General features: G+C 42.5%; 4 protein-coding genes and 1 long non-coding RNA gene across 16 annotated transcripts in view; 2 read left to right on the top strand and 3 right to left on the bottom strand.

Moving 5' to 3' along the window:
- The first annotated feature begins 22,880 nt into the window (after window positions 1–22,880).
- LOC115178403 (high affinity nerve growth factor receptor-like) lies at window positions 22,881–47,150 on the top strand. Its single transcript, XM_029739582.1, has 17 exons — window positions 22,881–23,219; window positions 27,441–27,515; window positions 28,106–28,177; window positions 31,362–31,430; window positions 31,789–31,943; window positions 32,203–32,345; window positions 32,678–32,816; window positions 39,161–39,493; window positions 39,689–39,709; window positions 39,975–40,033; window positions 40,161–40,263; window positions 41,222–41,374; window positions 41,538–41,668; window positions 41,784–41,956; window positions 43,428–43,677; window positions 43,914–44,072; window positions 46,242–47,150. The coding sequence occupies exons 1-17, from the start codon at window positions 23,020–23,022 to the stop codon at window positions 46,425–46,427; spliced, it is 2,421 nt and encodes an 806-aa protein (XP_029595442.1). The 5' UTR covers window positions 22,881–23,019; the 3' UTR covers window positions 46,428–47,150.
- A 7,032-nt stretch (window positions 47,151–54,182) lies between these two features.
- LOC115178411 (membrane progestin receptor delta) lies at window positions 54,183–60,185 on the bottom strand. The gene is made up of 7 exons (XM_029739592.1): window positions 59,923–60,185; window positions 59,340–59,467; window positions 58,924–59,129; window positions 57,096–57,222; window positions 56,908–57,004; window positions 56,394–56,538; window positions 54,183–56,109 (listed from the first exon to the last, which is right to left on the bottom strand). Exons 1-7 carry the CDS (start codon window positions 60,115–60,117, stop codon window positions 55,844–55,846), a joined length of 1,164 nt encoding a protein of 387 aa, XP_029595452.1. The 5' UTR covers window positions 60,118–60,185; the 3' UTR covers window positions 54,183–55,843.
- An 8,083-nt stretch (window positions 60,186–68,268) lies between these two features.
- On the top strand, window positions 68,269–69,653 carry LOC115178419 (uncharacterized). Its single transcript, XR_003872620.1, has 2 exons — window positions 68,269–69,260; window positions 69,426–69,653. It is a non-coding gene; the product is annotated as an uncharacterized LOC115178419 (long non-coding RNA).
- A 2,805-nt stretch (window positions 69,654–72,458) lies between these two features.
- LOC115178394 (protein SMG5) lies at window positions 72,459–88,966 on the bottom strand. Its single transcript, XM_029739570.1, has 22 exons — window positions 88,525–88,966; window positions 86,155–86,253; window positions 85,940–86,063; window positions 83,908–84,064; window positions 83,734–83,823; window positions 83,498–83,587; window positions 82,980–83,058; window positions 82,263–82,388; window positions 82,073–82,141; window positions 81,644–81,864; window positions 81,320–81,457; window positions 80,333–81,214; window positions 79,161–79,330; window positions 78,883–78,958; window positions 78,240–78,415; window positions 77,982–78,140; window positions 77,795–77,854; window positions 76,521–76,680; window positions 74,804–74,894; window positions 74,323–74,397; window positions 74,027–74,165; window positions 72,459–73,691 (listed from the first exon to the last, which is right to left on the bottom strand). The coding sequence occupies exons 1-22, from the start codon at window positions 88,587–88,589 to the stop codon at window positions 73,608–73,610; spliced, it is 3,330 nt and encodes a 1,109-aa protein (XP_029595430.1). The 5' UTR covers window positions 88,590–88,966; the 3' UTR covers window positions 72,459–73,607.
- A 12,935-nt stretch (window positions 88,967–101,901) lies between these two features.
- Window positions 101,902–143,958, bottom strand: part of LOC115178333 (ras/Rap GTPase-activating protein SynGAP-like) — a 109,674-nt gene continuing 67,617 nt past the window's right edge. For 3 of the 12 annotated variants that reach the window (XM_029739512.1, XM_029739473.1, XM_029739543.1), the window contains 16 exons: window positions 143,643–143,796; window positions 142,961–143,059; window positions 140,939–141,178; window positions 140,362–140,691; window positions 137,554–137,698; window positions 137,288–137,432; window positions 136,849–137,085; window positions 136,417–136,618; window positions 135,891–136,120; window positions 135,376–135,589; window positions 134,440–135,036; window positions 133,801–134,241; window positions 128,158–128,340; window positions 127,163–127,374; window positions 119,669–119,750; window positions 105,729–107,619 (listed from right to left, as the gene is read on the bottom strand). In XM_029739512.1, the coding sequence (XP_029595372.1) occupies window positions 107,209–107,619; window positions 119,669–119,750; window positions 127,163–127,374; window positions 128,158–128,340; window positions 133,801–134,241; window positions 134,440–135,036; window positions 135,376–135,589; window positions 135,891–136,120; window positions 136,417–136,618; window positions 136,849–137,085; window positions 137,288–137,432; window positions 137,554–137,698; window positions 140,362–140,691; window positions 140,939–141,178; window positions 142,961–143,059; window positions 143,643–143,796 (3,922 nt within the window). In that variant the 3' untranslated portion in view covers window positions 105,729–107,208. Of the gene's footprint in view, window positions 104,477–105,728; window positions 107,620–115,882; window positions 115,945–119,668; window positions 119,751–122,614; window positions 124,842–127,162; window positions 127,375–128,157; window positions 128,341–133,800; window positions 134,242–134,439; window positions 135,037–135,375; window positions 135,590–135,890; window positions 136,121–136,401; window positions 136,619–136,848; window positions 137,086–137,287; window positions 137,433–137,553; window positions 137,699–140,361; window positions 140,692–140,938; window positions 141,179–142,960; window positions 143,060–143,642; window positions 143,797–143,958 lie in introns of those variants that run through there. The other 9 variants (XM_029739520.1, XM_029739535.1, XM_029739550.1 and 6 more) reach the window with 9 other exon arrangements.

Raw genomic sequence — 143,958 nt, 5'->3', positions numbered from 1 at the left:
TTTTTAGGAGCTAGTTTGTTGTCCCCTTATGTAAATATGAAGTGTTCTCTCATTTAAGGAAGGTGTATGCAACTGCAGAATAACCACATTATATGCCCATTGTCATGAATATATTGAATTGCCTCAATTGCAATCAAACATCAATTATTATCACACAACAAAGCCTACAGGGTTTTTTCTTAGATCAAAAAGGAGATTAGGTGGTGAGCTTGGCAGGAGGTGTGGTCGCAGTTTTAAAGCTAATTTCCTGCGATTTAACATATTCTGCCTTGGAGCTGAAAGTATTTTGCTGTTTTACATCAAATTTCCTGCATTTCTATGCATTTTGCCATGGCTAATGCTGCATTTTTATGCTCAAACATAATAACAAAATCTCTACTCCTGAATTCATAGTTTTGGGAATGTTCTATTCTCCCTGACTGTCCAGCTTTCATTTCGATGAGTTAGCTCTTAAAGACTATAGTATGCAAAAATATATACAGTGGCAAGAAAAAGTATGTGAACCCTTTGGAATTACCTGGATTTCTGCATAAATTGTTCTTCATCTAAGTCGCAACAATAGACAAACACAGTTTGCTTAAACTAACAAGTAACACACAAACAGTTTTACATTTTCATGTCTTTATTGAACACACCCGGTAAACATTCACAGTGTAGGGTGGAAAAAGTACGGGAACCCTTGGATTTAATAACTGATTGACCCTCTTTTGGCAGCAATAACCTCAACCAAACGTTTTCTGTAGTTGCACAACGGTCAGGAGGAATTCCGGACCATTCCTCTATACAAAACTGTTTCAGTTCAGCAATATTCTTGGGATGTCTGATGTGAACCGCTCTCTTGAGGTCTTGCCACAGCATCTCAATCGGGTTGAGGTCAGGACTTTGACTGGGCCACTCCAGATGGTGTATTTTCTTCTGTTGAAGCCATTCTGTTGTTGATTTACTTCTGTGTTTTGGGTCGTTGTCCTGTTGCATCACCCAACTTTTGTTGAGCTTCAATTGGTGGACAGATAGCCTAACATTCTACTGCAAAATGTCTTGATTAACTTGGGAATTGATGCAAGCTGTCCAGGCCCGTAGTCAGCAAAGCAGCTCCAAACCATGATGCTCCCTCCACCATACTTTACAGTTGGGATGGGGTTGATGTTGGTGTTCTGTGCCTTTTTTTCTCCACACATAGTGTTGTGTGTTCCTTCCAAACAACTCAACTTTAGTTTAATCTCTCCACAGAATATTTTGCCAGTAGCGCTGTGGAACATCCAGGTGCTCTTTCGCGAACTTCAGACGTGCAGCAATGTTTTTTTTGGACAGCTGGGGCTTCGTCCGTGGTGTCATCCCATGAACAACATTCTTGTTTAGTGTTTTACGTATCGTAGACTCATCAACAGAGATGTTAGCATGTTTTAGAGATTTATGTAAGTCTTTAGATGACGCCCTAGGATTCTTCTTAACCTCATTGAGCATTCTGCGCTGTCCTCTTGCAGTCCTCTTTGCAGGACGCCCACTCCTAGGGAGAGTAGAAACAGTGCGTCATTTTCTCCATTTAAAGACATTTTGTCTATATCGTGGACTGATGAACATCAAGGCTTTTAGAGATACTTTTGTAACCCTTTCCAGCTTTATGCAAGTCAAAAATTCTTAATATTAGGTCTTCTGAGATCTCTTCTGTTCGAGGCACGGTTCACATCAGGCAATGCCTCTTGTGAATAGCAAACTCAAATTTTGTGAGTGTTTTTTATAGGGCAGGGCAGCTCTAACCTACATCTCTACTCTCGTCTCATTGATTGGACTCCAGGTTAATTGACTGCTAACTCCAATTAACTTTTGGAGAAGTCATTAGCCTTGGGGTTCACTTACTTTTTCCAACCTACACTGTGAATGTTTAAATTATGTATTCAATATAGACAAGAAAAAAACAATAATTTGTGTGTAATTAGTTTAAGCACACTGTGCTTGTCTATTGTTGTGACTTTGATGAAGATCAGATCAAATTTGATGACCAATTTATGCAGAAATCCAGGTAATTCCAAAGGGTTCACATACTTTTTCTTGCCACTGTAGGTCCATTATCTTTTCTACATACTTTATATCTGGTTTTAGTCACTTAAGTTTACACTGAAAGCGTTTTTTCATCCAGATGTTTTTCTTCTGAAAGCAGTGTTTGGACTTCGACGGCCCGAAAAATCACTCAGGCGGCCCGCCCAAGCATTTTCTAGGCAGAAAAATCCCTGTTCGGGGTGAAAAAAGTAAAACAATTCATATTACATTTCAAGTTTCAATGACTAAATTGTTTTTCAATCCACAACCAGACTACATTAAATGCACTGCACGTTCGACACCTAACATGATCAGTTGTAGACGTCTGTAGGCATTAACAAGGTAAACACACTGAAATGAAGGAACACACTGACCTTCAAAGACCAAACCATAAACTCAACTCAAAGATTCAAAGAACCATGATGTCGTATTTCTCTGAAAATGCACCTCTCAAATTAAATTTCATTTCTCTCCCATCTCTGTGCAGTCTGTTGTGGAAAAACTGAAGCACCCACTCCAAAACAACACTGTTATTTGCTCCTCCTGGGGCCGACCACTGAAGTGTTCTACTCAGTTAGAGCTCCTAATGCAGATTCCATTTCAGTAGCTATTAGGCATCCTCCCTATCTACCAGACCTGTCTATTGGATATACATTCTACTGCCCCCCCCCCCCATCCCTCCATCCCACCCCTGGGAAGCCCTGCAAACTGCTTATTCAACAATTGCTAACCATAAATATATGTAATGACATTTTGGAGGCAAAGAGGCCTGTGTGGTTTTTAATTCATATTTAATGGCTGTCAGGCTAAATAGCTGGCCCACTATCCTAAATTGGAGCTGCTCTGCCACTCCCCTCCACTTAGGACAGATAGTTGTCTGCTCTGATGCTCCTCATGGCGCTCTCTCTTCCATCCTTGTTCTCTAGTCGAAAGAGTAGAACACTCTTAGAAAAAAGGATTCCAAAAGGGTTCTTCGGCTGTCCCCATAGGAGAACCCTTTTTGGTTCCAAGTAGAACCCTTTTCAGTTCCAGGTAGAACTCTTTTGGGTTCCATGTAGAACCCTCTGTGTATGGGTTCTACATGGAACTCAAGAGGGCTCTACCTGGAACCAAAATGGTTCTACCTGGAAACAAAAAGGGTTCTTCATAGGATTCTTCTGTGGGGACAGCCGAAGAACCCTTTTAGGTTCTTGATAGCACCTTTTTTTCTGTAGCATGATCCCTTACTTAGGTTGTGTTAAAAACAACCATCTGAGTAGATCAGATCAGCCTAAGAAGCGATGATGGCAAAAATGACCATTGTAACAGTTCAAATGAGTAGGACTGATTCTATACTACTGATTGAACAGTTGAATAAATGTGACCATCCTCAGACAATTGTAGCTCATAACATCATAGAAACGATACACAAATAATTCAATGTGCAGACAGTCTGTGGACAGAAAAACAGACAAAAATCTCTCTAGGCAAGTCAGTTAAGAACAAATTCTTATTTACAATGACGGCTACCCCGGGCTAATTCTGCGCCGCCCTATGGTACTCCCAATAACGGGCGGTTGTGATACAGCCTGGAATCGAACCAGGGTCTGTAGTGATGCCTCTATCACTGAGATGCACTGAGATGCCAAGTGCTGCACCACTTGGGAGCTGGCGACAAATACAAGGAGACAGCTGGAAATAATCAGAAGCACATTTTCAGATGTCCAGATATTTTATCGTATCTGACGACATTGACAAATAGAGGTAGGCCTACATTACTCCTCTGAGGACAGCCAATGACTGATCAGTGCAATAATACACAGTGTGATATAAAACGGTATCCTAACGCCAAGAGGAACATTAAGTCATCCCAAACAAAGAGTAGGGGTGGGTTAAAAGAAGATTATCATAATCACTACTACAAACATTGATGTCCGCCCAGCTTCTTCTTTGTTTTTTCAGAGTTGGGCCCAGGCGCTGAAATGTAAATAAATCTATCAGGGCAAGGAGCTGGAGGCTCGTGTTACCACTACTAACAGTCAAGAGCCTTTTCATGCTGCCCAGGAGGGCCATTCCTGTAACGCTAGCACACTAGAGAGGCCCACAAATCATCTCTCTCTCTCTCTCTCTCTCTCTCTCTCTCTCTCTCTCTCTCGCTCTCTCTCTCGCTCTTGTTGTCTCGCTCTCTCGCTCGCTCTCTCGCTCTACTCTCTGTCTCTTGCTTTCTCACTTTACATTTCTCTCGCTCTCCTCTTTCATCCCTTTTCTTTTTTTTCTTCTATTCAGTTCTTTTTTGTATTAATCTTCACCCCACCCCCTGCCCATGCCCCTTCTACTATCTTATTCTCCTCCTCTTCTTCACTCTCTCTTTATACTCTCCACTCTTTCACAGTTACTTACATGCCTGAGAATAACACATTAGACCAAAGACATCCGTAAGAAATGTTGTATTGTGTTAGTACACGTGCATGTAGAAAGAAGGGGTGGGGGTTGTGCTCTGTCCCTCATCATACACTATCCTCTTGTTATCTTATCTCCAGTAGTTAGACAAACAGGTTGAAGCTGATCATTGATGAGTGATGATACTATCTCTGTCCCTGATCAATGCTGGGCTCAGCCTCTATCGATCTGTCTGCAAGGCGGGATACAGCTTTTCTAGTTCTGACCCACACAGGCCAAGTGGGTCACTTGGGTCGCGACCACTGTTTGGACAGATCCAAGGAGAGGTTTATAACCACGGCAGAACAACAAACACACAATAGAGAAGGGTTATGTCAATGTTCATTCGATATGTTTCTTCATTATTTCTTCAGTGGATGGTGAAATATAATTTTATTTTACATTGACATACAAACTGAAGAGTTTTGAGAAAACATCAAGACTGTGTGATTATACTTCACATTTTATAAGAAATTGGGCAAAATATGAGTTTATTTGATTTCATTAATGTGGAGCAGTCAGTCCTCAGCTTCAGACAGTAGCAGTGTTCTAAGTACTCATAGATGAGGGGTAGCGCTTCCCTTTTTTGGCCCAATTCCAAACCACACCCTAGCCCCTATCCCAGACCCTTGGTAATTCCCTCCTGTCAGATCCATGACAGGGAATCAACATGGGGCCCTAAGGGTATGGAGCTGGAGATTGCTTTGGTATTGGGCCTTTATCTCTGACATCTCCTGTCTCAGGATCAGTTGGTAGCACACTCAACAGTCATACACTCGCTGTTCCCATTACCGAGTCCAAGTGCCATTTTTCTGTATCGTTTTTTCTTCTTCTATGATTGGCTTTATTTTTCACTGTGGCAGATCTCCATCTGATGTTTGGAGTTGACTTAGCTCCTGAATCAAAGCATCAATCAACGGTAATTACTGTCAGGCTTTTGGTGGGCCAACCCTCACACCCATATGGACCTGGCTCATCCATCCTGGCCAATTGGCAGCTTTATAGCCCCATATAGGACGCTCTATTTCAGCCGGTGGGCTGGGCTGGGGCCTGTGTGGAAGTAGGACTCTAACAATGAAACGCGTTTGACATGTGATTGAGGCATTGAGCCCCAGGGTTTGGCACTCTATTCAACGCCTCACTGCCAGAGCCAATTTACAGTATTCACAGCCTGCCACTCACTCTACTGTGGGTTATCTAGTGCCTGCTTCTTCTTCTATTGGAGTGTGATCCCATAAATAGAACCATTCATAATGAATCAATCATAATGCAAAAGCGAATTTGAACAGATGCTAGTTTTGATGCTTTACAATATACATCATGCTGAAATGATTCATCAACATTCTCCATTCTTCTGTTGATCAGAGGTCTCATTGTATCATGATAGGGTTAATGGAACTACACGAGTGCATGGGATGTGTTAGCAAGACTTCCTCTTGATGTTCTCTGACGCAATGATTGATCTAACACTATTGGATAGGTGAGAGCAAGGCTCCCATTGCAGTGCTTTCATCCAATCCAGACATGTCAGATCAGTGACGCAGCTCATTCCAAGTCACTCACCAAGCATACTTGTGGAACTGGCAGGAACAGACTTATGTCACCTGGGATGGACGCCCACTGAGGCTTCACATTGCTTTCTCCTGGTCTTGACGAACGTCTTGCTAAAGACATTGTTGCAAACTTACAGAGTATCCAACATACAGAATATCAAAAACTTGCAGTGAAAGACCGATTACAGTACGAAATCTGTTGTTCCAGTTACATGATTTATATCCAGGCTATGAAATTCTTACCTCAAAAATAAATCATGAAATGAATCAATATATGATTTAATCAATGTTATCCGCAGGTTAGTAATTACTTATCCCATTGATAAATTAAACTACTCTGACACTGAATAATCGGTATGGTACATGCTTGTAATTTTCCCTCAAGATGTTTCTCTGAAATATGGACCTTTCCTAGAACTATTTATGAGTGCTTTGCTGTACTGCCCTGCTTAAAACACTTGCGCTATGTTTGTGTGTGTGTGTGTGTGTGTGTGTGTGTGTGTGTGTGTGTGTGTGTGTGTGTGTGTGTGTGTGTGTGTGTGTGTTCATGTGCATTCATGAGTACTGTAGGTCTCTCCCTGTGTCTAATTCAGTTATAGAGTGTGTACCCCAGGGCACGACTCTCCAGCTAAAAAACATTAGTAATGATGCTCCCAAAGATAGAGCTGGAGATCTGGGCCGAGGAATCAATAGAATTAGGGGAAAATGTATAACAAACTGTAAGGAGAGCACTTATGTCTTATTGAATATATACAGTAACTATCAGAGGGGTCTGGTGGGTTGGGATTTTGATAGGTCCAAAAATATTAGGGAATAGGTTAAACGTGTATATAGCAGGACAAAAACACAATATTGGATTGAGATGCAAATGCTTTAGATGGTAAGATTAGAAGTGTTTGATTGCTTCTTTCTTGGGACATAACAGGTCGCTCTTGTAAAATAGATTTTCAATGCGAAACGGATCATCTGTATGAATAAATGAGTTGGTTTTTAGCTAAATGTATTTTCAGAATAGATTAGAATGGGTTGAAAAGAAATCTCTGTTGATTTGAAATCAGCACTGAGGTTCATCGGTGAGAGAACATATTGTCTGTCGATGGGAGGCAATTGGCCTTGGACCTCAAAATGGGAGTTTAAATAAAATACAATTTGTACTTGTCACAAGCTTCGTAAACAGCAGGTGTAGACTAACAGTGAAATGCTTACGGGTTATAAATAATAGAAATAATAGAAAAGTAAAACACTGTAATAATGAAAGTAATAGTAAATACGATAACTTGGCTATATACACGGGGTACCAGTACCGAGTCGATGTACATATAACTAGGATTATTACCTAATCATCTACTTACACTCAAAGCCCATCCAAATCTGTTATCTTCCATTTATTTAATTTGATGTCAGCTACAGTACAAACTTTGTGTGAATACACAATCAATTTCTTCACTGCAAATTCACTTTCCTATTGGTAGAGGTTATTTTCTATTCACATTGGCTTATTGGTTGCTATTGCCTATTCAAATATAACTGAATAGCATTTCCTTGTACGATCCCTTATTTCGCTGGGTCCTTGCCCTGATGTATTTGAAATGAATAAAAGGGGTCAAAGCAACAACTTGTACGGACAATGGCCATTTATTCAAATTTTTCAATCTGCTAATGGAGTTACAACCTTTTTTCTATCCCTGTAAACATTTGAATATTAGCTGTGAATAACATCATAGGGAAGAGAGAGAGAAAGAGGAGGTGGAGGAGGACTGGAGAGAGTGAAAGTGAGAAAGAAAACAGAAAGGGATTTTTTTCCAAGTTTTGATAAATTGGATATTACATCTATTGTACCTTAGTCCCAACATTAAACCCGGGCCTGTGGTATATGTCCAAGAGGTGCCAGAGACAAAGAATGAGTGATGCAGAGGAACACATGTGTGAAGCAGGGAGAGAAATGAGAGAAGGGAGAGAGAGAGAGAGATAAAGAGAAAGGGAAAGAGAGGAGGGAGCGACAAATAGAGGGAAGAAAGAGAGAATGAGAGAGAAAACTGGAACAGGAGAGAGAGAGAAAGAGTGAGAGAGGGAGAGAGAGAGAGAAAGAGAATGGGAAAGAGAGGAGGGAGCGACAAATAGAGGGAAGAAAGAGAGAATAGCGAGACGTGTGTTCATTAGTCCTGGAGCTAACTGCTCCTCTCTCATATAGCTCCTTGAGTTTCAGCTCATCTGCATGAGGCAGCCAGGGCCTCTGGTGTCCCTGGTCCTAATGAGAGAGGAGTGGGGGATTTGGGTTACACTCACCCTTACCCTGCCCTGCTCCAGCCTGGGTATCGATCCTGGGTTTACCCATGTGAGTTTCACTCATACACACAATGGCGAGGGCAGGGCACTACTGTCTGACTGGGTGGGTGTTGATGCTGGGCCACTACCACAGAGAGATACAAATGGAAAATAAGATAATACGGCTAGAATAGAGAGAGGGGGAAAAAAGAGGAGAAGAGTGATGAATTTGAGACGGCTACACCCATCGATCGGAGGAGAGACTTTGTACGACCAGAGCAGTGATGTCGATGGTGTTGTTCCCACTACCCTCAGATCTGGAGATAAAACCATGTTTTCCGAGTCCATGTCGCAGGCCGTGTATTCTGATCTAACAGTAAGATACTGGCAATGAGGCTTCACATAACAACCGGTTGAGCTGGGGAAAAACAATCAATAACAATAATTTCTTAAGATTTAGCAAGAGGAATGAAATGAAATTTGAAATTGGATTCTTAGAGTATCAAGGACAGGACATGCAGTATCTGGGTAGGATGTCCCTGAAGGAAGTCTAGAATAGAACAATCCCTCCCCCTGTTGATCAAACCAAGGACGCATTTCTCAAGCTTCACAGGGGAGACAGATTGTGGGCATTCTATAAAACCTAGTCAAAGGAGGAGAGAGGAGAATACAAGGGGAATTGAGAGTGGGTGGTCTAGTACTGAAGGTAATGAAGTACTGTCTTGGGCACTTTCACGACCACCTGAGCCTTTCTCTGAGTTTTCTCTGTTCCACTCAATCAGTAGCATTAAGCAATTTCAATTCCTACTCTATATGCTGCTTCAGTGTAATTACTCATTAGTGCCAATCAAAAATCCATATGCTCCATTTTCCTTTTCAGAAACCTGCATTTCAAGCTCCTCGTATCAAGGATAGGGTTGTAAAACTACCAGTAATTTACCAAAGTTACCAGAATTGTCAGTAATTTTAGTAATGGACATACTTTTTGGCAATCTATAGGAGTGTTGGTAATTTAAACTTGAATAACTTTTAAAAGATCATGTAAAAAAAAAAAAAAATCTTCATCTTTATGTGTCCATACTGTCCACGAGTTTCTAGTGGAAAGACCACATGGTTCTAGAGAAAATACCGTAATTAATTTAAAAAAGCATCTAATCAAAACATTTACAACGAAGACATATAGACATAAATAAATCAAAGTGTGTTAAAATATAAAGGATATCCCACGCTGAAACCCTCATATTGAACACAAACGGTCTTCACTAAGTTGAGGGGTTGGATTTTAGGATACTATTTTACAGCATTGCCATTCATTTTTTCATATTTAAAATATCTTATTTTATTATTTTATATATTTTACATGTTGTTTACATGTAATTACCTCAAATGTCGTTAGTTAACTGGTATATTTCTAAAGTTACCAGTAACATTCCCTCCCTTTGCAACCCTAATCGAGGAGGAAAAAAGGAACGTGTGGACAATTTACTGTCAATGTCTTGGCTGGAAGCCTTTTTCCTAAGCTACGCCTCTCAGGTTTCTTTGACTGACATCTGTGCGATGTCACACTATTATTGCCCATTTTGTTGGTGGACTGTATGTGAGTGGGTCAATGTACAGCAACCGTAGTGTAGCAACGCAGGCTGGACATGGGCACTGTGTGCATTAACCACTCTCCGTGTAAAAGCCTTTCCTTGTACCTGGTCCAAAATAGCTTTTACTCACTCTCTCTTTACTCTGTGCTCACACTCTAGCTCCCTCACTCTGGCTTTAGGACATTAATATGAAGTGGATTGGGTATTGTTTTAATGTTCGACAGGTTTAGCCTCTCTTAGCCTCCTCTACTCTCTCCCCTCTCTATCTCTCTCCCTCTCTTTCTCTCTTTCTTTCTTTCTTTCTTTCTTTCTTTCTTTCTCTCTTTCTTTCTCTCTCTTTCTCTGTTTCTCTCTTTCTCTGTTTCTCTCTTCCTATCTCTCTCTCTCTCTCCCTTTCTCTCCCTCCCTCTATCTCCCTGCCCTCCATTTCCACAGCCGTTAAATAATCTGTGCTTCGGTAAAGTTTCAGAGAATGTATGGGATTACTTTGATAACCCAGGAGACATCAAGATATAATAATGGATTACATCTGCACATGAATAATTAATATACTGTATATTGCCATACCTTTCATTGATTTTAATTATTGTTGCTTATGGTTATGTCTTGGATCTTGGCTATTCATTTGAGTTTCAAGACAATGAACAAAGACAATGAACATGTCTTTCCACTCAATTAGCTAATGCTTCCCGAAGAATATGCAAAAGCCCTTGTAAAACTCTCATTTACAAGAGAGCACTTAATTAGCAGGTGTGAGCCTTTGAGGCTTTCAAGAAGCAAGCATTTCATGAAGTAATTTAATCTAATGGAACAGTAATTCGTGGAATAATGGCAAAAAGCTACAGGGAGAAAGAGTGTGTGAGAGAGAGACAGAGTGGGGCTGTTCAGGGCTGGTCTAACTACTGTACACATGGTTTTGTGGACAAGGTGATGGTTGGTCTAGACCTGGGGCCAAACCTACAATATGCACCACAGTGACCAAGTCCATTTTGAATGAGTGATGTCCAAACCACTGTGGTTATGTTTGACATGACAGGAGGAAGATGGATTCATGGGAGTGAAGGCAGCCATTAATTCATCTTTGACCATCTTTGACCAAGAACATAGTAATTTAATCTAATAGTACATCATAAAAAAATATGTAGGTTATTATGAAAAATATATGTAGGTTATTAATAACCTTTTCTTACCTAAAATTGACCACATATTTCTAAATGATAAGAAAATGGGGAAGGAACCTCTTCCGCTTTTTATAAATGGAAATTAATATACACTACTGAGATTTAAAAAAAGAGTTCAACCAAACAGGTCATTCAATGACAGACACAGAAACAAAAATGTGTTGTTAGGACGTCCCCAAAACGTCCTGAAATAGTCGGCAAAAGTCGTCAGGATGTTGTGTCACGGTCCACCTTATTTCCCTCGTTCCCGGTGTGTCTTGGGGACATCCCCGAGGTGTTTCCTTTTCTACGGTATGAGAGCATGGTTATGACGATGTCATTATGAAGTGACCAAATGGGTACAATGTCAACCTTCTGTTGCGATCAAGGCCCAGCGCACTGGCCTTTAAAACATGTTGTTTTATATACACTCAGTGGCCAGTTTATTAGGTACACCTACCCGTTTGTTTGTGGCTTGCTATATAAAGCATGCAAACAGGCATCGAGGCATTCAGTTACTGTTCGATTGAACGTTAGAATGGGTAAAACGAGTGACCTAAGCGACTTTGAGTGTGGTATGATTGTCGGTGCCAGGCGTGCCATTTCTAGTATTTCAGAAACGGCCGGGCTCCTGGGCTTTTCAAGCTCGACAAAACAAAACACATCCAGTTAGCGGCAGTCCTGTGGGCGAAAACAGCTAGTTAATGAGAGATCAAAGGAGAATGGCAAGAACCTTGCAAGCTAAAAGGCGGGTCACAAACATGCAAATAACTGCGTACTACAACAGTGGTGTGCAGAACGGCATCTCGGAACACACAACTCGTCTGTCCTTGTCAATGATGGGCTATAGTCCGGCACAGTGGACTCATCATAACACCCACAAAACCTAACGGTAAAACCCGGTAATGGTTCCAATCGTTTTTTCCCCATTCATTTTTGCATCTGGAATTATAGAACCACTTCACATAAGGTCTGTGTTTCGTGTCGGCTTACCCCAGTGTGACATTTTGAATGCCATGTAATTCTCTCTCGGACAAGGTGAGTTTTCCCAATATATTTACTCAAAAAAATTCTAAATGCTAATTAGAAACAGAGAAGACCTCAGCAAGACTACAAATCCCTGCAGGAAGCTCCTGCACGTCATCTCTAGCCGGCACTGTCAGCTACCGTTCAACAGCGCAATCAGAGACCTTATGTGCCCAATCCATGTGTCACGACTCCCGCCGAAGTCGGTCCCTCTCCTTGTTCGGGCAGTGTTCGGCGGTTGACGTCACCGGTCTTCTAGCCATCGCCGCTCCACCTTTCATTTTCCATTTGTTTTGTCTTGTTTTCCCGCACACCTGGTTCACATTCCCTCATCAGACTGAATGTATATTACCCTCTGTTTCCCCCATGTCTGTGTGTGGAATTGTTTGTTGTTATGTGTATGTGCACGTCAGACATGTATGCGTCGGGTTATTTCAACCCGTATTTGTTTAGTGTTCTTAGTGCCGTGTGTTTGTTCGCCGTAAAAAAGGGCTCCGTTTGCTACCCAATTCTACTCTCCTGCGCCTGACATCCCTGCAGCCAGTTACGTATACCTTACACCATGAACTGAAGTCCTCTTTTCTCTGTCTTAGCTTGCCACTGACTACACTTTAGATAGCTAGTTAGCAGAGCAGTAGATTAAAACAATTGTTTTACTTAGCCTAGATACAGTGAGGGAAAAAAGTATTTGATCCCCTGCTGATTTTGTACGTTTGCCCACTGACAAAGAAATGATCAGTCTATAATTTTAATGGTAGGTATATTTGAACAGTGAGAGACAGAATAACAACAAAAAAACCAGAAAAACGCATGTCAAAAATGTTATAAGTTGATTTGCATTTTAATGAGGGAAATAAGTATTTGACCCCCTCTCAATCAGAAAGATTTCTGGCTCCCAGGTGTCTTTTATACAAGTAACGAGCTGAGATTAGGAGCACACTCTTAAAGGGAGTGCTCCTAATCTCAGCTTGTTACCTGTATAAAAGACACCTGTCCACAGAAGCAATCAATCAATCAGATTCCAAACTCTCCACCATGGCCAAGACCAAAGATCTCTCCAAGGATGTCAGGGACAAGATTGTAGACCTACACAAGGCTGGAATGGGCTACAAGACCATCACCAAGCAGCTTGGTGAGAAGGTGACAACATTTGGTGCGATTATTCGCAAATGGAAGAAACACAAAAGAACTGTCAATCTCCCTCGGCCTGGGGCTCCATGCAAGATCTCACCTCGTGGAGTTGCAATGATCATAAGAACGGTGAGGAATCAGCCCAGAACTACACGGGAGGATCTTGTCAATGATCTCAAGGCAGCTGGGACCATAGTCACCAAGAAAACAATTGGTAACACACTACGCCGTGAAGGACAGAAATCCTGCAGCGCCCGCAAGGTCCCCCTGCTCAAGAAAGCACATATACATGCCTGTCTATAGTTTGCCAATGAACATCTGAATGATTCAGAGGACAACTGGGTGAGTGTTGTGGTCAGATGAGACCAAAATGGAGCTCTTTGGCATCAACTCAACTCGCTGTGTTTGGAGGAGGAGGAATGCTGCCTATGACCCCAAGAACACCATCCCCACCGTCAAACATGGAGGTGGAAACATTATGCTTTGGGGGTGTTTTTCTGCTAAGGGGACAGGACAACTTCACCGCATTAAAGGGACGATGGACGGGGCCATGTACCATCAAATCTTGGGTGAGAACCTCCTTCCCTCAGCCAGGGCATTGAAAATGGGTCGTGGATGGGTATTTCAGCATGACAATGACCCAAAACACACGGCCAAGGCAACAAAGGAGTGGCTCAAGAACAAGCACATTAAGGTCCTGGAGTGGCCAAGCCAGTCTCCAGAACTTAATCCCATCGAAAAACTGTGGAGGGTGCTGACGGTTCGAGTTGCCAAACGACTTGGAGAAGATCTGCAAAGAGGAGTGGGACAAAATCCCTCTTGAGATGTGTGCAAACCTGGTGGCCAACTACAAGAAACGTCTGACCTCTGTGATTGCCAACAAGGGTTTTGCCACCAAGTACTAAGTCATGTTTTGCAGAGGGGTCAAATACTTATTTCCCTCATTAAAATGCAAATCATTTTATAACATTTTTGATATGCGTTTTTCTGGATTTTTTGTTGTTGTTATTCTGTCTCTCACTGTTCAAATAAACCTACCATTAAAATTATAGACTGATAATTTCTTTGTCAGTGGGCAAACGTACAAAATCAGCAAGGGATCAAATACTTTTTTCCCTCACTGTAATTGTTTGTACATTATGTTGACTTCTGTGTCTATTTCAGACCTTGTGGCATTTTTCAAGGACGAGCACAAGAGCATTAAAAGGGGAGAAGACCACTATAAGTCTGGCCATGTGGAGAAGTGCAGCTATAGTGAGGGGCAATTTACCGGTTTGGTCAGGGCCAGCATAAGGGATAAAATATATCCTGTGTCAGTGAGTGTAGCTATTAAGTTAAGTTTGAGCATCTTAGCAATACAATGTGTTCTGTACAGCTGTCAACATTCAACAAGGAACTTAATCAATGATAAAATCATTAACCAGATTACCCCGGATACTAGACTTCGATGAGTGATAACTCAGTTCTTGAATGTTGTCATTGATGAAAAAAAAATCTATTGACATTCAAAATGGACTTTGTTAAGACGTCCAGCCTGTATGGTAGTTTCATGACCAGAGACAAATCTTCAAAGGCACAGTATTTATTTATCCTGAGTGGTACATGCATTCATACAGTCTTGATTTATAGGATCCCACTATATGATTGATATGTCAAGTGATAAAATCCCAAGTTATCAATTACAAGTTTATGGAAAAACCGCACAAAATTACAGTTTATTAAATATTCTACAGCTGAAATGCCATCAATCAAATCAAACTTTATTTATATAGCACATCTCTTACAACGAATGCATTTCAAGGTGTTCACAGTCATTGGATGGGGTGTTGTCTGTAAAGTGGGGCAGAGAGAACGAAGAGGAGGGCATCAAGGCGTTTAGCTTAAAATCCATGTTAGTTAAAACCATCATACAACATACAAAACAAACAAAAAGGGACACAAGTAGCGACACAGGCCAGCAGGCTGGAGTCCATATTTTATCACTTAGTCATACAGCACAAAGTCCATTTGCCATGTGCTCCAATGAAACATTTCAGCCTTAAGCTCTGTTGCAACATGGATCCACCATGCTTCTGCACTGCATCCCTTTCTGTGGGCGTCTGCCTGGAACACAAAAGCAGGGGGGGTTTTAATACATAATTCAAAATGAAATTATACGTTAATCATCCAGTAGGAATGCTTGATTGTTACACATTGTTACACAAAATAGTGTAACAGTTACCCCTTTGTAAATAAATGAAATAATGACATGCATAATAACCCTGTCAAAAAGTGATTGACCGCCTCATAGCCTGTTGTGTTGACTAGGGTTTCCTAGTATTGTATCTTCCCCGATTTGTCCACAACCACCACTAAATCCCTTATTAGCTCTGATATCACAAAGCTACAAGGGAAGTCACCTCATTCATAAACCCATGCAGATAGATGGATTCACCATTTGCAACCATCTTCACTGCATGAAACTGGTTGGTACCCAAGAGCCCTGACTCCTTAGTTGTCTCACACCAGCTTTGACATCATCTCTCAAGGCACATTTCTCAATGCAAACTCATCGACTAGTAGCAAGTAACCTAGCAAGTAAATAAGAATTTGTTCTTAACTGGCTTGCCTAGTTAAATAAAGGTTAAATAAAAAATGTAAAATGTAAATAAAGTAGATACTATAGCCTTTTTACTTTTTCATGTAAATAATTGATTGTGTTTCTAATGTGTAACGCCCTGGCCATAGAGAGGGTTTTTTGTTCTCTATTTTTGGTTTGGCCAGGGTGTGACATGGGTGGGCGTTCTAGGTTTCTTTTTCTATGTTGGTGGTTATCTTTGTTTCGGCCGTGTATGGCTCTCAATCAGGAACAGGTGTAGATCGTTGTTGGTGATTGGGAGTCATACATAGGCAGCCTGTTTTTCCTTTGGGGTTTGTGGGTGAATGTTTTCTGTTTAGAGTTTGTTCCTGACAGAACTGTTGCTGGTCGTTCTTTTGGTTTCTTTTTTGTATAGCGTTCATTCGGTCATTAAAACCTTTCAAGATGAACACATCCTCCGCTGCACCTTGGTCTCATTTCAACGACATCCGTTACAGATTCACCCACCGACAACGGACCAAGCAGCGTGAGAGGAAGGAGCAGAAGGTTCAGGATTCTTGGCAGTGGGAGGAATTACTGGACGGAAAGGGACCATGGGCTCAAGCTGGGGAGTATCGCCGCCCGCAGTGGGAGATCGAGGCAGCGAAAGCTGAGAGGCGGTGGTATGAGGCAAGGGAACGCAACAGGCACGAGAGGCAGCACACGGGAAGTGTGGCAGAGCCAGGATCGAATTCTGGGCCAACTCCCCGTGCTTACCGGAAGCAGCGTGGTACTGGTCAGGCACCATGTTATGCTGTGAAGCGCACGGTGTCTCTAGTGCGCGCTCAGAGCCCGGTGCGCTATAGACCAGCCCCCCGCAAGTGCCATGCGAGTGTGGGCATCGAGCCAGGACGGATTGTGCCAGCTCAGCGCGTCTAGTCTCCAGTGCACTGTTTCGGTCCAGGCTATCCTGCGCCGGCGCTGCGCACTGTGTCTCCGGGGCGCTGGGAGGGTTCAGTTCGTCCTATGCCTGCGCTCCGCCTGTGCCGGGCAAGAGTGGGCATTCAGCCTGGAGTATGGGTGGCAAGCCTACGCACCAGAACTCCAGTGCTCCCCCACAGCCCGGTTTATCCTGTGCCTCCTCCTCGGACCAGGCCTCCAGTGGGTCTCTCCAGCCTGGTCTATCCTGTGCCTCCTCCCAGGACCAGGCCTCCAGGGGGTCTCTCCAGCCTGGTCTATCCTGTGCCTCCTCCCAAGACCAGGCCTCCAGTGGGTCTCCCCATCCTGGTATATCCTGTGCCTCCTCCTCGGACCAGGCCTCCTGTGGGTCTACCCAGCCTGGTGAGTCCTGTGCCTGCGCCCAGAACCAGGACTCCTGCATGTCTCCCCAGCCTGGTGAAGCCTGGGCCAGAGCCGTCAGAGCCGCCCGCCAGTCCGAAGCCGCCAGGGTCGCCCGCCTGTCCGGAGCCGCCAGGGTCGCCCGCCTGTCCGGAGCCGCCAGGGTCACCCGCCTGTCCGGAGCCGCCAGGGTCGCCCGCCTGTCCGGAGCCGCCAGGGTCGCCCGCCTGTCCGGAGCCGCCAGGGTCGCCCACCTGTCCAGAGCCGCTAGGGTCGCCTGCCTGTCCGGAGCCGCCAGGGTCACATGCCAGCCGGGCGCAGCCAGGGGCGCCACCGAAGTGGGCTAAGCCGAGGGTGGAGCGGGGTCCACGTCCCGCACCAGAGCCGCCGCCGTAGGAAGGCCCACCCGGACTCTCCCCTTTAGAGTCAGGTTTTGCGGCCGGAGTCCGCACCTTTGGGGGGGGGGGGGGGGTACTGTAACGCCCTGGCCATAGAGAGGGTTTTTTGTTCTCTATTTTTGGTTTGGCCAGGGTGTGACATGGGTGGGCGTTCTAGGTTTCTTTTTCTATGTTGGTGGTTTTCTTTGTTTCGCCCATGTATGGCTCTCAATCAGGAACAGGTGTAGATCGTTGTTGCTGATTGGGCAGCCTGTTTTTCTTTTGGGGTTTGTGGGTGAATGCTTTCTGTTTAGAGTTTGTTCCTAACAGAACTGTTGCTGGTCGTTCTTTTGGTTTCTTTTTTGTATAGGGTTTTTGTATAGGTCATTAAAACCTTTCAAGATGATCACATCCTCCGCTGCACCTTGGTCTCATTTCAACGACAGCCATTACATAATGTGCATTCTTGTTTAGCATTTTTCAAATTATCTCGCTAGCTACCTTAGCATTTTTTTATCACTTACATTTTTTGAATTACCCTCTGGCCTTTGTAGCAAACTAGCTAGTAGGTCTCTTCGTCGATCAAAAGCAAGGATGGTTCTGTGCTATGTACTGGATTGTAACCACTACTCCGATTTCAGCGTTTTCCAACCTCTGTAAGCAAGAGGAGTTGCTGGAGAAGTGTGATAAGATAAGCCCCGACTGTAGTTACATGTTCAACGGACATTACCTTCCTTCCAAGTAAAAAGCAAACCAGCATAGGCTAGCATAATGACTGTTTAAAAGTCACAGTTATAAATTCCCACTGTGCCCATGATAAAATGCAATGTGAATTGTGTTGTACTACTGAATAAAACTGTGAGGAAATGCACTCAGACCAGCCTTTGTGATTAAACTTACGTTAGCTACATTACTTTAGTTGGCTGCTTTGAGCAAAACTTGTATGTAATATAATCTATTCTGTGTGTGTGTGTGTGTGTGTGTGTGTGTGTGTGTGTGTGTGTGTGTGTGTGTGTGTGTGTGTGTGTGTGTGTGTGTGTGTGTGTGTGTATGAGCTATGTGGAATATATTTGGACCACTGGCTTGTCTGAAAACAGATACTGACAGGAGAAGCAATATGGGTCTGTAAGAGGTCGCCACGGTGGATGAGGATGGTGATGGAGGCTTTGGTGGTCCACGGAATGAAGAAACGTTCAGTGATGTGGAGTTGGTGCCAGTAAGGATGGTCTTCACGGAGGATGTAACCTCCCTACTTGATATTAAAATCCTTTGACTTCACTGCCTCTTCAGTGGTAAGGTCCCTTGCACCTGGCACCATACACTTGACCTCCACTACTGCTGTGGTGCCCACCAGACCATCCAGTGAGGCACCCAGGATCCCAGACCCCGTGACCCAAAGACCTGACTCCTGCACATATATCCCTGTAGCCATTTTGAATGCCTTGATGCCCTCCTTAGCTTGCGTCAAGATGTGTAGTTCTGTACGCGAGCCACATTAACGGCTAATTAGCATTTCAATTTGTAGGGGTAATTACAGGCGAATATATTGATCAAAGTTACCTTGTCCAAGAGAGATTTGCACGGTTATCCAAGTGTTACACCAGGGTAAACCTACACGAAGCACAGACCTTATATGAAGTAATTCTAAAATCCCCAACGTAAAAATGTATAATGAAAAAACGATTGGAACCATTTCTGTGTTTTACGGCTAGGTTTTATGGGTATTATGACTCATACTGTGGTACATAAATGCAGCAGACAACCACACCGGGTCCCACTTTTATCAGCTAAAAACAAGAAGAAGCGGCTTCAGTGGGCACATTGTCACCAGTACTGGACAATTGAGGAGTGGAAAAAACATTGCCTGGTCTGACAAATCCTGGTGTCTGTTGAGTCATGCTGATGGCAGAGTCAGGAATCACAGCCCTATCCTGCCTGGTGTCAATGGTACAGGCTGATGGTGGTGGTGTAGTGGTGTGGGGAATGTTTTCCTGGAACACGTTAGGTCCCTTGATACCAATTGAGCAATGTTTCCGTGTCCCAAAGAATTCAGGCTGTTCTGAAGGCCAAGGGTGATCTGACCCAGTACTAAATGGGTGTATTACAACCTCATTTCTACACTATGAGGTTGCAATAATACTGTGAAATTATGAAAATTATGATAATGCCCTTTAAGTGAATGAGCTGTTTAAAAAGACCGCCCTGACATTTCAGCCTGTTTTGGTGGGATGGAGTTTTGACCTTCTATGGTGACATCACCATGTGCTAAATTGGTTAATAGACCAATAAGAAAGAGAGTTCCAAACCTCTCTGCCAATAACAACTAGTTTGCAGTTTTCCCTCCCCACTCCCAGACTGTCCTAACAAAATTCTTGATTGAGAAATTGTCCTTTGCTAAGAAGCTATTTTTGCTTCTTATTGACCATTTTAATTGAAAAAAAATCACAAAAGGTACTTCATTAATTGTTACCCAGAAATGATTTGATATTGAGATAAAAACAGCTGCATTGAAGCTTTAATGTTCCTAGAACGTTTTCAGAACTTCCAGTTAGATAACATCTCACTGAAACCTAGAAGGGACACAAAGGGAATGTTACCTAACATCCTTAGGATGTCCCCTGTGATGCTTTGAGGTTCTTGATGAGGTGTGGGGGTGGTGAATATTGGCTATTTGTCCTTAATTTGATTACCCATTGTTCTGATTGGCTGCTTTATTCAGTATATCCTGCTCTGCCCTCGATTATTGGAGACTTCCTATCCCTAACTCCATCATAGATTTGGAGCATTAGCTCAAAAAGAAATACAGAATTCTACGTATTCTCTATATTTTCTTATGTTCAGAGAATATGGAATATGATGAGAATGTATAAAGTATATTCCAAAAACCCTTTGCATAAGCATTCCTCATTTAAATGCAAAGAGACATGTACACTGCCACACAGACTGCCACTTAAAAGAAAATAAACAAAAAAACTGTTGAAAAACATTATCTCATTTAATTCAATTTAATTTGAAGTTTTCTTCTCTTTGATATCAATCCATTGCATTAATAATGGGTGGTGTAAAGCATTCTGTATGCTCAATGTCACATTTCAAACACTATTCTACACATTTATCTACTCCAGGAAAAAGAGGACCGAGCACACCCCCATTCTCATTGACGGGGCTGCGGAGAGCAGGTTGAGAGCTTCAAGTTCCTTGGTGTCCACATCACCAACAAACTAACATGGTCCAAGCACACCAAGACGGTTGTGAAGTGGGCACACCAAAACCTATTCCCCCGCTGAAGACTGAAAAGATTTGGCATGGGTCCTCAGATCCTCAAAAGGTTCTACAGCTGCACCATCAAGAGCATCCTGACTGGTTGCATCACTGCTTGGTATGGCAACTGCTCGGCCTCCGACCGCAAGGCACTACAGAGGGTAGTGCGAACGGCCCAGTACATCACTGGGGCCAAGCTTCCTGCCATCCAGGACCTTTATACCAGGTGGTATCAGAGGAAGGACCTAAAAATTGTCAAAGACTCCAGCCACCCTAGTCATAGACTGTTCTCTCTGCTACTGCACGGCAATCGATACCGGAGCGCCAAGTCTAGGTCCAAGAGGCTTCTAAACAGCTCCTGAACATCTAGTCAAGGTGCTACCCAGACTATTTGCAGTGCCTTTGACTCTGTGTCGGTACCCCCCTGTATATAGTCTCGCTATTGTTATTTTACTGCTGCTCTTTAATTACTTGTTACTTTTACCTCTTATTCTTATCCATATTTTTTGGAAACTGCATTGTTGGTTAGGGGCTCGTAAGTAAGCATTTCACTGTAAGGTCTACACCCGTTGTATTCGGCGCATGTGACTAATACAATTTGATTTGATTTGAGTGGAACACTTGTGAAAATGTTTATTGCCTTCCCGCCTTGCCTTGCTGAGCTCAGTTAAAGTACGGAGAGTAGGGAGGAAGTCCTGAGCCATCACTATCTCCTGACTACTGCAGCAGAAATGGCAATTCAGCTGGTAATTGTGGTCAGGACACTATGACCTTATTCATGTGTATGATGACTAAGAGGGTTGGGGGTGGGGCATACTATTTATCCCTGGGGTAAAAATTGTCTCCATCTCATAGACGTCAAGAGATGGAGGGCCACAATTCTATATGATTGTCTGTGAGCTACTGCAGTGAGCTATTTTAGCCTTCCTCGAATAACATCCTGCCGAGAAAAATTGGAGCCAAATTATATTCCGAAATGAGGTTTTCAGATAATCATGCTAACCCTGTCTTATGACTATGTCACAAGGTAGAAAAGTGACAGGATCTGGGTCTGGGTTGAGCAGGCATTGTGAAAACAGAGGCAAACAACAAAAGGACAGTTCAACGCATTTATTTTAAGGCATGGTGTTTACCAAGGTTTCAGCACAAAGTTTCTCAATTGAATTCGATTTCATCGTCTCCATATTTCATTTACATAAACATCCTTTTCTCTTACGTTTAGCTTAAAATCCATGTTAGTTAAAACCATCATACAACATCCAAAAAGGGACACAAGTAGCGACACAGGCCAGCAGGCTGGAGTCCATATTTTATCACTTAGTCATACAGCACAAAGTCCATTTGCCATGTGCTCCAATGAAACATTTCAGCCTTAAGCTCTGTTGCAACATGGATGCACCATGCTTCTGCACTGCATCACTTTCTGTGGGCGTCTGCCTGGAACACAAAAACAGGGGGGTTTTAATACATAATTCAAAATGAAATTATACGTTAATCATCCAGTAGGAATGCTTGGTTGTTACACATTGTTACACAAAATAGTGTAACAGTTACCCCTTTGTAAATAAATGAAATAATGACATGCATAATAACCCTGTCAAAAAGTGATTGACCACCTCATAGCCTGTTGTGTTGACTAGGGTTTCCTAGTATTGTATCTTCCCCGATTTGTCCACAACCACCAGTAAATCCCTTATTAGCTCTGATATCACAAACCTACAAGGGAAGTCACCTCATTCATAAACCCATGCAGATAGATGGATTCACCATTTGCAACCATCTTCACTGCAAGAGACTGGTTGGTACCCAAGAGCCCTGACTCTTTAGTTGTCTCACACCTGCAACCACTGGCGGGACAGGAGACATCTCACTCAGAGGCAGAAGAGCATATCTCCATCATCCCATTCCATCTCTTTCTGCCCACAATTCCCTCTCTCTCTCTGAGGTGTCTGGTGACTGTGGCTCTCCCACACAGTCAACTAATGGCCTGCCTTGCCCCTCCCTCCCTCCCTCCGAGAGAGAGTGAGTGAGAGAGAGAGAGAGAGGGAGAAGGGAGGAGGGAGTGAGGGTGGGGAGGCTGCAGCCCACCAGCATCCCCAGGGCCCCTTGCCTGCCTCGCTCCTGCTGCTCGCTGCTGCTGTGGCTCAATACCAGAGACTCCTGGCTGGGATCACAACCCTGCGAGTCAGCCCAGAGAAGATCTGCTGTGTGTGGAGCCTCCCAGTCTGTTCTCCTGTTTAGTCCTACTCTGTCTCAGTCTGCATTGACAACTCTCTGAGCTGCCCCTCCGCAATCTCCATCATCATGGCTGTGGTTGTGGGTTCCGCTCCATGGGCAGCCCCACTGGCCCTGGTACTACTGGCAATCACCCTGGCAGTACCAGCCCTGGGAGGGTGCCCATCCGCTTGCCGGTGCTCCTTCGCCATGCTGCAGTGCCTTGAGCCCAATGGCATTGCCACTATACCCGCGTTGGCACTACAGGAGAGCGAGAACGTCACGGAAATGTGAGTGCAGTTGGTTGCTTGGATGGTTTGATTGGGTTGATTGGGTCTGCTGGGTTTGTTGTGTGTGTTTGTCAAGAGCTCATGTTCTGCTTATCTATCTGTTGGCTCAGTCTTGGATGGGGCAGTGTCGATAATGAGTTGGGTTGGCATAATGGTTAATCCGTTGCTTTGATTATCTGACGTTGGTTGCGTGACCAGCTTGAGCTGTTTGAAGCAGTAGTGGGTGTGGAACAACAAATACATGTCTTAATAGGAGATGGTGAATATAGTCCAGTAGGGAGTTTAATCAAGGCGATTGGAGAGGGGAGTTATGTAACCCTATGAATTGAGTACATTTTGTATGACCACCGGCCTTCAGTGTGTGTTAGTATGGTGATGAGCTGGTTAGATAACGGAGTTCATTTGATTGGTGTTCTTGCTTTGATGATTGCTTCTGCAAATTAGATTGGCAAAAGACACTCTGTGCAGGCACTTTTTGTGAAGTTTCACAGAACTGTTATTACACTTATTCAAGATGAAGAGTCCATGAGATTCAAAGAGTATGTATCAAAGTATGTATCCGGAGATGATCCGTATTAAATCTTATCAGAGACTTCTACTCTTAGTCCTCTTTCCATGATTTGTACAACTGGAGTTTCTCAATATCTGTTTCCAGTGAACAAATTCCACTCAAAGAACTCATCAATCTGAACTCCCCCGCTTTGAGTTGGGGTTACAGAGTCTGTTTGATCTTGTGTCTGGTGGTTTCGCACGGGCTGAACTGGGGTGCGATGCACTGTAAGGGAACACTATCGATAAGAGCAGAGTTGGTGGTAGTGGAGTGATCAGGTCTGTGGGACTGTGTTGATATTGATAGTGCTTCACTGATACTCTGCCTTGGTGACTGCAAACAGTCTCTTCCCCATCATGTATCATAGAGGCACTATAGCAGCAGGGTCTTCAGATACATACATCCTTGCCTGGTGAGGGTCATCCTCACAAACCTGTTGAGAACATGTTGTTGTACAGGAGGCTTGTGGTTCCCTGAAGAACTATTAGCCAACAGAGTATATATACTTAAATAAAACTGCCATAGAAGAGACACATATATAATATTATAAAGGGTACACAGTACACACCACCTAAATATGCGCTACAGGATCCAGATTCATACTGCATGAGTTGGATTTGTTACATATCACACCAATTGCAACATTCATATGATATCATCCCAATTGAAAAATGTGTAACATATCACACGAAATGGATGACATAGTACACAATTAGATGACGTAGTCCACAAAAAACAGGGACCACTTTCAAAACTGGCTGAAGCTATACAAAAGTTGGAGGATGCATCTTTAAGGAGTTATCTTTTACTTTACAGTACACACTTTTGTCCACTCTTTTCAGATAATTGTAAAATGGCTGTTATACTTAGGCAATACAGTACTGAAAATGGAACACAGAACTAAATGCCGTTTGCTGTAATCCCATGCTGTTCTGTCTTTGTTCCTCTCTACTGCTCTCAACAATTAACACTCAATCTGGCTTGTTAAGGGAGAGACTGCATCTACAGCATGTCCAGCTAGTGACTTTCTCCCTCTATACCTCCACTTCTTTCTCTCTCTCTCTCTCTCTCTCTCTCTCTCTCTCTCTCTCTTTCTCTTTCTCTTTCTCTCTCTCTCTCTCACTCTCTCTCTCTCTCTCTCTCTCTCTCTCTCTTTCTCTCTCTCTCTCTGTTACTCTGTCTCTCCGTCTCTCTCTCTCTGTTAATCAGTCTCTCTGTCTCTCCGTCTCTCTCTCTCTCTCTGTTACTCTGTCTCTCCGTCTCTCTCTCTCTCTCTGTCTCTCCGTCTCTCTCTCTCTCTCTTCTCAGTACCTGTGGCAAAACGTGTTACTTAGAACTCCATCAGAGCTGCTAAATTCATTCTGAATCAATTCAATCAATAAGCAAGAGCTGCTCTTTCGGCATGTGTTTCAGCGGAACAAACAAGAAACCATTAACTGTGGAACAGGGGCCCAAATTCATAATTTGTTAAGTTATAAATGAAATTTTGCGAATTTGCAGCGAATGCCCGCCTGAGAACACTAGATGAAATATGACCCACTTGGCTCAATCCAATAAGCATAGGGGCAATTGCTGATTCTCATTCCACCTGGCCTGCAATTACATTACTGCTCCGTGGGTCAAATAAATATCTGTGTTGCGCAGTGACAGACTGAAACAATAGTGCTGCACTGTTAAAGAAGGAAATATTTGGTGATGGAGATGTTTGGGGCACTGCCCAGCGGGCAAAACTGTCTGCAATGATGTCTGGCTGATGTCTTTTGTTACGTCATGGTCAGGTTGTATACTGACTGTAAAAGGACAATTTTAGTGATCAGAAAGAGAAGTGTTCACCTGGTTGTAATCTGGTTATCGGTGTCAACCAGATACCAATGAAAATATATGACAAATTTCCCAGGTATTGTCATGAAAAAAGGTTGAGTGCTGCTTTTTTAAGCTATCATATTTGGCTATACTGTATGTGAAAAAAGCTTGGAATGTTTATGTTATGCTGCTTTACTTATGGTTATTGATACAGTAATGGTGAAATATCATAGATGCTATATAACAGTCCACATAAAAATGTACTTTTCTGGCCACGTCGTGTACATATGTAGGATGTTAATTTGATCACCCCGTTGCAGGATAACTTTGATGCAATGCAGGAAATGTTCAACTTGTCCTGTATTTGAGGTTTAAAAAGGCTTCTGAAGTTACTTCTGTAATTACATTTAGACATTTCAGACTTGATTTTCCCTTATGGAAAATGTATCAACACTTAAAAAATGTCCAATAACTATAATCTGCATAATAATTCACATTTTCTGTTGCTGCAAGTGTCAGAAGGTGAATGTAGCTGGTGCATGAAGTCAGAGCAAAAATGAGTGAGCAACGTACTTTACTCATAAATCAAGGCACAAGGTAACAAATACACTTGACCAAATACAAACGCTAAATATTACGCACGGGTGAATACAGCACCCGTCAAAAAACCAGCCATCATGAACCGACATGAACATAAAAACAATCACGCACAAAAAACATGGGGGAAACAGAGGGTTAAATACATGAACATGTAATTGGGGAATGAAAACCAGGTGTGTAGAAAACAGAGACAAAACAAATGGAAAATGAAAGGTGGATCAGCGATGGCTAGAAGACCGGTGACGTCGATCGCCGAACGCCGCCCGAACAAGGTGAGGGACCGACTTCGGCGGAAGTCGTGACAGCAAGATTATTTTCCTGCTGTAGCAAACTGGCTCAAATTAAATCCTACATCTGTACACTCTTACAAAAAAGGATTTGAAAGGGATTCTTCAGCTGTCACATAGGAGAACCCTTTTCGTTTCCATGTAGAACCCTCTGTGTAGGGTACATGGAACCCAAAAAAGGGTTTTACGTGGAACCAAAACGGTTCTTCAAAGGGTTCTACTATGGGGACAGCCGAATAATCTTTTTAGGTTCTAGATAGCACATTTTTGTTCTAAGATTGAACATACAAAGAGGTTCAAGATACTGTAGTTCAAGAGTAGGGAAAAGTGACCTTGTGTTAAATGAGTGTTGAGTTGACATCCTGTCCTCTCGTGAAATAATAGGTTTGTCTGGAAAAGTGGAAAATGACTCATTGAAGAGAATTTACCATCAGCAATGTCAACTGAGTGTCTCGCAAGAAGACAAACGTTCTTTCCAAGTCTTCTCTACAGTATATTTAGTTTTGATATTAGCTTTGTGGTTTGTTTTCTTTGCATCTGTCTTGGTCTGGTTATGCTATCAGTTGTCAGGCTCTAGCCCACAAAGGCCCATGGTTTGGACAATGCACTCATGAATTTCACTATAGAATTTAACACTCAGTGCTGTACTGTGTCAATTCAGTATCTTTTTAGGGCTTTCATCAAGTTTAATACATGTAAACCCTTTTGTATTGGTCATTATATTAACTGTCCGGATTGTCTGGATTGCTGTGGGTAAAAATGATTGATAACAATAAAGATTATTTTCCGTTCAAGCATTTTGTTTTGTTGTTTATAATAGGCCTACACAGCTCATCGTTCCTAGACAGTATTTTTGTATTTTACTTTTCAGTTGCTTTTTTGTTGCTTTTTAAATTGTTTTACTCAAATCAACTCTGAATGCCATAATTAAATGTTTCCTTTCAATTTTACATTGTATTTCTTTTTTGTTTCATTACCCAGTTACATCGAAAATCAAGTCAACCTGGAGAACATTACAGAAGTAGACCTTGCCAATTATAGAGAGTTGAAGAATCTGTGAGTAACCTTGCATAATTTGTAATATGTACCTTATTTTTCTAATGCTGTATGATAATATGTTTGTAGATGTCTGTTTCTATTACTGCATGACATGCATACATATGCAAAATGTTCTACAATACACCTAGCAGTTGATTTGACTGACTTGGCTTTAAATGTTTGGTTGGTCCTGTCATTGAGTGAGTGGTCTTCACTACACTCCACCTTGTAGTACATAAGTCCTCCCTATTCATCCTCTCCAATATGCCCTCTACCTTGTTATAGCAATCTGCAGTACTAAACTTTACAACTCGACATTTCATTCCCTTTATGGCTCTTTCAATCAAGGGGGTAAACCTCCTGTGTTGCACATTAGCCATTATTCTGCACCACAACCTGCAGTCCTGTACAGTAATTTCATTTCAATCCTTCTTCTCCTTACCACTGCCGTATCCAAAGATAGGAAATGGTCTGGCGTTAGCTAATACAGCTAATACAGACTGGCTAATATACACACTATGGATTTACTGTGGCTAATTAGTAGCATAATCAGTGTTTCACACTTCCTGTTCTGTCTTATGTTTGCCTGCCGTGATTCTTCCCCCCAGCACGGTCACGTTCTGCAGGCTGGCGTACATCTCGGCTAATGCTTTCCAACACAACCTCAAGCTCCAATATGTGTAAGTGTCCTTGGTTTTACAAAGGGATTGTCTTTCCTTGTCATGTCTCGACCCATTCTTGGGTCAGGCTCTTTGTTGCTGTCAATTAAGGGGAAGCCTCCCGAGCCTTGAGATCTTGAGCTTATTATTCAGCAGAGTCACTGCAAAAATATAACGATTGCATAACAGTAGATTTCTGCTGAAATACAGATTCAAATGACTGAAATGTAATCATAATTCATTTGATACCATTTTATTCAACAGTGACCCTGTGTACGTTATTAAGGCCCAGAATGCATTGGTGTAGCATCAGAGGCTCAACAGTAGTGGGTCATGCGGGACACATTCTGACCTCTGATCTAACAGTGTGTTCAATTTGTTTTACAAGAAACATGCCATTTCAATTTAAAGTTAAAAGGATTGGGTTGACACAATGTAGACCAACCTGTTTTTACAAATGTAGTCACAATCCATGCACCACATATTGGACCACTTTTAGCATATTGAAATGATTTGGATTCCACTTGTTAGAAAGTTTGAATCAACTATATTAGAAAAACAAACACTGATGGATGAATTGTAGATTATTTTTCTGATGTTTGTGTTTCTAACACTGTCTACAAAATAGCATTAGTGTTGCCCATATGTAGTGTTGGGGAGTAGTGAACTATATGTTGTTCAACTAGTAATTTAACTACATTTAGCAGTAACTGGGTTGTAGTTGAACTAAATTCAGATCTTGGTAGTGTTTTCAGTAGTCAATGCCATTTGAATCATGTAGCGGTGCAGCTAACTACTGGAACTACACACAACTGATTTTGCGAAAATAAAACAAAATATGGGTGAAGTAGGCAAGAATTTCCTTTTTCGTCATCAGACCTGCCTAATTCTCACTTAAAACATAATTTTAGTTTTTAATAGGATAACAACTAAAACTGTGGTTGGTAATATAACCCCTTAATTCTGTTAACATCTGACCCCAGGATGAACTGTTCTTGCAATTTGTAGTCTATGACATTTCCGATTTAGATATGTTCATTTCCACACAAAGTAGTTTGGATATAGTGAACTACTTTTTCAAAGTAACTTTAGTTAAGCAAACTATGTTTTTCTTAACGGTAGCTTTAGAGTAGCTTAACTTCTTACAGTATGAGATAATTAGTAGCTTGGTAAACAATATTTTCAGAGTAGCTTCCCCAATACTGCCTGTATCCATGGCAATCATCCCTCCATCAGTAGCTGACCCTTATCTCTACCATCTTGTCCTCATCATCTTACTAAAGATGTGTGACATGTCCGATGTTGTTAATCTGAAAGACAGGCGGTTTGGGAGGAGGAGGGGGTGTAGTGGGAAGGGCTCTGAAAGGGGTTCAGGGTTGGTGGTGGGGTGGTGGTGGGGTGGGGGGCGTTCTGGCGAAATCGGAGAAGACTTCCACCAGTCACCATTTACTCGCGCATTTTGGTGGATTATCGACAACTGCTGCATAATAAATACACTCCACTAAGGGTCCATTATCGCTTAATCAATATTTTAAAGAGGGGGCTGTGGGGTGTAACAGATGTGTTTCTTAGACTGGGAGCCCCACCCAAAACGGGTGTGAACATGGGGGGGGGCTCTGATACTGTACCCCCTTCCTTGATCTTTAAGATATTTAAGCATTAAGGCCCGAGGAGGTGTGTTATATGGCCAATATTCTACAGCTAAGGGTTGTTCGTACGCACGACGCAACGCGTGGTATGTTGGCCATATATCACAAACCCCCGAGGTGCCTTATTGCTATTATAAACTGCTTACCAACGTAACTACAACAGTAAAAATATATGTTTTGTCATACCCATGGTATTCGGTCTGATATACCATGGCTGTCAGCCAATCAGCATTCAGAGCTCGAACCACCCAGTTTATAAATGAAGATGCTAGGAGCAGCTGCCATTCCCGGCCATCTTCCCTCCCTCTGTGGGCTGGGAGGAATCGAACTGGTAATAGATAAGCCCCAATGGCTAACCCATCTGACATGAACTTTTGGGAGCAAGGAAAACAAATAATTGAACCCCTGCTGGCCCCCATTGGCCCTGCCAGAGTGAATATGTATCGGTTGCATGAGCGGACTCCCCAGTGTGGTCTGCTGTCATCTTCTGAGAGGTTTTATTTACACCCTCTGTCAGCACAGAAGCATTTCAGAGCAGTCATGGTGATCTGCAGCACGTTTAAAAAGATACAATAGGGATACATAGGGGATAGCATATCTTAGCAGTGATATCCCTCAGAAATCCACTGCCAATCGCCGGCAATATTTCATATTTTTATCAAATGAATTAACCTCATACTCCTAATACACAATATTTGATATAGTAAAACCTGTTCTCCTTTCTCCTCTTGCAAGTACAAGCAGCATCATCAGGCTAATATAACTCGAGCACTCTAGTAGTGATTGATGGCCAAGTATAGCGACCACTGTCTCAGAGAAGTGTTTGAGCTAATCACCTAATGTACAGAACGGTGAGACAAGGTGTGCCAATGATGTTTGTGAATGTAGCACTTGATGTAAAATACTTGCTTGGGTAATTGAGCAGAGTATATTCGGAGGCACTAATGTGTCCACCCAGAGAGTAATTCTAAGTAGGTCCGCATTGTTCTGCAATGAGTGAACATATCTTGGGATTAGTTCAGTATGATTTATTTCAACAACATAAAAACATAAATTTGACAAAACCATCTCTCCAGATGAATGTTTATTTACTTCATCCCCTCCCAAATAATTATAGATAACACAAAAAAGTCTATTACAGACTTGGATTTTTGTCCTCATTATGGCAGCGTTTGAGAAAACAACAGCTGTCAGACACACGGTAGAACAGAAAAACTCATTTGAATAGATATAACAAATACATGTGTAAACATAACAAACAGCCAGGCTGTAATGACTGCTGATTGTTTGTGTGTGAAGGTGAGGACTCGTGAAACGTTGGACGTCCAAAGACGAGCATATGGAAACAGTGCAAAAACAAAATGGTCCCTTTTGTTTTAAATATTGAGCTGTTTGCCATGCACAGACCATTCTTATGCAAAACTCAACATGGGTGAAAGGAGGGGGGGAATCATAGGCTCAACAACAAATTGTATAATACTGTATTTTGATTTTTTGGCCATTTATATGCTGAATGTCCTGTTGGATGGATGTTGTCGCCTTATTGTATCACACAGAAACCTGGCATCTAACTCCCTGGAGCATATCAGTTGGAAGGTGTTCCATTTTCTTCCCCTGCTCAACCTGTGAGTAAAACACCACTTAGAACATCACTTCTGTACTCTCTTCAACTAGTCAACCTGTGACTGAACTATCAACTCAAAGATGGTCACTTTGTATGAGCAAAATAGACCAATTCCACTCTGTTTTGGAACTGATTGCAGAGGATTTTCAACACATATTTCACTGATGAATTATTTTCTGTATTGACTTTTCTCTCTCTATTCACTCTATTAATTCTAGAATGTTCTATTTGCTGTGTGCGTCTTTGATAATAATGACCTCGAATACTTTGTATAGTCCTTTAGAAAGAACAAGAAGGTTACACAATTGAGGGAAAACTTTCAGACAAAAGAGACCGATTTTCTCTGTGTTCTCTTTCAGGGTTTTGAGGGACAACCCCCTTGAGTGCTCCTGTGATATCCATTGGCTGCAGCAATGGCAGCTTAACGACCACAGTGACCTCGACAACCAACCGCTACAATGCTTCTCCAATGGCCATGCCCTACGGTTGGACTCCTTAGAGATGGAGAATTGCAGTGAGTTGAATTGATCAAATTTTTACTCAGTTTAGAGATAAAAATGTGTTTTTACTTTATTATTACTAAGTAATATATGCATGAATATCATATACACGTATAGTTCAATCATTGTAGAAATTGTCTGACAAGGCTTTATTAGATTTAATTGCATTAGTGGCATTGCTGATTGGATTGCTATTAAACGTCATTATCAACATTTAGTACCCCAGGCCAAACCATAGATTTTCCAACCCATTCTCGGTCCATTGTTTTGCAGCTGTACCGGATGTCGCCATTGTCCATGCCAACACCAAGGTCCAGGAGGGGGGCAACCTGACATTTGTGTGTCAGGTGAAAGGAGTGCCCATGCCTGTAGTGAGGTGGCTCACGAATAAACTGCTGTCTCGCTATACTGTACAGGTACTGAGTGATGATGTCACATGAACATACTGATTGGGGAAAACCAGCTAGATCAGTGTTTCTTCTGAGATATTGCACAGTGCACTTTTTGTTCCCCTTAACATGCCTAACATATGTTCAAATACAAACTCTAGTAACCGGATCGGGGTCATATATGAAGGAATATTCAGAACTAAAAATAAAATAGTATTATGATGTGTTTAGGTTTCCTTATTGTGTAGATTGTCATAGTCATTCAGACTCTCCTTGCATCTCAGATGTCTCCATGATTGCTGTAAACTGTAATGTGTAGCTAAACCCCTGTTGTCCTCTGCGTCTTGTTCCATCTGCAGGAGAGGTTCTGGGGCTCCACTTTGGAGCTGGAGCTGCAGCTGTGGAATATGTCCTCAGAAGACAACCTGCACAACTTGACCTGTGAGGCAGAGAACCGGGCCGGGCCTGGGAAAGAGAAAGTGACGTTGGACATTGAATGTAAGTGCCAGTGAACTATTAAAGCTGTCAGGGTGTTGAAAGCTAAAAGACTCAGTGAGAGCTGTCATACTGCAATGAAAACAGGAGAGGTAGAGGGAGAGAAAAAGGGTGTCAATTTTCCTCTCGCAGCAATGTGTATAGCCAGACATTCATTCCCCAGAATGAAATACTTTGTATTAATAATTGTGGCAAAAAATAAGCCCACCTTGTCACTTTGCTTTAACATGCCACGGGTCTTTCGTTTCGATTATTATTGTTATCAGTTGTCACTCAATAATACATTACTACAGTAGCGATTTAAATCTTGGTGGAGCAAACATTTATCTTTTTTTTATGCATACCAGCAAAGCCACTACATAACACACCACTAAACAATACATTAATTTCACTATAACGGTGACAAACGGTGCTCACAAACTGTTAGAGTCTTCTGTCCCCACAGCGGAGCTTTCCTTTCAGCACCGTGAAATTAATCCTTACTACCGCTACACCTGGCTATCAGCAGAGCCTCGTCTGGCAGCGAAACAATTCATTCAGCCTCATAAGCGGATAAGAGGCAATCCATAATTTCGATTAAGACATTAACGAGCCAGCTAAGACAGACGTGGTCAATATAACTATTTGTTCAACACTTTTGAAATGTACAGCAACAGAATTCAGAACATGGGTAGTTCTTAGAGTATTCTATCTGTACACCAATTCAGAACAGTAGGATAAATAAACGGGACATATATATCTACAGTGCATTCGGAAAGTATTCAGACACCTTGACTTTTTCCACATTTTGTTATGTTACAGCCTTACTGGGGTGGCAGGTAGCCTAGTGGTTAGAGCTTTTGGCCAGTAACTGAAAGGATGCTGGATCGAATCTCTGAGCTGACAAGGTAAAAATCTGTCGTTCTGCCCCTGAACAAGGCAGTTAACCCACTGTTCCTAGGCCGTCATTGTAAATAAGAATTTGTTACTAACTGACTTGTCAAGTTAAATAAAGGTTAAATAAAAAAATGACATTATTCTAAAATTGATTTTACTCATCAATCTACACACAATACCCCATAATGACAAAGTAAAAACTGTTTTTAAAAAAAATATTTTTACACATTTATAAAAATAAAATAACTGAAATATCATATTTACATAAGTATTCAGACCCTTTACTCAGTACATTACAGCCTCAGGTTTTCTTGGGTATGACGCTACAAGCATGACACACCTGTATTTGGGGAGTTTCTCCCATTCTTCTCTGCAGATCTTCTGAAGCTCTGTCAGGTTAGATGGTTGCTGCACAGCTATTTTCAGGTCTCTCCAGAGATGTTCGATCGGGTTCAAGTCTGGGCTCTGGCTTGGTCACTCAAGGACATTCAGAGACTTGTCCCGAAGCCACTCATGCATTGTCTTGGCTGTGTGCTTAGGGGTCGTTGTCCTGTTGGAAGGTGAACCTACGCCCCAATCTGAAGTCCTGATCGCTCTGGAACAGGTTTTCATCAAGAATCTCTCTGTATTTTGTCAAGGGGTCTGAATACTTTCTGAATGCACTGTGTGTATATATATATACAGTTGAAGTCAGAAGTTTACATACACTTAGGTTGGAGTCATTAAAACTCATTTCTCAACCACTCCACAAATTTCTTGTTAACAAACTATAGTTTTGGCAAGTTGGTTAGGATATTTACTTTGTGCATGACACACGTCATTTTTCCAACAATTGTTTACAGACAGATTATTTCACTTATAATTTATTGTATCACAATTCCAGTGGGTCAGAAGTTTACATACACTAAGTTGACTGTGCCTTTAAACAGCTTGGAAAATTCCAGGAAATCATGTCAAGGCTTTAGAAGCTTCTGATAGGCTAATTGACATCATTTGAGTCAATTGGAGGTGTACCTGTGGATGTATTTCAAGGCCTACCTTCAAACTCAGTGCCTCTTTGCTTGACATCATGGGAAAATCAAAAGAAATCAGCCAAGTCCTCAGAAAAAAATTGTAGACCTCCACAAGTCCGGTTCATCCTTGGGAGCAATTTACAAATGCCTGAAGGTACCACGTTCATCTGTACAAACAATAGTACGCAAGTATAAACACCATGGGACCACGCTGCCATCATACCGCTCAGGAAGGAGACCTGTTCTGTCTCCTAGAGATGAACGTACTTTGATGCGAAAAGTGCAATCAATCCTAAAACAATAGCAAAGGACCTTGTGAAGATGCTGGAGGAAACAGGTACAAAAGTATCTATATGCACAGTAAAACGAGTCCTATATCGACATAACCTGAAAGGCCGCTCAGCAAGGAAGAAGCCACTGCTCCAAAACCGCCATAAAAAAGCCAGACTATGGGGACAAAGATCGTACTTTTTGGAGAAATATCCTCTGGTCTGATGAAACAAAAATAGAACTGTTTGGCCATAATGACCATCGTTATGTTTGGAGGAAAAAGGGGGAGTCTTGCAAGCCGAAGAACACTATCCCAATCGGGAAGCACGGGGGTGGCAGCATCATGTTGTGGGCGTGCTTTGCTGCAGGTGGGACAATTATGTGGATATATTGAAGCAACATCTCAAGACATCAGTCAGGAAGTTAAAGCTTGGTTGCAAATGGGTCTTCCAAATGGACAATGACCCCAAGCATGCTTCCAACGTTGTGGCAAAATGGCTTAAGGACAACAAAGTCAAGGTATTGGAGTGGCCATCATAAAGCCCTGACCTCAATCCTATAGAAGATTTGTGGGCAGAACTGAAAAAGCGTGTGCGAGCAAGGAGGCCTAAAAACCTGTAGGCTCTGTCAGGAGGAATGGGACAAAATTCACCCAATTTATTGTGGGAAGCTTGTGGAAGGCTACCCAAAACGTTTGACCCAAGTTAAACAAGTTAAAGGCAATGCTACCAAATACTAATTGAGTGTATGTAAACTTCTGACCCACTAGCAATGTGGTGAAAGAAATATAAGCTGAAATCAATCATTCTCTCTACTATTATTCTGACAATTCACATTCTTAGAATAAATGTGTGATCCTAACTGACCTAAGACAGATAATATTTACTCGGATTAAACGTCAGGAATTGTGAAAAACTGAGTTTAAATGTATTTGGCTAAGGTGTATGTAAACTTCTGAGTTCAACTGTATATATATACAGTATCAATCAAAAGTTTGGACACACCTACTCATTCAAGGGTTTTCTTTCCTTTTTACTATTTTCTACATTGTAGAATAATCGTGAAGACATCAAAACTATGAAATAACACATATGGAATCATGTAGTAACCAAAAAGGTGTTAAACAAATATACACAATATTTAGGATTTTAGATTCTTCAAAGTAGCCACCCTTTGCCTTGATGACAGCTTTGGACACTCTTGGCATTTTCTCAACAAGCTTCACGAGGAATGGATTTCAATGAACAGGTGTGCCTTGTTAAAAGTTAATTTGGGGAATTTCTTTCCTTCTAAATGCGTTTGTACCAATCAGTTGTGTTGTAACAAGGTAGGGGTGGTATACAGAAGATAGCCCTATTTGCTATAGGACCAAGTCCATATTATGGCACGAACAACTCAAATAAGCAAAGAGAAATGACAGTCCATTGTTACTTTCAGACATGAAGGTCAGTCAATACGGAACATTTCAAGAACTTTGAAAGTTTCTTCAGGTGCAGTCGCAAAACCCATCAAGCGCAATGATGAAACTGGCTCTCATGAGGACCGCCATTGGAAAGGAAGACCCAGAGTTACCTCTGCTGCAGACGATGAGTTCATTAGAGTTACCAACCTCAGAAATTGCAGCCAAATAAATGCTTCACAGAGTTCAAGTAACAGACACATCTCAACATCAACTGTTCAGAGGAGACTGCGTGAATCAGGCCATCATGGTCGAAGTGCGGCAAAGGATCCACTACTAAAGGACACCAATAAGAAGAAGAGACTTGCATGGGCCAAGAAACACGAGCAATGGACAATAGACCGGTGGATATTTGAGATTTTTGGTTCCAACCGCCGTACCTTTGTGAGACGCAGAGTAGGTGAACGGATGATCTCCGCATGTGTGGTTCCCACCGTTAATCATGGATGAGGAGGTGTGATGGTGTGGGGATGCTTTGCTGGTGACACAGTCTGTGATTTACTTAGAATTCAAGGCACACTTAACCAGCATGGCTTCCACAGCATTCTGCAGCGATACGCTTTCCCATCTGGTTTGCGCTTAGTGGGAATATTATTTGTTTTTCAACACGACAATGACCCAGCTCACCTCCAGGCTGTGTAAGGGCTATTGACCAAGGATAGGGATGGCGTTCTGCATCAGATCACCTGGCCTCCACAATCACCCGACCTCAATCCAATTGAGATGGTTTGGGATGAGTTGGACCGCAGAGTGAAGGAAAAGCCGCCAACAAGTGCTCAGCATATATGGGAATTCCTTCAAGACTGAAAGCCTGAAAGCATTCCAGGTGAAGCTGGTTGAGAGAATGCCAAGAGTGTGCAAAGCTGTCATCAAGGCAAAGGGTGGCTACTTTGAAGAATCTAAAATCTAAAATATATTTTGTATATTTCTTTAACACTTTTTTGGTTACTACACGATTCCATGTGTTTTTTCATAGTTTTGATATCTTCACTATTATTCTACAATGTAGAAAATAGTAAAGAATAAAGAAAAACCCTTGAATGAGTAGGTGTGTCCAAACTTTTGACTGGTACTGTATATGTAAATATTTTTAGCTAAACAGGTGGGGCTCAAAACAGGTGACTCTGCCTCACCTGCCCTGAATGACGAGTTGCCACAGCATTAGTAATACATCACTGTGACATTACATTGGTGATGCATTATTTTTATAGTTGCATTTTTCTCATTTATCAACCCTACGCGGACAAAGACCTCAAACAGATGACAGAACAAAACCTTAGCCCAGCTTTGCTACTGAAAAATATCTGAATTGCTGCAAACTGTGATCCCACAGAAGAGAGTGCGTTGATGCATTAGCAATACATTACAGTAAATATTGGCCAAACAATATCATTTCACCAACTCAGTGACACTCATTGGAAAATAAATCCCAAAAAGAGTTGCAGCCAAATGCATGAGCATCGAGGGACAGTTAATGAATGTAGGGAGGAAAATGGGCTGATAAGCGTGGTAAGATTCGATAAGAGGCCCGGCTAATGGACTTCTCCCTCCTACTCCGGAACACAGTGTTCATCCGGAGTGATTGGCAGCCTGTAAGTGCGTTAGCGTGGCTAATCTATCAACATCAGTCCCCCTGGTGGATGGACACTCATTAACCGCTAGCCTTTAATTACCCTTAATTAGCTCCCCGATCAGTGTGGTGTTTACAGCCAGGGCTCTGTTCTGTTGAGTGGCTGGTCTGACCACTTCCTGTGATTCAGGCGATTGGTGCTGCGTTCAGTAATATACATATATAAAATAAACTTGTTTGAGAAAAGGTTTTTCAAAATGAAAATATAGACTACACCCTAGGAACCGATTGCAAGAATCAATCAAACAAATCTAATCTACGAAGAAAACATTTAACGGTTAACTATAATTTATTATTTAATTTCATACAGAGTTCAACATAACTCATATTGTGCTCTTTTCTAACTCACTATTAACTAAATTGGGGACATGAAGTCAAACCTGATGGGTTGTGCTAATTGTGCTAATTGTGCTATTTTTTGCCATCCATGACTGTCTTTAGCATCTCTTTTCAAAGATAATCTCAAGAGGAAAGAGACAAATGCCTTGGTATCCCTTTAGCACAGTATTTTCTGCAGTAGTGTCATAGGTTAAGAGCAGTGGAATGGTCGGTGGAAATTGTCAGAGTGAGGGGTCTCTCTGCATCAGCATAGTCTTCGATCTAAAGAAGCCATTTCCTGTAGCTTCTTGTCAGCTCCGTGCTTCCAGGTAGTTCTTGTGGTTAGGGGCCCTAACAAAACCTGGATTCATTATTCATACCAGGTCAACAGGTTGACAGTGCAGATGGAGAACATTGATTCATGGAAACTCATAGGAGGAACCTATAGGGCACTTGGATGAGGCTGTACCTTCTATTGACCAACCAATAACTTTGTCTGAAACAGGTTGGATGTGGTAAACTGAAAATTCAGCACAAAGAGATAATTTATGTGTAGATAACTATGTTTATAGCTTTGTGGATAATTATTTCAGCTAAATGTAATCTCATTCTAATATCATGTTTAATGATTTACACATATTTATTGTAAACGATTTTGAAGGGATTGCTCACTGTACAGTAGGTTGACCAATGTTCTGAATTCAGAAATAGCCTTTGTTTCACCTTATCGCCGTACTCATTCACACATCCTAACGGACCACATCTCATGTCTTCCATCCAGTTCCATCCAAAATCATATTCCTGCACAACGCCGAGCAACAGCACCACTGGTGTTTCCCCTTTAAGGTGGACGGGAACCCTGAGCCAACCATCCGCTGGCTTTTCAACGGCTCCAACCTGACCGAGGGCCATTACACCTACACACAGTTCATTCCCGACTCGGACGACGGCTCTGTGAAGCACGGTTGTCTATTTCTCAACAAGCCCACCCACCTGAACAACGGCCTCTACACCATCATCGTGGGGAACAGACTGGGCGTGGACCAAGCCACGGCCACAGGGATGTTCATGGACAACCCCTTTGACCCTTTTGATCCTGAGGGCATCATCCCAGGTGATTGTCTGAAATTAAAGGTCATAGAATAATAATAATAATAATAATAATAGCAATTTAATAGGATCTCAATGATACTGACCCTCACTATTCACCAACTTGTGTTATGTTAGATACAGTCTCATGTGCTTGCATGTACAGTATGTACTGTATACTTAGTCTAAATTTGTCATCCTCTCCTTTTCTTCATGCCAGTCCTTGAAGAAAGTGATCCACGTAAGCCTTTTGAATGTTATTTTAACAGTGACTATTACCTTGTAGAAACAGAACTTTCTAAACTGTACCTAACGAGAACAAAAAATACTTATCACAGGTAGTAGAGTGTAAATTACCCAGGATTCTGTTTTCAGATACTCCACGTATCCCCCCCCAACATTTTTTTTATACACTGTGTCAATGTCTTGCATACTTTATATGTGGTTATCAAGGTGATTTGTGAGTAACGATCCATCATTAATGATTCCTTTTCTGCTCCCTCCAGTTCCCACCAACAAATCTAATGAGGATGTCACTGAGAACACGGATAGCAGAGTGTTTGGGGTGAGACGCCATTCAATGGGTCTGAAACATAGTAATAATATAACATACAGTATGGAATGCTAATGTTTTAGCAAATTTCTGGTATGCTATGCTAAGCTATGTTGATGCTAATTATGTTTTTGTGCAGGTGTCAGTGGCAGTGGGTCTGGCTGTGTTTGCTTGCGCCTTCCTCCTCATTATGGTACTGGTCATCAACAAGTGCGGCCAGCAGTCCAAGTTTGGTATTCACCGTAAGTGACAGTGCAATGTGTTTCAGATATCACAGTAGTGTCTGTCGGTTGTCATTTTGAACAAAGTATAGTCTCCTATACTCAGAGGGTAAGCAACACGTTACTTGGGATTTCACAGAAGACAGCTATGAAACAACCTGAGATGGGTTAGCTGTTCTCAAAACACCTCAGTTGTTAGAAAGTGAAGGGTTGAGACTGAATTCGGACATTTCCCTGTCTGGATAATTCAATAAGAGACAACCCCAGGAGAATATGACACTTTGCCAATGGTAAAGACTCTGAAAACGCATATCCATTCCAAACTGAAACTACCAAAAGCCGGCATCAATGCCAACTCATTTATTTCATTATCACTTTGGAATTGCCAATAGTTCCGCAGAAAGCATTGTATTCCTTTCTAAAAGTAATTCACATGAGGCCAGGCAAAATAGGGTTTCCACCAGGCTGTAACTTTGCACACTGTCAGCCCAACAGCTCGGTTAGAGTGCCTTAATTACAGCAGTGAACGGCGTCAGGAGCCCCTAGCAGCAGCGTGGGCCATTAAAGAAGACTGATGGAGACCAGCTACGGTAGGCCTGATAGGTCCTCTCGGACCACCCCAGAAAGTGCCTAAGTGGGCCTGATTGCCTAAGTGGGCCCCCCTCCTGGCCAACTCGTTTCCCCTCGCTTGCTGCCCTCCACCATTTTCTATCAGGGGCTCTGGGGGTTCTGTGGTTTTCTCGTTGAGTGGGTTTTACGATTTTTAATACTGTCTGCAGAAAATACAGTAGTTGCTTACTGCTCCGACGTCCACTTCCAACATTTTCTTTGTTACTGAACAATGCATCCATAAATTGCTGAAAAATAAATGGATGTATCACATTCAGGTCTCTCTCTCTCTCTCTCTCTCTCTCTCTCTCTCTCTCTCTCTCTCTCTCTCTCTCTCTCTCTCTCTCTCTCTCTCTCTCTCTCTCTCCAGGTTCATCTGTCTTGGGAACAGAGGATGATCTTGCTGTGTCACTGCGTTTCATGAACTTTGGGGCCAGCCCTCCTTCCTCTGACGACTCTGGCATGTCCAGCTTTGTGGAGAACCCCCAGTACTTCTGTGGCATCTTCAAAGACAAAGACATGTGTGAGTGGAATCGGAATACAACTAGGGAGTGGATACGTGCTAACTTCATTATGATTGCATTTAATATCTACCATGTTTTTTCCCTGGATAAAGTTGGTAATGCAGTGATCTTACAATGTTTTATAAGGCCCAATGTTAAAAGCCTTTCTCTTTGTATGTACAGGTGTGCAGCACATCAAAAGACAGGATGTAGTTCTGAAGTGGGAATTGGGTGAGGGGGCGTTTGGCAAAGTCTACCTGGCAGAGTGTGCCAACCTCAGTCCTGACAGTGACAAAATGCTGGTGGCCATCAAGGTATGCATGAGACTTCCATCCATGGCCACACTTTCAGAGGTGCATTACATGAAGTTTAGACCTCCTAAACATGATGATGTCATATCCTCCCGTGACTGTGTTTCTCTGTGGTCAGACTCTGAAGGATGCCAATGAGTCGACCCGGCAGGACTTCCAGAGAGAGGCTGAGCTGCTCACAGTGCTCCAGCACCAGAACATTGTTCGCTTCTATGGAGTGTGTACAGACGGAGAACCACTGGCGATGGTGTTTGAATACATGAGACATGGAGACCTCAACCGCTTCCTCAGGTATGGAAAAGAAACAGAACCTCGTACTTAAATCCCCACAGGGACAACCTCATGGCCACCCATGCTAACCTTCCCCTGTTAACTTCTACTCATTAGCTTCAGCATGGTAACTATTTAGAAGCCGAGGGTTATTGTTCTGACATCTCTGCATCGTTGTGTCCACTGCTCTTCAGCAAAGCCACTTAATTGACCTTGATGAACCACACAAATGCAACTGTTTCTATGCCAAGCCACACTTGTAGACACCATCGTCCTCACTGCTCTACCTTGTTGTGTTCCCAAGACAATAACCCACTTGGGGTGGACCACATGGACCAACAATGTGTTGCAGTGGTTAAGGACACTTAGTTGTGGGAGTACCAAATAATTTCTGTGATCTGGGATGACTGAATATGTGATTTTAGATGCATTTCGGACATAATTTCATTGAAGATATCCACGTCAACCGCAGAACTTCTCGTAGCCTGTCTACACTCTGAAGTTCTAAAGACAAGTCTGGTCCAACATGGATGCAGGAGATATGTTCACTGAGCACTCAGACAGAGCACCACGTTGATACTGTAGATGACCACTCATGCTGCACCTGGGACGTACTCTGAGACCCCATTGAAACAGACATAGACAGTGTATGTCTGCCACTGCCAGGTGTCCAGTGGGGCCAGACTGGGAATGGAGACTCAATGCGCACACAGACACAGCCCACACTATCCAGATTCATGGATAGATGGAAATCACATTTCCAAGCAGACAGAATGGATGTGTGTCTCTTGGCCTATGAGGCAGCTGCTCGTCTACCCTACCACCTGCCTGTTAAACTAATAGTGATAGAATAGATAACTTCCTGCAAGTGACACATTTCTATTAGGATTGATGGACACATCGAGGAGCTTATTGGGAGTGAGCTGCAAGTCAGAGTGGGTGGGGTGGATGCCATATTGAGAGAAACTGGAACGTTTGAAGAGTAAGGCTATCATGCATCTCGAAATCAAATTATTCCAAATGAACGCAAGGCGTATAACAAGCCTTATGTTTCCTATTAACCATCTTGTTAAGTTGTTTTGTTATGGCTTGGTCTCTAGCTGACCGCCTCTATTATACTTAAAAGATCTCGTATACGTCCAACATGTTCCATCTGCAGATTGCATGCAGTAATCATCCATCTGGTCACTGTATGTTGCTATTGCATCACTAGGTTGGTGCAAAAGTTCATGCATCAAAGGACCAATCAGAAGCCTAAATTAATCTGGGCGAGCTGGGCCCATATCACAAAGCGTCTCGGAGTAGGAGCGCTGATCCAGGATCAGGTCTCCCGGTCCATATATTCATTATGATCTAAAAGGCTATGTGATCCTATATAAACACTACTCTGAGACTCTATGAATATGGGTCCTGATGGATGTCAGCCAAAGTATGTCACCAAAAAGCCTGTAAAACTCGAAAGGTCGTGACCTCTCCTCCCCCTGTCCACCAGGGCGCACGGTCCAGACGCCCATATCCTGGAGGAGGTGAAGATGCCCCCGCTGGGCCAGCTCACTCTTCCCCAGATGCTGCACATCGCCGCCCAGATCGCTTCGGGCATGGTCTACCTGGCCTCCCTTCACTTCGTGCACCGGGACCTGGCCACACGCAACTGCCTGGTGGGAGATATGGGAGAGAGTCTGATGGTCAAGATAGGAGACTTTGGCATGTCCCGGGACATCTACAGCACAGACTACTACAGGGTAAAGGTGGACGTAGTGAAATACTTTTTTAGGGTGGGGATTTGTTATCGAACACGTCATTGTCATGTAACATTTCACAAAAGAGTATATCCAACTCTATGTACAAAAAAATACATATTGATATTTTCAATGTATAGGCTTATCACATATGAAGTAGCATGGTACATCTCCATTGTCATATTAATTATAATTCTATGAATGTACAATTGAATGACCATTGACCTCACTCCTGTCAGGTGGGTGGGCGTACGATGCTTCCTATTCGCTGGATGCCCCCGGAGAGCATCATGTACAGGAAGTTCACCACGGAGAGTGATATCTGGAGCTTTGGAGTGGTCCTCTGGGAGATCTTCACCTATGGGAAACAGCCCTGGTACCAGCTCTCCAACAGTGAGGTAAGGAACTGGGCACTAGGTAGGAAGCAACATGGGGTGGCAGGTTGCCTAGTGGTTAGAGCATTGGGCCAATAACTGAAAGAGTGGTGGTTCGAATCCCTGAGCTGACAAGGTGAAGAATCTGTTGATGTGCCGTTGAGCAATGCTCATTTCTCCAGGTGCTGTTCATAATGGCAGACTCTGGCTGTGACCCTACTCTCTGATGATGTCTCAGGGAGAGTGGGATATGCAAAAACACATTTCCAATTCACATGTGAAATAGGACAAATATAAGCACCTACCTTTTTTTGTGAAAGGGGCATCTTTGTATTGGTGATCAAAACCTTCTAAATTCATAGTAATAATGAAGTAGCTATAACTCTGATATCTAGTTGCGTTGAGTAATGGAACAGTGTCCAGGCAAAGTGTAAATACTGTACCACAGCATCATTCAGCCAGTGGATAGAGGGTGAAGTGTTTGATCATAGAGGGAGACTAGAGCACTAGGATTTCCCGTCTGCTATACAGCCAATCAATGACTTCATAGTAATCATGGCGGGCCCAGTCCAACCCTTTTAGGTTGCACCCCAAGAAGTGGACTCTGTCCTGACCGCAACACACCATTATGGACTAGAACCCTCTTTCGTTTCAAGTGGAGGGTAGATCAATTTTCCCGTCCACTCAATTCTAATCTCATTGGCTCTCATCTTTGCCCAGGGCCAATGACGTTTAACCTTGTTAACCTAATCCTTCCCGGCCAATGATGGACGTGTGTAATTATCATGTCGTCTAATTAGGGAAGGCAGGGATAAATCATCCCAAACACTCCATCTAGGTCTGAGATAAGGAGACGGGCGGCCATCTTGGAAAGTCACTATACATTTTTGTTCACTTATGAAGATGCACACAATGTTCTGAGAACCTTATGTTTCTTAGAGCTCGGTGAGAGCATGGTTGTCCTATGGTTTTTATGCATACAACCTTCCCACAACTTTCTGGGAATCGTGCAGGATAGTTGCTTTGAAACATTCTCAGCACTTTTAAAAAACGTAACAATAAAACATTATTTTCTTGGTGTTTCATTACTTTAACAGAACGTTTCCTAAAAGTTATAAACTAAAATGACAATAATGTACAGCTTTGTATAAGTAAAAAAACATGACATGCTAGCTCCATCCTGGTAGTGCCGTGGACAAATTTCATGGCTGAAGAACAGAAGATCATAGGTTTGAATCTCACTGATGCTGTGCCACAATAAAAAATACATGTGTTTACATGATTAATGGCTAAACAAATTAATTTCCATGAGTCCTATCTGTGCTTGGAGTTTCAAAACAATGATTCTAAGCTAGCAGTGTTATTGAAACTCAGAATGCTATTTAATTACCTTCAAATAACCAATAATTTCCGTTCTGAGAATGTTAATTAAACCTCAATGGAAAACTTTCAGGGAACTATAGTAAAACGTTTTCAGAACCTAAAAATATCAGGAAAAATTATCACTTCAAATCTCAGAACATTTAAAAAACTTTCTGCTTTACTGGTCAGGAAATGTATGGCTTCGTTCCCAGAACCAATGGGAAACCAAAAACGTATGTTCCCACAACATCCAAGGACCCAAATGTGCTAGCTGGGCATTATAGTATCATGAGGTTCAGTGCTGACAGGTCTCTTCAGTTCATTGGATTAGGTTAGGGATATTGAACTCTTTAAAAGGGTTAAGTCGCTGGCTCTTTGTGTGATGTGGGGCCAAGGGCAGTCCTTGAATGAGAATAGGCATAGTGCAATTCAGTTCTTGACAGTGATAAATGCATCGAGCCATGCCATGTGTAAGAATGTGTCAATTTGACCATTTTTCTGATGAATACCATTCCATTGTTATGAAAGATCATCAGCTTTTTAGAGGCAACATCTTTGGTTCTCACATAACGTTCTCCGGAATTGTGCAGAAGTTGTCGACTCATCTTGACAACTCCACTTATTGTTCTTACCCAAGTGTCTTCACCTTAAGCTCTCTAGCGGAGCTTGAGCTTGTCTGGTCAAATTAATGAAAAGTGACAATCATGAAAACATTCAAACCCTGAGGTAATAGCCCCAAATAAAGAGTCATTGTAAAAACCTAGAGTTACTGTAGCTAGCAGACCTTCTAATTCTAACCCCCTCCCTGTGCCTCTATTTTCACCCCCACAGGCTATCGAGTGCATTACACAGGGCCGGGAGCTGGAGAGACCACGCACTTGCCCCAAAGAGGTGCACGGCCTGATGCAGGGCTGCTGGCAAAGGGAGCCCCAGCAGAGGCTGGTCATCAAGGACATCCACAGCCGCCTCCTTGCCCTTGTCAAGAGCCCCACTATCTACCTGGACATCCTGGGGTAGAGGCTGGGAGGTCTGGGGCTGGGGCAGTGTCCAGGCAAGGGGAAGTAGGGGAACTTACGGTCAGGGATGACGTGTATTGGGAAGGGGTGGGAGTTAGGTAAAGGACTGTGCGATGGCAATCCTGAACCTAAGCATTGCCGTCATTTACCTCTATGGGTCTTAACCACACCGACACCCCTCTGATTGGATATTTGGTCAGGTCGGACTTTGCTAGGATCTGGTCTGATAGGGACCATTGGGTTGGGAAGGGAGTAGGGTGAAGTTCCCCCTAGATGCTGATATTGGGTATTTTTGGGCCACTAATGGTTACAGATAGGATTGGGGGAGGGGAAGCTGATCCCAGATCTGTGCCTCAGAGTAACTTTACCCTGAAGCGATGGGAAGACTATGACGATGGGGGTTACTTCCTACTTCCTGGTCACTGTTTCTTAACCCTAAAGCTGGACATACTGTATGGACACTGGCAACATCCATGCTGCTTCAGCTTTGCCTACTACCCCTGCTCACCTCGTCTCGTGACGACCCAGCCCCAACTCTGTGTGCCGCTGACAGGGAGCGGGAGGAAAAGGATGGGCCAGCGAAGACCTGTCAAGTGTTTACTGTGAGTGTTTTATTGTGTGACTGAATGGGTGTCGTCCTGATGAAGGGTTTTGCATGATTGGAGGAATGCAGACTATACAGTGCCTTTGGGAAAGTATTCAGACCCCTTGACTTTTTACACATTTTGTTACGTTACAGCCTTATTCTAAAATTGATTAAATCGTTTTTTCCCCTCATCAATCTACACAAAATAGCCCATAATGACAAAGCAAAAATAGTTTGAATTTTTTTTGTGCAAATTTATTACAAATAAAAAACTGAAATAAACATTTGCATAAGTATTCAGACTCTTTACTCAGTACTTTGTTGAAGCACCTTTGGCAGCGATTACAGCATTGAGTCTTCTTTAGTGTGATGCTACAAGCATGGCACACCTGTATTTGGGGAGTTTCTCCCATTCTTCTTTGCAGATCCTCTCAACCTCTGTCAGGTTGGATGGGGAGCATTGCTGCACAGCTATTTTCAGGTCTCTCCAGAGATGTTCGATTGGGTTCAAGTCCGGGCTCACAAGGACATTCGCGTTGCCTTGGCTGTGTGCTTAGGGTCGTTGTCCTGTTGGAAGGTGAACCTTCGTCCCAGTCTGAGGTCCTGAGCGCTCTGGAGCAGATTTTTATCAAGGATTCCATCGTACTTTGCTCCGTTCATCTTTGCCTCGATCCTGACTAGTCTCCCAGTCCTTGCAGCTGAAAAACATCCCCACAGCAAGATGCTGCCACCACCACCATGCTTCACCATAGGGATGGTGCCAGGTTTCCTACATATGTGACGCTTGGCATTCAGGCCAAAGAGTTCAATCTTGGTTTCATCTGCCCAGATAATCTTGTTTGTCATGTTCTGAGAGTCCTTTAGGTGCCTTTTGCAAACTCCAAGGGGGCTGTCATGTGCCTTTTACTGAGGAGTGGCTTCCTACTCTACCATAAAGGCCTGATTGGTGGAGTGCTGCAGAGATGGTTGTCCTTTTGGAATTGTCCTCCCATCTCCACAGAGGAACTCTTGAGCTCTGTGAGAGTGACCATCGGGTTCTTGGTCACCTCTCTGACCATGGCCCTTCTCCCTCGATTGCTCAGTTTGGCCTGGCGGCCATCTCTAGGAAGAGCCTTGGTGGTTCCAAACTTCTTCCATTTAAGAATGATGGAGGCCACTGTGTTCTTAGGGACCTTCAATGCTGTAGAAATGTTTTGGTACCCTTCCCCAGATGTGTGCCTCAACAAAATCCTGTCTCGGAGTTCTACGGACAATTCCTTCAACTTCATGGCTTGGTTTTTGCTCTGACATGCATTGTCAACTGTGGGACCGTATATAGACAGGTGTGTGCCTTTCCAAATCATGTCCAATCAATTGAATTTACCACAGGTGGACTCCAATCAAGTTGTATAAACATCTCAAGAATGTTCAATGGAAACCGGATGCACCTGAGCTCAATTTCGAGTTTCATAGCAAAGGACCTGAATACTTATAAAAACAGAAATGCCTGTTTTTATATATGTTAATACATTTACTAAAATGTCAAGAAAAAACTAATTTGCTTTGTCATTGTGGGCTATTGTGTGTAGACTGCTAAGGATTTGTATTTATTTAATCCATTTTAGAATAAGGCTGTAATGTAACAAAATTAGGAAAAAGTCAAGGGGTCTGAATACTTTCTGGGATTAACTGTTGCCTGAGAATATGAAAAAGTAGAATTACTTTAGTGAAGTTTAAGGGGCTCAGTGATTTTAAAGCCCGAGCATACTTTTCATAGGTGAAATTTCAAACTTCTACAATTTTGATAATAACAGCTTTACCATTATGTTCAAGATATATTGGAACAGTAAGACGCCATCTTTCCATTTTCAAGCTGTGTGATATAATCAGCAGGAGTGAAAATATAGAGAAACCTATTGTGCCAAGTCAATTGCACTAATCAGAAAGCTTTCTATTGTTAGGCAGTTATGTCAGATCCTTCATTTTTCATATGCATAGCCCAGACCATAGTAAAGAAACTGCGTACAAAGTTTGTGTTCTTCATAGCTATCACTTGCATTGTATTGGGATATCAATTATGAATTAGCATTTTGGAATATGAACTAATAGTAAATGGTCATTAAGAGAGATGCTCCTTGGGTTATCAAATAATCTTATTTGATAACCCAATTTGTTTATAACCCAAAACCCAACCATCATCTGGATTGAAAATGTCTGAATACAGTAATACGTGTGTGTGCGCGCAATGGTACGTTTGACCGGACGTCGTCTACTGTTGATATTGTCCACTACAGTTGTTTATAGCTAATGGAATGCAATACAATGTTTTGCATTTCTCCGCCTACTCATTCTAATCCGAATGTACAATATTATATTTACGAACATTATAGTGGAGTTGTACAGTTATTCTTTTGACTTGTTCATTATTTCTCTGATGTATTACTCTGTTTAAAATGTTTTACTGTATATGAAATCATTTTCTGTCAGAGGACAAAACAATGACGACTAATTGTAAAATAGGAATATTTTTGAAAAAACAGCGGGGGAACTTCTATTAAAGGCCAGGAAGGTGTTTTTCCTGACATACTAGTCTTACATTTTTTTGCATTTAAATACTGTAGAATGATTTCTCTGTCCAAGGCCAGTGAGTATACTCCAAAAAATGTGTATGCAGTGCAAGACTATAGCGCATAGGTTCAGGTACAGTTACATAGCTTTCATAGGAAATAGCCATGTTAACATGCCTTATAGTGACCCCAAAGCATTTAACATCAGCCTTTAACATCAAATCAAGCTGCTGAAATCCAGTAAGGGACAAGATGGTTGAGAGAGATACAGCGGAATGGTTTCACATGTAACAGATGGATAACAATGATCGAGACTTCAGGAGGAGAGTGACAGATGGAATTGAAATAGAGACCGTGATACAACCTATAGACACACTACAATGTCTACTTTCCCTTTTAACCTTTCACCTTGAAAATAAAAGCAGACATTTTCCAAGACTAGTAAAACAATTTGGACACCTTTGAATGTAAATATGTACATATACTTTATTGATGTAAAAAAAAAAATGGTAATGTTCAAATATTGTTACCCCAACACTTTGTATATCGTCTGACCATGAATAAAACAACCATTTGGTTCAAGAGCTCAGTTTCCAATTGTCTACCATCTTACAGTACATGTTTTTATATTATTTCGGAAGGATGAACAAATACAGACTAATTGTACCTAAACGTTTTAGCCTGCAAAAGCACCTTTCATTGTGTGGAGGTCCGTAATCAATTACCTGAATTACACACAGCAATACTTTCTCACTGGAACTCTCACCACACACATCAGTTACTGGAAGAATAAAGTTTTATATGACCTTAGGTTACCCCCCCCCCCCCCCAAACAAACAAACACACTTTGGATATATTACAGCAGCCTCTCTTCACCTCACACTTTTTTTTCTCCCTCCCTTTTCTCCATATCCACTCCCTTAGGAGTGCTAATGGGTTGTGAGTAATGTTATATCGCTGGCTCTCTCCCTCTCTTTAGCGTATTGGAAATGAAAACACTTGTTAGGCTCATGCTGGACCACTGTTTCCTATGACGTCTTACAGGCAGAGACGGGACTATACCTTCAACCCCCTATAGAGATATACTTTCCACTGCTCATCTCCTTCCAGGACTAGGGCCAAGCGAGTCTCCCTCATTATCACTCCTCCTTTTTAAGAAACCCTAATACACACTCTTTCCAAGGAAAAGAGAGCCTCTATTCCTCATCTGAGGTTTGAGAGTCCAATATGTCAGCATCTTCACCATTGACTGAGAGAAAAAAATTACCTCAAATTGCCTCAAAACAAAATAAGCAGTGTTTTTTGTTGTATGTTATCGCAATTTGGTAGAATCTGTCAAAATAACTATATTTTCCACTCTTGTAGATGGGGTGGGATCCATACTTGTTGGCTACACAGGCAAAAAAATAATCCTTGTTCAATCATGCCACCTACTGCTCACATTCATACATAAACCAATAGTTTGTTCCCTCTTGCAGTAGAACATTGGTTGTTTTACAGTAGATCATTGCTCAGTGAAAGGTTGTCATCTAGTGTATTGGAAAATAACTGCAGTACTCCTCTATACAATCCAACATTTCAACTGATACAGTTGTTATACACAGTCGACAGACAGACACATTAATGCTGTCAAATATGTGGTAAGTAATTTTTATTAGAGAAATGATTCCAGTGATGAATACACTCTAATAAGGCAGCATTGACACAATTTTAGTAACAAGATAGCAAACAATGACATTTTTTTTTTCTTCAGTATTTTCCCCAGGAACTATATTAAGTTCTCCACACAAAACACAGCATATATGCTAAATTAAAATAAAAGTTTAATTAAAGGTAGTATAAAAGGAAAATAGGCACAGACATTCATTCAAACCGCTTCTTCCCTCTTTGCTAAAACCTAGCACTCGTCAGGAGTCACTGGAAGTTCCTTGGTGTGTGGTGTGTTGTGTCATCCAACCAAATCTTTACATAGCTTCCTATTTTACTTTCTGTAACATGCCATTCAATATGAACACACTTTGGGAATCATCATATTTAACTTTATGAAAGGGATCGACGTAAGCAAACAGACGCATTTGAACTAATAGGCCATCACTTTTTTTTCAACGCTAATCTAGTTTGAACGAAATTAGATTTCAATGACAAAAGCATAACAGAATGTTTAGAAATGTAGTTGAACATTCAAATATTCAACAACTTAAAGGACAATAGGTTCTATGCGCCAACTGCAGTTATATCAGCACTACAATATGTCAATTCAGATACAGTTATGGTCGATATGGTCGGCCACATGCTAGTCACAACCCACTACCAAGAAACAAGTTGTAAGACGATGAAAGCACCATACCAAAATCAACAGTGGAAAACTGAGTGGTATAAGAATGATGAAAACGGCAAATATATAGGTCTCTCTGTGTTCAATACACTAACCCTCAAAACAAAAATTGGTTTTCAAACAATAGGGCTCTCGTTGGAGTAAAATTAAGTGTGTGTATGTGTGTTTGCCTATACTGCCTGTACACTCTGCTCGACCTGCAACACAGTCCATTTCCCTCACTGACACAATATCACTTTCTATTCCCTCATAACCACCAGGGGCCTTTAGGGGAGACTTGGGTTGGTTGTCACACGTTTTACTCTGGTGTGTATTTCTCATTTACATTACATTTACGTCATTTAGCAGACGCTCTAATCCAGAGTGACTTACAGTAGTGAATGCATACATTTCATACATTTTTTTTTTTCTGTGCTGGCCCCCCGTTTCTCAGCACCAGTATATATAACAAGACTCTTTTCAACATGAACAGAAAGACCAAGGTCTTGGGTTGAAATAGGGATCCTATTAGTATGTCTTATTCCAACATGGGAGTAATAAGCCATCAAACACACTCTGCCCACTTGTGACAACCAGCCCCATCGCAGGGTTGGTTGTCACACAGTATAAGGTTCACAGGAGGTTGGTGGCACCTTAATTGGGGAGGACGGGCTCGTGGTAATGGCTGAAGTGGAATCAGTGGAATAATATCAAATATATCAAACAAATGGTTTCCATGTGGTTGATGCCATTCCATTCGCTCTGTTTCATCCATTAGTATGGGCCGTCCTCCCCTAGGCAGTCTCCACTGATGGGATTGGTTGTCACAATGTTGGCTAGTAGTTTATTCCTTTTGTAAAAGGAAATTAAGCAATATAGTTTACAGCGTCTTAGAAATAGCCTTTCTTTTATCAAATGATATTCCTAACAAAATGCAGGATAACATATTTTGAGTCAATTTGTGTGTGCGTGTGTTGCATACACATGTGTACATTTGTTGGTGTGTGACAGAAAAAATATGTTTGGGAGAGAAAGGCAACAAACCCAGATAGCAGAGAAACCTCTGGCCAATGGATGTACACATGATGAATCGGGAAGACGCAGTTTAGACATCGTTTGCTAATTGGCAAGACGTCTCACAGATGTTTTTAGAATACCTCCATTCTAAATTCTACAGTTCTACATAGTATATATGTCGGCCAGGCATCAAGACTCTATTCTGATGTCTCGGCGACATCTTCCCAATGTGCTAACGCTCTCCACCCTACATATATTATTCCCAACACATTTTGATATGCCTCGAAGGAAGGTTTATAGCAACAGAACCCAATGCTAATTAAGATGCTAGTTACCACATGAATTGACCTAGGAACTCAGAAATAGGTTTGGAATGTAGCTCTCCCTATAATATTTTTTTACATGTATACTTCCATAATTCACACATTTATTTTTTTTAAATTCCATCTTAAAAAAAAAACTTTCACCTATGAATTCAAAAAAATAAAAAAATACCATCACCTAAATGTTTTGTTATGATGACGTGAATCGACCAGGTGGATTAGTTCTTTCAAAGAATTCACACATTTTAATCTTAAAATGATTACACAGCGCCCTCTAGTTTGGAAGTTATAAGCACTGTGACAACCAACCCTGGTCTCCCCTACATACTGAATACAGAGCTACATGATAGAATAATGACGTGTGTTAGGTGTAGTGTGGTACATGTAAGTGCTATTATGTAAAAAAAATGATCATATGATGTTGGGGATGTAATTAATAATTTTTCCTAATCTAAAACATTTACAAAAATAATCATGCAAATATACAGGTAATGCCCAAAATAAAGAAAACACTTCAGTAAATGAGGGATACATAGTATATTGAAAGCATGTGCTTCCACACAGGTGTGGTTCCTGAGTTAAGCAATTCATATCCCATCATACTTAGGGTCATGTATAAAAATGCCCTATTGCCCATTATTTTGGCTCCCATGGCTAGAAGAGATGTCAGTGACTTTGAAAGAGAGGTCTCAAAGGAGCACAGGGGGCTTAAAGGGTCTGTGTGTGTCTCTTAGTCACCACATTTCAACCCAACTGAACACTTATGGGAGAATGCGGAGCGGCGCCTGAGACAGCGTTTTCCACCCCTTCAACTAAACACCAAATTATGGAATTTCTCGTGGAAGAATGGTGTCGCATCCCTCCAACAGAGTTCCAGACACTTGTAGAACCTATGCCAAGGCATAGAAGCTGTTCTGGCTCGTGGTGGCCCAACACCCTATTAAGACACTTTATGTTGGCGTTTCCTTTATTTTGGCAGTTACCTGTACATATACACTACGCTTTACAACTGAACAGAAACAGTAAGTGCTGTTATATATACTACAAGGATTAAATGCTCAAGAGATACCACACTCTTTTTCAAGGATACATGTAAACAATAGCCACTGACAATGTTATATCAGCATGGGGTGAGTGGTGTATTGGTTTGCCATAAACCTGCAATGACCACCACGATACCACATGAATACGACAGTGCCAAGACCCTTTGACCTCCACTGACCACATCCACATGCCTGGGAGATGAGGAGACATCACTCATTCAGTTCTGTTGTGCACCATCATCTAAGATTTTTTCCATCAGATAGCTGTTATAAACAAGATCATTTGGTATGTCCTATTGATGTTACAATGATGGGTCTGTTTTAGGGAGAATTTCAGTAATTCCCTGACATTTAAACAGCACGTAGTGTTTCAAAAAATGTATCCAATGACCATTAATGTATGTTGTAGATGTAACAAATAAGAGTACTCCAAAGAACAATTAAAGTGACTGAGCATTCACAGGAACACAAACTGCGAAGAACCATGGAGTTTCCATGGAAACGTACCTCTGTAAAATGGCACCTGTCTTTTAATCATAGACATGGTACAGTGCTGTAGCTTTCAGGTACACGCTTAGAAAAAAGGGTTTCAAAAGGGTCCTTTGGCTGTCCCCATAGGAGAAACCTTTTTGGTTCCAGACAGAAATATTTTGGGTTCCATGTAGAACCCTCTGTGGAAAGGGTTTTACAAGGAACTCAAAAGGGTTCTACCTGGAACCAAAAAGGGTTCTTTAAAGGGTTCTCCCTACGGGGACAGCCGAAGAACCCTTTTAGGTTCTAGATAGCACCTTTTTTTCTGAGAGTGTAGACGTTTAGAGCAGGCAATCTGAGAGAGCACTACACTGGTCTGTAAATGTATTCAAGTCATAGTGGAGATTTAAATGAGATGGTATTGAATATTAAAACAAAATGGTGGAATCATACTAAGTAGTCCAGTTAGTGATGAGAATCATGTAACGGATAGTCATACTTTATATTAAATATGGGTTTTGAGATGTTCTAATAATGGCTTACAAATACATAGGACAATTGAAAAACAGTAGCTAAATACTTATATATTAATATGAAAATTCCCTGCAAATTTACAGTTAAAGATGTTTGAGATTTACACCAACCAGAAATAATGTTACGAGTACTTAGGTAACATTTGGGTCACTATATATAAAAGAAGGCACTTTTATGTGTTGTTAGACATCACATATGCTTCATACAACCCAGATCCTTTCAAGTATAAGTGAAAAGAAGTCGGCATATGATACTTTAACTCAAAAAACCTCCACAACTTTAAACAGTAAACAATGATACTGAATAACTGAAAGGCTTCATAAATATAGCTGGGTATTCGGCTTCAAAGTAAACAGTGAACACATTAATAAACTCCTAAACAAACCTTATAATGACGTTAGAATAACATGTAGAAAAACCATCCTGTGATAATAATCCAATGGGTTTATACAAATACTACCTGGTTTGAAAAGGTATAATACAACTTCTTATGGTTATTATTTCCAAAGTTCACGACTGGGAGAATGGTTTAGCCAACCCTTTTCATTTGAACATATTGGTTGGTCACTGGTTGTGGGGAGTGTCACTGTTGCTTGCGTTTCGCGGGTGGCGTCAGTGGGTGGTTGGCACTGTGGTGGTGGTTCCACAGCAGAGGGGCACTGAAGATGCCAATGATGCCGAGGTTGAGGATGATGCTGAGGGCCAGTGCCCCCAGGGTACTCAGGAAGGAGGGTACGGCCGCCTGCGCAATGAGCCACGCCCTGCGTGAGGTCATGTCTGCTAGCACCGCCTCCATCTGGAAGTGGGTACCCACCACGGCACAGATGTGGAAAAGCTGGTGACTGTGGCCTGAGAGAGGAGAGAGAGAAGGAGAGAGAGATCAATGAGAGAGAGAGTCGTTAAAAATGCTTGAATTTGATCATACTGCAGTGAACAAGGATTTACCAGGTTTGCTCAAAGAATTGTCACTGTTCAAATATTTGCCTACAGTGCCATCATGGACACAGTAGAAATGACACTGATATGCGCCAACAATAACTGGCCCCAGGCCAGACTAGCTAAAGCTTGCTCAATAACTGATATAACCTCCTAATTCCAGTTGCCATGGTAACCGGGCGTTGGGGTGGACATACCGAAGTAGTCGAAGCGCCCCGGGGCCAGCCTCTCTGGGAGGTGTGAGGCAAACAGGAAGCAGGTGAGGAAGGCGAAGAGGAGGTGGTAACAGTGACTGGACAGGGCCTCACTGTGACAGCAGCTGCCCCCGCAGCACAGCAGCAGCTACACACACACACACACACACACACACACACACACACACACACACACACACACACACACACACACACACACACACACACACACACACACACACACACACACACACACACACACATATACAAACCCACATAAGATCATTGGCACAAACAGCGGATGAAGGGATTAAAAGCTTTAACAGCATGTGGTCAAATCTTTATTTATTCTACACAAAATCAGTTTCTAAGTTAATGAGCCAAAAGTCCTGGTCAATGTATTAAAGAGAGGCATTAATCGGATCTAAACTGTGACATAACAAACAGAATACAACCCAATGACTGTACAAGCAGACTTTCTGTGAACTCTGTCTACACCTTCTCAAAATACACTCACTCTGTAAAATAGAGGGATGTTGTCAAAGATGAATGGAAAGACAAATGCCCCTGTCCGGAGAACTTTACTGCGGTGTGGAAACTGCATCTCCAGGAATCTATAAAAAAAAGGGAGGGAGGAAAGTTACAATGGTTTCAACGACCAGGAGAGTGATGCATCATGGGTAGGATACCGTATTGGCTGCCTACCTAGAATAGCAGGACAGGCTGGTGCAGAATACTGTGTTGCAGATGGCGATGGGCACAAAGTGTTGGTGCAGCCAGCTGTTGACCCAGCAGTCAGGCATCACATATGAGCCATAGGTTATGGCACAACCTGGACACAAACACACAAAAACACTGAAAGGTTCAAAAAAACATACGATATCTGAAATTAAATCTACCATGCATTTACCTACCATACACTCACCAAGCACTTAAAATAATTAGAAATGGCAATGTTCATAACATATCAATTAGGCTTTAATAACCTACCAATGAAACATTGGCCTTGCACTTGCTGTATATATCCTTCAACACCAGTTTTAATCCCAATGATGTACTTCCAATAAATCTAGAGGCTGTTTTAAATAAGCTTGCCTGCAGAACACCATCTACAGTACACATTAGCAATTCTTATCCCAGAAACGTCTGGACATTTAGGGCTGGGTATGTTTTGGCAGTAAGGAGAATTGTGATAGATTAAGGATCATTTACATTTACATTTACGTCATTTAGCAGACGCTCTTATCCAGAGCGACTTACAAATTGGTGCATTCACCTTATGATATCCAGTGGAACAACCACTTTACAATAGTACATCTATATCTTTTTTCTTCTTCTTTTTTTTGCAGGGGCCTCATATCCATTAATATGGATTTGAAAAGGCACGTTTTCAAAGTAAGAGACAAAGTTTATGTTTGAAAGAGAGGGACAAGTCTATCACACACACCCATACAAGCAAACACACACCCAAGAAAAGCACATGTATTCACAAGCAGAATGCAAATACCCAAGTATGTGAATTGGTTGAGCAAGCACGTGGACACAGACATGAATCCATGGAAAATGTACATGTGAAGGTGTAGAATAGTGGTATGCACACATCCATCAAAACTTTTCCCAGATGCTGGATCCGAGAGGAAAACATATGCTGATATTTTAATCTATGCTGTCTGTTGACCTAAATCTGACAGTGCAATCTGGTGCGACATACTTTCTGTTTGTAAGTACACCTGTATGGCTTGATGAGCAACCCTCAGGCTGGATGTCTTAAATGAAAGGCAAACATTATTCCAAGGTGAAAGAATTGTAAAAGAAAACAAACTCTGATTTCACTGTTGATATTGAGCTGTCGAACTTGTTCACATACTGCTTTACTCTGCTCATATGTATATACTGTATTCTATTCTACTGTATTTTAGTCAATGCCCCTCCGACATTGCTCGTCCTAATTTCTTAATATTTCTTAATTCCATTCTTTGACTTTTAGAGTGTATTGTTGTGAATTGTTAGATACTACCGCACTGTTGGAGCTAGGAACACAAGCATTTCCCTACACCCGCATTAACATCTGCTAAATACGTGTATGTGACCAATAACATTTGATTTGATTTGATACTTGAACAAGACATGTATTATTATGAGGTTATGTGGGCCAAAAAAACTTAATTACAGTGAATCTGACAAGCCCAGACAGCACAGAAACACGACACACACAGCGCCAAATCAAACATACACGAACAATGAAGTAACCACACAAACAATGGTTACAAATGTGGGAAGTAGTATATAAAGTTCTAATCGTGCAACTGATTGCCCAAGTTCGACGAGACTTTTTGGAACTTGAAAGATTGCACGTGTCCTTTACCCTGTGGGATTGCACCAGGTCGGATTAGTGGAAGCAGTAGCCTACTGTGAGAGTAGGCGGACTTGGTACTGGAGGAAAAGTAACCAGAAAAAATAACTAAAGGCAAAGGAAACACTAATAGTCTAACTGTGAAGTGCAGACAGTCTGACTTCATGCAGCGGGCCTTACCCAGGCTGTAGAGGCTGAGTGCGCCATAGTCGAAGAAGTAGCAGATGTGGCGTGCCTCGGGGGACATGGTGCTGAAGGTGTGGGCACAGCTGGAGGTGAAGGGGTACACGCAGATCAGCAGCATGTACACCAGCAGCGGCCAGGTGTAGCTCTCCGACAGGAAGTTCAGTGTGGAGCACAGGACGCTGAAGCGCCACAGGAAGTACCTGGGAAATGAGACGCGTCGCAACACCGTCAGTTTCAATTAATATGAAATGGGGGAGTGATCGGAAGATTTGATACGAAGACAGGAAGACACCAATCTGATACGTATGCTTTCCAGTCTAAACCAGCCCTAATTGTTACAGAATACCTCCAGCTATCTATGGATCTGATCTCCTTGTCTACATTCAGAGTGTTTGCATTGGTGTACATACCATGTGGGCAGGAAGTGGGTCCAGATGTTGACTGTCTCATTGGTCATCTGGAAGCTGCTAAGGATGCAGTCCAGGGCGGAGCTTTGGGGGTGACGGTATCCCGAGATGATGCCATCCTCCCGGAACACCTGAAGGCAAAACACTGTGATACACAGTACATAGGCTACTATAGAGATTATCTAACAAACAACTGGAGAACACCAAGACCTGTCCTCCTAGTCTGGTACATCTGGGCCTGTATTTCAAAAAGTGTATTTGAGCAGGAGTGCTGATCAACACTTATATTGGCATTTTAGTAATTTAGCAGACACTCTTATCCAGTGTGACTTACAGTTGCATTCATCTTAAGATAGCTAGGTGGGACAACCACATATCTCAGTCATAGTAGGTACCTTTTTTAGTAGCTATCAGCAAAGTCAGTGCAAGTAGGGGGAAAAAGTCAAGTGCGAGTTTTAGTTCACGAAAGGCAATCTTTATTTAATTTTTTTATTTACAAAAATGGGTTGAAGATTCAGTCTGTGAAACCTCTGAAGGTTTGTGAAATGGGTGCGAAAGGTTTCTCTTTCAGTATGGTCACTCTTACCTTGGGGACTTGGTGGATGTCGAAGAGCTGGGGGAGTTTGATGCTAAGCATGTCTGTGGGCAGTCTGATGGCTCCCCTCCCTCTCTGGCAGGCCTCCCTGAGCCTGGCCCTGCATCCCCGGCAGAGGACACACCAGACTGGGCAGTCAAACGCTGGGGCCTGGGCCCCCTCTCCAGGCCCTGGTTCCCATTGCATACAGCGGTCCCAACCCCAGCCTTGGCCCCAGCCCTGGGCCCAGCCCCCACCACCGCTGGCCACCCCACCCCCCCACCACAAAGGAAATACTGCAGAGAGAGAAAGGGAAGAAAATGGCTGTTAGATATAATGCTCTAGAAATTACACTGACATACACTCAGATATATTGTGTGAGGACTGTTACATACCCATCAGAAGTAGAAATGTGTTTACATATCACACATGACACATCCACTGTATGTGAATTGGTTGGGGAATAGTCCACTCTGTTTCCACTTGATTTCAAATTACAAACCAATACAAAAACATTCCATAGAATTTTCTCATGGTTCCATCAAAATGAGTATTCCTTCTTTTGTCATAATGTCCTTTTTGACCGGACTCAACACAGTCTTCCATTGTGTCAACCTTCTCTAGACGTCCCCAGACATGGACTCAGATTTAGACAGTGTCAGCATTGTCACATTATGGTGGGCTGTTAGCTAACAAAGCTAGCATGACAATAACATGTTCCTGCTATGTAGTATTGAACAGAGGACTCCTTCTGTTCAGATAGCAAGGGAGATTGTCAATAAGAGCCTTTTGTTTATGAAGCCAGCAACCCACACCATGTTCAATATTGCAGGCATGCTTTTCTTGCCATTTATCAGCTGGCAAAACAACAAAAAAACGCTTGTTGGTTTGATGCAAATCTGTCATCATCTATTGAGAGTTTCTGTTGAGGAAGTTTCATTTTTCCCTATTTACTGATATTTAAATCACTCAACATCTCTCACTGTCTCTTTATAACTGAAAGGTATTTCAGATACCCTTTATGGAAATACACTGAGAGTACAAAATATTCGGAACACCTTCCTAAAATTGAGTTGCACCCCCTTTTGCCCTCAGAACAGCCTCAATTCGTCGGGGCATGGACTCTACAAGGTGTCGAAAGCATTCCACAGGGATGCTGGCCCATGTTGACTACAATGCTTCCCACAGTTGTGTCAGGTTGGCTGGATGTCCTTTGGGTCGTAGACCATTCTTGATACACACGGGAAACTGTTGAGCGTGAAAAACCCAGCAGCAAATTGGTGCGCCTGGTACCTACTACCACACCCTGTTCAAAAGCACTTAAATATTTTGTCTTGCCCATTCACCCTCTGAATGGCACACATACACAATCCATGTCTCAATTGTCTCAAGGCTTAAAAATCCTTCTTTAACCCGTCTCCTCCCCTTCATCTACACTGACATCAAGTGACATCAATAAGGGATCACAGCTTTCACCTGGATTCACCTGGTCAGTCTATGTCATGGAAAGAGCAGGTGTTCCTAATGTTTTGTAAACAGTGTATATCATATCAATGTGTGCAAATCACTATCAAAGCTTATTGTGAAATAGACACAAATGACTTGGGTTGCAAAGTCATACCGAATTCAATATAATATAATTCAAATGGAAGAGGCAGTAATTGGGAGCACGCTAGACTTTGAAGTGACTTGTGTGAATCTGTGAGGAACAGGAAATTCGTGATGTGCAGTTCACAAATTATTTTTTAACAACCTTTCCAACTGACTCGAGAGTCATGATACATTTTTCAGAGTGACTCGTTCCTTTTAGTCGTTCGTTTGACCTGCTCTGCTGGCCACGATGAATCCTACAGCCGGATTCATACGCGTTTCTCCGGCTCAGCGGTTCCGGAGGCGTGCTCCGACCACCAGCTGTCTGTCATATGTGCGTGCGGGAAAATAGATGAATCCATGTTTAGAACTGGTATTTGATCTCATGGTGTAAGAATGAATGTAATTAGTTGATTATTGAAAACTACACAGCTTTGAAGAAGCCTAAACAAGCCTGCCTCTGCTCAACAAAATCAGTTCTGAACAGCAGTTCGTGAACGATATCGCCTTCTCGGCAGTCAAGTCATTCCGCAAAGAGTCGTTCACAATCTAGTCTGGTTGTATGCCTAGCTATCACAAATGTACATTGTTTGAAGCACACTTTAGTAAGTCTCAGTCACAAATGACAGCTCCAATAAGCCCCCTGTGGTGAACGGGAGGCTTGTAGAATCATGAGCCTTTCAAGTTTTTAGTTCATCGTTCGCCGGCAGGGGGTCCTGCGCGCTCTGGGTATTACTGAATCAAATGAACGAAATGAGTCGAAAGATTCATACTTCTGACTGAACGAGTCGAAACGATTTGAGTCAGTAAAAAGAGTCAAACTTCCCATCACTACAGGAAGTACTGTGTGATAGCCACTGAGGCACACACAAACAGCAGAGCATGTATGTGCTGAACAAGCAAAAAGGATGGATTAACATGCCAGGAGAGGAAGGATCATGATGTCTACCTGGAACCAAAAAGGGTTCTTCAAAGGGTTCTCCTATAGGGACAGCCGAAGAACCCTTTTAGGTTCTTGATAGCACCTTTTTTTCTAAGAGTGTATGTTAAAGAGCACCATCAAACTAAATTCCGCTCCAGCCATTATCACGAGCCTGTCCTCCCCAATGAAGGTACCAGAAACCTCCTGTGGCCACCATCCATACGGTTTCCTTTGTGAGAGTACAGTTGCTACAACAGCCTCATATAAGTCCTATCCTAAGGCTCAGAACGGAAGTTGCTCTGGTCTGATGATATGTCATAGTCAGAGCACTTATCTCAGTGTTGGCTGGGTGAAATATTACCTGGAGGTTGCCCTGTCATTATGGTGCCTACCTCAGGCTCTGTGGTGTGACAGTGTGTGAGGGGAGACAGAGACAGATAGAGGGGACATGACATTGCATGGTGGCCCAGCTGCAGGCCTTATCCTATTTACTGGGACAAAGTGTGCTTTGTGACTGAGGCCCTGTCTGGAGAGAGCAGGACCAAGGGCCGACTGTTACACACTGGCCTGGGCTCTATGAAAATGAGTAACCATTCTGCTCAACACACACACACACACACACACACACAGTATTATATTGAATTCTGTATGACATTGCAATCCAAGTAATTAGTGTGTATTTCACAATAAGCTTTGATAGTGGGTTGCACATATTGATATGATATACACTGAGTGTACAAAACACTAGGAACACCTGTTCTTTCCATGACATAGACTGACATATTGATGTCACTTTAACCAGCGTAGATGAAGGGGAGGAGACAGGTTAAATAATTATTTTTAAGCCTTATGACAATTGAGACATGGATAGCGTATGTGTGCCATTCAGAGGGTGAATGGGATTAACAAAAGATGTGTCTTTTGAACGGGGTATGGACCAGCATCCCTGTGGAACGCTTTCGACACCTTGTAGAGTCCGTGCCCCGAGAAATTGAGGCTGTTCTGAGGGCAAAAGGGGTGCAACTCAATATTAGAAATGTGCTCTTAACATTTTGTACACTCAGAGATCCAGTGAATACACCGTGGCCTCCATTTTGGCCTCCTAAGCTCTCCTTTTCATTGGATTCGTGTGCTCCTTGGGATGGCACTACCTGTATGCCCACCTGTATGCACACACTTATTCTGCTAACTGAGTAATCCCAAGAAGCAAGTTCATGTTGTAAATGTGGTCCTGATTAAAACCTAGTTATAGGGTCAAAATGTTGCCCGTATAATGTAATAGGTCTTTGGGAGTGTGCGGAATACTCACTTTGGTTACCACAAATCACCACCTAGACATAGATGACTAAAACATCTGTGGCCATATTCAGAAAGTGTTTCAGAGTGGGATTGCTGATCTTGCATAAGTGCTGCCTTTTAGATCATAATGAATAACATTGAATGAACAGGCAGGACCTGATCCTTGATCCGACTGTAAATACGGTCCCTGGCTTCTTTTCTGCAGCAGAGAAACTGTGGTAAAGAAAACAAGCCTAAATAAATGATTCTTAATCCTAACCCACCCCACTATGAGGTCATCTTTAATTCTAAGTGGACTCATCTTGACTCCAACTGTCCTCTCCCTCAGTACTCTCCCAAACTGACTCTTCCCAGCAGCCTCACTGCTAATCAGCTGTAAAAATGTCAGGTGATCATGTGAGTAAGAAATACTCTCACTGCAGAGTGGAAAATAAACATGTCCACATATTTTGGCTTAGGGTACGCCCCAATTTTGTTAACTTCGTTGGAATCTTAATTGTCTAGCACAAACTATTGGCATCCATGTCCGTGTTTATGGGAAAGATCTGCTAAGTGACCAGGTGATGATTGGGTAATGGTCCAAACCGGTCTATCTGATTAGATCTCATGACAATGAGCGCATGGCAATGAGTGCATCGACGATAGTTCTCAGCTGACTTTTACAAGAACTGCACGTTCTGTCACAACCAGTAAAACTACTTATGAATAACACAGATTTATAGCCTGGAATCTAAAACAATGGTGAAACTGAGCATATCAGTTTGGATTCCAGGGTGTGTCTAACTGTGTGCGGTCCTTTCCCATTCAGATTTCGTTCTCCATCCACAGTCGGTTGGGGAGGACGGGCTCGTGGTAATGGCTGGATCAGAATCAGCGGAATGGTATCAAACGCATGGCTTCTATGCATTTGATGCCATTCCATTTTTACTGCATTCCAGACATTATTATAAGCCATTATCCCCTCAGCAGCCTCCACTGTCTCCATCAGTAGTAGAATGGGAATTCTGTTTGTCTATTTCTGGTATAGTCGAATAACGGGAGGTCTTGGAGGTGTTGCTCATGGGCCTCTGTGATAACCACTTCTCATGTGCTCACTACCACCCACTCTCAACTACACCACCCACTCACAAGGTTATTCTGCACAGTAGCAACACATTTCTCTTCAGAATAATTTATTGGCAAGGACTTGATCATTTGTGACTTTCTATCTACAATACTATACAACTGTGCAAAGTAGTAACAAGAAAGTGAGAAGCAGGTTAAACCCTCTGTCAGAGGTGTTTGTTTAAGTGTCAGTGAGTGTCTGTCTTTGTTTGTTTGTGTGCAAGAGCATGGTAATGGTTACCACATACAGCAAACAAGGGGAAAACAAACACTCTAAACAGTGACTGCCAGTGGCGGTGACCATCCACAGTTCCCCTACCAACATGTTTCACAATCTACAAATATTCACATTTTTCACTCCTTCCTCCCTCTCTCCTCTTCACCTCCCCTTTACCCCTCTCCATCTCTTTTGAATATGCAGCTTCTCTCCCACTTTTCCCTCTTTCTGTTCCCACTCTCTCGCCCAACTCCTGAATTCTGAAAAGTCTTTCCCTCGCTCGTGATCTCGTCACATGACCTTCCTCAATAGAAGACTTTATAACCCAAGAGCTGACGATAAGAAATCTATGTGGGGAGCATGTTGACATGCGCACGTGTCAGTTTTATGTAAACAAGAACAAGGCACATCGTGCGCCCCATAGAACATTGCATTGTCATCTAGCTGCATGATTCTGTACAGTTTGTACTGGGAATGGAAAATGGAAGGCATCACCTCGACACACACAAACAATATGACTGACGGTCAAGTGTACCCTGAACAACAGGATTCACCGGTTTCTGTCCGTACTGTACTGCAGAAGGTATAAATCCATCAAATAACTCCGTGTATAGCTGAACTAACTATCAGACCCTCCCATTGACCTAGATGGAGTACTCATTAACACTGTCTGTTGAGGACTTTAAATTCACACTATGCCACTATGCCATATGCCATTATTATAGGCTAGTGATAAATGGATTACAATATCATCTGTTAAATCCAGTAAGAGCTAGATTTTTGTCCTTCTTAAATGCATCCTTCCCCTCGTCGCTTCTTTCCTGTAATCACTGATCTAACAATCAATAAATTGTTGAAAGCGTAACAGAACCTTTTGCTTTCACCAATCTACAAACTGCTGAATGACTCTCTCACGATGCACTTGACATGATTTAAACAGGGTCACACAGTTCCTTGCTGCAGGTGTGGTGTCAACCAGTAATATCACTTATGATAATCTGTGATTAAATATAAGAACATAGTGTCACATGGAACAAGTTACAACTTGTCATTGCAATAGCAATAGAGTGGCAATAACAGTAGACTAGACCAACCAGATATGTAGGCAAGAGACCTACATTTGGTCTATGAAATGTTTAACTCATATAGCCTAGGTAGGGCAAGGTAGCTGTCCTACCTGTCTCTCGCCCTACCTTTGTAAAGTAACGCACTAAAGCCCTGTACCAGAGGCAGGGCAGAGGGTGAAACTCAATTTATTGCTCTGAAGTTGTCAACAACATGAACATTGCAAAAGAAAGAATACATTCTGAGTGCATAGTTTCATGAGAGAAAGTTTCTCATAAAGAGCACTCAAACCTATATCCTGTTCAAATTCAAATTAATAATATTTTTTATAGGAATGTACAATGCCTGAAGTCACATTCATATGACATTAAAACTGGAGAAATGGTAAAGGCAGACACACAACAATCACAGACAAACTGTTATGGCACCAGGGGCGTAAATCCCAGGGGGGACGGGGGGGACACGACCCCCCCATCCTGGGAAAAATATGATTTGTCCCCCCCAATATATCACTGAAACATAACTATGTAATTTAAATAATATTAATAATATGCAATGAAAGCAATTGTGCTGATTATAGACACTTAATAGCGCGTTTTTAAGTTTCAAAAGATTGCGACCCCCCCACCCTTTGCATCACAATGGTTTGATCCACTGCCAGTTCCTTAGTTGGCAAGGTAACAAAGGGGTGGTATCCACTGTCTGAAAGGCACTCAATGAACGTAACTGACGTGAGGTTAATCCAGTCAATCGCGCGCACACACACTAGCTGAATATGCAGAGCTAGCGCGCAAATATTAACTATTAACCTAGCTAGTACCTATTCCATTTATGTGGCCTCGTCAAAGATGGAATCTTTGCTATCGTCAATTTATTCCAAGATATGCAGATGATGTAAGTTAGTGCTTCAAAGTCCCTGTGATAAGGTTAGCGATAAACTGGAGTCCAAACTGAACAGAACTACACTCTCTTCTACCATTGTCTTAAATATATTTAATGGTCTCGTTGCAAAATCTAAATTGTCGCAAGGGAACTTTTATTTATTTTATTTCACCTTTATTTAACCCGGGTAGCAAAGATTATAGCAAACACCACTGAAATGGAATTGGTGCTCGCTATCTTTGCAAATGCAGCTATTGTTGGAAGCCAGCCAATATGAAACAAACTATTAAAATTACAAAAGGTTGCAGCATATGTTGTGTAAATGGTGAACTCATACAGCTGTCAACTCTTGTCATTTTAATCCGTTTCACATTTGCTAGCTACCTTTTAGATTGAAGCCCAAATAGAATGATAAAAGATAAGATGATAGAAGCCCATCTCCTACTGTAAATAACTTACACACTGTGTGTGTAGCCAGCCAGCCAGCCAGGTAGAAAAATGGCAGAAAAATAAAAGACGGACAGAGTATTTTTCAGTAGACCAAAACGCAAAGTAAGAACCCTAGTAGCCTAATATCTCAAAGACTAGTTGATAAAATGTTCATAAGAAAGAAATGAAATTCTAATGGAAATGTTTCACAATGATGTCATTAGGCAGAGCAGGCAACAGATGGCACACAGACAGCAGAGTTGGGGACAGATATGCAGGGACAGACTGGCAGAGACAGGGAGTCTCAGGTAAGTTTGTTGAGTCTTTGTTTGGCAACATTATGAAAGGTTCTCAATTTTTTTTACTTGTAAAATAGGAATATAATTGGAAAATGCCATGGATACCCCCACTCTCAACTTAAACTGGTGACTGAACTAAGATTTGTTAAAGGCAATGGTATTGCTGTTGTGATTAGTTGTGTAGTTTTGGGTACCGGTAGTTAGGAGCACGGCAAACACCTTATTTCTTTGGTTCCTCAATATACATTTACCATATTACAATGTAGGCTATGTGTTACAGCACTACTTTTGGTGTCCCCCTCAGGAATTGCTCTTGAGAAAATTTCATGTAATTGTCCCCTCCAAAGTTGATGTCAGATTTTCGCCCCTGTATGGCACAGGCTAAAAAGACAATCTCAGAGAGAAACTGGGATCTATTTTTCCCAAGAGAATAGCATTTACCGTGGGAGTCGGGCATGCGGAGGGAGAATATGCCCTAAAGAGAGCCGAGTTGTGAGACCAGGGAAGGACTGCCTCACAGTCTTGATGAACTGTAGGCGTCTATCGGCCTATCCTACCTAGTAGCTCTCTACACAGCCCCTGCCCAGAAGAACCCTGGAGAGACTGAAGAAATGTTCCTCCACGCGATCACGTGGACTATTGCAGCAACAATAACAAGACAAAAGCCATTATCTGTGCTGCGTGCCAGAAATTACAAACCCAAGAATGTTCCCCCGTGCGCGTTTTTAATGCACGTTTGCTTTCCAAGATAGAGGAATACTGGATCTCCAATCTATTTTCAGGGAATATTTGGTCTTAATTTTCATGTCGGATAGCCTACCATATTGTTATCACATTGTAAAAAAAATTGTTATATGTTCGGGCCCAATGTCAAATTTGTCACACTTCAGACAATAAAACGCCTACACACTCATGACAGGCTACACTGCCAGTTTCATCAATACAAATTGGATATGAACACAAAAAGGCAAATATGCCGAAAAACTGTGTAATGATATTTTAAATGACAAGATATATAGGTTACATAATATAATTTGCATAATAGCTGAAAAGTCTGCTTCCGTGGAGACATTTTCCTAGACAACATTTTCAGGATTTCCAGTTACCTACACGAAGGTGGCGCACACACATAAACGCACGCGCGCAGGTACACCCTCGCATACACCCACACCGCATCAAAACAAAAAGTAAGATATCAAAATCGATCAAATATAGGCTATTCGAAAGAAACATCGCACACCAAAAATGTAACTTTAAAAGACCTCGAATAACATAGGCCTATAATATATCAGCCAATCTAGCTATATGTGGGAGGGGTCATATAGCGATGTGAGAGGTAGACCAACAACAAAAAAACAAGTGATGGTTTTCAGAAGTAGGCCTATAGAGTAATACAGACAGTGCTTGGAAAGAAAAACGCCACTTAACCGGTAATCATATCCAGTAGCCTACATACACACTTTAGGTTGTTACATTGTAACAAGCAAACTATGGGACGTGAAGAGAAAGAAACGAAGTCAAACCTTTCAGCTTTATATTGGCGGTGAGCTCATCTGCGCGAATCTTCACTGGTGCAATGTAGTCACTGACCAAAATGAACAATTGTTGCTTGTAATAAACTATAGTTCCATTGTAAATCCGATTATCCTGACCATTGGAGGCTTGTGTAAATCTGTATAAACTGTCTATGTCCTGCATTCCTTCACAGGCGAATAAAAACACTGCAAACCCGTTGCCCCAACGTCGAAATCCCACCCTCCTCACACAGCGACTTTTTGATTGGACGGGGACAAGAAAGAAACCTTGTTATGGAGAATCAGGAGACAAGGCAGAGAGCAAGCTTTTAAGGAATCCCATATCATCGCATAATTATTATAATTGACATGCACAGACAGTTATATAATTTTCTTAATAAAAATGCCACATTGAAAAGTTTTTAACATTACATTTTTTAAACAGATCCGAAGACAATTGGGTGATTTCATTGGTGCTGATTTTCTTCTGTAGCCTATTCAATACCATAATCATATAGGCAAAGTTTTAACAAATTCAGAAATTCTCACTCAGTAAGTCAAGGCAGGCAGGTCACTTCATAATATTCCAACTGAACCAAATCTACATGAAAAGCAGGGCCTATTTTTCATGGACTGAGAGGCACAGTGACAAAATGCTTTGTTAGGACTTTTTATCCTCCCTCAGCACCCCCAGGGCCAGACTACCACATTTGGGGTCAAGGGGGTCATGGGGCATTAACCTCTGCCAAAATGTGCATTTACACATTTTGCCATGGTGCAGACACAGAAATGCTGTTTTATAATGCTATTCTACACATTGTCATTATTATTTTTTTAAAGCTAATTCCCTGCAATTCTACACTTTTTTTTTGCCAGGGGCAGATGAAAAAAGGGCTGCCATGAGGCTGAGAGAAAATTTTGCAGTTTTAAAGCTAATTTCCAAAAATTCTACACATTTTTGCTATCTGCTATCACATGCTCCTACGAAGGTTCTAATGATGAACTTCACCTTAAGATGCTTTTGGGAAACCGGGCCCTGGACTGTTCACTTCCCCACCACCAGAAAGTGGGCCAGCTCTGTGCTGTGCCAACCATCTTCTGTTGGGGTGGCACTGACCCCGCTGCCAGGGGATTGGTCACTCACTGCCATGCAGAATGGTGGGCATGGGGCCCAAGCATCCAGGGTAGTGTGGGGCACGAGACCTCACAACAGAAGAGACCAGGATAGATGGCACACAGAGACCAACTCACAGGACCGAGATTGATTGATGAGCCAGACTACACTGAACGGGTTCAGAATGAGAAGTTAGAGGGGAAAGTGGAACAGAACTACCATATTTCAATAGGTAAGGGTGTTTTTAAACTTTGGAACGCGCCTATAAAATAAAAAACATGAAATGTGTTCCAACAGCAAGCGGTACCAGAGCGCTAAGTCGAGGTCCAAAAGGCTTCTTAACAGCTTCTACCCCCAAACTAAACTCAGCCAAAAAAGAAACGTCATCTCACTGTGAACTGCGTTTATTTTCAGAAAACTTAACATGTGTAAATATTTGTATGAACATAACAAGATTCAACAACTGAGACATAAACTGAACAAGTTCCACAGACATGTGACTAACAAAAATGGAATAATGTGTCCCTGAACAAAAGGGTAGTCAAAATCAAAAGTAACAGTCAGTATCTGGTGTGGCCACCAGCTGCATTAAGCACTGCAGTGCATCTCCTCCTCATGGACTGCACCAGATTTGCTAGTTCTTGCTGTGAGATGTTACCCCACTCTTCCACCAAGGCACCTGCAAGTTCCCGGACATTTCTGGGGGGGAATGGCCCTAGCCCTCACCCTCCGATCCAACAGGTCCCAGACATGCTCCATGGGATTGAGATCCGGGCTCTTCACTGGCCATGGCAGAACACTGACATTCCTGTCTTGTAGGAAATCATGCACAGAACGAGCAGTATGGCTGGTGGCATTGTCATGCTGGAGGGTCATGTCAGGATGAGACTGCAGTAAGGGTACCATATGAGGATGTCTTCCCTGTAACACACAGCGTTGAGATTGCCTGCAATGACAATAAGCTCAGTCCGATGATGCTGTGACACACCGCCCCAGACCCTCCACCTCCAAATCGATCCCACTCCAGAGTACAGGCCTCGGTGTAATGCTCATTCATTCGACGATTAACGTGAATCCGACCATCACCCCTGGTGAGACAAAACCACGACTCGTCAGTGAAGAGCACTTTTTGCCAGTGCTGTCTGGTCCAGCGACGGTGGGTTTGTGCCCATAAGCGACGTTGTTGCCGGTGATGTCTGGTGAGGACCTGCCTTACAACAGGCCTACAAGCCCTCAGTCCAGCCTCTCTCAGCCTATTGCGGACAGTCTGAGCACTGATGGAGTGATTGTGCGTTCCTGGTGTAACTCGGGCAGTTGTTGTTGCCATCCTGTACCTGTCCCGCAGGTGTGATGTTTGAATGTGCCGATCCTGTGCAGGTGTTGTTACACGTGGTCTGCCACTGCGAGGACGATCAGCTGTCCGTCCTGTCTCCCTGTACCGCTGTCTTAGGTGTTTCACAGTACACACATTGCAATTGATTGCCCTGGCCACATCTGCAGTCCTCATGCCTCCTTGCAGCATGCCTAAGGCACGTTCACGCAGATAAGCAGGGACCCTAGGCATCTTGCTTTTGGTGTTTTTCAGAGTCAGTAGAAAGGCCTCTTTAGTGTCCTAAGTTTTCATAACTGTGACCTTAACAGCTTACAGACAGTAGGCAATTAAGTGTCTTAACGACCGTTCCACAGGTGCATGTTCATTAATTGTTTATGGTTCATTGAACAAGCATGGGAAAGTGTTTAAACCCTTTACAACGAAGATCTGTGAAGTTATTTGGATTTTTACAAATTATCTTTGAAAAACAGGGTCCTGAAAAAGGGACATTTCTTTTTTGATGAGTTTATAGGTCTTCTGAACAGCTAATCAAATGGCTACCCAGACTATTTGACTTGAAACAATATTTTATTTTAATGTTGGCCGGTCATAGTGTCTGGATAAGTTCAACTTACTGAAACTATGGCTTTTATTGTCATAAGGGTGCAGCCATGAGTATGTTCAGTTCAAATAGGTTGCTTTCCCAATTCAGAGTGTCCTGTGCCTTGTCATGAATTGTGTAAAGCTTTGAAAAGTTGCCACTGTAAATGGTTTCTGCAAGAGAGTGAAAACAAGAAGACATTTTAAAATGAGTTCATTTTATTGTTCAATGCGTGGCCACACACATACCGGGTTCCTTTGCACTGTGCATGATGGGACATTTAGTGATGATGGTAGATGGGATATATCAGGAGTTCACAGGGGTCAAAACACAAACACCTTGCACCGCCATATTGGGACAACCGCAGGCCCCGCTCTCCTTAACATCTAGCAACAGCACAAAGATGACCCACCCGAGTCTACCTCTTCCTAAAACGGCACCATGACACAGAAGTCAGGACTATTTCTTTGAGAACAAAAGGATTATCAGACAGGTTTAGGGAAACGATATAAGACAACCCCATCCCTCCCCCTGTATTTCATTCCTGTGTGTATTCAGCACAGCTTACAAAAACACAAAATAAAGAATATTTGGGTACAAAAATAAAATCCAAATTAAAACAATAGCAGGGCACAAACCGTCATTATTCCTCCTCCTCAGATAACACAATACATTAGTCACTGGACACAAAAAGTACACCGCAAAAAAAACTGATAGGAAAGAAAACAATCCTGGAGAAGTGTACGTCCATTGACCTGAACCCGTTTGTAACCCTCGAGCTACAAGACTCCGGTGTGTCGAGAGGCTCATCGCTTGGCACGCTAGAGATGTGTTCTCTCTTTGGGATTTACTCCACACCCCCCCTGCCTTAGCAGACCAGACCCAGACAGCCATAGGGCTGACATAGTCCCACCTTCACAACACAAACAGAGGGAAAGGAGGAAGCTGGAAACACTGCTCTACACATCTAAACCAATGGATTTAACTGAGCGTGAATGTGTATGAGTGGTTCTCTCTCGACACGTAATGTACTCGTTTCTATCATATACAGTATATGCCTGGTTATGATGTGAACCAGGGGCACTTTAAGTGCGTAGCGTCCCCACTTAATTCTCACCCCAACCTCTGGGATCACTTCTTTATGTTTGGGGGTCTTCTGCTGTTTCTTATTGCCCCCTTTGCCCATGTCTCGCCTTTCCTTTAACTGTTTTACATCCCCCCCTTCTTTCTTTCCGAGAGTTGATTTTCCTTGGAGACGCAGATACAGACAGAGCAACAGAGTGGGAGAGAGAGAGGGAGTGAGTGTGTGATCAGCTGTCCGCCGTGCCGACCTCGCCCCCTCAACGCTCTCAGCCAATCTCCTTCCACTGACGGTAGAACTCCACAATGTTCTTCAGCTCCATGCCTGCTGTCGCCACTGCCTGGATGGCCGACTGTTACCAAGGAGACACAGACAATGGAGGGTAAGACGTCAACTCTTCTAACGCCAATAAACATACAAAGTAAGGTAAATATCACGGAAGGATGAATGGGGGAGGTCAAACATGCCAAACTTCTCTCAGAAAGAACTCTGGCTCTCTACAAAGATCTACACCATGGCAAAATGGTTTATAACAGGGAAATATTAATAGCAATACTGTACAACCCAAGGGATAAACCAGAAACACACAGTAGTCGTACCAGCCGCACCATACCAAGAGTGGTTGCTGAAGAGCCTAAAGAACTGAGTGAGTGATTGTATTTATGATATCCATTGTTGCTCACTGACCTTCATGGGTGCAGAGCGGGTACACAGATCCTCCACTGAGTGACCGGTGAGAATAGTGACCATGCCAGCGGTGTCTTCGTCTCCGTTGCTCTGGGAGACGGTCAGCTGACGACAGCTGTCCACTGTCTTGTATAGATGCCTTGAAATCAGGACACATAAGGAAAACCGTTAACACTGGGAATGAGTTTTACAGCTTTCATAAAATCTTCTACCACTTTTGAAGCATTTGTATAAGAATGCTAAGTATTGAGAGGTGGCCATGTGAAGAGACTGCAGAAAGACAAATGGAGGCTTACCAGGCTTCCATGTCCTGGCGTTTCAGTTTGTCCCTCTCAAAACTCCGCCCTGACTCCTTCTGGCAACGTATGTACCTGAGGTAGAGGGGGACGGAAGAGGGGTTTACAACATCAAGTGTCTTCACCCATATGGGTCGCAGCCTATTTTTAGTTTACTGGATCACAGATTCAGAGTGGGTTATGGTTAGAAACATTGAAATCGGTTACGTGAGACACATTGATATAAAAGGAACAATGACCTGTGTATCATTGGCTTTAGGGTTTCACACCGGATAAAAGGCTAAGCACATTGAAAATTGGCCTCTATCTTTTCATTCAGAGAACTGTCGACTCAACATATCCCATTCAATGATAACAGGCTATGCTTCTGACAAGAACTGGCTTCCGTTGTGCTGGGTTGGCCGATTGTGGTTGTCAGATCTTAAAATGTGGCCTACTTTATTACCATACGTCACACTTGAGGGTTGAGACAGACACATACCTGTTGCCTTTACGGAACTCAGACTCCAGGAAGCGGATACCGTCTCTCGCGCCAGCATTCTCCTTCTTCAGGTGGTCAAGGCCATCAATCACTGAGGCAGATAAGTCAACCATCATGTTTTAACTTTGGTATCTATTCATTTCATGCTCTAACTAGAAAGACAAACACAGCTTCAGTCGTCCCCTCGGGAACTTACAAAACACAGCCAGCAAATAGCCAATGTCGAAACAATATAGCAGGGCTATTCAACTGGCTGCCAGAAAGACAGATCAGGCCCGTTTATCAATTTAGAATGGGCTTCTGATCAATTCTGAAAAGTATATTTTTAAAAAAATCCTACAACAAATTTTCTTTGGGGATGTTTAGAGCCAAAATGAGCCCTTGTTCAATATTCTCCAATGGGGGAAATCTGTTTCCCTGTAGTCCCGCCCATTAAATGCTGTCAATCAATATCACCCAACATAACAGGTACAGCCAATCAGAGCTGCTAACAGCAGTACAGGGTCTGTCTGCCCGCCTATCAGCTTTTTCACAGCAGATGAGATCACTACACTGCCTGATAAGTGCCAAGCATATTCTGGTGTAAATCAGCAGTGAGTTAAACACCACAGACTCAGCCATGGATATCATAAACTTTATCCAATCAACATCTAGCCTGCAACATCACTTGTTTCGTGGTCTGCTGAGCATCATGATCTACTTTTACATAATGATGCTCAGTGGCTAAGCACGGGTAATAATGCTGTCAAGAGAGCAGCCTGTGTTAGCTTAGGGAGGAGAGTTGCTTTTCTCCGTGATTGACGCCACAAGAAAGCCAACACATATCTAGTGAAAATGCTAGATGTTCGTTTTTCAGTGACATCTTCAAGCAATTGAAAGGATTTCATTTGGGAGTACCGGGGAGGGATAAAACAGTTGACATGATTGAAAAACGTGTCAATAAAAAAAATATATACATTTGTTATTTTCTCCTGTGATTTGATTTCCCTACACTGCGCAAATATATTCAGTTATCATCAGTACAGATCACTCCCATGATGTCAGAGTTAAGATAAACTGAAAGCTGACTTTGCAACAAGATTTGAGGAATTTAAGTCCCCACAGGTGGTGCAGTTTGTTACAGGGAGTCTTTCTCTACTGATGCGGGGGGAGAGAGACTTCGCACAAGTTAGTCAACTGAGATATGACATGCATAAAAAGGTTTCAAAGTAAAAAAAACAGAAAAGAACAAAATGATAAAGAAATATAAAATAGAACAGAATATGATGCTGGTCAACTGAGATATGCCATGCCTAAAAGGTTCACTATGTGTAAACACAAACAAAAGATGAAGCTATGTCTAAAACAGACAGGAAAGTAGAAATTAATGTGATGCAGGTCAACTGTGTTACAAGTACAAATGTCTTCCATTATTTAAACAATTTCATGCACTGAATTAGGCTTATCTTAAAGCACTTAAAATGTACTTTTAATAAAATGTGCTTTATAAGAGTAATCCCATGTAGAAGATGTCTGGCCCCCCTGTAAATAACCTGATTCAAATCTGGACCCCATATACTTCAATAACCCTGCAATATAGAAATCATATTTATCACAATTTTTATCTCCATGCAATTCTGGTGAGAAACCTTTAAATTATGACTGCATACAAACAAACAGACTTATCCAGTCTAACACTGGGTTTATTCACCCAGACAGGGCATGGCTCTGTGCTCACCTGTGCGGGGGATGATGATGATGAAGCAGCCACTGCCAGCCAGATGTCTGAGGAGGTTGAGGTGCTGGCACAGGGCGGCAGAGTCGGGTACCAGGTACGGAGACATGGATGACTGGGTCTTGGGCTGCTGCAGGCTGCCCTCTAGCTGAGACACCTCCAACTGTAGGGTAAGACACATGACAATTTGCTTATCTTGATGGGATGTTGAGTGGATAATAGTGTCCTCCGTAATTATTGGGACAGTGAAGCATTTCCTCTTCTTTTGGCTCTATACCCTAAAAGTTTGGATTTTAAATAAAATCTATACACTTTTTTACTACACAAGTGAATTTGTCCCAAACTTTTGCTCCCATATCGGGGCGGACGACACTACGTGCTAAAAGTGCTGTAATTTCTAAACGGTTCCCCCGATATGGATGAAAATACCCTCAAATTAAAGCTGACATTCTGCACTTTAACCGCATAGTAATTGTTTGACTTCAAATCCAAACTCTTGCATAGAGCCAAAAGAAAAAGAATGCTTCACCGTCCCAATAATTATACATTCAACATTAAGTAATATACTTCATTGGAATCATCCTAACTATCATCATCTGAAATCTAATGAAATTCACTTCAAGGTTTTGGGTGCAAAAGTAAATTAAGACATATACACTTAGTATATCAAACATTAAGAAAACCTTCCTAATATTGGAGTTGCACCGCACCCCCCCCCCCCTTTGCCCTCAGAACAGCCTCAATTTGTCGGGGTGTGGATTCTACAAGGTGTCAAGTGCATTCCATATGGAGGCTGGCCCATGTTGACTACAATGCTTCCCACAGTTGTGTCAATTTGTCTGGATGTCCTTTGGGTGGTGGTCCATTGTTGATACACAGAGGAAACTGTTGAGCGTGAAAAACCCAGCAGAGTTGCAGTTCTTGACACAAACCGGTGCACCTGCCATCTACCATATCCCATTCAAAGGCACTTAAATCTTTTGTCTTACCCATTCACCCTCTGAATGGCACACATACACAATCCATGTCTCAATTGTCATGAGACTTAAAAACCTTTCTTTAACCGGTCTCCTCCCCTTCATCTATGCCGATTTTGAAGTGGATTTAACAAGTGACATCAATAAGGGATCATAGCCTTCACCTGGATTCACCTGGTCAGTCTACAGTAGGTCATGGAAATGGAATGTTCCTAATGTGTTGTATACTCAGTATAGTGTCAGATAGCTAGATTGATAGTGTTTGGTTTATGATAGAATGGAATGTTCCAGAAGAAAGACCTGTAGTCGGAGCTGAGCCATGTCTCTCATCAAGCGGTTTCGTCGAGCCTCCTCCTCTGCCTAGACACACAAACAGTGTTGAAATAGATAAGTTTGCAGTCATTTGAGCTTCACAAGTGAAACAAATACTGAAACTAGAGTGACTGCTGCTGCTTTGTTCTCATTGGTTCATTCAACTGCCGCTCACCATGCGGATCTGGGCCTTGGCCTGCTGCACCAGGTTGTCCTGCTCCGATTGGCTGATGCTGGTGAAGATGCCCGCCTCCGGGTTGAAGTGCAGCACATTGCATTGGAGATTAGTGAGGAAGTGGCCAAAGCTACGGATGCAGCACACGCGCGCCACACACTGAGATGGGGAGAGAAAGAGAGAGATCAAGTGAGATAGTAAAGCAGAGAGAGGGCAGAAAAACAATGAGGGTGTCAAAGGGAAGCTAGGTGTGTGTACCTCCTGTACGGGGCTGAGAGAAGGCCTGGGGCGGGTGTAGTCGAGGCGGCGGTGGGCCAGGTTAAGGGCAGGTAGGTGTCGCAGGGCCAGGTCCTCAGGCAGCAGCAGGGACTGGACCAGGCCAGGCTGCTCACACTCACTCAGCAGCTCCATCACCTCAGTGTTCAGACCCAGCTCTAAAATACACACACAGAGAGAGAGATTAAGAAGTGACTTCTTGTCACATGTGCTCCACAGAGACACATTTGGAATTTCATCCCTGAAAAGATGGGTTAAAATAACCAAAGGAGAGGAAAAGAGAACAGATGGAATGAGAAATATAATGTGAGAGGGGGGAGAGAAGAATTTGGCCAACTCAAGCCTCCACATCAGGCTCCCGAGTGGCACAGCGGTCTAAAGTACTGCATCTCAGTTCTAGAGGCATCACTACAGACCATGGTTTGACTCCAGGCTGTATCACAACAGGCCATGATTGGGAGTCCCATAGGGCGTCGCACAATTGGCCCAGCGTCATCTGGGTTAGGCAGTCATTGTAAATAAGAATTTGTTCTTAACTAACTTGCCTAGTTAAATAAAGGTTACATTTTTTAAAATAACGCTGATTAACAACCCATAAAAAGGACGGGTGCATTTAGTAACTCGCCTGCTTCCAGCATCTTGCTCCCATCAGGCAGCAGGTTGAGTAGCACAGACAGTCTGTTCCATAGGCTCTGAGAACTCTACAGACAGAGTAACGGAATTACATTGAGCGGAAGACGGACAGTGAAACAAACACCAACAATAATGAAGACTATAAACCCTTGCCCCGAGTCAGCTGATACAAAGATTAACTTGTATTTTACCAATTTAATGCAAATTGTATTTTTCAATGCATACTGTTTGTAAGTGCTTTTAGGTTACTGAAAAATCCACGCCCTTTACCTGTGCACACATGACGATAATGTCAGTGTTGGTTCTCAGCCAATCCACAAACACCTTGACCACCTGGATGAGCCCCTGATTGGTCAGAATCTCCAGTCTCTCTGACAGGGTCTTCTCGCTGTGTACCGATTGGTTGCTGTGCACGCTACACTCCGAATCGGAATCCACCTCTACAGGGAATGGACAAATAAATAAATAAACATGTGTTTAATCTACACCCTAGTTATCTTAGGGGGAACCTCAGATGTACTGTTATAAAATGGCATATTTTAGTGATGTGCTGTTACTCAATGTAATCTTTGGGAAAGACTAAAAACAGATTAGAAGTACATCTTTATATTGAAGTTAATCTTAAAAAAAATAAAAAAATAATCATATCCTGCACTATACAAAAATCACATAGTATTCAACTAGAGGTCGACCGATTAATCGGAATGGCCGATTAATTAGGGCCGATTTCAAGTTTTCCTAACAACCGGCAATGCTCTGTAAGGGTCGCGGCTTTTGTGGAACGATGGGTAATGATGCTTCGAGGGTGGCTGTTGTCGATGTGTTCCTGGTTCGAGCCCAGGTAGGGGCGAGGAGAGGGACGGAAGCTATACTGTTACACTGGCAATACTAAAGTGCCTATAAGAACATCCAATAGTCAAAGGTATATGAAATAAAAATGGTAGAGAAAGAAATAGTCCTGTAATTCCTATAATAACCTAAAACTTCTTACCTGGGAATATTGAAGACTCATGTTAAAAGGAACCACCAGCTTTCATATGTTCTCATGTTCTGAGCAAGGAACTTAAACGTTAGCTTTTTTTACATGGCACATATTACACTTATACTTTCTTCTCCAAAACTTTGTTTTTGCATTATTTAAACCAAATTGAACATGTTTCATTATTTATTTGAGGCTAAATTGATTTGATTGATGTATTATATTAAGTTAAAAGAAAAGTGTTCATTCAGTATTGTTGTAATTGTGATTATTACAAATAAATAAATATATTTGTATTTATTTATTTGTACTTGTTTCTTTTTTTTGGTAATATAAAAATTGTCCGATTAATCGGTATCGGCTTTTTTTGGGTCCTCCAATAATCGGTATCGGCGTCGAAAAATCATACTTGGTCGACCTCTATAATCAACACAGCGTCAATGTGTGTGGGCAGGTTACTGACCATTGTCGTTGGTTCCGTTGGCAGTGCCCGGGCGGGTGTCGCAGGGCGAGTCCCCCGGGGGAGGAGGGGTCTCCTGGGAGGGGGTGGTGGAGGAGGCGTCTGGGTCGGTGGGGGTGGGTGTGGGGTTGGTGGCGGAGCTGTGGGGCCTCAGCAGCACGTTGCTGAAGGTGGGCGCCAGGCGGAAGCAGCGCTTGGCCTGGAACAGCTGGGATGACATAGCCTGGAGGTTACTGCTGATACTGGGGTCGCTGGGCAGGAGGGGGCCATTGGTGGCCGGAGGGGTGTCCCCGTCGCCGTCCTCCCTGGGATTGGCTTGCTCCTCATCATCTTCTCCGGGCTGCACCTCCCCCCGAGGATGGGTGTCCAAGTTCTCCGGAGTTTCTGAGTCCTCTATATCCTCCAGGTCGGAGCGGGACTCCTGGCTGTTCATGTCCGAGTCAGTCTCCACGTCGAAGGCCGTGCCACCCTCCTCGTCTTCCTCCGAGCCGCTCTCCCAGGTCCCCTCCTCTGTCGGGTGCTCCCTCCCTCTTTTGCTCTCCTTCCCCAGCGTGGCGGGGGTGAGTGGGGGTCCCGACGAGGCACCCCCAGAGTCGGCGCAGCCCCTCTGCTCTTCTTCCTCCTCCTCTTCATCACTCTCGAAGCCCTCGCTCAGGTCGCTCTCGTCTTCTTTGCAGGTGGCGCGGCGGCGGCGCAGCATGGAGAGGCGGGCGTACTTCTTTTGCTTCTGTTTCTCCTCCTCCGCCTTCCGCTCACCGACGCCTGCTTTCTGGGCCACAGTGCTCCGGTGGCCCCCCTCGTCCTCCTCATGGTCCAGGGAGCCGTTCTGCAGGGGCCTCTCCTCCAAGGTCAACGGGTCAGACGGGTCTCTCAACTCAGAGTCGTCTAGGAACAAACAAATATCATTATTGTTCCATTTGTTTTTCAGAGGATTAACAGAACATGAATAGTGTATTGGTAGCATGAGGTTAGCTGGGAGTGATGTTCCACCTGTGTTGTCGGTCTGCAGCGGGGGCACCTGGCTCTCCCCCTCCTCCAGCTCAGCCTGCAGGCGGATGTTGACATGGTTCACCAGGTGGGAGAAGAGGGCCAGCGTGAAGGCTATTGACGCACTGTACTGCTTGGACCCTACACAAACAAGTCGACATATCAGCTTTGCAATACAACGAATCAACATATCCCCTTATTTCTCCCTTGCAGTATGTCACTATCCTCGCATGCCTACCGACTCAGCTCTACTTACAACACCCTATGCGCATAATGTTTGAAAAGCGATTTGTAAAAATAAAAAAATACATCTATATTCTTACTGACCTCCGCGCTTCAGGCTGTGCACCACCATGAGGCAGGTGACCACCATCTTGAAGATGAGGGCATCGGGGAGCAGGGCGCAGGGCGAGTCGTGCTCCTCAAGCTCCTCCTCACTGGGGGAAGTGGCCTCGTGGACATGTGGCGGTGAGGGCAGGTAGAACAGCACCAGGTTAAAATCCTCCAGCACCGACTGACACAGAGAGGTCAGCTCTGTCTCCAGCAGACTACTCACAGGGAGGAGAGAAATGGTAAGACATTACAAACACGGTACCCAACAGACAATAGAAAGCAGGTTGAGACTGACCAAACAGGGTTATAAAAATTCAATCAATTGTTATTATCATCAGATAGCTTTGTCATATATGGACAAAATGTCAAGGTTCCTATTGAGATAAATGACTAGGGCCTAAGTGGTGAAAAGTGAGTCCTAACCTGTTCTTGGGCTGCAGTAGACTCTGTAGGTACATGAAGCTCACCAGAAGTTGCTTGATGTCCTTGGATCTGGAAAGAAAACAGTTGAAGAAACAGTAACAATCCCAAAGAGGACTATCTTAATACCTGTTTCAATGCTGACCTAGTGATTTGTCATTTCAGGGCTGTGGTGTGAGGAAACCAGACTGACCTTTGCCGTGAGGGAGACAGCTTCTTCATCTCCTGTTTCTTCACCTGGTGGTACATCTTAGCAGCTTTATCAAACAGACGCTTTAAATTCCCGTAAGCCCCCTCGAAGGGAGTCTCCGACTGTATACTGTTCAAACACGGGACCATAGAGGAGAAAACCATGATCAATACTTGGTGGTAGGGGTGTGACGATATCAGAATCGCAATTATTTTCCCATGGCAATGAAAACACAAAGCAGACGCAACTCTTTGGTCCTTTAAAAACCTTCTGTATGTAAAATAGTGTGTGCTATAGCTTAGAAAACAAATAATTGTGACTGGATGACAATAATGTTTCTTTCCAAAATCAGGGCTGTTTTCTGAAAGTTCAATCCGCTTTGTGTTTTGTAAACCCACCACTACTAACGAGTATTGCAATACTGGTATCGTCCCGGTACCACTCGGTGGCAAGTCTTTTTTTAACGTGTTCTGGATCCGAAGTTGGGCTTCTTCTCCTAACAGACTGATTTCAGAACCTCTACCATTTCAAACATGCTATTTAGAGCCTACTGATGTGCTCCAAATATGAATTGCTGCTATGAAGATATTTCTCCCCAGCAGTGTGACTACATTGCCCCACTGAGGTAGAGAACAATAGCACAGCATCGTCTACAGACCAGTCATAGATAGACTGTGGATGTGCTGCAGTAAATCTAGATGTGTTGAAGTCTCCTCTCACCAGCGTAGGTAGTAATAGGTGGCCTCCACATTGTAGAATTTACTCCCCGCCAGTGTACCTAACTGATTGAAAGGCATTCCTGAAAACAAAACATCAAACACTTGTCAACATCATGGCACACTAAAGACATTGCTTTCCTTTAGCAGCAGCCATTTAATATTGACTTTCAGTTTGAAGCCCTCTGAAGCCCTCTCAAAAAGACAGAACGTTTCAAACGTGGATCAGTGATTTCTTGAGACTGAATGCACTCTCCTGGCCCGCTAACAGTTACTGAATTTCCCCTTCCTGGCTCAAATGGCCCGCTAACCATTCAGCTAGATCACTATGAGTTGTGTAAAGCTTTGACCAGTCATATAATAAAGCTCAATCAATAAGTGCTGTGTGAGTTCATCACTATGTGGGCAATATAACAAGAGTGATTCATTTGTAGATGGTGGTGTGAGTAAACCGGTTAGTGTAAAAATGGTGGTTAATGTGCTGTGAAAGGGAGGGCCGGTAACACCTTGTTGTCAACTCACCTACGTGCGGAGTGACTGACAGGGCCTGATGGTAGAACCGCTCTGACAGCTGCTCAGCCTCCACCCCAGCCAACTCGTTCTGGTAACGGGCTGCGGAAAACATTCAAACAACCTCCCGTAAACCCCTCCTGAACATTCAAATAAACGTGACCTTGGATTTGGGGAATGATATTCCATGGTCATACAAATAAGGTTGTCTCAAATCTCTTTGGTGAGAAAGATTAAGTTTGTATTACCTAGATCTCCCAGGTACACCAGGCAGCGATGGCAGGCCATTTGGGCCCAGTCCATCTCCTTAGGGGTGGCTGATACCGGCTTCTTCCGACCTACAGAAACAAATACAATAATTTATACACTGTGTCAATCACAGATACCGCTGACCGGAGTGTGTGTGTGTGTGTGTGTCTCACCGATGAGGGGGTCGGTGACATGGGTCCAGTCGATGCAGTCCTGCATTTCCAGCTGGTAGTGGGACTGGATGTAGAGCAGCAGGTGCTGGTAGAAGCCCACGCCGGCTATCAGGTGAGTCCTGTAGGCACACTCCAGGGCACTGCGACTGTGGATGTGCTGCAAAAGACAGAGAGATAAAAAGGGGGCCAGGTAATAAGAAGAGATTAGAAATAAAAGTTAAGGGTTGTGTGTAGGGCATGAGGAAAGATAAAGTGTGCATGTCTGAAAGCTCAGCAGTCACTGTACTGGCCACACAGTCAACATTTCCCCAATAACTCTGGGTGTTTCCACACATAGTCCCTTTTAGCACATTTTTGTGAACTCAGTACGGCTTGCATAATTTTTTGTGCAGTGTTAACACTCCAAAAGGAACTCAGACCCCTCAAAAGAGCCCCCGAAGCAAACTGAGACCATCTCCAGAGGTGGTCTGAGTTCAGTTCACTTGAATTCTGTGGTCCGGTTCCATTATTTAGGGCAATGCGCCCCCAGGTTCACTTGTGATTACACACACTACTGCAACACTGTTTTCCCTGCCATAACCCCTAACATTGGTGCCACAAGAAAGAAGATTATGTGCAGGGTCGATAAAAAAAAAAAAAAAAAAAGTGTGCCGTTTTTGGATATTGATTAGCGATTGTCAAGGACACGCAGACATTTCAAAATGTGTAGTGTTTTTAGTTCAGATTATTTGTTTGCAATATGTGATCTATAAGATAGTTTCATACACTGTTTATTTGATTGTGGGGTTGGAAGTGTGAGAAAACATACCTGGTGAGAATCAACATAACGTCCAAATCTATTCTAGCGCTTTAAGGGGCGGCAGCCTACAATGGGTGTTCAATTTTCAATTACAGCATTATTTAATCTGCAGTTATTCTTCCACTATTTATTCTGTTACCAATAATAATTACATGTTAATAGTATCTTCTGATTACAATTATTATGTCTCATCTTTTAACTAAATGCAATATATTAGATTCTGAAATGTAAGTAGGTATATCTGTCCAATAACATATTTTGATTAAATGTATTATTTGTGATGTGTGATATAGATAGATAGATATTTTAAACAACTAGGCAAGTCAGTTAAGAACTAATTCTTATTTACAATGACTACCTACCAAAAGGCAAAAGGCCTCCGGCGGTGACGGGGGTTGGCATTAAAAATATAGGACAACACACACACCACGACAAGAGAGACACCACAACACTACATGAAGAAAGACCTAAGACAACATAGCATGGCAGCAACACATGACAACACAGTATGGTAGCAACATAACATGACAACATGGTAGCAGCACAAAACATGGCACAAGACAACAGCACAGAGGCAAGAAGGTAGAGACAACCATACATCACATGAAGCAGCCACAACTGTCAGTAAGTGTCCATGATTGAGTCTTTGAATGAAGAGATGGAAATAAAACTGTCCGGTTTGAGTGTTTTTTTGCAGCTCGTTCCAGTCGCTAACTACAGCGAACTGAAAAGAGGAGCGACCCAGGGATGTGTGCGCTTTGGGGACCTTCAACAGAATGTGACTGGCAGAACGTGTGTTGTATGTGGAGGATGAGGGCTGTAGTAGGCATCTCAGATACAGGGGAGTGAGGGTTTTATAAATAAGCATCAACCAGTGGGTCTTGCGACGGGTATACAGAGATGACCAGTTTACAGAGGAGTATATAGTGCAGTGATGTGTCCTATAAGGAGCAAATCTGATGGCCGAATGGAAGTGGCTTGTCCCAGAGCGCATTGAGTGAATGTTGGAAAAAGATCTTGGGTCATTTCTAAATATAGCAATGTGAATGCAATGTGAATGCAAAGAGGACTTGGACCACAAAAGAGTAGAGTCCTCATTCAAAAGCAAGGGAAGTGTGAATACAAAGAGAAGAGTTCTTTAGCTTCTTTTTTACCACAAAGTTCACTTTAAAGAGGACGGAGATCGGTTATTTTAAAGAGGACTATATTGGAAAACACCCTTAAATGCTGTACCTTCTTGTGGGTCTTGACGACCTGGATGACCTCGTAGTAGACCTTCCTCCACAAAAGCTCCTCAGCCTTGCGACCATAGTCCACAGGGTGGAGAAACATCAGCTTCACACACAGCTCCCTCAACCTGGGCACAGAAGACGGATGAGGTTGGGGTTAGTGCTTTGCCTTTTGCCTTAGTGTTTAGGGCAAAGGTTGGAGTAGAGTAAAATGCTTACTTGTTGCGAAGGCTGATGTTTTCAGGCTTGAAGACCTCCCTGTATGATGACTTGCTGCCAATGATGACATCCAGCTTGTGCACCGACTCAACCACTGCCCTGAGCACGCAAGAGACAGTTATTATGGCAGGTGAATTACTGGTAATGGTCATTGGAGGAATGAGGAAACTCATTCTTGTCAATGTAGGGAGCTAACGTTAGCTAGCTAGCTATAACTAGAAAATATAAACTGTCATACATGTTTCACACTGAGATAATGGTTGACATTATAGCTTACTAACTAGGTACAGTGAGGGAAAAAAGTATTTGATCCCCTGCTGATTTTGTACATTTGCCCAGTGACAAAGAAATGATCAGTCTATAATTTTAATGGTAGGTTTATTTGAACAGTGAGTGCTTCTAATCTCAGCTTGTTACCTGTATAAAAGACACCTGTCCACAGAAGCAATCAATCAGATTACAAACTCTCCACCATGGCCAAGACCAAAGAGCTCTCCAAGGATGTCAGGGACAAGATTGTAGACCTACACAAGGCTGGAATGGGCTACAAGACCATCGCCAAGCAGCTTGGTGAGAAGGTGACAACAGTTGGTGTGATTATTCGCAAATGGAAGAAACACAAAAGAACTGTCAATTTCCCTCTGCCTGGGGCTCCATGCAAGATCTCACCTCGTGGAGTTGCAATGATCATGAGAACGGTGAGGAATCAGCCCAGAACTACACAGGAGGATTTTGTCAATAATCTCAAGGCAGCTGGGATCATAGTCACCAAGAAAACAATTGGTAACACACTACGCCATGAAGAACTGAAATCCTGCAGCGCCCGCAAGGTCCCCCTGCTCAAGAAAGCACATATACATTCCTGTCTGAAGTTTGCCAATGAACATCTGAATGATTCAGAGGACAACTGGGTGAAGGTGTTGTGGTCAGAGGAGACCAAAATGGAGCTCTTTGGCATCAACTCAACTCGCCGTGTTTGGAGGAGGAGGAATGCTGCCTATGACCCCAAGAACACTATCCCCACCGTCAAACATGGAGGTGGAAACATTATGCTTTGGGGGTGTTTTTCTGCTAAGGGGACAGGACAACTTCACCGCATTAAAGGGACAATGGACGGTGTCATGTACCGTCAAATCTTGGGTGAGAACCTCCTTCCCTCAGCCAGGGCATTGAAAATGGGTCGTGGATGGGTATTCCTGCATGACAATGACCCAAAACACATGGCCAAGGCAACAAAGGAGTGGCTCAAGAAGTACACATTAAGGTCCTGGAGTGGCCTAGCCAGTCTCCAGACCTTAATCCCATAGAAAATCTGTGGAGGGAGCTGAAGGATCGAGTTGCCAAACGTTAGCATCAACCTTAATGACTTGGAGAAGATCTGCAAAGAGGAGTGGGACAAAATCCCTCCTGAGATGTGTGCAAACCGGGTGGCCAACTACAAGAATTGACTGACCTCTGTGATTGCCAACAAGGGTTTTGCCACCAAGTACTAAGTCATGTTTTGCAGAGGGGTCAAATACTTATTTCCCTCATTAAAATGCAAATCAATTTATAACATTTTTGACATGCGTTTTTCTGGATTGTTTTGTTGTTATTCTCTCTCACTGTTCAAATAAACCTACCATTAACATTATAGACTGATAATTTCTTTGTCAGTGGGCAAAAGTACAAAATCAGCAGGGGATCAAATACTTTTTTCCCCTCACTGTAGGTAAAGCTAAAGGGGCTTGTGAAATATGGTGTTTCGCCCTAACTAGGCCTAGTTATGCATGTTAAAAGTAGCCAGTCAACATTATTCATGTGGTGATGTTCTGCTAGACGCTTCTAGTCAGCTGCTAAATAACTAACTAGCTAGGTAGGTAGCAAACAAGGTAGGCCTATTAGCTAACTAGTACTGTGACAATACTGACAGCTGAAGCTATCACAACTTAGTTAAACAACTAACGTTATTTAGAAAGCAAGTTGACACAGGAATAAGGTATCTAGTTAATAGCACAGTAACTAGCACAGTAACTTGTTAGTGCTCAGTTGTCTAGAAGCTAACGTTAGTTAGCTAATTATCTATCCGCTTCATAAGTTCCCACTGTGCTACATCTGGTTATTTTAAACCCATACTATCGAAAATGTCCGACTACTTCGTAAAAATGTCATTGCCCTTCGACGAAGGCTTCGTGACAAGTACAGTTAACTAGCTAACATTAGCTGATGCAAGTCACAGACAGACAGGTGACTGGGTAGTTAGCTAACTAGCTAGTTGAATAGATGGCTAGCTAGTTAGCAAACTAACGTTAGCTAAGGTTAGCTATCCATTTATTTTACTACTGTTAGCTAGCTAACGTAATGTTTCCCAGCAAAAGGCCTTTAACTCACCTGTATAGCCGCTTGATGAGGAGGACTTTTGCTTCCGGCTCGCTATCCTGCCCAGGTCCACTCATGTTAGCATCTGGTGCCAAGAGTCACACGCTCCAGTCCAACAGAGTCTGCGTTCCCACCCTCTTCAACCCCACTCTTGTCAGGGTTGCTCCGGGCTTGCCTCACCGGCAGTGACAACTGTGTTGACTAGCTAACGTTAGATAGCAGCTCTATCCTCTCCCGCTAGCCACTATGTCGCTTTCGTATCTTATGTCGCTTGGCAAACTGCCCACCCGTTCAGAAACCGTTTACGAGAGGGAATGCCCCAGTATTTGTGTTAATTCCCGGTCAGCTATCCCACCCCGATGGTTTCCTTGTGTTATTCCCCGTTCCAAACATCGCTACGAGTAAGAGGGCGGCCATTAAACAGCGACCGCCTGAACAGCGCGAGACTTCGCGTGAAACGTTCGACCTGCGTTCGCGCGGGACCGTCACTAGTTACCACAGCCACAAAGTCATGAACTCCGCCATTTCTACAATTTCTCTTAATTAAAATATGACTTTACCTTAACCCTAACCTTTACCACACTGCTAACCTTATGCCTAACCTTGAATTAAAACAAAAAAAAAGGGAATTTGTGGCTGTAGAATCTAGTGGAAACCTAGCTAGATTGCCAGACAGCCAGAGTCATTGTGGTTAATTTGTTTGTGTACGTTTGTGATCCCTGGCAATGTAAAACGTTTGTATATATTTGTTGGTGATTAGGGCTGCATGGCACAATAACCGGGTAACCAATGATTATTGATGAAGACTGTCATGAAAATGAAATAAGAGTCATAACCACCTAAAAAAAACACCTGACTGAAGACTGGACTGCTGGGCATTTGTGCAGTTGACTTCGTTTCTGGACTCTAAAACTTGATGAAACTTTTGTTGCACCGTGCTGAAACAATCAAGGTGTTGTAGCAAACAAGTCTTTGGTTGCCTAGGCAATTTACATTAGTCATTAGCAGACACTCTTATCCAGAGCGACTTAAAGTTAGTGCATCCATCGTACCCCTTTCCTGCAGTCAAATGACCTAGTGGCCTCAAGGGTAGAATGTTATTCATATTGCTTTCATAATTAATAATAAAAAATACAAAAAATGAAAATCTGGTGTTTCTATTCCAAACAGTTTTGTTATATTTCAGTCTTCTGTGATGTATATAAAGTGTAATATTGGGATGCAAACTCAAAATTGAATACATGTCAACTATTTATCTGACAGGGTACGGGTGTCTTCTTTTTTTAAGCCCATGAACATGTGTGTGAGGTGTATACTTTTGTTTCAAAGTAGATTTGTTTAAAACTAACAAGAAACACTGTGTGACCCTGATTTATCCCACTGAAGTATTAAGATAGCTAGGTTGGACAACCATATATCACAGTCATTGTAAGTACATGTTTCCTTAATAAAGTAGCTATCAGAAAAGTCTGAGTTAGTAAGAGGGAAAAGAGTTAAGTGTTAGATCACAAAAGGCTTCTTTTTTTTTTTTTTTACACAGAACAAAAATATAAACGCAACATGCAAAGTGTTGGTCCCATGTTTCATGAGCAGATATAAAAGATATGCACAAAAAGCTTATTTCTCTCAAAAGTTGTGCACAAATTTGTTCATAAGTGTAGCATACACTTTAGCCTAAACACTTCTGAGTGTGGACATATCCACACTTATCGTAGATTCCAGAAGACCTAACAGTCCCTTTACGTAAGATTGTTGCATAAACTTAATTTGACTTTAGGCTACTCTACTAGGGTGTGTTCAGTTACGTTTGCTACGTTGCGTGACGGTTTGTACTGAACGACATGTTTCCCCAAAATGTTCAAAGTTCTTGAACAGACTTTGAGGTATGTCGCAGACACCGATGCCTCAATCCCGGACAAGCTAAACACTTTCTTTCCCGCTTCGAGAAAAACAACACAGATCCATCGATGTGGGCCCCCGCCGCTCGTGAGGACTGTGTGCTCCCAATCTCTGTGGCAGACATGAGTAAGACATTCAAGGGTGTCAACCCTGGCAAGGCTGCCAGCCCAGATGGCATCCCAAGCCACGTCCTCTGAGCATGTGCAGACCAGCTGGCTGGAGTGTTTACGGACATATTCAATTGCTCCCTATCCCATTCTGTTGTCCCCACTTGCTTCAAAATGTCTACCATTGTTCCTGTAGCCAAGAAAGCGAAGGTAACTGAACTAAATTACTGTAACCCCATAGCACTCCCTTCGTAGACACTGTCACTAGCCAGCTACCACCAGGTACTCTACCCTGCACCTTAAGTGACTGCTGCCTTATGTATATAGAATCATTGAACACTGGTCACTTTAATGTTTACATACTGTTTTACCCACTTTATATGTATATACTGTATTCTAGTCATGACTCATCCTATATACAGTGTGGTGAAAAAGTATTTATCCCCTTTCTAATATTCTCTCCTTTTGCAAATTTTTTATACTGAATGTTATCAGATCTTCAACCAGAACATAATAAAAGAAAGTGAACCTGAGTGAACAAATAACAACAATTACATACTTATTTCATAAACAAAGTTATGCAACACCCCATGTCCCTGTGTGAAAAAGTAATTGCCCCCTTACACTCAACTGGTTGTTCCACCTTTAGCTGCAAAGACTGCAACCAAATACTTCCTGTAGTTGTTGACCAGTCTCTCACATGGCTGTGGAGGATTTTTGGCCCACTCTTGCATGCAGAACTGCTTTAACTCAGCGACATTTGTGGGTTTTCAAGTATGAACTGTTCATTTCAACATCTCAATTGGGATTAGGTCTGGACTTTGACTATAACATTCCAAAACGTCAAATTTTTTGCTTTTTAGCCATTTCCATGTAGACTAGATTGTGTGTATTGAATCATTGTCTTGCTGCATGACGCAGCTGCGCTTCAGATTCAGCTCACAGATGGATGGCCAGACATTCTCCTGTAGAATATAGTGATACAGAGCAGAATTCATGGTTCCTTCTGGTCAAGTCATCCAGGAACAGCAAAGCATCCCTAAACCACACTACCACCACCATGCTTGACCATTGGTATGAGGTTCTTAATGTGGAATGCAATGTTTGGTTTTTGCCAGGCATAATGTGACCCAGTTATACTTTTGAATCATCTGTCCATAGAACATTCTTCCAAGAGTCTTGATGATCATCAAGGTGCTTTTGGCAAACGTCAGTCAACTTTTTGGATGACATGGGTCCCATGATGCCTGGCAAAAACCAAACACTGCATTCCAATACCTTGCAAAGGACACCTAGTGGTAGATGGGTAAAAAAAAAAACATACATTAAATATCCTTTTGAGCATGAAGTTATTCATTCCATCTCAGATGGTGCATCAATACACCCAGTCACTACAAATACTTTAAAACAGTTAGAGTTAATGGCGGTGATAAGAGAACTGAGGATGGGACATTGTAGTTACTCTAATTGACAGAGTGAAAAGGCAGTTTGTACAGAATAAAAATATTCCCAAACATGCATTCTGTTTGCAACAAGGCACTAAAGTAATACTGAATACAAAGTGTTAAGTTTGGGGCAAATCCAACACATTCAAGCATGGTGGTGGCTGCATCATGTTAAGGGTATGCTTGTCAAAGAAACAGATTAGAGCTAAGCACAGGCAAAAGCATGGTTCAGTCTGCTTTCCAACAGACACTGGGAGACAAATTCACCTTTCAGCAGGACAATAACCTAAAACACAAGGCCAAATATACACTGAAGCTGCTTACCAAGACATTGAATGTTCTTGAGTGGCCTGGTTACAGTTTTGACTTAAATCGGCTTGAAAATCTGTCAAGATTTGAAAGTGGCTGTTTAGCAATGATCAACAACCAACTTGATAGCACTTGAAGAATTTTAAAAAGAATAATGTGCAAATATTCTACAATCAAGGTGTGCAAAGCTCTCATAGACTTACCCAGAATGACTCACAGCTGTAATTGCTGCCAAAGGTGATTCTAACATGTACTGACTCAGGGGTGTGAATACTTGTGTAATGAATACTCAGGGAGAAAAAGGTGTAGATACATGCGCAGAGCGCGGCATGTGTTTATTTCGCCTTCGCAGAAGGCAGGAATCGTGGTCACAGGCAAGCAATGGTCATCCACAGGTAGGCAAATCAAAACTAGCACTGAAGGCTATAACTGATTCTCACAAATGAGCTAGGAAAAAGCTTAGCGGGTCAAAACGAACAATACCTCACAAAGGCACAAACAGAATGAACTGATCTAAATAAGGAGCTGATGAGACCAGGTGAGTAACTAACAGCTGAAATCAATGAACAAAAATGAAAGACAGGGCTACGTTCAAGAAGACAAAGAAACAGAACACAAGGTTGACTAAGAAAACACAGAACCTTACAGTAATACACCCCCCCCCCTCCCGTACGGGGGCGGGACGATCCAGACGGTTACGGTGGAATGTCTGAATCATCTCTGGGTCGAGAATGTCCTGGTCGGGGACCCAGGACCGTTCTTCAGGCCCATAACCTTCCCAGTCCACTAGATAGTGGATGCAACCTCTCAGGCGTTTGGAATCAAGGATGGCCTGAATGGCGTAGGCAGGTTCCCCTCCGACGTCCAACAGTGGGGGCGCACTGCGGGTTGAGACTGTAGGATGAAGAGGACCGGTTTTAACAGAGACACATGGAAGGACGAGGAGATTTTATACTGACGGGGTAACTGGAGGCAATACATGGCAGGGTTGATGTGATGGGTTATCTTGAAGGGACCAATGAAGCGAGGACAGATCCTTTATCAGGGGATTTGGAGCCAGATGTCTCTAGTAGAGAGCCACACACGCTATCCGGGGTGAAAGAGTGGCGTAGGTTGGTGGAGTCTGTTGGCAAAGCATTTCTGGGTATTAGAGGCTTCCTGCAGATGCCGGTGAGCGGTCTCCCATACCCGCTCACTATGCCGAAACCAGTCGTCGACAGCTGGGACAGTACCAGGCTCCGCCTCCCAGCGAAACATGGGGGGTTGGTAACACACTGAAATGGAGTAAGGCAGAGGGATGAATGCATGAGTGATTTGAGCGTATTCGTCCCAGGCCATATACCGACTCCAGTCGTGTGGAGAGGCAGAACATTGTTGGCGGAGGTACTTCCTATTTCTTGGTTCAGGTGTTCCGTCTGCCCATTGGTCTGGGAATGGTACCCGGAGGAGAGGCTGAGGGCGACCCCCAGTCGGTCACAGAAGGCTAGCCACTCCCGGGAGACAAACTGGGGCTCACGGTCAGAGACGATGTCCTCTGGAATCCCATACAGACGGAACACCTGCTGGAACATACACTCAGCCAATTCCATGGCATTAGGTAAATGAGGAAGAGGTAAATGAGGAAGAGGAACCAGACACATTTTTTGAAAAACGGTCTACTATGACAAGGGTGGTGTTCCCAGAGGATTCAGGAAGGTCTGTGATGAAGTCAACAGCTATGTGGCACCAGGGTCTGTGAGGGATTGGCAAAGGTTGAAGCTTCCTGGAAGGGAGATGATGAGGGCTTTTGGTTTGGGCGCAGACTGGACAGGAGAGTACGTAATCCCTTACGTCAGATGCCAGTGAGGACCACCAGAACTTACGGGCTAGAAGTTCGGTGGTTCGTGTAATGCCCGGATGTCCGGACCCTAAGGATGTGTGACACCATTGCATCAGTTGGGGGTCTAACAGCTGCTGGTACGTAACTCCTCCCAGCTGGTGTCTCAGGAGGAGCCGGGTCTGAGGTTAGGGCTTCTTGTATGGCTGAGTGAACCTCCCACTGTACCGATCCCATAATGCAAGAGGAAGGAAGAAAGGTGTAGGGTCTGAGTTACTGGTCAGAAGGTCAAACTGGCAGGAGAGAGCATCAGCTTTTATGTTTTTCTTTCCAGGGATGTAAGTAACATGAAATGGAAGTGTGTGAAGAGAGCCCAGCGGGCTTGTCTGGAGTTTAACCTCTTGGCCCCTCTGATATATTCCATTACGATGATCTGTTAGGACGAGAAAGGGATGTTGTGCGCCCTCCAACCAGTGGTGCCACTCCGAGGGCCAGCTTGATGGTGAGGAGTTCTGTTCCCCACATCGTAATTCCTCTCAGCGGAGGATAACTTCCTGAGAAGTAGGCACAGGGATGTGATTTGGGAGGTGTTCCCACCCGCTGAGAGAGTATGGCTCCTACTTCGGAGGCATCCACCTCCAGGGTGAAAGGAAGGGTCGGATCAGGTTGGCGAAGGACAGGAGCTGAGGTGAAGAGGCGTTTCAAGTTGTTGAAAGCAGTCAGAGCAGTATCAGTCCATTGACGGGTCCGGGTCTTTTGGCTGATAAGGGCACTGAGGGGAGCGACAGTAGAACTGAAGTGCCGAATGAGTCGGCGATAGTAGTTGGAGATCCCAATGAAACGTTGGAGTTCCTTAAAGGTGGTGGGTTTGGGCCAGTTACTGACGGCGGTGACTTTGTTCTCATCCGTGCTGACCCCTCCAGGTGTCAGTACGAAACCGAGGAAGTTTACCAAGGTTACATGGAAGGTGCTCTTTTCAGTCTTCACATAAAGGTTATGGTTAAGGAGCCGTTGAAGAACCTTTTGCACATGCTGTATGTGTTCCTTCAGGGAGTTGGAGTAAATCAGGATGTCATCAATGTAGACGATGAGAAAGCGATTGATCATATCCTGTAAAACCTCATTCATAAAGGATTGGAAGACGGCGGGGGGCGTTAGTAAGGCCGTAGGGCATGACCAGGTATTCGTAGAGGCCTCATGCGGTGATAAAGGCAGTCTTCCATTCGTCGCCTTCACGTATACCGACAAGCTTATATGCACTTCGCAGGTCGAGTTTTGTATAGATGTTGGCGGGGCCCACTTGTTCAAGGGTTGGGCTGGGACCATCGTCCCCTGGGCGATGTGGTGGCAGAGTGGAGGCCTTGATTTTGCTGAAGACATTGCTGTACTGGGAGTATTCAGATGCACGGGAGAGGAGCATGGCCCAACTGCATTGGCTCTGAAAGACTAAGACGGGATGACGGAATCATGGAAAGAGAAGGTTTCGGGTTCCTGGGTGGCAGAGTTCTTCGGCGATGAGGTGGTCGATGGAGATACGAATGTATTGATTTAAATCCTAAAGGTCACCGCTACAGGCCAGCTCCGCCTGAAGTTCCCTGTTGAGCCCTCTTCGGTAGATTGTAAGTAAAGCAGCCGCACTCCCTCCACTCCCTGCAGCCATGGTGCAGACCTCGAGGGCATACTCGGCAGCTGAATTGCATCCTTGTTGAAGTTCTATGAGGAGGTCTCCTATAGGACGACCGGAAGGAGAGTGATCGAATACCTCTTTTAAGAGGGTGTGGAAATGGTTCTCAGAGCAGAGTTCTGTGCTGTTGGCAGTCCATATGGCGGTGGCCCAATCTAGGGCTTTGCCTGTGAGTAGAGACACAACAAAATCCACCCTGCTCTTGTCGGTGGCGAAGTTAGTCAGGTTGTGCTCAATGTATTTGCTGTATTTAAATAAGGAGCTGATGAGACCAGGTGAGTAACTAACACAGGTGAAATCAATGAACAAAAATGAAAGACAGGGCTACGTTCAAGAAAACAAAGAAACAGAACACAAGGTTGACTAAGAAAATAAACACACAACCTTACATTATGCAAATGTGATATTTCTGTATTTCATTTTCAATAAATGTGCAAACATTTCTGAAAACATGTTTTCACTTTGTCATTATGGGTTCTTTGTGTTGATGGGTGAGATTTTTATTTATTTAATCCAATTTCAATTCACGCTGTAACAAAAAAAAGTGGAATAAGTCAAGGGTTATGAATAGTTTCTGAAGGAACTGTATATATATATATATATATATATACAAAGCTGTGTACTTGCTCAATAAACATTTATTTTATTTTATTTGCTCCGTTTGGTGGGTGTGGCGGGGTGTGGCTTGAACAATAAGTGACGTTTTTAAAGGGCAGTGGCCATGCTGACAGCGTTCCCCAACCCCGTTTATCAACTGGTCGCTCAGAACAGTACCTTTTCCGTTTATTTGAACATTGCACATCGTTTTGTCATATTGAACGCAGCCCTAGTATCTGCTGAGTACTTCCTTATGCCATTGAAAATCTTAGACATTGGTCGTCCTTATGTCATTGAAAATCTGAGACACTGGCCGTGTCTGAATACCCATACTTGCTAAATAGTAGGCATTTTGGGTACGTGAAATATAACGTTTTATAGTAGGCCTATGTGAAATAAGAATACATTTAGTATGCTTTAAAATGCCAGGATGTCATACTCCAAGGTTTCCTAAACTCGGTCCTTGGGACCCCGTTTTTTTGTTGTTGTTGCCCTGGCACTCTACAGTTGATTCAAATAATCAGCTAATCATCAAGCTTTGATAATTTGAATCAGCTGTGTAGTGTTAGGGCAAAAACCAAAACATGCACGCACCCCTTGGGGTCCGGAGGACAGAGTTTGGAAAACGCTGTCATATTCATTTAGGCTTTTCCTCTAGTTGAATTCTCTGCACACTATTGAGGAAGAGAATCTGCTTACTGCATTTGATTTTACTAAACAGTACGTTCTAAATAGTATGTACTATGATTAGTACACAGTATGCTGTTTTAGTAAGTAGTAGGCAAGACAGATTTCGGACACAGCCAATATCCACAGGAAAGTAGGCCTTAAATCGACTTCCAAACGCGGATCTGTGTGTGGCTCTCATGGTTTGTTTGAGCAAACAATGTAAATACATACACACAATGCATGCATATACTAGCGGGGCCGGATCCCCACATCTGGGGTCTTGGGCACGAACCTCCAGGGGGCCCCACAACCAGGGGTTGGAACCAGAATTATTTTCCAATTCTGAACAGAACCACAATTTTTTTGTTCCGTTCCACTGTTCCAACCAGCAAAATAAAGTTCTGAACCAGTTCAAACCCCCCAAAACTATGGTTTATATCGTTCCTTACTGTTCCTTTTTTAACCTGTGATATCAACAGTTTTTTACATTTAGCTCATTAAATTACTTGACCAATCAATGTGGATAGAGCAGGCAAGGTAGTTGTTTACATGTGTGGTGGACAGACAAGTGTAGACTATGGCGCAAGATGCGACTGACATTTTGTTGGTGGGGAGGGGAGAGAGCGAGAGAGGGTAGTGAAGGAGGCTTGAAGTGCTGGGCATCTTGTTATGACATGCATTATCTGAATTAGGTCCACTGAATTATACCTAAGAGGGCCGGCTTCTATGAAAGAACTTTGAATGTCCTTTGAGCTAGCTAGCTAACAAGCTTGAGCTAGCTAGCTAACAAGCTTATGTGTGCAGAGTGGCACCAGAATTAAAAACACATCTTGCCTTTTTGTAGTTAATAAATCCTTTGTGAAACATTCTAATTAGGCCTTTTGAATCCTTAACTAGCATTGAAAAAGTTAATTGATTCTTCTCTAGCTAATAAAAAATCTCTCTTATATTCTGAATCACGATTCTAACAACAGTACAGTAGCCTATGCTTTGGAAGGGGGATGGGCAGGTAGCCTAAATACACACACTTACAAAGATTTTCAGCTTGCAGGCAGACACTGGAATAAGTTTCTGAGTGACAGCTTTGCATAGGCGCTTTACTGCGGGACTTCACTGTGTGCACAATTATTAGGCAAGTCAGTATTTTGACCATATTTTACATTTTTTACATTTTAGCAAACGCTCTTATCCAGAGCGACTTACAGTAGTGAATGCATACATTTCATACATCTTCTTTTTTTTTTTTTTTGTACTGGCCCCCCGTGGGAATCGAACCCACAACCCTGGCGTTGCACACACCATGCTGGCGTTGCAAACACCACGCTCTACCAACTGAGCCACAGGGAAGCCATATCATCATTATTATGCATATTTCCCAACTCCAAGCTGTATAAACTGGAATGCTTATTGGATTGAAGCATATCAGGTGATGTGTATTTGTGTAATGAGGGAGGGTGTGGCCTAAGGAGATCAACACCCTATATCAAGGTGTGTATAATTATTAGGCAGCTTCTTTTCCTCAGGCAAAATGGGCCAAAAAAGAGATTTAACTGACTCTGAAAAGTCGTAAATTGTAAAAAGTATTTCAGAGGAATGCAGCACTCTTGAAATTGCTAAGATATTGGGGCGTGATCACAGAACCATCAAACGTTTTGTTGCAAATAGTCAACAGGGTCGCAAGAACCGTGTTGAGAAAAAAAGACGCAAATTAACTGCCAAAGATTTGAGAAGAATCAAACGTGAAGCTACCAGGAACCCATTATCCTCCAGTGCTGTCATATTCCAGAACTGCAACCTACCTGGAGTGCCCAGAAGTACAAGGTGTTCAGTGCTCAGAGACATGGCCAAGGTAAGGAAGGCTGAAACCCGACCACCACTGAACAAGACACATAAGTTGAAACGTCAAGACTGGGCCAAGAAATATCTGAAGACAGATTTTTCAAAGGTTTAATGGACTGATGAGATGAGAGTGACTCTTGACGGACCAGATGGATGGGCCCGTGGCTGGATCAGTAATGGCAAGGAGCTCCACTTCGACTCAAGACGCCAGCAAGGTGGAGGTGGGGTACTGGTATGGGGTGGTATTATTAAAGATGAGCTAGTTGGACCTTTTTGGGTTGAAGATGGACTCAAACTCAACTCCCAAACCTACTGCCAGTTTTTAGAAGAGACTTTCTTCAAGCAGTGGTACAGGAAAAAGTCTGCATCTTTCAAGAAGACCATGATTTTTATGCAGGACAATGCTCCATCGCATGCATCGAAGTACTCCACTGCGTGGCTAGCCAGTAAAGGCCTTAAAGATGAAAGAATAATGACATGGCCCCCTTCCTCACCTGACCTAAACCCTATTGAGAACTTGTGGTCCCTTCTTAAACGGAGGATTTACGGTGAAGGAAAACAGTACACCTCTCTGACCAGTGTCTGGGAGGCTGTGGTTACTGCTGCACAAAACGTTGATCGTCAACAGATCAAGAAACTGACAGACTCCATGGATGGAAGGCTTATGACTGTTTTTGAATAGAAGGGTGGCTATATTGGTCACAGATTTTCTTGTTTGTTGAAATGTCAGAAATGTTTATTTATACATTTTGAGTTGTTTGTTTATTATTCTCACTTTAGCAGATGAAAATAAACAAGTGAGATGGGGAACTTTTTGTTTTTCATTTAGTTGCATAATAATTCTGCACACTAATAGTTGCCCAATAATTGTGCACACATAGATATTCTCCAAAGAAAGCCAAAGCCTCACTTTTACTTTCTTAAATATTCAGGTTTGGGGTTTATTAACATTTTGGATTGACCGAGAGCGCTGTAGTTGTTCAAAAAATAAAATGTATCCTCAAACATACAACTTGCCTAATAATTGTGCACTCAGTGTAGTAAAAATGCCTGCAACTTAAAAGAAGGTTATTAACTGGGTTCTTGTGCTTTTAAAATAACAGTTCTGTTCCGGAATAGTATGGATTACTTTTGTATGTTCTATTTTGTTTCTTGAAAATGTTTGCTATTTTTCTGGTTTTTGGGGGTCCTGCAATTCTACACATTTTGTCATGGCTTATGATGCGAGCAAAAGACAGTTTAAAAACACTTTCCTGTGGATATTTTGTCTCAAATTTCCAGCATAATGACCAACCACCAAGACAACCAGTAGAGTAAGTTCAAATGTAATAGTATTCAACATTCTGGCTTGCAGAGGTCCTGAAAGGACCTTTCCAAACATTTTTTTTGCATTATGTCAGACGGGGACTAGCTAGCAAGCTAGCACCGAATGATGTATGAGGCTACCGTGCTTTCCGAAAGTATTCATACCCCATGACTTATTCCACATTTTGTTGTTACAATCTCTTTTTTTTCTTCAATACAATCTTTTTTCTCTCACCCATCTACACACAATAACTCATAATGACAAAGTGAAAACATGTTTATAAAAATTGTTGCACATTTATTGAAAATGAAATACAGAAATATCAGATTTACATGTGTATTCACGCCTCTGACTCAATACAAGTTAGAATCACGTTTGGCAGCGATTACAGCTGTGAGTCTTTCTGGGTAAGTCTCTAAGAGCTTTGGACACCTGGATTGTAGAATATTTGCACATTATTCTCAATGAAATTCTGCAAGCTCTGTCAAGTTGGTTGTTGATCATTGCTAGATAGCCATTTTCAAGTCTTGCCATTGATTTTCAAGCCAATTTAAGTCAAAACTGTAACTAGGCCACTCGGAACATTCAATGTCATCTTGGTAAGCAATTCCAGTGTATATTTGGCCTTGTTTTAGGTTATTGTCCTGCTGAAAGGTTAATTTGTCTCCCAGTGTCTGTTGGAAAGCAGACTGAACCAGGTTTTCCTCTAGGATTTTGCATATGCTTAGCTCTATTCCATTTCTTTTTATCCTAAAAAACTCTCTAGTCCTTGCTGATGACAAGCATAACCATAACATAATGCAGCCACCTCCATGCTTGAAAATATGAAGAGTGGTACACAGGGATGTGATGTACTTGCCCCAAAGATAACGCTTCGTATTCAGGACATAAAGTTCATTTCTTTGCCACATTGTTTTTTTTTACAGTTTTAGTTTAGTGCCTTATTGCAAATATGTTTATTCTGTACAGGCTTCCTTCTTTTCACTCTGTCATTTATGTTAGTACTGCAGAGGTGTTGATTCATCATCAGTTTTCTGATGATGAATCAGAAAACTGATGGTGAATCTCCCTGGTCCTTCTGGTTGAATCTCTGTTTGAAATTCACTGCAGAGACTGAGGGACCTTACAATCATTTGTATGTGTGGGGTACAGAGATGAGGTAGTCATTAAAAATAATGTTAAACACTATTATTGCAACTTATTATGTGACTTGTTAAGCACATTTTTAATCCTGAAATAATGTAGGCTTGCCACAACAAAGGGGTTGAATATATTTCTAAAAACATTTCCACTTTGACATTCTGGGGTATTGTGTGTAGGCCAGTGACACATCTCAAATTAATCCATGTTTTATTCAGGCTGCAGCACAACAAAATGTGGAAAAAGTCAAGGGGTGTGAATACTTACTAAAAAGACTAGTCTTCATTTTTATCTCACAGGAAATGCACCAACAGCCTCAGCAAATAATATTTGCAAACATGATCGGTTATGGTAATGTCGACTACTATGATCTGACTGGCATACTGCGTCTTTGGTTGTCTAGTGATGATCTAATGATGTTTCTGTAACCTACAGTATATCTCATGATATGGACCCCAGAATAGGCCTCATCAACCATGAAATGGCTAATAGGCCTTTGTAAGAGTTTCAAGATATTTTTCACTGTGGTGACTGTTCTGTAGGAATTAATTATACAAAAAATACATATCACATCTTAATTTAAGAAGTTAATTATTTGTTTATTATTCATTTATTTAAGTATTTCTATCTCCAAGATTCACCCACCCGAAAAATATAAATTCCGGTTTATTCAAAAATGAAATGAAGGAATTGTTATTGTCCGCATCAAAGGAATGAATCAACAAAATCAGTGGCAATAATCATAATCATTATTACAATAATAATTAAATAATCAGAATATCCACATTCATAACAAATCCATTTACAATGGCAATGCACTCTTCAATATCACTCTTCCATTAATATACACAAATCCCCGAATGTCTGTCCTTTTTAAAACAAAAAAAGAGGGGTTGGGGGACTATGGCTTGTCAAGGGGTATGACTATGTGTGACTTGTGGGGTCGAAAGTTCAAGGGTGAGGGAGGGTTGGCGAGTTGGAGGCACACTTAATAGAACTTGAAGAAATGGCTAATAACATGGTGTTACTTGCATGGAAGAGTTGCTTCACAAGTAACAGTGTGATCTGAACCAAACGTTCAGCCTGACAGAGGGGTCTATGAGAGGCAGAGTTCGGGGAACTAAATTGGAAAAATTAGATAAGGGTTGTCTGGATAAATATATAAATCTGAATGACAACCATTGCAAACATTTAATGTAGAGAAACGTAAAACTTAAATCAAATAACAACGAATAATCATAATAGTTACAGGAATTCAAAGAAAAGGAGATGGAGGTCACTGGAAATATTATCTTAGTTATTCTATATACTGTATATGTACAAACATTGCTTGGTCACCCAAATATAATTTTTAAAAATGCCTCAGTTGATGAGAAAATGAGTGCAAGCCAGAGATTGTTTTGAGAGGCATAATTATGTGTGCAGGTGTTCAGAGGTGTCAGATTGGTCAGTGTCTGCACACAAAGTGCTTCCCAGACAGCTGTCCTTTAAATTGCCAGTGTGAACCTTTCCACTCTCCAACATCTATTCTTTGAGGAGTCAAATACGTCATTTAAGAGAGAGAGAGATTAGAGGTTTGAGGAAAAAAACTGTACACCCTGCATATACAAACAAACTGTATATACACATAGACATACCATATATACACACACACATTTCCAGTATATACACAACAACTGTACACACACTGTATATACACACACATTCAATCACTTAAAAGGTATTAACCTCTAATCTCTCGCTCTTTTGACATGTCATTTGTCAGTGGTCAGAGGTGAAGGAGGGCACAGGGTTTTATTTAGCTTCTGTGTCAGTGGAGTCCATACAAAGAAATCAAATGGAAGTTATACAGAAACTTGGCTCCAGAATTCGGCCTCACCACGCTGGAAAAACATGATAGACTCGCATCTGCTCCACTAAGCTTACATCAGAGACAGAAATAGGAAAACAAAAACGTGACGTTAAGGATGTCCTCTTCTAAGGAGTTTTAGATCGTCTGTAAAATGGAGAGCTCCCCAGCGATTGTCAAGTAGAAAAAACAACATCCATCCTCATATCTCTCTTCTAGGGATTACAAGAGAGAAGTGGAGGGGTACAGGTCACAGCAACGTGCAAATCATTGTGAGGGGAGCAGGTAAAACAACAGTTTATGTTTTTATCCGTCACAATCCCAGGGCAATCTTTCTTCACAAAAGGGTAATGTTCCATAAGATTGTCTTAAGAAAAATCAGTTGATATAAAATGTATTATTTCTGGACTGTCATTAGATACTAGAGTCTTGTCATTATCAAGAAATAAACATTTGCGCAGGAAGATTTCCAATGAATAGTTTTTGTAGTACTATGGTAAGAATAAGCGTTATTATAGAAATATAAATCATAGCATTGTCTACATTTTTCAAAGTTTTAATTGAAGCAATATTTTGTTTTGTAGCAGTTTCACTTGTAATAGGCTGTGCATAATTAGTTTCCTTTAAATGTAAAACTAATAGAGATAAAGAACAAAGAACAAAACCAAAACCATGGCAGATATGAACAGGAGCAGAAAAAGTCTAAAAGTGAACATAAAACTGAGGTGGGTGGTTAAGAATAGATAGAAAGAGGAATGGGTAGATAGTGGGTGGACTATAGAAAATGGTAGGAAAGAAAAATGAAAGAAACAAATTGTGAGATCTTAGAGAAATGTTAGGAAAGAAAAATTACAGCACCTTTGAAATGCATCTTACACACAGCAGCTCTCCCGCTTTCATTTCACTTACTGCTCAATCCCAAAAGGTTTATATCATGTCAATCTGCATAGCTGTTCTTCACATGCTTGATGAGCCAACAAAACCATTTCCCGAGATTGGCACGTCTTTAAAAGAAAATCAAATATCTAATCACAAGCGTCAAATACAGATTGTCCAGCCATCCAATCAGAGAGAGAGAGCCCAAGTAAAGTAGGGTAAATAACACAGCAGATCCTTACATGGTTAGCTGTGGCTCTGGACTATCCTTTAGGTCAGGAGAATTGGACCAATGGCCCAACTTCTCCCTTTGTCAGCCAATCGCATCACGAGAGAGCGCTCTTGATATATGGCCAGGCCATGCGGGCTGCCCATGTTGCCTCAGCCAATTAGGTTCCAGATTGTCCTCCACGAAGCTGCGTGATTGGCTAAGGGGAGAAAAGGAAGACAGAGAGAGAAGGAACGGGGAGGTGCTTGATGAGTTGCTATCCAATCATAGCCATCCCACTAGGCACAGACGTCATTTCAACGTCTAATTTTGATGTACATTTGATTGAGTTGTCAACTAAAGTGAATTTAATCCATGTCATTGGATTTAGATTAAAATTTGGGTGAAAAAATATTAAATTCCCTAACGTCCCTAATGAAATTCCATAACTATTAGCCTTTTTGTTTAAATGATGTGGAATCAACGTTGATTCAACCAGTTTTTGCCCAGTGGGATAGATCTTGTAATAGATGGACCAACCACTATATCAGATGGCAGGCACTCCAAAGTAGGATTAATCTCTTTGTCAGTTTGTGTTCAGCTCTGAGGCAAATATTTGTTTACCTGAGTCTCTCAATTCTGCATCTCTGAGGTATATTAATGGCAATGCTCATATATCAACCAGTGACCCTGTATAGTCCCATATCTTTACTCAATGCAGATGTAAAACCCTAGCTGCTTTAAAAGCCATTTTATTACTGATATGTTTTGGCACTCGAAAGGTAGCCATATTAGCTGACTTAACACAAGTTAACTACAACAAACTCTTCCTATTAATAATCACATTTGGTTAACTTTTAATTCAACACTCATAGCCAAATCTCTCTCATATCTCTGAATCTCATCCACTTTACATTATGGCTAATCCCCTAGTACTGACCGACACAGCATTGGCGGAGGCATTTTGACCCTATACACAAAGTGCCGAATCCTAACTTGAGATCTGCATGTTAAACTCAGACTTACTCGTAATGCATGACGCCAATGGGAGAACTGCAAAAATATAAATCAAGTTAGGATTTGGCCCTTAGTAAATTGACTCTTAATCAAATAAAAAAGTGAAATAAGACTGGTGTTGGGTTCTGCAAAACCAGGACTGTCTGAAGCATGTTAATTCACTTGAGACGCTAAGCCAGAGTAAGGAAAGTTTTCCAACTAGTTATAAAGCACCACCAGTGTGAATCTAAAAGGGCCAAAATAAACCCAAATTCACATCTAAACAAAGATTACAATGGACAAGTTACACACAAAACAAGAGGACATGACAACACAGTATAACAGTATTCAATGACAGGTGATGTCTGAACAGTTGACAAAGCAATGAATTCCTTTTAGTGCACCGTGTAACATGTTTTAGATTTGAAATACTCTTTACTAACGACGCCCCAAACAATCTTTGTTTTCTCAAAATGTTGTTACATTAGCATTCATCATGCTCAGCTGAATGGTACGAAATTAAAATAGTCCCTCGAGACGACATGAAGAAAGTCTATGCCACATACAAATTTGAGCGCTGTTTGACTACTGGCCAAAATGTAATTTTCTGAGACCCAGGCACTTAAGGCTAGACTTAACTGGCTACCCCAAAATAAGAATCAAATAAATAGTTTACGTGGTACTAAACAGAAAAAGCCGTGACAACAATTTTGGAAGTGTACTAGGTGTTACAAGTGACTACGTTATATGCCTGGACACTGAAGGTCCACAAATAATATCCCTTTGATATTTTCAACCACTTAAAATTGCTGGTAAACTTTTTACCTGACAAGTTTGTTATTGTCTCATTTGGTTTAAGCACCCTACTTGACCCAGCTCCCACTCCATTAAACTATTGCACACATAAGGACACGACACACACATAACAAACAAACATAGACAAATACATTAAAGAAATAGGCTACCTTGACAATAACAGACAGAGTGAGAGAGACAGACATACAGACAGTGGGAAACATGAGAGGCAGTGCTATGACACACACACTTGATTTGGAAAGGGCACTGTTTGTGTCTGTAGCACCAGTTGATCACACATAGGTTCTGAGATTGAGAAGAGAAAACATTGCACGAGTCCAGTCCACAAATGGGATGTCCCTTAATTTACACGTTTTTGAAAACATCACACACTTTTCTTAGGCCATAGGGCATCTCTATGAAATCCCAAAAATGACACCGTATTCTGCTTGTTCTGGACTCTGCAGTTAGTCTGTATTTCAAACAGCATAGTTATTTTTGGATCTTATTTAGACTGTTTATGTACTATCATCAGTTCTGTCAATATCGTCTCCGCCTGTTATTTGAAAACCCTGTTAAAATACACTCAAAGGCACTAAGGAAACCAGACTACAAAGCCAGATGACCACATCTCTACCAATTCAATTTGAGAGCTGGAGTTTTCAGGACAGGAAATGACTAGACCTTTATCGATGGAATTATGGGATACTACACGCATGTATATAGTAGGATGCTATTGGCTACTGAGAAGTTTTTGGGGAGTGAGACGTTATATAGTGTTTGCTTACTGTCTTTATTTGATTAAACAAACACACAAAGCAAAACCTCACATAGTCGCTTGGTTTGGGGATTAGGCCTATACCAGTGTATATGATAGGCTCTATAGTTTGATCGATTGAAACAGTACATGAGGATCCCACAATGTCAACGATAACTAAAAGGTATCATTATCTTGTCCTGCAAGACAGATACTGACCAAAGCCCAGTTTGAGCATGATGGAAATGAGGTCCATTGGAAAGCCCTTTTGTTGTCTTGTATGATAATGCTGAACGTACTGTACAGTTAAATGTACAATGACTGCTGCCCCCCACACATTTCTTCTCTCTCTGGTTTGAGTACACATAAAAGAAATGGGAAAGATTGCAGTCATCTCATCCTCCTCAAAAAAGGAAGGAAATGTGGCAAGACTTTTTTATTTGTGTCTTCTCTCTCTGATTTGGTTTAGTGTTGTTTTTGACCTGCTCCCTCTCCTCTATGCCCAGTCCTGCTGTTGCAGTGCTCTCAGTTGCCTCCGTGCTTGTCACTGGGGAGGATGTTGGGTTGACACGGAGCTCTCCATTCTGGGGTGGACTGGGGTGGAGATGAGGAGTGGGGGGAGGAGGAGGGTCTACGGGTGGGGAGGGGCCTCCATTGTCGTTCCGGGGCAAGCCAGTGGAGGAGATGCCCGAGGAAGAGATAGGGTCAGGATCAGTAGTCATCCCTCCTTCTTTTTCTCCTTCTTCTCCTCCTCCTCCTCCACCTTCAGTATTCACACAGGGGTCTGCTGAACCCAGGGAGGAATGCTGGGCCCCCTAGCAAGACAGAGAGAGGGAGGGAGAAGAGGAGTAGGAGAGGGGAGAGATGGGAGTGGGAGAAGGGGCATTCAGTGGGGGATTTGTGGCATGGACAAGGGTGTAAACGAGTCAGCCAATCCAGGAAAGAGAGAGTGAGGCAATATAAAGAGTCATATATGAAGCAGGAAATGTGGGGAGAGAAGGCAACAGGGAGGATGGAAGGAGAGGGAGTATGGGTGATATAAACAAGCAAGGAATAGTCAAATAAAAAGAGGAGGCCAGTGAAGAACAAACAGGTGGGTAGAGGAGAGAGTAAATAGGTGAATGAATCAGTTACGAATGTAAAAAGAATAGAATGGAGGAAATAGTGTGGGGTGATGAGGGTCCCGAAAGGAGAGGATCAAAGCAGGAGGTAAAGAAAGAAAGGATCATGTGAGAAAGCAAATGGAGTAAGGGAGAGAGAGAAATAAGTGACAAGGGATGGGAGGAACAACGGAGAAAGAGAGGAAAATGAGTTACAGAGCAGAAGTATGAGGTACACCAATAGAGATGGACAGCATAGGAGAGGGGATACAGTCAGAAAAAGAAAACGCGGAAGGAATTACAATCTCGGGTTGACCAACATGTCAGAGTGTCTTGATCTTCGTATGATGCTGAGTTAGAAGGGGGTACTAGTCAGGGACGGGTGTCAAAGGGAGTCCGAGCAGTCAAGTAGAATGAGAGTTGTGTCAGTCTTAGCCAATGAGATTCATTTCAAGGAATTTCTATACATTCTAATTTGTATTATAAACTGGATGGTTCGAGCCCTGAATGCTGATTGGCTGACAACCGTGGTATATCAGACTGTATACCACGGTTATGACAAAACATTTATTTTTACTGCTCTAATTACATTGGTAACCAGTTTATAATAGCAATAAGGCACCTCGGGGGTTTGTGATATATGACCAATATACCACGGCTAATGGCTGTATCCAGGCACTCTGCTTTGCGATGTGCTAAGAAAAGCCCTTAGCCGTGGTATATTGGCCATATACCACACCCCCTCGTGCCTTATTGCTTAAATATGCTGTGGTAAAGGCTTGAAAACCATGGTGACACAAATAGTTATGACTCTATAACGTGACACAATTGTGTCACCTTAATTCATCTTACGCACATTAGAATCCATGCGCATTTCAGGTTTAGCATGGTTTTTGCTAAGCTTTCAGTCAATTGACCTTCAGAGCAAAACTTTCACAGAAAGAAGAAAATAAATATAGAACAAAAAGCGTTCACCGAAAGCTTAGCTAAGACCACAATAAATGTGCAGAAATTCAATATTATTTTTTCTTTTCCCTTTGTCCCTTGATTCCCACACATCATTGAACCTTATAAGTACTTTAACATTTAAATAGTAATAAGTACTTTAAAATAAAACATTATAGATGATAATATTATAGTATTGCATTACTATAATAGTCTAACATGCAGATGTGTTACAGTAATTCTTAGAACTTTAGATGCGAATTGGAGAACATAATGACTAAATACTCTACAAAGCTTGTATAAGAAGCTAGCATTCAAGAGCTCTTGAATAAAATCTCAACTGTGTCTAATCCACCAATTAGAATTTCTAACCCATACCCATTGACCAATTATCAATGGATGCTCATTAATTTACCAAATCTGTAAAGCACTGGGTTGGAATTTGTAATAAGTGAATAAGTCAAAGTTTGGTTTTGCTATCTATCCTTACCTACATTGGCGCAGAATAACGTCATTGCAAATACCAGATTGATTTCAGTTATTAATTACATCAAGCTCTGAATGCAAGTCATCATGTTCAGTCCTGTTCAGTACAGTCTGTGTTGGAGCAGTAGGAAAGAAAACAGCTGGGTTATTGGCACTGATGGAGGTTGTGTTAGATTGAGGAAATGGTGTTTAATGTATCCAAGTAAAAACAGGAATGTGGAATCATTTAAAAGCTTTCTACACAAATAGAAGAATCTGAATTGACATTTACACTACTGAGATGCCAATACCTTTCCTCAAATGTGTAATAACTTCATTGAACAATAAGGACTAAAGACCATTCATATGATTGTACCAAGGAGTATGAAGTCTTAAGATGTGAACGATGCACTGGAGAAGTGAAAGTCAGATAAAAAGGTATTTCAAGAGGGTTTTATGATCTGCATCTAGTACAGAAATTAGTCGGAAACAGGCCATTTGATTTCAAAACTAATTAGCATTAAATATCAGGGTGGGTGTGTCCATTGTGTGTAGCACATGTTTCCATCTCTAGAAAGAGAACAAAAAATGACCTCCAAAAAGTGGAATTGAACTGGCAGACCTTTTCTCTTCTCACTCAGAACCTTGTAAAGCACACGGCGATAACCAATTTCAACAGATATTACCGTTAGCATACATGCTAATCCCATTCCCTACTTGGTGCTCGCAACAGTAACAGGAAATGTGTTATGGAAACAAGAGGAACAAGTGGTATTTCTCTACCAGTGCTGGATTACTTTCAAACCAGTTCTACAAAAATTACTACAAACCCTTTCACATTATTTATCCAAGTTTAGCCAGACCTGCCAATACAACTGAGAAAATTGTGAAAATATTTTATGATAAGAAAGTTAGATAGCCAACCTATGCTAATAAAAGAAGCAGCGATCCAATCAACTTAACAAACGTGCATCACTCACTGTTAAAGATCCATATGTGCAGAGTTTGCTTACTTGAACAACTTGGTGTTTATGTTTGTACAAAAGCTGCAACTAATAAAAGTTAGGAAATTGTAGACAAAAACAACACATAGCGGATGAATTGTGCAATGTTAAGTGCATTGTTAGTATGCTTTGGTACACAATTCTCAAATGTTCTTAATCAGCAACATGAATAGGAAATGCAATTTCTGTTTCAAACTAGGCATATCATTGTGGAAATTAGACGTACAAACCAACCAAATATTCCATAACAGTAGTATATGACTGACATACATATAAAAGGACACTAGACAACTCTCCAAGTATGACCCAGAGCAAAAAGAACAACAATAGAGTACTGGCGACACACTTGATCAAACTCACAATGACAATACATGAACATTGGATCAACTTATGTGCTCAGGTGCCATATACATACAGTACACATACACACAGGAATATATAAACACACTCTCAAAGAAACACACACATTGACATATCTGCACACCAGTTGTTAATTTTCAGGGAAGGATTATGTCAGATACGGAGATTTCCCATAATTCCCGTCATTTATTTGGGGGAGTGGTGGGAGGGGAGATGAGTCGAATTGAATGGATATGTTGATGACTCACCGTAACGTGTTCCTCTGTGAGACACGTGCGGTGTGTGTGAGTTTGTGTTGATTTGAGCAGGGGTATTGTTCTATATGGATGTAGTCAGTTACCTTGTTGATATTGGTTCTTGGAATGGTGCCTACTTATATGTATTACTGCAGCAGAGCCATCAGTGTTTGTACATGTACCTAATATAGTATCTGTGAATTGTCAAGCTGTTTGTCATAACTAGAACTAACTATGGCCTGGATTCAATCAGATCGAGCATTAACCATCGTTAACCAGTGTTGGCCGACATCTGCATAGCAAATGTTTTATTATCCCTACCGCGTTAGACGTTCATGAGCTGACATATCGGTGAGTGTGTGCTCTTGTCCGTCACAAACCATTCCCTTCCTGTTATCCCTACCGCGTTAGAAGTTCAAAACGGCGCTAGAAATTGTAGGCTCTATCGATGTTAGAAATAATGACTCTCAAATGTAATGTCAATCCATTGATGTTAGGCTATAAATCTCTCCCATTAGCCTATCAATCTAATTTGAGGGTTTGATTGGTAACGCGGCTGCATAAATATCTAATGCGGCTGCATGGAATTTGTCGGATTACGTTGGGTGTGGTTTCGTTGCTTCTTGTGGATTTGACAACTCTAACGCAGTTCCTAGACCACCAAAACAACGGCTATTCGGCTGTCAATCTGATAGAATATAGCCCTAAATATATATTATTACCATCTATATTCTGATCAAACAGTTCGCTTATCATCCCAAAACAACACAGGGAATTGAAAGAAAAAAGTAGTGGAGAGATGAACAAGGATGAAGAATGTGAAGAAGGATGAAGGAGTTGCAAGGTTTTGCAAATGCCAACATTTGATAATAGTGGAGCATTGAAATGGAGCATTGAATTAAACAGCTGAACATTTCGATGCATTTCGGTCAGGAATTCTACCATTGATGCTGGAGTTTTATGGTTTGAATTCAGAGGGTAAGCAATTTACCTAATGCAAAGAGTTACATGTTCAGGAAGTCTCCGTATATGACTGAATTTGTGAAAATAATGTTTGCATATTTGTCTGAGTGATGTAAGAGTCACATACATTAATGTATACACTATGTGTATTTTAAATCTGTACAATACATAAATCCAAATGTCCAATATATAGTGCTACACTGAACAGTGCCTACGGAAAGTATTCAGACCCCTTGACTTTTTCCACATTTTGTTATGTTGCAGACTTATTCTAAAATTGATTAAATTGTTTTTTCCCCTCATCAATCTACACTCAATACCCTATAATGATGAAGCAAAAACGTTTTTTTATGAAACATTTTTTAAAAACGAAAATCACATTTGAATAAGTATTCAGATTACACCCACAAGTCTTCTTGGGTATGACGCTACAAGCTTGGCACACCTGTATTTGGGGAGTTTCTCCCATTCTTCTCTGCAGATCCTCTCAAGCTCTGTCAGGTTGGATGGGGAGCATTGCTGCACAGCTATTTTCAGGTCTCTCCAGAGATGTTCGATCGGATTCACGTCCGGGTTCTGGCTGGGCCACTCCGGGACATTCAGAGACTTGTCCCGAAGCCACTCCTGCGTTGTCTTGGCTGTGTGCTTATGGTCATTGTCCTGTTGGAAGGTGAACCTTCGCCCCAGTCTGAGATCCTGAGTACTCTGGAGCAGGTTTTTGTCAAGGATTTCTCTGTACTTTGCTCAGTTCATCTTTGCCTCAATCTTGACTAGTCTCCCAGTCCCTGCCGCTGAAACACATCGCCACAGCATGACGCTACCACCATGCTTCACCTTAGGGATGGTGCCAGGTTTGTCCAGACGTGACGCTTGGCATTCAGGCAAAAGAGTTCGATCTTGATTTCATCAGACCAGACAATGTTGTTTCTCATGGTCTGAGAGTCCTTTCGGTGCCTTTTGGCCAACTCCAAGCAGGCTGTCATGTGCCTTTTACTGAGGAGGGGCTTCCGTCTGGCCACTCTACCATAAAGGTCTGATTGGTGTAATGCTGCAGAGATAGTTGTCCTTCTGGAAGATTTTCCCATCTCCACAGAGGAACTCTAGAGCTCTGTCAGAGTGACAATCGGGTTCTTGGTCACCTCCCCGATTGCTCAGTTTGGCCGGGTGGCCAGCACTAGGAAGAGTCTTGGTGGGTCCAAACTTCTTCCATTTAAGAATGATGGAGGCCACTGTGTTCTTGGGGACCTTCAATGCTGCAGAAATGTTTTGGTACTTTTCCCAGATCTGTGCCTCGACACAATCCTGTCTCAGAGCTCTACGGACAATTCCTTCGACCTCAAGGCTTGTTTTTTTCTCTAACATGTACTGTCATTTCGAGTTTCATAGCAAAGGGTCTGAAGACTTATGCAAAGTTTAATGTTTTTAATGTTTTATAAATTTCCACATTTCAAAAAACCTGTTTTCGTTTTGTCATTATGGGGTATTTTGTGCAGATTGCTGAGGATTAAACATGTTATTTAAAAAAAAAATCAAGGCTGTAACGTAACAAAATGTAGAAAAGGTCAAGGGGTCTGAATACTTTCCAAAGGCACCGTCCAGCTTGACCTCATAGACTAGATGTAAAAGTTAACAAAAATCTGGTACTCTCAAATTAGTATGATATGTTAGGTTTGGTATGGTTACGTCAGGCCGAAGGTTATTTAAGGCAAACATTAAAGGAGGGTAGTTGGTCGGTGTGGATGGTTGAGCGTATACAGTGAGGGAAAAAAGTATTTGATCCCCTGCTGATTTTGTACGTTTGCCCACTGACAAAGAAATGATCAGTCTATAATTTTAATGGTAGGTTTATTTGAAGTGAGAGACAGAATAACAACAAAAAAATCCAGAAAAATGCATGTCAAAAATGTTATAAATTGATTTGCATTTTAATGAGGGAAATAAGTATTTGACCCCTCTGCAAAACATGACTTAGTACTTGGTGGCAAAACCCTTGTTGGCAATCACAGAGGTCAGACATTTCTTGTAGTTGACTACCAGGTTTGCACACATCTCAGGAGGGATTTTGTCCCACTCCTCTTTGCAGATCTTCTCCAAGTCATTAAGGTTTCGAGGCTGACATTTGGGAACTCGAACCTCCAGCTCCCTCCACAGATTTTCTATAGGATTAAGGTCTGGAGACTCGCTAGGCCATTCCAGGACCTTAATGTGCTTCTTCTTGAGCCACTCCTTTGTTACCTTGGCCGTGTGTTTTGGGTCATTGTCATGCTGGAATACCCATCCACGACCCATTTTCAATGCCCTGGCTGAGGGAAGGAGGTTCTCACCCAAGATTTGACGGTGCATGGCCCCGTCCATCGTCCCTTTGATGCGGTGAAGTTGTCCTGTCCCCTTAGCAGAAAAACACCCCCAAAGCATAATGTTTCCACCTCCATGTTTGACGGTGGGGATGGTGTTCTTGGGGTCATAGGCAGTATTCCTCCTCCTCCAAACACGGCGAGTTGAGTTGATGCCAAAGAGCTCCATTTTGGTCTCATCTGACCATAACACTTTCACCCAGTTGTCCTCTGAATCATTCAGATGTTCATTGGCAAACTTCAGACGGGCATGTATATGTGCTTTCTTGAGCAGGGGGACCTTGCGGGCGCTGCAGGATTTCAGTCCTTCACGGCGTAGTGTGTTACCAATTGTTTTCTTGGTGACTATGGTCCCAGCTGCCTTGAGATCATTGACAAGGTCCTCCCGTGTAGTTCTGGGCTGATTCCTCACCATTCTCATGATCATTGCAACTCCACGAGGTGAGATCTTGCATGGAGCCCCAGGCCGAGGGAGATTGACAGTTCTTTTGTGTTCCTTCCATTTGCGAATAATCACACCAACTGTTGTCACCTTCTCACCAAGCTGCTTGACGATGGTCTTGTAGCCCATTCCAGCCTTGTGTAGGTCTACAATCTTGTCCCTGACTTCCTTGGAGAGCTCTTTGGTCTTGGCCATGGTGGAGAGTTTGGAATCTGATTGATTGATTGCTTCTGTGGACAGGTGTCTTTTATACAGGTAACAAACTGAGATTAGGAGCACTCCCTTTAAGAGTGTGCTCCTAATCCCAGCTCGTTACCTGTATAAAAGACACCTGGGAGCCAGAAATCTTTCTGATTGAGAGGGGGTCAAATACTTATTTCCCTCATTAAAATGCAAATCAATTTATACAATTTTTGACATGCGTTTTTCTGGATTTTTTAGTTTTTATTCTGTCTCTCACTGTTCAAATAAACCTACCATTAAAATTATAGACTGATAATTTCTTTGTCAGTGGGCAAACGTACAAAATCAGCAGGGGATCAAATACTTTTTTCCCTCACTGTAGCTACTTTGCAACTACATAGCATGTTAGCTTACCCTTCCTCTAGCTCTTTCACCTTACCCCTGACCTTAACCTTAACCCCTAGCCTAACTAACATTAGCCACCTAGCTAACGTTAGGGTTAGCCACCTACTTATAACGTTAGCCACAACAAACTGGAATTCTTAACATATCATACATATTGCAAATTTGCAGCATATTTTATGAATTGTAATATATCATACGAAATGGATGATGGACATCCACATATTAATACATGCCATACTAAACATAACGATCATACTCATTTGAGTGTCCCAGATTTTTGTTTACTATGTTATGTCTACCCCTGACTCTGGGTTGATATTTCAGCTCCAGCATTTATTGATTTTCTATTACAGTAAAGCTCAAAATTATTCAAATTGCTGTTGACAAAATCAAAATAACCAAAATAATGTGAACAATAGGTAAAGAAAGAAAGACTATTGCTGTTGATAATGTGTGATTTTCTGTATAAGACATGTCTGTGTAAGTCAGTAAGTACTTCTGTTGGTGCTGCATACGGTCAGTGACGCACATACAGTACAGTGGAGGAATCAAAGTGAAGAGGCAGAATGTATGGATGGAGAGAGGCAGTACCACTGATGTGTATGCTGGTTGGTTTATTACCTTTGTACTCGGGGTGGAACGGGCGCGAGACGGGGCTGGACTAGGATGGATTGGCGCCTCCCCTAAGAGAAATCACCGTATCTCATCAACACAGGAGAAGAGGAGAGGAACGATAGAGAAAAGGAGGAGAGGAGAGGCTAGGCATGTGTGCACTGAAGAAAGTAAAAGGTAGAAGTTGGGTGTCGAGGGTTGAGGAGCATTAGGGATACTCAACGCCCACAGGACACACAAACACACACCACCATTCGCGCCAACACAAACCCAGCAGCCTGAAAGCACAAGAGGGCCCAACATGTCAACCAAGTCTGCATGCTGAGGAAGCAAACCAAGGCTGTTGATACACACATGCAGCAGTAAAGATGGTAAGTAGCCATCTTGTGCAAGCCAGAACGTGAGGCAGCTTGATGTACAAGTACACCCTCTGGACATGATGCTACTCTATCGCAGGGCCATAGCCCCCAACCTATCTCCTTAATGCTGAGCCAAGCAGAGACACACTGGGTCCCGTTTTTAGTCTTTGTAATGACTCGGCCGGGGATCAAACTCCCAACCTTCCAATCTCAGGGCGGACACTAACAACAAGGACACTGAGTTGGTTTAGCAGTAAAGATAGCTGCATTTTAAATCAAGCTAAATGTTATTCATTGATCCAAAGACTGAAAAGTCTTGTCCAGAAAAATGGTATCTCTGATCTCCTCTGAAGCTGAGGGGTTAGAAGTTGAGGCAAAAGGTCATGCTACTGCTAAACATGCAGTAATCATTGGCAAAAGTAATAAACACCACTATTACTGCAACAAGGAATAAATAGTATTAAAAAACAGAGTTAAACAATATAAATATGCATACACATGTAAAAAAGGTTGAATGACACATAACACACTTAAACACATACAAGGTTATAGAGACAGTAGATAACTGATGTGATAGAGATAACCATGTAAAGTGAGACATGCATTATATTCACAATGATGCATGGAACATACAACATTAAGTTGGAGAGGATATGTACAGTACAACATCCAAATGATGATTTATTTGTTATGAGTCATTACAAGGACAGGTTGATCTACTGTACTTTCAAGAGTGCTACCACTAGTTGCTGCCTACAGGTGTAATATCTTAATTGGACCAGTTTCTCACAGCAGGAAAATAATCCTGCACCAACAGGAATGTGGATAATAATTAACGGATATGTTTGTAGGGGTTGATACATTTTTCAATAGGGCAAATCAAGTCAAACATTTTAAAGTGGAAATTACAAACGTTAGAAGCTTTTTAAACCCTCAAATACAAAGAAGATAGCATTTCCTGCTGAACAGGAAAATTCTGTTACAACAGAGTGATCAAATTAAGATAAAACATTTGTATAAACAGTAGTAATAAAAAGTCAAGCAATATTATTAAATTAACTTATTTAATCAAGTTTGACAATGAAATCCCATTAAAACCAGATATTTAGTAGAGAGGGGGTGGAGGTATTCTCAACATAATGCTATAGGAATATGAATCCACAAATTCCACGTAAAAAGCTGAAAGCCGAGTGAACTGCCCACTGTTGGGATAATAAAGATAACGTGAACATGAACCCTATGAGTCACCGACACCCCCACCTAGACACCCAGCATTAAACACTTGTTGCTGCCATGGCGATGGACAAGTGATTGTATGGTAGCCAGCTCACTGCAAATAATGACAGATATTGGAAACGCAATCATTAAAACATGCCGACATGCTCTGCTTGGGCATAGCCATGATGGGAATGTAATGGTACACAAACAATTAGCCCACAACAATTTACGGCTTCCTTTTATAATCTTCTTGACTATAACCTTCAGAACAATGGAGATACACAGAAATGTCTGTGTGGTTGCATGACAATGGACAATTAACATGAGAAAAAAGAAATCCTAGGTGGAAGCATGACATGGAAATAATGAATGGCACCAGAAGTTCCATATTGGACTGCTGTGATTTGATACTGTGTCTAGGAAGAGACCCAAACAGCTTCATGTTGGATAGCAAATCTGCCTCTTTCAGCTTAGAAACAAAACCAATGTCAAGATGGATGCCCAGCCTTGAACGCTCCTACAACCACTTGGGAAGAGCTACTCAAACTGTATCTCTCAGCCCTCAGAAAGAACCAATAGATTCCAATTCCATGACACTCCCTCAACTACATGTCAACCACAGACTGGCCACGTTCGACCGAGTGGAACCAGCGCGAGCGCAAAACTCTGGTCTGCTGCTTGTCTGGCAACTGAACACAACGCTATGCATCGCTGGACGGCTTTACCCCCTTTCAACCACAGTTTCAGCCTTTCTGGCTAATCTCTCCCTCCCTCTCCCTTCCTCTCCCTCCCTCTCTCTCTCTCTCTCCCTCTCTCTCTGGGGGAGCTGTGTACTGAATGGAGAAATAACAGGAGAGACGCATTAAATCACTGCTCACTCGAGGAAGCGTGGCTGAAGCCCTGACCGTTCGACACCTTGCAGGGGTGCTGCGTTCAGCTGCATTCTTATCTGGGACATAGTGGGAGCACTGTCTGTTCACACTGCTCAAACTTTCTGATTTTGTTTTTATCGCTGCATGTCAGAAAATGTCTGTTGCCTCTATTGAGCCTGATTTGACTCGGATTGGGATAAAGAAGTTTGGATTGGGGAAGTGGCTGGGTGGGACTCAGTGAAGCTTGAGCGTACGTGTCATGTTGTTTGCAAGAGACATTGTGGTTTGACACATACTCACTGTCTCTCTCGCTCGCTCTTACACACACACACACACACACACACACACACACACACACACACACAGAGAGAAATCTGTCATGTCTTTGCAGCATGACTCATGATTGAGGGTGGGCTTGACCGGTTTGACAGGAGATGATGGGTGGCTGGCTAAAAGCATGGATCGAGAGACATTGAGTGTGGATGCTGGAGACGTTGTCGGCCTGACAAACTAACTCATCCTCAGGACTAAAACTGTTCAATAGTCGTGTATTATGTCTGTCTTGCATTTGTGTTAGACTAGACTGGTAACACAACTTGACGTTGACATGCTCAGTCTGAATAATCGGGATGAAGGAGTTTGGATTGGGGAAGCGGTTGGGTGGGACTCATCTTCTGGTGGAACAGGGATTTTATTTAAACGAATGAAAGAAGCTTGAGCATATATCTGTGATGTCGTTTGCAAGAGACATTGGGGTTTGGCACACTGTCTCTCTTTCACACACACACACACACACACATTGAAAGCTGGTATGTCTTTGCAGCATGACTCATGCTTGAGGGCGGGCCTGACCAGTTTGATAGGAGATGAGTGGCTGGCTAAAAGCATGGACCGTGAGACATTGAGTGTGGATGCTGGAGACGTTGTCGGCCTGACAAATTAACTCATCCTCAAGACCAAAACTGTACAATAGTCGTGTATTATGTCTTGCATTTGTGTTGGAGTGGTAATACAACTTGACTTAATACATATGGTTCACACAAAGTTGATAGACGTGTCTGAGATGTACAGTTATCACAGACGCTGATTTGATTACAACCCGGATGTGGTCAGACATAATATAAACAGATTGATTGAGAGACAGACACAAGATGTAAACAGACGTTCTTTGACCTTCAAAGCACCTAAACGGATTGACAGACAAATGACAGTCTTACCCAAACCCAAGGACTTGTCTAGACAAAATAAAAGGGACAAATCAACAAAGAGATGAAAACAGAGAAGGATAGAGAGAAAGACACAGGCCATCCTACAGACATGGCGACCGGAAGAAGAAAATCACAGACCTGATCGGCGAAGACCCTAACGTTAGCTTTTGGCGGCTCAACCACGGCTCCTCCCCTTATCTCATCCTCCACAGCCATAAGTCTGAGAGAGAGAGAGAGAGAGAGACATAGAGAGTTCAAACAGTTGTGAGAGAATTGTGAGTTAACTAGAAACTAAGTAGCTAAGTGTAATGCGTACGGCTTATAAAGACTATCCAGGTGCAAGCTGGATCTGTCATTGCCCTGAAAAACATTGATATGTCAATTATACCCATTACCTGGTCTATAGTAGTGTTGTTTAAACCTCTGGTAGCCAAATTATAATCTATTCATCCAATGCTGTAACTGTTTAACATACACTGCTCCAATAATACGAGGAAGCATTTTTGAGGCAGTTGAAGTGCATATTTCCATGTTCCCCAAGGAATTCAGCATGATGTGTCTATCCAATTCAGGGTGTTTTCCAATGTAATCATGCCTAATGATGTCTAGATTGTGGTGTTTTGCCAGTCATCGTGTTCTGAATGGGGTTTAATTAGTAATACATCCTCATGGAATAGTTGAACTGACAACATGATAGAGATTCCAAATCCTTGTTATAACCATTTCAAAAGAGTCGGCTTGCAGGGATATTTGGAAGCTTATTGCTCCAGTCTCCATAGGACATTTTTCTTGCCTTGCAAATTCACATTTAGACACGATTACTCAGCATCAGAACTCTTTCCCAGAGAAGGGAACATGGATCATTAAATACTTGCCTCTGGAATTTCAAGATCTGGGTCATTCAAGGCAATGGTTCTGATATTTTCTTCAACAGACACAAAAGGTGAAGGATGAATTAAAAGTCACTGCAATCATGAAGTCAAATCCAAGATGGCGATCAGCTGTTTGGTGATGGAGATTCAATGAACAAGGGTACATATGACATCCTAATGTCACGATCGTCATAATGAGCGGACCAAGGCGCAGAGTGAGTATAGTTCCACATATTTCTAATCTCCGTGAAACAAACAAAACAATAAAGAAACAATGAAACATGAAGTCATGACGTGCACACAGGCAACCGAACACAAACAATATCCCACAAAACACAGGTGGTGAAATGGCTAACTAAATATGATCCCCAATCAGAGGCAACTAATTGGGAACCATATTAGCACCAACATAGAAATAGACATACTAGATCACCCCCTAGTCACACCCTGACCTACTACACCATAGAGAACCAAGGGCTCTCTATGGTCAGGGCGTGACACCTAACTCCTACCTGGTCAATATTTCTGAGGTAATGAAATTCTTCTGCTTTGCTCATTATAGATTTCATTGTATTCAATCTTATCACATCTACTTTCCACCTGAATTACATGGTTGTTTTCATTTAAAGACATCCAGAAAAGCTGTGAAAAATTGCTGACAAAGTGGATGAACTTCAGAGTGTTAAACTCCTGAGATGAACAGAATGCTGAGAGAGGACTAATTACACAAAATGAATGACACATTTATATACAGTGCCTTCAAAAAGTATTCACCCCCCTTGACTTTTTCCACATTTAAAATGGATTACATTGAGATTGTGTGTCACTAGCTGGGGTTACCCCATAATGTCAAAGTGGAATTATGTTTCTAGACATGTTTACAAATGAATTAAAAATGAAAAGCTGAAATGTCTTGAGTCAATAAGTATTCAACCCCTTTGTTATGGCAAGCCTAAATAAGTTCAGGAGTAAAAATGTGCTTAAGAAGTCGCATAATAAGTTACATGGACTCACGGTGTGCAATAATAGTGCTTAACAAGATTTTTGAATGACTACATCTCTGTATCCCACACATACAGATAAGTTGTGCAGTGAATATCAAACACAGATTCAACCACAAAGACCAGGGAGGTTTTTCAATGCCTCACAAAGAGGGGCACCTATTGGTAGATGGTTTTTAAAAAAAAGCAGACATTGAATATCCCTTTGAGCATGTTTAAGTTATTAATTACACTTTGGACAGTGTATCAATACACCCAGTCACTACAAAGATACAGGCATCCTTCCTAACTCAGTTGCCGGAGAGGAAGGAAACCGCTCAGGGATTTCACGATGAGGCCAACAGTGACTTTAAAACAGTTATAGTTTAAAGACTGTGATAAGCGAAAACAGACTGGATCAACAACATACAATAAAACTGGCCAAAAATGTGGCAAAGAAATTAACAAGGCAAATATACACGGGAGTTGCTTACCAAGACAACATTGAATGTTCCTGAATGGCCAAGTTACATTTTTGACTTAAATCGGCTTGGAAATGTATGGCAAAACTTCAAAATGGCTGTCTAGCAATAATCAACAACCAGCTTGACAGAGCTTGAAACATTGTTATAATAACATGCAAATGTTGTACAATCCAGGTGTGCAAAGCTCTTAGAGACTTACCCAGAAAGACTCACAGCTGTAATCGATGCCAAAGGTGACTCTAACATACAGTATTTTGACTCAGGGTTGTGAATACTTATGTAAATTAAATATTTCTGTATTTCAATAAAAATCCTAAAATAAAAAAAAACATGTTTTCACTTTGTCATTATTGTGTGTTGATGGGTGAGATTTTTTTTTTTAATCCATTTTTAATTCAGGATGTAACAACAAAACGTTGAATAAGTCAAGGGGTATGAATACTTTCTGAAGGAACTGTATAGGACATTGTGCAGTGGCAACAGAGAAAGTGAGGACCAGGCAACCGATGTGATTGGTGCAAAAACTGAGCAAATAAGATAAGCTAAAAACAGAAATAGCACAGATTTTAGTCAAACTATTCCAAAATTAGTGTTTGGTTTGGACAGAGGATAACATATCACCCATTGTCATTTGCCACCATATCAAGCTGTCGCAATTCCGCAGAGAAAGCATTCTCTGAATATCTTTATGCTTAACATACAACTAAATTGATGCTTAACATTAATAAATAATGAAAATCCACAGGTGAAGTTTCAAACATTGGTGTTAGATGTTTTATTACATAAATAATGTACAGGGATTTATTTGACAAAAATAAGAAAGGGAAAAGGAATCAAACGTATGCACTGACTGAAATATTGGCACCGATCTAAGAAACAATGAAATGTAACATGAGTGTACAGTAGAATTCTAAAAAAGGCAGACAGTGATTCACATGGGTGATATGTACCAAAACTAAACCTGTATATCTATTTACTTCAAGTAGTGTGCTTGTCAGGTAAAGTCTTACATGCAGTCAAAACAATGTGGCTATTTGTCAATATGAGGTCAGGGACAGGTCATGATGTCTGACTTGTCTGTTACATAGAAATAAGGCAGGCGATTGGGTGAGTCAAAGGTCACATGATATGTAGTCAATTGTACGTACATCAACAGCAAACCCTCACTATGATCTGCTATTTGCCATATCAATCCAAATGACTTTATTGCACAGTGATAAGTTATATCTCTATGAAAACTTTCAAAGTAATACTGATGTAATATTATACATCTATACAGACTACCAATATTATGCTTGCTACAATGCCAAAAGAGAGGCAATCTTATGATAATGACTCTCTCAAAGCTCTAACTTTAGCAAACGACGACACCATTTACCATTCGGTTTCCTATGACTTACTGCAGACCAAAACTTAAACCAACGACATACAGCAAAATTATAACAGATATAAATCTTAACACTTTAGATAAATGGCAGCAATATCCATCTGGCTACACGATTAACATTTCTGTTCAAATACACTATACAGCCATGTGTAAATCAAAGATATAAGTTATTAACTATTTTTACAGTACTGTATATGCTGTATCTATGGTATTTAGGGATTTACAGGATCCATGGTCATACATGCAGAAGTCTCAATATAATTTATGTTGATATGGGTTCATTTGATACTGAATGGGAACTGAAAAAACCTTTAAGTGTATGAGTTCTGTATGTATGGTCATATGATAGATGTATCTATGCATGTAAGGTATACATACTCAATATATTTGTGTGCCTGAATGTAGGCCTACATGCATATATGTAATGCTTCTGTTCATAAATGCTAAATGTAATCTATAATTGCACATCTCGTAATACTAAAATATTGCTATTTCAATAGATTAAAATAGTTAATTACATTGGTAATATCATAACAAAATGTACATATAGAATCTTAGAGTATCCTTATTGGTATGGCTGGTACAGTACTGGTACTTCAGTAGGGTATTGATAACATTTAGATAAAGTGTGTTACTCTAGCGTGTCTGATATTCGTTGATATAATATAATCTGTCATATTCCTCTTAAGAAACATAACTGATACTCTAGAGGCACCAAGATAAATCGCAAAAAAAGGCTTTCAAAGAATATCTGAAGTCGTTTCTAAGAAGAATGATGAATGACATTTGAAAAGCAATGATAGAATTTTGGGTTTTGTGAAATGTATGGTTAATTATCCTTTTGGAGGACAGTGGATATAACTACTTGAGCCATTGAAATTGCTTGAAACATACTTTCTACCATCAATAATAAAAAAAACGCAAATAGCATCTCATTCATTGACAGCATATGAATCGGTCTTAAAACCTTGCAGCCGTCCACTAGTAGAATCCTCTAGATTACCTTGTCAACTGTAACAATGCCATCACCCAAACTAACTTCAAAGGGGAAGGAGAACTTGTCATTTAGATGCTAAATTAGGTTTACTCTGTGTTCTCTTTACACATCATAAGATAGGGAAATACTATCAAACTGTGGTCACAGTTTGTAAAGATTGGCATTGTTCATCCTCATGTCAAGCTGTTATGGTGATGACAACAAGATGTCATGTACTACCTTAAAAATGCATGAAACAAAGACTGTCAAAAACACCATTATTGCCTCATACTGTATAGGGCAGATAGAAGTCATATGATGTCACCTTTCAGTCCATTATTGTGCTTTTCGATTCAATCTAGGTGAATCCCTCTCAGTTTACGATTATCGGAATAATCACCACAGATGACACAGGTAAACTACTGAAGGAAAAAAACAACCAACATGTTTGATATACTGGCAATAAAATGGCTGCCAAATAGTGCAATAGCACAAAGGGCCTAAACATGTCTTTTGGGTTCTTTATGCACCAAGTTATGGGGTTATGGATGGGATTGGTTCCATTAAGTACAGCCAGGAACTGTCTCGGTCTTCATTCCATTTCTTCTTCCCTGGAATGGATTAAAAGTAGCAAAATTCCCTGTGACACATATCTAACTATCAATTGCAGATTATTAGAAGTGTTGGACAAAAGCAGAACATTTACACAAATAGTTTCCTCTCTCAAGTTCCTCATCTCAAGTCAATTTGTCAACATATATATATATATATATATATATATATATACTGCTCAAAAAATAAAGGGAACACTTAAACAACACAATGTAACTCCAAGTCAATCACACTTCTGTGAAATCAAACTGTCCACTTAGGAAGCAACACTGATTGACAATACATTTCACATGCTGTTGTGCAAATAGAATAGACAACAGGTGGAAATTATAGGCAATTAGCAAGACACCCCCAATAAAGGAGTGGTTCTGCAGGTGGGGACCACAGTCCACTTCGCAGTTCCTATGCTTCTTGGCTGATGTTTTGGTCACTTTTGAATGCTGGCGGTGCTTTCACTCTAGTGGTAGCATGAGACGGAGTCTACAACCCACACAAGTGGCTCAGGTAGTGTAGCTCATCCAGGATGGCACATCAATGCGAGCTGTGGCAAGAAGGTTTGCTGTGTCTGTCAGCGTAATGTCCAGAGCATGGAGGCGCTACCAGGAGACAGGCCAGTACATCAGGAGACGTGGAGGAGGCCGTAGGAGGGCAACAACCCAGCAGCAGGACCGCTACCTCCGCCTTTGTGCAAGGAGGAGCAGGAGAAGCACTGCCAGAGCCCTGCAAAATCACATCCAGCAGGCCACAAATGTGCATGTGTCTGCTCAAACGGTCAGAAACAGACTCCATGAGGGTGGTATGAGGGTCCGACGTCCACAGGTGGGGGTTGTGCTTACAGCCCAACACCGTGCAGGATGTTTGGCATTTGCCAGAGAACACCAAGATTGGCAAATTCGCCACTGGCTCCCTGTGCTCTTCACAGATGAAAGCAGGTTCACACTGAGCACGTGACAGACGTGGCAGAGTCTGGAGACGCCGTGGAGAACGTTCTGCTGCCTGCAACATCCTCCAGCATGACCGGTTTGGCGGTGAGTCAGTCATGGTGTGGGGTGGCATTTCTTTGGGGGGCCGCACAGCCCTCCATGTGCTCGCCTGAGGTAGCCTGACTGCCATTAGGTACCGAGATGAGATCCTCAGACCCCTTGTGAGACCATATGCTGGTGTGGTTGGCCCTGGGTTCCTCCTAATGCAAGACAATGCTAGACCTCATGTGGCTGGAGTGTGTCAGCAGTTCCTGCAAGAGGAAGGCATTGATGCTATCGACTGGCCCGCCCGTTTCCCAGACCTGAATCCAATTGAGCACATCTGGGACATCATGTCTCGCTCCATCCACCAACGCCACGTTGCACCACAGACTGTCCAGGAGTTGGCGGATGCTTTCGTCCAGGTCTGGGAGGAGATCCATCAGCAGACCACCTCATCAGGAGCATGCCCAGGCGTTGTAGGGAGGTCATACAGGCACGTGGAGGCCACACACACTACTGAGCCTCATTTTGACTTGTTTTAAGGACATTACAAAGTTGGATCAGCCTGTAGTGTGGTTTTCCACTTTAATTTTGAGTGTGACTCCAAATCCAGACCTCCATGGGTTGATAAATTGGTTTTCCATTGATTATTTTTGTGTGATTTTGTTGTCAGCACATTCAACTATGTAAAGAAAAAAGTATTTAATAAGATTATTTCTTTCATTCAGATCTAGGATGTGTTGCTTAAGTGTTCCCCAGTATATATATATATATATATATATATATATATATATATATATAGCTCTCGAGTGGCACAGTGGTCTAAGGCACTGCATCTCAGTGCAAGAGGCGTCACTACAGTCCCTGGTTCGAATCCAGGCTGTATCACATCTGGCCGGGATTGGGAGTCCTATAGGGCAGCGCACAATTGTCCGGGTTTGACTGGGGTAGGCTATCATTGCAAATAAAAATTGTTCTTAACTGACTTGTCTAGTTAAATAAAAGTTACATTTGACTTTTTTTAAATTAAAATATCCCTGCATACATTTGAGTGTGCAGGTTGAGGCCTCCCCATTATTTCTCCATACATTAATGTATCTATTTCATAACTATACATTATCTAGACTCTCATATACTGTATATTCGTCAATATTCCCCAGATTATTTCCAAAAATCAGCACCTGCCTAAAGAAGATTGTTGGATATTTCTTGGATAAATGTAATCAGACAGTTAGTTCTCAACAATACCTTAATTTATTTTCTTCACTCCATTTTAGTTCTCTCCACACCTGTCTTCTCTTTCTCTTAATCTCTACATCTCCATTCTCCTTCTCCTCCACCACCCCTCTTTTTACCTGTTGATTATTCCTTTAATTTGGGAGTCTTTCTCCACTTGCTGTTGCCGTAGCCTCCTCTCGCTGTCCTCCAGGCGACTCTGGTATTGCGAGAGGATTTTATTGGTCTGCTGCTCCTGGGAAAGGAGCCTCTTCTCATACTCCTCCAGCTTCCTGTGGGACATGATCAGTCGCTCCTTTAGGGAATGGATCTCCTCCTCGTATTCCTTTACCTGAGACAGACAGAGTGAAGAGAACGCATTGGAAATAGAAAATGGTTGAGCAATTGTCATACACGTCGACAAGTCACCATGAAATATGGAGGCAACCACATTGTTGTCCAGGGTTCACTAAAGTCTAAGGCACACAGTTTATCCCTATTCACTTGCTCACTATGCACAAAGATCTAGCTATGTCTGTTATGAAAATAATCCAGAATGGAGTATATTGAAAATATAAAAATAGTTAAGCAACTGTCATACTGTTTATTAGCAACACATGGCTAAGCAACCAACAAATGTTCTTGGGGGTTGACTGAACACACCTTCACTCGGACAAAGAAATGTGGTAATGAGGTGTCTGCGGTCAAATATGAATATGAGAGCTAAAAGTTTGTTTATTTTCAATGACTCACTGTTGTTCAAGTTCATCCTCAGCTGTTTCTAAATTATTCATAAATAAGTGTCTCGGTACCATCTGCTCTCCACTGATAGACTTGACTTGCACTTCCCTGACATCTGCACTGTGCATTAAGAAGGAGATATGACTCAGATCAGTGTTACGGTTCTCTAGTCTCACAGTTTGCTGTTGAATATGCTGCTAAGTCGAATTCTGCATTCCTTTGAGGCATCGTTTTGTTACTGTCGATTTCCTAGAAGATTGGGATTTCAATGCCAAAGCTACAGTATATTGTTAAGACAATTATCTACTGTTTTTTAAATACACACATTGCAAATGTCAAATTTAGGCTACCATTCTTCGTATTGCAAAAGCTGTGGTGGGAGAGATGTATCTACCCTGTCTAAGCGAGACTCATCCATGCTTTTGGAGTACTCCTTCAGCTTGAACTCCTCACGGTCGATGCGGTTAGCCTCCAGAGTAATGTCAGCAGAGAGGTGAGGCATGTTGGAGACCCAGGCGACTGTTCTCTCATTGGCCGGGGTCGGGGGGTTAAGGGTCGAGGGCGACTGGCCAGAACCCTGGGGAAAAAGACAAAAAGCAGATATGAAGAATATGTACCAGTACTAGCAGTGGCGTGTATTTATGGGTGCCAAGGGAAGCCAGACATTCACCAACAATTGAACAAGAAAAGATAAATGATTTTATCTTTCGTCTCTCTGTGTTTCATAATTATCCTTCAATTCGCAAGAGGCTGAAAATATCTCACTGGAGAAAGCATCCGAGCGAGCAAAACACTGCCCCTCTGTCTCTGTATGTGTAGGCCATCTATCTGATGCTGTCTGGGCCAAAAGAGTATGACATTGTTGCCGGACGTAGCATTGAATGCAAGGGAAGCCAACGAGCATTTCGCTTTCCTTGATATTATATTTTTTAAATAATAGCCAATCAGCGTTGCGCTAAACTGAGTGAGCTCAACTGTGAATGGTCCTGGCGCATAAAATATAAATGTCAAGGGAAGCCAGTTTGGATTTGGCATCACTCCTATCAAATCGTATTGAGAAACAACTTGAATTGTTGAATCTCGTTGTGTAGTTGTCCTCCGGTGGCGAGCTATCTAGCTAAAGTAGGCCCTTTCCTAAATTAGCCATGGATGGAGATAGGGATTTGGACTTGTGGTTTTACTTAATTCTCCGAACTGGCCAATGCTTATGACGGCAATTCTGATCCAACTATTAATTCATACATTGTGCCCCTGGCCTGAGAGGATGGAAGTTCAATATGTAGCTAGATGTAGAAGGCTAATGTTAACTAGCTAATGTTGATCATGAAAGAAAGTTAGACTAGCGAGCAAGCATTTTAGCCAGGTAGCCTAGGACAACAAAAAATAAAAGCGTGTACTGTATGACAGAGTGAGAGACTATTTTATCAACATGAAAGAGAGGAGGATGGCATTGGCGTTTCTCTACAAGTAGGGTGAGTCAACATGTGTTTTAGACTTGCACAAACTCGCATGCACGCACACATACACACAGGAATCAGAACCATGGACAGCCACATTATATTTAGCCTACGTTGATTGGACTAAATTGTTTTTGGTATCTTTTAGTTGTCACTGTAGTAGACTAAGCATAGGTGATATGATGATATTGAAATGTTTTATCTCAATCTCTTCATTCAAAGACTCAATCAGGGACACTCTTACTGACAGTTGTGGTTGCTTGATGTATTGTCTCTACCTTCTTTCCCTTTGTGCTGTTGTCTGTGCCCAATAATGTTTGTACCATGTTTTGTGCTGCTACCATGTTGTTGTCATGTTGTGTTGCTACCATGCTGTGTTGTCATGTGTTGCTGCCTTGCTATGTTGTTGTCTTAGGGCTATCTTTATGTAGTGTTGTGTTGTCTCGTCGTAATGTGTGTTTTGTCATATATATATATATATATACACACACACTGCTCAAAAAAATAAAGGGAACACTTAAACACAATGTAACTCCAAGTCAATCACACTTCTGTGAAATCAAACTGTCCACTTAGGAAGCAGCACTGATTGACAATAAATTTCACATGCTGTTGTGCAAATGGAATAGACAACAGGTGGAAATTATAGGCAATTAGCAAGACACCCCCAATAAAGAAGTGGTTCTGCAGGTGGGGACCACAGACCACTTCTCAGTTCCTATGCTTCCTGGCTGATGTTTTGGTCACTTTTGAATGCTGGCGGTGCTTTCACTCTAGTGGTAGTATGAGACGGAGTCTACAACCCACACAAGTGGCTCAGGTAGTGCAGCTCATCCAGGATGGCACATCAATGCGAGCTGTGGCAAGAAGGTTTGCTGTGTCTGTCAGCGTAGTGTCCAGAGCATGGAGGCGCTACCAGGAGACAGGCCAGTACATCAGGAGACGTGGAGGAGGCCGTAGGAGGGCAACAACCCAGCAGCAAGACCGCTACCTCCGCCTTTGTGCAAGGAGGAGCAGGAGAAGCACTGCCAGAGCCCTGCAAAATGACCTCCAGCAGGCCACAAATGTGCATGTGTCTGCTCAAACGGTCAGAAACAGACTCCATGAGGGTGGTATGAGGGCCCGACGTCCACAGGTGGGGGTTGTGCTTACAGCCCAACACCGTGCAGGACGTTTGGCATTTGCCAGAGAACACCAAGATTGGCAAATTCGCCACTGGCTCCCTGTGCTCTTCACAGATGAACGCAGGTTCATACTGAGCACGTGACAGACGTGGCAGAGTCTGGAGACGCCGTGGAGAACGTTCTGCTGCCTGCAACATCCTCCAGCATGACCGGTTTGGCGGTGGGTCAGTCATGGTGTGGGGTGGCATTTCTTTGGGGGGCCGCACAGCCCTCCATGTGCTCGCCAGAGGTAGCCTGACTGCCATTAGGTACCCGAGATGAGATCCTCAGACCCCTTGTGAGACCATATGCTGGTGCGGTTGGCCCTGGGTTCCTCCTAATGCAAGACAATGCTAGACCTCATGTGGCTAGAGTGTGTCAGCAGTTCCTGCAAGAGGAAGGCATTGATGCTATGGACTGGCCCGCCTGTTCCCCAGACCTGAATCCAATTGAGCACATCTGGGACATCATGTCTCGCTCCATCCACCAATGCCACGTTGCACCACAGACTGTCCAGGAGTTGGCGGATACTTTAGTCCAGGTCTGGGAGGAGATCCCTCAGGAGACCATCCGCCACCTCATCAGGAGCATGCCCAGGCGTTGTAGGGAGGTCATACAGGCATGTGGAGGCCACACACACTACTGAGCCTCATTTTGACTTGTTTTAAGGACATTACATCAAAGTTGGATCAGCCTGTAGTGTGGTTTTCCACTTTAATTTTGAGTGTGACTCCAAATCCAGACCTCCATGGGTTGATAAATTGGATTTCCATTGATTATTTTTGTGTGATTTTGTTGTCAGCACATTCAACTATGTAAAGAAAAAAGTATTTAATAAGATTATTTATTTAATTCAGATCTAGGATGTGTTGTTTAAGTGTTCCCTTTATTTTTTGAGCAGTATATATATATATATATATATATATATAGTTGAAGTCGGAAGTTTACATACACCTTAGCCAAATACATTTGAAATCAGTCTCACAATTCCTGACATTTAATCCTAGTAAAAATTCCCTGTCTTAGGTCAGTCAGGATCACCATTTCATTTTAAGAATGTGAAATGTCAGAATAATAGTAAAGAGAATTATTTATTTCAGCTTTTATTTCTTTCAAATTCCTTTGGGTCAGATGTTTACATGCACTCAAAAAGCTGGTGTAATTGAGTTAGGTTTGTAGGCCTCCTTGCTTGCCTACGCTTTTTCAATTCTGCCCACAAATTTTCTATAGGATTGAGGTCAGGACTTTTTGTTGGCCACTCCAATACCTTGACTTTGTTGTCCTTAAGCTATTTTGCCACAACTTTGGAAGTATGCTTGGGGTCATTGTTCATTTGGAAGACCTATTTGCGACCAAGCTTTAACTTCCTAACTGATGTCTTGAGATGTTGCTTTAATATATCCACATAATGCCATCTATTTTGTGAAGTGCACCAGTCCCTCCTGCAGCAAAGCACCCACACAACATGATGCTGCCACCCCCGTGCTTCACGGTTGGGATGGTGTTCTTCGGCTTGCGAGCTTCCCCCTTTTTCCTCCAAACATAATGATGGTCATTATGGCCAAACAGTTCTATTTTTGTTTCATCAGACCAGAGGATATTTCTCCAAAAAGTATGATCTTTGTCCCCATGTGCAGTTGCAAACCTTATTCTGTTTTTTTTTATGGCGGTTTTGGAGCAGTGGCTTCTTCCTTGCTGAGCGGCCTTTCAGGTTATGCGATATAGGACTCGTTTTACTGTGGATATAGATACTTTTGTATCTGTTTCCTCCAGCATCTTCACAAGGTCCTTTGCTGTTGTTCTGGGGTTGATTTACACTTTTTGCACCAAAGTACGTTCATCTCTATGAGACAGAACGCGTCTCCTTCCTGAGCGGTATGACAGCTGCGTGGTCCCATGGTGTTTATACTTGCGTACTATTGTTTGTACAGATGAACGTGGTACCTTCAGGCATTTGTAAATTGCTCCCAAGGATGAACCGGACTTGTGGAGGTCTACAATTTATTTTCTGAGGTCTTGGCTGATTTCTTTTGATTTTCCCATGATGTCAAGCAAAGAGGCACTGAGTTTGAAGGTAGGCCTTGAAATACATCCACAGGTAGACCTCCAATTGACTCAAATGATGTCAATTAGCCTATCAGAAGCTTCTAAAGCCATGACATCATTTTCTGGAATTGTCCAAGCTGTTTAAAGGCACAGTCAACTTAGTGTATGTAAACCTGTGACCCACTGGAATTGTGATACAGTGAATTATAAGTGAAATAATCTGTCTGTAAGCTATTTTTGGAAAAATTCCTTGTGTCATGCACAAAGTAGATGTCCTAACCGACTTGCCAAAACTATAGTTTGTTGACAAGAAATTGGTGGACTGGTTGAAAAACGAGTTTTAATGACTCCAACCTAAGTGTATGTAAACTTCCGTAATCGAACCCACAAATGCTGATGCTCCAGATACTCAACTAGTCTAAAGAAGGCCAGTGTTATTGCTTCTTTAATTAGAACACCAGTTTTCAGCTGTGCTAACATAATTGCAAAAGGGTTTCCTAATGATCAATTAGCCTTTTAAAATGATAAACTTGGATTAGCTAACACAACGTGCCATTGGAACACAGGAGTGATGGTTGCTGATAATGGACCTCTGTACACCTATGTAGATATTCCATTAAAAATCAGTCGTTTCCAGCTACAACAGTCATTTACAACATTAACAATGTCTACACTCTATTTAGGATCAATTTGATGTTATTTTAAATGGACAAAAAATTGATTTTCTTTCAAAAACAAGGACATTTCTAAGTGACCCCAAAATTTTGAATAAATAAAAATATGGTGCTGGAATAGTTGAGACAGCTCCTGTTTTCTTTGCGTCTTGTGGTAACTTTCCGTGGTTCTAAATCAATAGTTGTTTAGTGGTCCGAAAATGTTGGAAACATTAGCTTGATCATGCAACTGTTTGTTACATGCAATACGCTTTGTGGACTTCACCAGGTGTGGTTGAATTTATTCTACCACTGTGTCTTCTTACTATCTCGGCCTTAGGCCTATATATCACTGTCGCAAGGCATATGAACTAACAGGTTATAGAGCAAACAAAGCAATTATCACAACACATAAGTTGTAATATGGCTTTTTTTTCCTGACTTCCCCAGTGATTTTACCCACGCACCACTACTGTGTACTACACAAATGAGGGGGTGACCCTTGGCTCTATTTAACCATACAGGTCACTGGGAGTCTGGGGTTGGTCAGAAACAACTGTGCAAGAGATAGCATGGTTGAACTGTAATTGAGAGGTGTGTTGGAATTGTTATATAATGCTCTTTTCAGAGTGAGAGAAAATAACAGTGACAGCTATGAGCTTGTTGTCAGATTTAAGGGTACATTGAATTACACAATAGAGTACAATAGCCTGCATACCTGTTTGCTGATGGAAGGTTTAAGCAGGTGCTGTTGCTGTGGTTGTTGCTGTTGCTGCTGCTGCGATTGCTGTATGGTCGTTGTAGTGCCTCCCTGTGGCCCCTGGGGGCCCTGGCTCTCCCTGACAGAGCTCTGCTGGTGTGGCAGTCCAGGGGCTGTGTTGTCTTTGACCGACAGCTGTTGCCGCGGTGCCTGTTGCCGACCTCCGTAGCCCGACTCTGGCGATAGGTTGGCACTGGGCGGTCGTGTCTTAGCGGATGGTGTGGGAGCAGCAGCCGCACTGACAGACAGCTGATGGGAGGTCTGGGATTTGACGCGTTGAGCGGAAGGCGGGGCGATGGAGCTCTGGCGCACGGGCTGGACTGTGGAGGGGGGTGTGGCCAGGGAGGAGTGGGAGGTACCAGTCTGAGAGGCCATGCCCATCTGCTGTTGAAGATTATCCTAACAAAGACAATTAGAGAACACCAAGTTATCCTGGTTCAACCTGTTTCAGATGTTTACATTATGCTAATCCTATTAATGTAGGCTACAAACAAATGTTGACTTAAATTATTATCATGTAGGAGAGACAAAAAGGCTAATTTGCACAAAAGTAGAACATGATTGTAAACACATTCTTGACCTTAAATTAATCCATACCTGCCCGTGCATGGACAGTTGCCGCCGTGCGTAATCAGCCCTGCTGTAGTCGTCGCTATAGCTGTGTGAGTGGATAATGGCTGGCTGACCCAGGTGCCCTGCCCCGGTCCTTAGGGTGGACAGGTCCTCGCTGCGGGAGAACCCCCCGTGGGCGAACTGGGGGATGTAGGCCTGGTGCGAGCCACCTTGGTCAGGCTCCGGAGCCAGGAGCAGGGGCGGCGGGAGATGGGCCCTGCTGTGCTGGTGGTGAAGGTGGGGTCCATCTGCAGTGCCGGTGGCCAGGTGAAACAGGGGGTTCTGGAAGGAGAGCGGGTATCTCAGGGCGGCGGCCTGCTGCTGCTGCTGCTGGGACAGCGAGTCGGTGGTGGTGCCCATCTGGCTCAACTGGCTCAGCCGTAGGCCCCCTGACATGCTGGATCCCCCCGAGCCGGCCGAGTGGCGGCCCCCGGCCCGGAGCTGGCCGCTCAGGCCCGAGCCCAGGCCTCCTCCACCCTGGCTGCTGAGCCCTCCGAAGCTGCCCATGCCGGTGATGGAGGCCTGGGAGGAGTTGAGCATGGCCACCGACTGCAGGTTAGACACGCTGTTCATTGTGGAGTCCTGGAGGTCCATCATAGATATACACTTTATTGACACTGAGCACCTAGACTAGATTGATATAGCTAACACCCTTGTGTGCCCAATTCTAAAGTGCCAATAAGTTGATTAAGTGTTTTATCTATTGAGAGGGGTGGTTGTATGCCTGAATTGCATGTCCCATGACTTACCACTAAGGTACATGCATAATTTTCCTATGAGCGCACAGCTGCCATACTATCCTGCAGTCGTCTGCCAGACTTGGCTACCACATGGAAAGGAGATGTGCAGTTCACATAGTTTCCTGTAGAACATGGCTCCTAACATATCTTAATGCTATCAAAACTCTAGAATTCAACTAACCTTGTGGTCTGGCTCGGTGATATCGGAGCTACTGGTGCAGTAGGCAGGGCTGGATCGGGCCAAGGGAGGGCGGGTTACATAGAAAACGTCTTTGGAGGCTCGATGTGGGTGATCGCGCTCTTGGAAACTCAGCTGAGCATGAGCACGAGACGGCATGACCCCCCCACTGGACACACCAGATGTAGGGGAAGGCAAGCGAGTGATATCTATGGAGCTTAAGAAAGGCAACAACACATGGCAACAGATTGGAGAAGACGATGACAAGGTTATAGGTGTATTACAAGTTTGGCACAACCCAACTACAGCCTTATGGCGGGAAAGGCAAAACTTCAACAAACCAACCAACCAACCAACCATCCTCCTAGGGCTGGTTTCCCCAACACAGATTAAACCTAATCCTAGACAAAAAAGTATGTTCAACGGAAATTCTCCATTCAGTGTTTTTTTGTCCAGGACTATACTTAATCTGTTTCCAGGAAATAGGCCCATAGGATTAAATAAAGCCAGGGCACTACCTGTTGAGATCCTTCATCATGAGATTCTGGAACTCCGAGGAGACTCCCCTGTGGAAGCTGGGTCGTGAGAGCAGCCTCTCCGTCTGTCTCTCATGGACTCTATCTGTCTGGTTCTGGTGGCTGGGCTGCCTCTGCAGGTGGGGGTTACGCAGGGCCATGCTGATGTCATTCAAGAGGCGGGGCAAGGGACCCAGTTTGATAATGGCATCCTGTGGGTTAGGGTTAGAAGACTGACATGAATACAAGTTAGCAATGATAATGGGAAAAGCATTCAAATGGTCAATTTTTTTTAAGTATCTTATCCTTGAAAATTGCAAGTATACTTAATCATTCCATTCATTCTACTGACTCATACTTTCAGATTACTGGTGTGTCAAGACCACACATAGTTATTTTATTGTACTGATTCCTAATTGGACTCAATCATTATTGAATAACACCACATTAGTTATCTGTAACTTGTACTTTTTTTAATTGGTCATATTTTAGAGGTTATACTGTTAATATTTACCCTGATCCTCCCTACCTTGCTGAGCTGGGCCATGACCTCCCAGAGGAGGCTGTGCAGTATGGACAGCTCCCTGCCCAGGTCGATGTAGCCCTCGAAGCCCCCCGCGTTGCTCACACTGTCCAGGTTGGAGATCTCATAGAGGAACTGTTGCATGGAGCCCCACTCCATCTCTAAGAACTCATTCATGAAGCACATGTACTCCTCTTTCATACCAAACCTGAGGGAGTGAGAGAGAGAGAAGAAGAGTCAAAATGCTGTATACTCACAGAGATTACATCATTGGCTGGTTTCCCGGACACAGACCGCACTTTCAATGGAGAATCTACATTGAGCACGCTTTTTAGTCCAGGATTAGGCTTAATCTGTGTCCCGGAAAAATACTCAAAATATTACAAAAGTTTTAGCATAAGCACAACATTATAAGTTGTAGTGAATGAATGAACTGACTTGGAGAAGTTGGCCAGGTTCTGCACCACTTTGGAGATGAGGGTGAGCGTGCGTGACGTCTGCTCGTCTGGGTACTCCTGGGTCAGGTTGAACAGGGAGGGGGACATGACGGCCGGACACAGGAAGCGCAGGAAAAGGGAGCCACTGATTAGGCGGTCTGCGATGTCCTCCCTCCCCCTCTCCGCACAGCGCACCCTCCACGAGGCAAACACCTCCTTCAGCTCTCGAGGAAACACACTGCAGAGAGATACAAATATTCAGTGTGTTATTATCATTTGATAGGATATTCTGTTTTAGTCAGGCAGTGTATCCCAACTACTGAATGAAAATCTGGTGTTCAACAATCAAAATTCTGTAAATAAGTCTTTGGGTGCTGTGGCCCAGGAGTAATCCTACTTGAATGAAAAAAAGAGTAAGCACTCATATGTCATCTACTGACCAATGGGAGTTGACGATTTTGCAGAGTGCTAGTTCGCAGCACATGCGGAGATTGGCTTGGTGATCTGGAAGGACAGAGGGTGGTGTCCTCATGGGGTCCACCTCACAGTTCTCTTCTGATTCGTACAGTGCCCTTATGAACTCCCCTGAAACAAGCACAATATCACTGACCATTAGGCAAACACAGAAAAATAATGAATATATCACAACAAGAACAGTTCAACAACATGTATTGAGTGATTAATGTGAAGCATTCGAAGGCCACACCTATTGCATCCTTGAGGTACTTATGTCCAATCAGCTTGAGGTACTCTTCTATGGCTTTGGTGGCCAGAGTGTTCTCTCTGAAGATAAGGTGTTCTCGGTCAATGAATCTATCTACCTCACACATCGCCATGTCCGAAAGAAAATCCTGGGAAAAAACAAAACGTCAACATAGCATAGACTTTCTTTTTAAAACATCCAATTATAATCTATTGGGTACTCTCAAATTCAATTTTGAGGATATAACGCCTCTCCTCAGGTCAGAATGTAATTTGTTATCTCTTTTGGCTTATGGTTTGGTAAGAAAACCAAGAAGTAGTCAAACTAATGTTCATTTTGTAGTTCATAGTGCCTTAAAGATAGAATCCGCAGGTTGTGGGCGCCCCCATGCCGCCCCACTTCTTCTGTTGTGTTTTCACTTTGAACGAAAACAAGGGGATTGAGCCCTGAACCGCCTTGGGCTGGCCTTCTGGGCAAGGTGTGTCTTCGCACTAAATCCTGTCTACTCGAACGACCCTGCTGCCATGCTCCAGAGCTGGAGAGGAAGTGAAAGTCACTTGCAAGCTACAGCCGCCAGAAACAAATACAGAGCAGAGGAAGCCAACAAGCTAGCTAACTTGTTTGCAGATAAACTGTCCTGGTAGCAGGGTCAGCATTTTCAGAAAATGTAGACAGAAACAAGCATCATTCTCTTCTTGGATCTGAATCAACTCGACCCCAAAAGAGAAAAAGAAGCGAGAAAAGGACTGCTCATGACCAATCCAGGAACCGGATAAACATAGGAATTAATTTTGAAAGGTGGAAGAGTGATGCCGAAATGGCCACCATTCTCATGAACAGGTAGGTAAATGTTGGGTTGCGTTTTTAGCCTGTGTTTTTTAGCTACATTAGCTGCTAACCTTAGTGTGTTCAATGTTCATGTCACGTCCTGACCAGCAGAGGGAGTAATTGTATTAGTTTTGGTCAGGATGTGGCAGAGGGTTTGTGTTTTTGTATGTATTTCTACGTTCTGTCTAGTTTAGTTTTCTGTTTAGGTGTTGGACTCTCAATTGGAGGCAGGTGTTTCTAGTTGCCTCTGATTAAGAGTCCTATAATTAGGTGTGTGTTTGGTTTGGGTTTTGCGGGTAGTTGTTTTTGCACTGCGTTTTGTTAGCCTGCAAAACTGTTCCTGTCGTGTTGCTGTATTTTCTTGTTTTTCCGTGGTCAACGTCCTTTAATAAATATGTTGTTGAACACGCAACCCGCTGCGCCTTGGTCCATTCCTGACGACACCTGTGACAGAACTACCCACCATACCAGGACCAAGCAGCGGAGGAATTCTGGCGAGGACTGGGGAACACGGCGGGTAAGGGAGCCTGAGAGGCAGCCCCAAGAATTTTTTGGGGGGGGGCACACGGGCTGTTTGGCGGGGCGAGATTGGAGACCCTGGCCAGCTCCCCGTACCCTTTTTGGACAGAAACAGACTGGACAGGTCCCGTGCTTTGGGGTAGGTGCTGTGGAGAGGCCTGGTATTTTCAGGCCGGTATGCGCAGTACCAGCGCCCCGCATGTGCCAGGGGAGAGTGGGCATCGAGCCTGAAGGGGTGATGCCAACCCTGCGCTCGAGACCGCCAGTGCGCCTCTACGGTCTACACGAACTAGCCTTGAGGTGCATGTCTCCAGGCTGGCACGTCCTGTACCAGCCCCACGCATCAGGCATCTTGTTAGCCTGCAAAACTGTTCCTGTCGTGTTGTTGTATTTTCTTGTTTTTCCGTGGTCAACGTCCTTTAATAAATATGTTGTTGAACACGCAACCCGCTGCGCCTTGGTCCATTCCTGACGACAGATGTGACAGTTCAAGCTTTCTAACATGGCTACTTAGCTAGCTAGCCGACATCTTTTGTATTTGGACTGTTTTGTACTCAAAGAATCTAATGATAACTAACTACATCATGTATACACTGCATAAACCACACAAGATGCCCAATGCCTTTATTTCAACTAGTTAACGTTAGCTAGTTACTTAAAGGTAGATATACAGATCGTTGACATGATAGTGTGTGTGGTTTGTAGATGATAATGCTAGCTAGCTAGATGGTTGACAGCATTTTCAACCTAGGACCACCCAAACAATGCATCATCTAGCTATACATTCGGTACAGTGACATCACACAAACATTTATTTCTCAGGGAGATACTGGTGGAGACAGTCTGATTTCGAAAGGAACCTGAGGTTGTAGAAGTTGTCGTTGTGGAAAAATCCAAAAGTGAGGTAAAAAGAGGCTATGGAATGTTTTGTTATGTTTTGTGATTCAATAATAATTTGATTGGTAATCGACCAATGGAAGCAATGTTTGCCTGTTCAGCACATTACCTACATAGCATGGCATTGAGTCCTACCATGAACTGCCCAACTTCAAGGACTGAATGAATATCCAGTGTGGGCAGTAAAGTAAACAATGGCTCGTCTGCATGACATATTGGTAGAACATGGGCCATCAAGTAATAGAATGGTTTCATTAGCATGACACATGTTACACTGGTTACATCGCAACACCACATCCTATGTATTTAAAGAATACGGTTATGGCACTGATCTATTTGGCAGTAATGCCCCCCCCCCCCCATTTAGCAGCCGAAGTCAACAGATCATGGTGATTTGCGGCGGTTGAATTAATATAAGGTGCCATCGATATTATGTTATCAAATCATAAACAGCATTTATCTGGTATATACACAGGATACAGTGAGGTGTATACAGGAATATGACCTTCCATTGTACCGTGTACTACTGAAGTAACAACTTGTTTAATGTTTCATGCCAATACTTACCTTTGCTTTCCCCGTGCTCTGTAGTATGTGGACCAGCGCACAGGCCACCTCTTCTTTACTCTTCACGCTCAGTAGAGGCTCCAGCACCGCACACAAAGTCCGGTAGTTATTGGTAACATACTCGGCAAACTCTTTGTACAGCTCCATGGGCAGGATACTCATGGTCTGGTAACGGGACTTGAGGCGTAGGGAGGCATTGATGATCTTGCCCCCTGCTTGACCCTTGGCCAGGACGCTAGGCTGGATGACGGGGTACCACTGCTCCACAAACTGTCGGCCCGTGATGCTGGAGATAGGGATACTGACCAGTCCCAGGTATGTGCTCTTTTCCTAATAGAAGAGGGGAAATAAGGCATAAATCAGAGAAACTTAATGTGGGATTTTGTGGTCAAGAGTTATGGGGTCTGGGCCATTAAGAAAGAGGAGAAGAAGACAATAGTAAATGAAACTAAAGTATATTTATTCATCTTAATCATTGGGCAAGTTGCTGTCATTAAACCCCAGCAGTGCTTTAACCAGTCTGCAAAAATGTAATTTTAACCAGTTTTGCACACTGGTGAGAGAGTTGTCCCTTCACCTTGCGTCTCTTCTTGTCAGTCTCCTTGTAGAGATGAAGGCGTAGGTTGCGGACGGCTGGCAAGTTGTTGAACTCAAAGTGCTCACCCCAGAACACGGTGTCAGTCCGGGGCTTGCTGGTGGTGCGTGCGTAAAGCATGTCGTCCAGACAAAGTTCGCAGTAGTAGCGCTTCTTGGCGGGAAGCTCCCGCGCCTCAATGATCCAGAGTTTCAGCACGTTGTCCACCCTCCGACTGTTGTCCTGAAGAGGGGCAAGGAGAGGGTGGCAAAAGGACAAGGCAGAACAGGGAGGAAAGAAAACCAAAGGGAAAAAGACCAAAGAGAAAAAGAAAGCCAAAGGGAGATTGAGGGTTGAGTGGGTTAAGAACAGTGGTGTAAAGTACTTAAGTAAAAATACTTTAAAGTACTACTTAAGTAGTTTTTTGGGGTATCTGTATTTCACTATTTATATTTAACTTCACTACAGTACATTCCAAAATAAAATAATGTCTTTTTTACTCCATACATTTACCCTGACAACCAAAAGTACTCGTGACATTTTGACATGAAAATGGTCCAATTCACACACTTATCAAAAGAACATCCCTGGTCCTCCCTACTACCTATTATCTGGCGGACTCACTAAACACAAATGCTTCATTTGTAAATTATGTCTGAGTGTTGGAGTGTGCCCCTGGCTATTCGTCAATAAAAAAATACAATTGTGCCGTCATGATTGCTTAATATAAGGTATTTGAAATGGTTTATACTTTTACTTTTGATACTGAAGTATATTTTAGCAATTTCATTTACTTTTGATACTTAAGTATATTTAAAACGAAATACTTTTAGACTTTTACTCAAGTCGTATTTTACTGGGTGACTTTCACTTTTACTTGAGTCATTTTCTATTAAGGTATCTTTACTTTTACTCAAGTATGACAATTCAGTACCTGATTAAGAACAGTCTAAGAACAAAATACACACATACGGATGGAGATAAATTAGATAACACATATGTACTGGAGGCATGAGAGACAGAAAGTGGATGTGTGATTGGTAATGTTGCAGCAGAGAGCTGCATTTTCTGAACATGTTTACAAAGAGCCAACTATGTCTGAAATCCCCCCATGGGAGGAGAGCGTGCTGTGCAGATTGCACAGAGTGATGTTTTAGTCAGGGGTAAGTCATTTTAACTAGTCTGAAATGCCACTGGATCGCTCAGCCCCGGCTTAGCTCAGCTCTTAATACCGAATTTAGATTGCTAAGTATATCACCAATTTTCCAAAGATGTTATTTCTTAAGTACTCCATTGGTATGCCGCCTGACAATAAATGTGGACGTCCGCCGATACAACCCTTTCAACCGTTCATCATGAATTTCAATAGGAAGAAGAATGGAGAGCGGCTGTCTGCCCAGCGATGGTTTGCGAAACTAAATGAACATCCTGGTCTCTATCGACGTCGCACCTCGTCTTATCTCTCCCATCATTTATCTGGTTGGAGATCCATGAGGGTGCTGAGGAGATTTTGGAGCCCCGTGTCGAGTCCTTGGAGCCCCGTGATTCAGCCAGGAACCCTGCAGTCACAGCATCTGGATGAGTCAATCCACTCGGGCTGATGTTTCCTCTCGGTTTGCCTTAATAACTGCAGCTCCCTTGCTGCCATCAAGAGCAGTTATCTGTCTCGCGTAATGTCTCTTTTGATAAGAGGGAGGGGGGGAGGGGCCTATTACGCAGACCTAGGAGATCAAGCTGAGCTGAAATTAGAAGATCTGTTTTAATCAACCGCATCTAAAGTCCTGAGTTTGCGTCTTTTTAGTTCTTTATTTAACTCTGATGATAGTGTAGAAGTGCTGTGTTTTAATATGTACTGTATTTGATGACTATACATTACAGATATAGACAAACAGAGAGCACATGGAGGTTACAGTAAACAAAATGAGGAAATGCTCATATTGACACAGACATATTGAAGACAGGGGAGAAGGAGAGAAGCACTGACAGACAGAGAAGTAACTTAATTTCTCGTCCTTGTTTCCCCACCTTGTTGGGTTTGACAGCTCTCTGAAGATTCTCGATCCATTTGTCTCTCTCTGCACCCGAGCGACATGCAAAGCACTTGGTTCCTGAAGCCGTAGTCACCTGAGGTTACCAACGGTAACATCAACAGCCACAACCATTAGCAACTTGGGAGAAGATGACAAGTGGCATAACAACGTCCTTTAATCATAGAGACTTGTGTCATGTACACGTCGGCTATGGGAAAGTGAGCCATGCAGGGAAAGCCGTTTTCACAACAAATTTCTGTGACAAATCAACTTGGGACATGAGCTCATTTCGAGCTGCTTGTTGGCTTTCAGTTTGATATCTCTTCCACAGATAACTAGATTTAAAAAAATCCCAGCCTTATTCAATAAATCCTTTTGTTGATGCCAATGGAGAGACTTCTACCCAACATTAGTAGCATTAGTAACAATAGTAGACAGACCTGGGTTCAAATGCTATTTGAAATCTTTAATATGTGTCCATGTGTTTGCTTTAGCCTGCCTGGAGTGGCAGATGGGCAGGATTTGAACTTTCTTTTCTTCTATTAGTTCCATTGCACCAGGCAAGCTCAATCAAGCCCAGCAAAATGATTTGAAATGATTTCAATTAGTATTTGAACCCAGGTTTAATTAGTAGCGCTATCTGTGTTCATCGTGTGTGTGTGTCGTGTCAGCCTCACCTCGAAACAGTACTCCTGTCCCAGGATGCTGGAGTGGACGGGCTTGATGATGGCGTCCTCGTCCAGGGTGAGGTCCAGCGCCTCGGCTGCGCTGCTGGGAGACAGCAAGGACTCATGGGAGTGGGACTCTTTGAAGCTCTGCATCAGGCGCGTTCTGGGTGGGGAGCAGAGACACAGTGAGAGGAGCAGAGTGAGTCCCATACATTACATTACACAGCATCAAGGATACAGTACACAGCATTCTGAACTGTGGTTATAAAGGGTAACTCTCCCACAACCAAACAGCCACATATACACTACCGGTCAAAAGTTTTAG

The sequence above is a fragment of the Salmo trutta genome, chromosome 3 (genome assembly GCF_901001165.1).
Source record: "Salmo trutta chromosome 3, fSalTru1.1, whole genome shotgun sequence".
Lineage (NCBI taxonomy): Eukaryota > Metazoa > Chordata > Actinopteri > Salmoniformes > Salmonidae > Salmo > Salmo trutta.
This window is presented reverse-complemented; position numbering and strand designations above follow the sequence as displayed.

What these genes read in the sequence shown, in the direction of transcription:
- LOC115178403 (XM_029739582.1), top strand. Translation starts at nt 23,020, where the DNA reads ATGGCTGTGGTTGTGGGTTCCGCTCCATGGGCAGCCCCACTGGCCCTG. An exon ending in CGGATAGCAGAGTGTTTGGG is followed by an intron (nt 40,034 to 40,160) that starts GTGAGACGCCAT and finishes GTTTTTGTGCAG; the next exon opens with GTGTCAGTGGCAGTGGGTCT. An exon ending in AAATGCTGGTGGCCATCAAG is followed by an intron (nt 41,669 to 41,783) that starts GTATGCATGAGA and finishes CTCTGTGGTCAG; the next exon opens with ACTCTGAAGGATGCCAATGA.
- LOC115178411 (XM_029739592.1), bottom strand. Translation starts at nt 60,117, where the DNA reads ATGCAATGGGAACCAGGGCCTGGAGAGGGGGCCCAGGCCCCAGCGTTT. An exon ending in ACCCACTTCCTGCCCACATG is followed by an intron (nt 59,130 to 59,339) that starts GTATGTACACCA and finishes CTCATTTCCCAG; the next exon opens with GTACTTCCTGTGGCGCTTCA. An exon ending in ACTCAGCCTCTACAGCCTGG is followed by an intron (nt 57,223 to 58,923) that starts GTAAGGCCCGCT and finishes GTTTGTGTCCAG; the next exon opens with GTTGTGCCATAACCTATGGC.
- LOC115178394 (XM_029739570.1), bottom strand. Translation starts at nt 88,589, where the DNA reads ATGAGTGGACCTGGGCAGGATAGCGAGCCGGAAGCAAAAGTCCTCCTC. An exon ending in CATCATCATCCCCCGCACAG is followed by an intron (nt 74,895 to 76,520) that starts GTGAGCACAGAG and finishes TATCTGCCTCAG; the next exon opens with TGATTGATGGCCTTGACCAC. An exon ending in GAGTTCCGTAAAGGCAACAG is followed by an intron (nt 74,398 to 74,803) that starts GTATGTGTCTGT and finishes CCTCTACCTCAG; the next exon opens with GTACATACGTTGCCAGAAGG.